The 144,179-nt window shown below is 37.9% G+C and overlaps 4 protein-coding genes and 1 long non-coding RNA gene across 6 annotated transcripts in view; 4 read left to right on the top strand and 1 right to left on the bottom strand.

The window, feature by feature from the left end:
• Positions 1 to 2,105, bottom strand: part of LOC139731783 (quinone oxidoreductase-like) — a 12,129-nt gene extending 10,024 nt beyond the window's left edge. Inside the window, exon 1 of the mRNA XM_071642660.1 lies at positions 2,016 to 2,105. Coding sequence (XP_071498761.1) covers positions 2,016 to 2,105 — 90 coding nt within the window. The remainder of the gene's footprint in view (positions 1 to 2,015) is intronic.
• A 54,229-nt stretch (positions 2,106 to 56,334) lies between these two features.
• LOC139731749 (GDP-fucose protein O-fucosyltransferase 2-like) lies at positions 56,335 to 87,076 on the top strand. Its single transcript, XM_071642631.1, has 8 exons — positions 56,335 to 56,509; positions 58,101 to 58,354; positions 59,061 to 59,316; positions 76,554 to 76,620; positions 80,144 to 80,269; positions 83,551 to 83,731; positions 85,343 to 85,472; positions 86,474 to 87,076. Exons 1-8 carry the CDS (start codon positions 56,349 to 56,351, stop codon positions 86,628 to 86,630), a joined length of 1,332 nt encoding a protein of 443 aa, XP_071498732.1. The 5' UTR covers positions 56,335 to 56,348; the 3' UTR covers positions 86,631 to 87,076.
• Positions 87,077 to 99,287: 12,211 nt separating this feature from the next.
• Positions 99,288 to 114,654, top strand: LOC139731761 (heterogeneous nuclear ribonucleoprotein A3-like). The gene is made up of 10 exons (XM_071642641.1): positions 99,288 to 99,421; positions 101,768 to 101,886; positions 105,753 to 105,897; positions 107,678 to 107,861; positions 108,331 to 108,426; positions 108,696 to 108,800; positions 109,482 to 109,619; positions 110,069 to 110,197; positions 110,504 to 110,661; positions 111,832 to 114,654. The coding sequence occupies exons 1-9, from the start codon at positions 99,407 to 99,409 to the stop codon at positions 110,659 to 110,661; spliced, it is 1,089 nt and encodes a 362-aa protein (XP_071498742.1). The 5' UTR covers positions 99,288 to 99,406; the 3' UTR covers positions 111,832 to 114,654.
• A 17,535-nt stretch (positions 114,655 to 132,189) lies between these two features.
• On the top strand, positions 132,190 to 135,411 carry LOC139731747 (uncharacterized). 2 transcript variants are annotated; one of them, XR_011710984.1, is made up of 3 exons: positions 132,190 to 132,323; positions 132,870 to 133,187; positions 135,340 to 135,411. It is a non-coding gene; the product is annotated as an uncharacterized lncRNA (long non-coding RNA). The 2 variants fall into 2 exon arrangements; XR_011710985.1 differs by having other exon boundaries at positions 132,208 to 132,323; positions 132,873 to 133,187.
• A 109-nt stretch (positions 135,412 to 135,520) lies between these two features.
• Positions 135,521 to 144,179, top strand: part of LOC139731782 (ubiquitin-conjugating enzyme E2 Z-like) — a 10,324-nt gene continuing 1,665 nt past the window's right edge. Inside the window, exons 1-5 of the mRNA XM_071642659.1 lie at positions 135,521 to 135,538; positions 135,776 to 135,963; positions 137,453 to 137,564; positions 139,386 to 139,501; positions 143,458 to 143,548. Of these exons, the coding sequence (XP_071498760.1) occupies positions 135,521 to 135,538; positions 135,776 to 135,963; positions 137,453 to 137,564; positions 139,386 to 139,501; positions 143,458 to 143,548 (525 nt within the window). The remainder of the gene's footprint in view (positions 135,539 to 135,775; positions 135,964 to 137,452; positions 137,565 to 139,385; positions 139,502 to 143,457; positions 143,549 to 144,179) is intronic.

The raw sequence follows: 144,179 nt of genomic DNA, 5'->3' as shown, positions 1-144,179 counted from the left end.
ATTTGCTCTTTAGTGGGTCACCCCATCTCCATCCCCAAATTATGTATCACTCTCGTGTTTCACTTCTTTAATTCTCATCAAAAGTATCAACCCTGCTTTTTATTACACTACATGTATATGTTAACAGATATTTCCTTTGTACTGATTATGTAAGAGATGGCAGAAAAAAAAACTTGCACTTGAACTTACTGTACAGTTCTTTAATGAATGCAGGTTCAATTTTAAAGTTCGTAGAAATAATTCGGAACATTTTGCTGGTGGTAGCTCAACCTTACATCCAAGCTTTACCAATGGTGAGAGTAGGCCTGTAGAGTCCAACTTTATATTTCTGAAAGGTGTGAAAGCGATGATTAATAAGAGACATCTAAATGGACGATGTTTTCACACTATGCTTTCACTATATCTTTTAGGGTCCTCTCAAGAGACCAACACCCACGAGTCATACGGCACACGAGTTTGACGCTAAAAAGGTCCATGAGTCATTACATCTTGGAGCTAATGTGTCGGTCTCGTGGACCTTTTTTTTTTTTTTTTTTTTTTTGCCTAGCGTCTGATTCGTGGGCCTCGTTTGCCTATATACAGCGTGTCCCACAAAAAAAAAATGTTAATGGCACTCTAGATGGGTATGGCATTAAAGTTACAACATTATATTGTTTATATCTTTACACCCGTAAACTGCAATTGATTTTTTACAACTGGATAAAATTTTATGAGATATGATCTAATAATCACAAAGAAAGGAGCACTTTTTTTTCATTACACATCAGGAAGCCTCTCCATCCAAGTTTTGTAGTCAGCACGTATGGGCAGTCAGATTCAGCTAACAAGATTTGTTATCTATTCAAGTGGTGCAATATCTATTGACGTTCAGTCACGGGCGTAAATCAGCAAGGATTTTCGTTTGTTCAGGACTTGGGGACGACCTCTTCATTCATCCCTCTCTGATGAACAGAAATTTTTGCATATTAATTTTACGCCCGTGCGTTCAGCGAAACATGACGAAATCTGATCGAAATCTGAACAGGGTACAAGATAAATTCGAGGCAGAATTCAAGCAATGAGCACCATCAGGCAAGGCGACAATACTAAAAAATGTGGACAAATACAGGGAAATGGGTACAAGCAAAAACCTTAACAAGGGCAGATCGGGGAGAAGAGTAACAGTCGAACACAAGAAAACATTCACATGGACCACGTGAGGCGAAGCCTCATTCAAGAACCCCGACAAAGTAGCAGGAGAAACAACGTTACCACATTGGACTACGTACTTTATTCAACGTAATAACAAAACTTGGATTGAGAGGTTTTCTGAAAAAAGGCACATACCTCAGTGTTCAATGGACCATATGGCATGGAATTTAAGCCAGTTGTACAAAATAAATGTTAGTTTTACGATTATAAACTTACATACAATATGATTTGGTAATTTTCAAATTATACTCATTTAAAGTGTCATTAGCATTTTTTGTGGGACACGCCTTATATGACTAGTGTCGAGTTCAAGGGCTGTATGACTCGTGGATGTCGAACTCGTGACGTTCAACTCGTTTAACCGATCTTTTGATATTAGCGAAAACACATGAACTCACATTTTTCCAATGTGTAATCTTCTTTTGATGGTTTGAATGAATCGTTCGAGGATTCCCAATTGTTGAAATTGCTTATAGCCAACAGGTTCATGTCTTTTCAGCGGTTGTGGTAGATAGCGGCATCTGCAGCCGGTATATTTATAACAGATATAGTTATCCCAAGAAGGCGTTTAAAGTTTCTGCAAATGAATACTGCAAGATTTTAGATATGAAATTAACATAAACGATACCAAAAGATAGGATAGTCGCAGTGGTGCATCCGCGAAATGAGACTTTCGATGTCAGTACAACAAATTAAGGTGAGTCTCATTTGGATGAAATTTGACATAGCTTCAAATTGTACTCTTACATTTTGAATGAATTATAATAAGATATTTGCTCGCAGATAAGGCCAAAAACAGAAATAGTCTCAAAATGCCTCCTTACCGTTCCTTCTACGGTCGCTGGTACATCAACGTCTTGCCTAATCTCCAGGCTGTCTACATCGCCGTATTTTTCAACGATTACTGCCTTCATTTTGTCTGCGTTCGTCTTATTCCTTCTTCGTCCAACGGGCTATACGGCTTCACTATGATTCAATTCACGAGGCTCACCAAAGTCGCTGTGAAACGTTTGATTTGTAAGAGCTAATAAACCGAACCTTGAAAACAACATGGAAGTGTGTCGATTGTGCAAGAATGTGCACATTATTCAGTACTGGTAGCCTACCAGCATAAAATGATGACCGTTGTGAGACTCAAGAGTATATATGGGAGATTTCTGTGCCCCCCAAAAAAGGTGTGTCGAGGATGACTAGTAATGGATCGGAAGCAACAGTGCATCTAACCGTTCACAGAAAAACCGAGAAAGGTTCACAGCGGATGTATTTTCATTTCCACCAAGTCCTTTATGAAACAAGATGTATTATAATCATGCTACAAGATATGCTATCATTTGACGTTTGTATTACCTATGTACATTGATTGGAAATGAAAGTGAAAATAAAGATATGAATGAATGTACAATCCCATGTACATCATGAGCTCGATACCCACGAGTCACACAGCCCACGTATCACACAGCTCACGAGTCATACAGCCAACGAGCTAGACACCAAATGAACGAGGTGCTCGGCATCAACTAAAATATGCTCAAAAGCTATACCGTTCACGAGCTATAATTTATGTAAATAAGTCTCATGAACTCGACACTAGGCGACTAAAGCTCACGAGCTAGGCACTACGAAAAGGCCCATCAACTCGTGGAATTTTTTAGCCTCGTGTCGGGCTTGTGGACCCAATTTGAGTAGTGTCGAGGTCTATATGGGCCTTATTAGCTTAGTGTCCACCCCATTATCCCGTTCCACTCAGTGTCTATCTCGTGGTCCTGTTTTACTTGGTGTCTAGCTGTATAACTCGTGGGCTGTATGATTCGTGGGTCTCACGGACGCTTATTCAAAGTCTTGCTCGTAAGCCGTGGTACTCGTGGGTGTCGAGCTCGTGAGATGACCAAGTACAATCGTGCTTTTAACTCACAAATGAGCTTGCTTACAAAATGAAACCACCATTAGTCGCAATCGTAATCATCCCATCAGGATGCAATCGTCACAATTAACGTTGACAATAAACTTATATCTGCTCCTTGTAATCCGACAATAATTGAAATGGTACCAATAAAAATATCGATGCAGAACAACCCCACTCCCTTCAAATCACACACTTCTCAGAAAAGATCAATCTTTATAGCTCATATACCGGCAAATATTCTTCACACAGACACTCATTGGTACATAATGAAATGGAAAAGATACACGAAAGCTGTATCAAATCCAACTTCCTTCACTTCATTCCTGAAATTTGCAAGGATTATTCTGTCATTTCTTCTGCTCACAGATCTTCTGAGATAAAATTTAAGCAGGTGTTTCGTGAATCGACTCCAAAATATGTACGGTCCCTCTGAATTCATCGGAGAGCGTGTTGAATCTCCCAATGAGATGTGTTTCGTATAGAGGAGTTCATCCTTTCAAAAGTATAATCCACCACATAAGTGTTTATACAATAAGTTACTATAACTGCGGACCGCCCATTCATTTCAACAAACAGATATAGTTCGCAAGACTCGTGACGTGGGTTGGGGATGGTCCATTATTTGTAGAGGTGTGACCTACACGACAGTATTGCTGATGAAATCCAAGCTTTAGAGTACTATCGATATGCAACCCTAGATGTTTCATATTTTTACAGAAATTTAATACATAATACATACATAATAGTAGCAGTATATAGGTACGTATATACCTACTGCTTATGTGCAGCACAGACCTTCAATTCAAGCGATCGAACCAAAACGTGTTTGTCCTAAAAGTCACAAAATGGCAACTATTTAATGTCTTCCGGACCTAATGAGACTCGTATGTCTATACTGTAAGTTGTGAAATATTCAGAGTGGGTTTGTAGATGTTTGAAAATCATACGAGGGGGTGCGAAACTGCACGACCTCCCTGTAAAGTTTGCAATTATTGTAATTTGATAGTACTACGGTAGATCAGACTTGAGCAATGTAATTTCTATATTTTGTTGCTCCACTTAAACAAAATTTAAAAAAAAAATGCGGGTCGACAAATCGTTTATTGCCTGCTGACGAAAGTCAGTGAGATTTGCGTGTAAAATCCGAGCTGACAATAGATATTATTGGAATATTTGTCTCGCCTGTTTCTACATAGCCTATACTCACGCAAACTGGCTACAAACGCGCAAATAACTTCTCACTATAAGTGCAAGCAATTAATGCTGGGAAGTTGCCCTATATATTCTAATTGTTTTTCTCCCTTTGAAATACAATGCAAAATGTGATTACATTAACAGTCAATATCTTCAAGTCCCTCTAAGACGTATGGTTTTGTTAACAATAACGACCCGGACTGGCTACTTTCGGGGGATCTATAGGCCTGAGTTCCCACAATAGAATCGCATTGCCTGAGTCGAAGACAAGGGCAATACGATGCTACTTCAGGCAATAGGGCCTAAATGTATAGTACCCCTTCAAGACCAGTCCATTACATTATTAAACTTTGAGAACTTTGAGCGCTCTATTGATTCCGAAATGTATACGTATAAATCTTTAGTTAACAAGAGGAAAGGGGCGAGAATATGACTTACCGTTGGTGCTGTGTGTGGGACTATAAAATCATCATGTTGAGCATTTTGGACGGCGAGGAGGGCTTAACGGTGTTTTGTTATTGAATGTCTTGTGCGTGTGTGTGTGTGTGTGTGTGTGTGTGTGTGTGTGTATTCTTTCTTTTTCATTCGTAATATTATTGGCAATGTGGAATTTATGTTGTCATAATGAAATTGTTGTTATCTTGTCATTGATCAATTTGTATATTGTTTATATGAAAAAGAAAAAATAAAAGATTGACAAAAACAAAAAAGCTTGTGTATTGTAAGCTAAATGGTAGCAAATTGTTTCATGGTATGCAATTTCTAATAAACAGTATTATGACGTATTAGATGCAGTTACAGGTCTTATTCCGAAGGTTCGTTATAATCCGAAAATAAGATAAGATAAGATTTGTTATTTCATGCGAGAGAGATAATTACAACGCCTGACAGTAACTTCTATTCATATACACTTTCACAGTTTGTGGCGCCCCGATCGAGCGTTCACCTTAACAAACTACCGGGGGCAGTGGCGCCGCTTTGTCCCGAAGTTGACACATAACTTTATCGCAATATGAATATGGAATTGTCAATTTCGTGCGAATATGGCCCGAACATAGTCAGAGGGCAATCAACAACTAAAACAAGCACAGAAAGTCACACGATGTCACGTGCACCACACATGAAGGCTGCATGAAGATGTGAACTTTAATTTAAGACATTTACCCTCATGGGCACATGAAGAAAAAGCAATGATTGTACATGAAGATTTTTCAAACAGAGTTACTGCTGGAGCCTGAAAAACTCTGACGGCGGTCGTACGATGTTCTCATAAAGATGTTGTCATGAACGACATGGTGTTTACTGTACACAATCAGAGTGAAACTGTAACATTTCTTTTGTCGTTGACGTTTGTTCATCCTTGCTCAATAATCATTTTCGGACAGTGTGACGCCTACATAGATAAATGCTTTCACGGAGGCAATTTGTTGGCGCCCGCTGATCTTTATTGGAGGTACAGTACCTCCTATACAGATCAGTCACTGTGGTGGCGCCCACAGGTCGGTGGTGGCGCCACCTCCAAATTGCCCAGTTTGTTTTGCCATCGCTGAGGGCGACATTTACCTAAGTCAGTTGTACGTCCTACAGAGTGCAAATTCTCTCGAAAACTTACCATCAGCACCCACTCTTACGAGTCGAGGATTGTTTGTTTATTTGTTCATTTTCATCTGAGAAGATGCTTAGATAGCCCGTATTCAGCTAAGCTATAAGCGGGTCTTCCATGGGGTCCAGTTGGATGTGAGGTGGGACCACTTCACCGGGTTAAACACCCTGCTCTTTGCGATGAATGAATGAAGCGGGATCTTTTATGTGCATGAGTTGTGACTCTCTCATACACGGGACCTCCACTTTATGTCCTATCCGAGGGACAGAGTGTTTTGCTTCTTGCTGGAGGGGACGGTATGATTACACACAACATTGCTCAGTCCAGACTCGGGTTCGAACCCAGGTCCTTTGTAGGATCGTGAGGCAGACGCGCTACCGACTGAGCCAACTCACCGGAAATGAATGAGGTCTTACACGGCGCGATAAGATCCAGCACCTGAGCAAACGAAGAGAACACAGTTATTATAAGTCACGTCCGTGTGAACACAAAGCGAAAATGGGTCATGCAACAGTAATCATAAATTGGGGAACGAGAAGTGTTTTCCTATGGTGTCATGAATCAACTTAGCCTGTATAATAACTGTACGTGATACAGCCCAAATCTTTTACTACTCATAGTAGATTCGACCGCATTCGATATTTGACATAAACATTGGAAACCTCGTTGTGGATATCCAGGGTAGCATCCTATAGGCCTTTGATGGGGTGGCGATAAACATGTGTATATGACTGTGTATTGAGGTATTTGTGCTGATGAACGAATTTCAGAGTTTAACCAAGCAATGTAAACGTCCACAGAAAAAAAAATAAAAGCAGACAACAAGGACTGGTAGATAAAGAAATATTAGCATCTCAACACTCGATTAAAGACTTCATGTATGTGACACGCCCTAAATATTGCTACTGGTCTTTTAGATCATAGAAGTAGCTACCTTAATCGATGTACCTTAATGGCAGAATTTTTTACCTCACCTGTGCCGAAGGGAAAAAAAACAGCATTAGCAACATTTGGGCGTTGTTATTCGTTTCGCACAATGGGCTCGCTTAAGGAATGACAATCAATAGTTCAAAATGTATGGCAATGTACGGTCTAGACTACCAACTACCAACTAGTATGCATAAGAAGAAGTTGTGTTTTACTTTGCTTCTTCAAGTGTTTACTTTTAAATCTTGTCCATCTCGCTGTTTGAATCAATTTCAGAATTTGAAGGCAAATAATTATAGAAAGAGGTTTTTGTCTCTGCCTCGCCCCGGCACTGTGCCCAAGTATCACTACACACTCACACGCCGCTTTGGCACATGCCGACTTCAACGTGCCGCTGAAAACTTCACTAGATTACTGCCTGTCTCGAGGACTCTGTAACACAAGGTTCAAATTTCGCTGCCGATAAGGTAAATGTCCTCGCAAAGGCCAGCGGATAGCCATAAAAAACATGGCGTGCGTTATGCAAGATTCACGTCTTTGCTCGCCCCCATGCCACCACCGAACGCCTCTTCAAAACGTTGTGGACGAGGGTCCATTATTACATTGCAAAGTACTTATACCCCTCGCGTCACCAGTCAGTGTTGCCATGCTTACTTGACAACGTGAACCTTTATGATTCGGATAGCAAGTTTTGCAACGAGTCATCCAGTTAATTACATACATTTTTATTAACTATAGATTTTACAATCAGTATTTCTCCCTATTCTGTGATTTTCAAGGTCATCTTGCCAGCTACAACGCATGTCATATAATCACTGAACGAAGAGCAAGTACCGTCCCCCTCCCCCCCCCCCGTCATGACGAACGTTGTTCAAAGCTTATATCATAATTATTTTGCTCTGTATGACAACAGAAAAATCAGAAAACTATAGATCAATAACAATTTTGGGAAAATCGGACACACATACAAGCACATAAACAAACACAAACACACTCTCTCACACACATGCACATACAGACAGACAGTTTTGAATTGTAAAAGTTTATATAGAGAGTAAGACAAATTGCCAGTTTACTTTTCTCTTCCGGAGTCCAGCAGCTCTCCATTTGGTTTGTTCACGGAAATTCACGAATTTTCATAATCCTCTCTGGAAAAAAAAAAACCCATCAGAACTGTGTCGGTATATAATTGGAGCAAGATGTTCTTGCTTGTCTTCCGCTGCGGATAAGTTCAGTCTGCGCTCAAATATATTGGAAAAATTAAGATGGATGATATTGATATTCTGTCCAAATGGAAAGTTGCATGATAAACATATATATACATATACATAAAGTTGCTAGTTTGTCTTACCCTAGAAACTTTTACACTGTATAACTTTTTCCATGTGTCCACAATTTTTGTCCAAAAATTTTCACTGAATCATTCTTCTCCAATTTTTATGTTTTCTTACATATAGCTACTGACATCAGGGTGGAATTTCGCATTATAACTAATCGGCACACGTAAAAGGTCGTAAAGATGTTTTTTCAAAGCAATTTCATAGTTCTTCTCTGGACTAATTATCCGTTGGCACCATAATACATCATGTACTTCAAAAAAATAAAGAATCCAAGCGCTTCGTTTAGTATACGCCGCATGTCCTCCTCAGTCCCTCTTGAATATGCCTGCGAAAATTGCTTCGGGTGTAGCCTTTCAACTTCATGTGAGAGCCAGTTCAAGCAAACACTTAAAGGAGAACACCACTTGATGCTGAACATGATGGTATCAATAATTCCATACAGATAAGACATTGCAAACGTGGAATATGAGACCCGAATCAAAGAAGAAATAAAACAAAAACGAATAGCACAATCACGATCTATATGCTTTCATGAAACAGTGAACAGTGATATCGGTAAACACTCACATATAAAACTTGACTTATTATCTGAAGTCCTAAATTTTACTCCAATACACATTAATAAAAAAAACCCCACAACTCACAACACAAACACCGAGGACGCAGTGGGGACATCAGCCCTATTTTTGGCATTTAAAGAACTCCTTCACTAACTAAGAGGGATGCAAAGTACCCTCTGATGAGATACCCACAAGTTTATCAGTGTTTATGGCAGACTACTCTAAAGCCCCTTCTTTTAAGATTGTTTAAATCTTGGTAATATTCCTCTAGATGTCATATCATTTTCTTATACTGTTCTTTTCTGTAATTCCTATACACTTCGCCATTGTTCGCAATAGATAATACGTGATAGTATAGGGCCTATGTGTAGTACGCGCCTAGTGCTTGTGTAGGATAGTTGGTAACCTGTTTAAAAATTTCCATGAGCTAATGTACGTAGCAAGATTATCATAAATGTCTTCAAAAGTCATCAGTATGGTATAACTGTTAACTGATATAGATTGGCCATGTGAATGGTTATGATAATCCCAGTTCATGTTAAAACGCAACTTATTCTTTGTGCGAGTCAGAGGGAAAATTGTGACTGGATAACATCGTTTCCTTGAGATTACATGTTTTGTGATCGTGACCACTAAACAGGTGATTAATACAAATAATATTTTAGGATTCCGTAAATTTGTCAAAAATTGTCAGATTTTTAGAGAACGATGTCAGTTCTTTGTTTATTGGGTATTACTCTTTTTATCTATAGATATAGACTTATAGACTTAAACATCATAGACTGTATTTCCCTTTAAAGTAAAATGGCCTATATCACTGGAAAGAGGGTTAGATACTGTGTGGTAATTACCACAAAAAAAAAGAAAGAAATGAAGTGTGTCATTCTGTTTATTACGCGAGTTGCCATTCATACACTGTAGTCACCTCGTGTCAGCGGGTACACGTCACGAGACCGACACCCACGAGTCATACAGCCTACGAGTCATACAGCCCATGAGTTATCTCCGCTCACGAGTCATACAGCCCGTGAGTTCGACACTAAGCAAACAAGGCCCACGAGACCGACACATTAAGCCTCGTGTTATGTCTGTTGAACTCGTGGGCTGTTTTTGCCTATTGTCGAACTCGTGGGCTGTTCGACTCTCGAGCTGTATGACTCATGGACATCTTTTCAATGTCGAACTCGTGGGCTGTATGACTCGTGGGTGTCAGTCTCGTGGGATGACCCCGTGTCAGCTAGGATAAGTAGGTAACTTCCTGCGAGTTCTTCCTCACCCCACTTCGAGCCACCACTCGCAACTCTGCGGAAGATTGCAAAATGTGCGACGAGAATTCTACTCTCTGACACTATAGCCTGGATGCTTACAGAAGGAGCTTTGTGGAAACTCTTTATTTTTGACTCTGTATTCAATAGACATAATAATTGTTATTGTTTTAATTCGAAAGACTAAAAAAAGCCCAGCTTATGATGGAATTGACAATTATCTGCTTAAAAAAAAATCCCTCAGTACACATTTTAAACTTATCGCTTACAACTGGACCTATGACAATAGGCGTGAAGACTGCAAAAGTTATTCCTGTTCTCAAGAAAGAGGAGAAGGATTATGTCAATAAATAGAGACTAATATCCCTATCAACTTCGATTTCTAAAATTTCTGAAAGAATAATTCATATCCGAGCAGTGAAATTTCTTGAAATTACGATATATTTTCAAACTTCCAATTTGGATTTTTCTTTCGGTGAAACATTCTGTTTCTGGTAAATGTTTAAATGTTATTGTTGACTTATCACCCATTGTTTGATTGTTATTGTTTGATAGACTTATATGCCCTATAAACGGTACATTTTAGCATTTCTTGCCCTATGTTTACAGTGCATTAATTCAACCACAACACAACGACGTCCTCGCATAATTATTCACACCATATTTATATATGCTGTTACATATTAGTTCCAATATGTGATGGGTTTTTTTCACTTCACTGAATTGATTTTTTCAGTTAATTTTATTGATGGATAGTGGATTGAACATATCCATATCACCTACAATTGCGCTCACTTACTGTTAAAAAACCCCAAACATGAAAAGTGACAAGATTGTGTCTTCTGAAAAGTGACCATTTTGTCTTTAATGTGCGCTCACTCGTACATGACTGAACACATTATTCTCACTTTCACACAAAAGTTAGCCAATATGAATGTAAAAATACACCCCTGCCAAATTATTTGGCTCCAAATGTTTTCGTCTAAAAGTAACACCATTTTCATTTAGAGGGAGTTACTTTTTTTTGCTGTGTGTATTCATCCATTGACCAACACTTTGTACTTTTCTAGATACGTCTGGCATGGCATCCTATACTTGTAATCTGGGATGAGACGCAGATGGAAAGTTTAGAGATCGCAGGGTCAACTCCCATGGACTCACCTCATCCGGATGCTTTTTGATGTGACAGTTGATATCATCATCGTCTTCCAAATATGGCCAACATATATTTTGATTGGACGAGAGCCAAACTGCGTGTGATCACTCTCACTTGTCATCTTGGTATTTCTTGTCTTTTGTTTTGTATTCGGTGCGACCGAGCTCTTATAGTATTTACATTTTTCTTCCAAGGGTTGTGCTGACTGATTCAAATTCCTGTAGCAGCAAAATATATCTTTCGCAACACACGCACACGCACACGTACACACACAAGATCTCCCCCCACACACACACTCACATAGTATAAGATTTGAACAGGATCTTAATCCAAATCCCCTTCAAGTCGTTGAAGTAGCTATACGTATGGCCTCATCATCCCTTTAAAAAGGTGAAATGAAAAAGAATTTAAAGATTTTGACACAACCCTGTTTGACATCAATAGCTTTTAAAGTTTTGTTGGTAAAAGTTTGGTTAAAGTTGGGTTGAGAAGAAAAGCCGTTTCAGGAAACACATTCCCCCTTTCTTCTCTCTCTCTCCGTTTACGAAATATAAGTGTATTTATCATTGTTGTCGTTAATTAAGGGCAAATTCTTTAAATGACACCACTAGTATCGCATGAATCAATGTAAATCTGATACGACCAAAGCATAAGCAAACGCATGTTTCATTTCTTTCCATTTTTCTTCTTTGTTTGATTCATTGTTTGTGGTTCATTTACGGTTGGTAATATTATTGGATTGTTGAACCCAACTCTAGCATTCCAAGGCAGTGGCGGATCCAGAGGGGGGCGCAACCGGCGCACGCCCCCCTTTAATTTTCGTTAAAAACAAAGAAAATAAGAAGAAAAAATGAAATGAAACTCGGAAGTGATGGCACCAGAAATATTAGTCACGCCCCCCCCCCCTTGACAGAATTACTGGATCCGCCCCTGCAAAGTAATGTCGAAACATCATTAGCGATTGGTAATTAAAATGAGATTGAGATAAAATTGACATATAATCAAATTATTCATTTATTTTTTTTTGTTTATTAATTTTTCATTCTTTTTTTCAGTTAAACATAACACAAGCAATGTCTAACTAAAACATGTCTAAAAAACATAACTAAAGGGCATTGTCTTTACATTACACATCATAAATATAGTTTATTTCCCACAATGATTGGATTGCAATCACATTGCAATATGACATTGAGAAGACCAATGACGAAGATATAGGCCTACGGACAATAATATAAGGACAGAAGACCTTTGCACCAAATGAAAACAAAATATATATGATATGAACAAAATGAAAGTATACAAACGTTTTAAAGAAAATAAGCGGCACGATATAAACAAAAACGAAAACAAAGACGTTTTAAAGAAAGAATGTTACAGTCACCCCCCCCCCCCCATCAATGTGCAATGGTTCATACGATATCATAATTTGGAAATACGAATAATGACAGATAAATAACTCCGAAGTTAAGTACGGGCCCAGCGCGCTATAGGGGACGAAAATGGGTCACATATAAACAACGACACGAATTTACGATGTCTATACCGCCGGAGGCTTTTTATAGTTTCGTTCCAGTTTCCTGAATATTGGCATGTTTCCCCAGATTTTCCTGATTTTCCTATTCCGATTGTTACCGGCCATGTGATTATGGATATAGTACAATAGTGGCTTAAACTAGACCGGATGTTGCTATATTTTTTAATTATATTTTTGTCTGATATTGCAAAACTTGCAGTGAGCCGTATCAGCACATACTAGGGCACAATGATTTATCCTTACTATTGTCTGAATGAAATTCGCCTAAATTGTTTTTATCATACGCTTTGATATATATATATATATATATATATATGTATATATATATATGTATATATATATATGTGTGTGTGTGTGTGTGTGTGCGTATATATATATATATGTATATATATACATATATATACATATATAGATGTATATATATGTATATATATATATATATGTATATGTTTTATTTTATTAAAGAGTTTGTTTTGAATATATATGCAGTGGCGGGTGGGTTGCAGTTGTGTGTGTGTGTGTGTATGTGTGTGTACGCGTAGGTTAGGGTAGTTAGAGGGGATGTGCAGTGTTCGTTTTACAGCAATCTATTATAAATAGTTTTAAGTGTGTTTTTCGTGTGTGTTAGATATTATTTCGGTAATTTTGTGTTTTATCTTATTCTATTGTTTAATTAATCAAGTGATTATTTAATTAATTATTTTAAGATATTTATGATTTTAATGAAATGTTATTATATTTTGTAATTTGATAGTCTTGCCTGTTTTGTGTCTTGCCTACGATATTATGTTAATGGATTTGTGTAGTTTTATGTAGTTTTTATTTACTTTGTATCTATGATGATGAATCACGTTATGTATACTTGTTTTTATTGCACGGACTGACTGAAAAACAGCCGTGGCTGATGTTAGTACCGTGGTTAAATAAAATGAATAAATAAAAAAAAACATATGTATAAATATACAAATATATGTATATACATATATATACGGATTAATTGACAGTCACGATTGTATATTGCGAGAGATGATTCAAACAAAGAATAAAGGTGTCATTTTTTTCACTTAATGTTTCTGGTAATCTGGTGATAGGCCTATTATTAAAAAAAATAAACATCGATGGGGGTCTGTTGGGTTACCTTGTTTTCTTAATTGTGTCGACCACCTAGTTTCAAAGGTACCTCCACCATTTTTTCTCAGAGTGTATTTAGAGTGAATGTTTCTTTTCTGTACTGGTCATATAGACATGAACATGTTGTTATCTCTGTCTGGTTATGTATATTCTCAACGACTCGCCTGTCAAATTTATCACATTGTTTCTTGTACATTCTGTTGAAAAAAAAAGTAATGATAAAGTTTGAATTTGAATTTGAATTTGAAAGGTATCGTAACTCCATGTATAATCTAAGTACAGTCAAATGAGCTTAGTGCCTACAGTTTCCCTTAAATCTGAGTTATACCAAGAAAAATTCAGAAGTAGAATTTCTTCATGCTTTCACGAAACAGTGTTGTCAATATTAGCCCTAATAGTGTGACAAACAGACAAAACAATGATGCCATCACCGACAGACTCATTTCTCATCAATTTTCACACACATCGTCACTAACTATATCATTTCATTTTTTTTTAATGCAGTAAGTAAAATCATCATGCGTTCTTGTCATAAAATCATTGTAGTGTTCAGCCAGCAATGAGTTAGGGCTGTATAGTTTGCTGTCTTGTTACAGACAGCATGTACATTGAATCCGGCTGTATCTATACATGTACTAGTATAATGTGTCTTTAATATAGGATATCCACACGCAGTAAAAATTGGGAGTTGCCAACTTCGTGATACTTAATGCATATTGTATTCTTGAAAAAATGCAGAAATAAATTGAAATTGAAATGATGATAATATATATGCAAAAAAAAAAAAAAAATCAGCCTAACCGTGACAGACATATTTTTCTCTGAATAATTTACATCTCAGTTGATTTCATTTACATGCAGTGTATCATCATGGTATATTGTCCATGAACCCAGTGTATAATTTACAAATAAGAAAATTGCTTTAATAATTCAATTTTCAATTTCAATCCAGTTTCATATTTTCATATTATTTTTTCAATGAAAAATACGTCAAACACAACAAAAAGAATAGAATAATACATGATATCAAGCAAGGACGTACAAGTCATAGCATGGTGGTCAACCTGGCAAAGTTTGAATCTAAGTATAACTGCTAAAGAAATGCGGTGGAATATACATAGATATATGTTCACAACACATGCGCAATTCCATCATTTAATATTTAAATTAAAGGCTGTGAATCTTAAGACATCGCCCACAGAGATTTATCCATATTTCTTTTTTTTTTTAATCTAATGAATACATTATTGTATCTCTGTCGCACGTTTTCATTCAACCTACTTTATGAGCGTGGGAGTGGGCTTTGGTGGCTTTGGGTAGGGGTTGTTCGTGACTGGGACTCACTGGGCCTCAAGTTTGTCAAACACAACTTGCGTCAATAGAGGTTTACCAATAATTATCCCCGACAAACCTCAAATTTCCCTGTGTCAATGCGATGCTTTCCCCCTGTCAGTGTATAATGTCTTTGTTACATACCCGCCCACCCCTCTTACCTCTCTTCTGTCTGTTGTGAATCCGGACAGTTACTCTAATAGACCTTTCTTTCCTGTGACAAGAAAGATGACGCAATCTATCCTTTCTCACCTGATTGGATGATTATGAGAAAGACGCGCAGTTGAGACACGCCCTTTGGTTCCAATATGTCGTTACTTTGACATGAATGTGCTTGTAAATGTCGCTGTCCCAGAGGTCAGCGCCACGATAAAACTAGAAACCTGGGCCCCGTTTCATAAAACTTGTAATCACTGAAATACTTGCATCTGATTGGCTGAGAGAAAATTTGTCATAGAAATGTGGCAGTTGTCACTGATAACAAGTTTTATGAAACAGGACCTTGGTATGACCAAGGAGGTTCTAGACTCACCTAGTATCTCCTTGGTATGACAAGCTACCCATGTACATTGGTCAAGAGAAATAAAATTGGCGCACATCCTACCCGACGAGGTATATGCGCCGTATACATATACGTGCACCTGGCAAGACTCGAACCCGGGGTTCACCGACTTCAGTATACCTCAACCACTTAACCACGGTGTTATATGAATGGAAAATTGCCGATCTAACAAATAATACTCTCCCTTTCTCCCATCCACCCCTCTCTTTCTCCGTCTCTCTCACTCTTTCCTCCATACACACACAAACTCACACACACACACACACACACACACACACACACACGAAAACATGAACACATATTAACCCAAAACCACAACAAACCAAACACCTCCCCCGCCCCCCAAAAAATGAAAATTGAAAAAAATGGAAATAAAACTGAATGAGCGGTTGGAGCTAATGGGAATTGATCCAAGTTCCTGTATGTATACAGGTGGTACATTGCATTGTGAGATATTGATAGGCCTTAATATTAGATTTTTAGAATAAAGGACATCGGTGTTAGTATGAAATACTGTATATAAATGCCTACACAAACTAAATAAATTTGCTCTACTAAAAATGCTCTACGATATCAAATATAAAACTTTGAAAGGACATTTCAGTACATGCATGCCCATCCTCGTATCTCACAACCAACTGTACGGTGTTTTTCATTTTCACGGAAACTGCGGAGGGCCATTAACTCTCTGATTACCGTAGGCAGCCTGCTTGCGTACAATGTAATTTGCAGTTTGAGTTCGGTGGTCTTAAGGGGGTTGAGGGTCAACTTACGAATACTGAGTATAGGTGCTCCGATGGGGCCCACCCAGCGTGCTGAATATCACCCACTCACACACCACAATATATAACATCCTTGCAAAACAGCCACCTTCCTAACTCTTTTCTACTCTACGGGGCGGAACAAGAACAAAAAGAACAACAACAACAACAACAACAAAGTTAATTGCTGCTCGATTATCTTCGATCAACAAGCTATAAAATGTGAAGAGCGATTAACTTTGGAGCACTTAATATTGATCGTCGATCTACACTCTCTATTTAACGATTTGTCGTCTTGCACACGCTCATGCAGGTAAACAAGAATAAGAAGTTTACGGGTTGGGTTTTTTAAATGGCTTCTAATACTGCAAGACAAACAATACCAACAAAAGACCTCACTTCCGGCTTTCGGTCTAAATCGCTCTCAGTTTTACATTAAGAGTCTAGTTCAAGAAGTCTAAATCCCTTCGTCTGTCTATCTTTCTGTTGTTGTTTTTTTAAAGGAGGGCAACCAATTTTACCCTGATAGGGCATCCGAGAATTAGGACGCAAAATGTGCACGTGTGTTCACGGTGGGAACCGCAAGAAAGTCTCTCTACAAAATCAACTTACTTTCACTTCGCAGTATTCCTTATATATATATATATATATATATATATATATATATATATATATATACGTATATATGTACAATCGTACTCCATAATGAGTATTAATGCGTTGGAACAATTCATATAATTTATGGCATACTGTCTAATTTTATTACTATATTGTATTGAAAACGGAATGCAGAAATAAATTGAACTGAGCTGAACTGAACTGAACTGAACTTCTTTCGAGATTAGAAATAAGATACCAGAATAAGCAAACACGCGGTAAGGATATTCACGTGGTGTATCACATGTCCGCATTCACAGAGCAACGATTCTGCGGCATGGCAAACATGTTGTCTTTCAAGATGAAAATGATGCGACATTTTGTCATTTCGATCACAGCATAAGTGCTTTCTCTCTCTCTCTCATGCCCCCTCGTCAGACGGTCTAAAGAAACAGTAATAACTTCAAATAAAAAGCCATGGTTTGTAAATCATAGTTTGCTTCCATGTTCTATTTTTAGTTAAGATGGTGATTCCCTAACGTATTCGATGACTCTTTATGAAAGACGTTAAGGATTGTTATTTTAAACCGGTCCTTCAAATTCGAGCACTTTTCATTCAGTTCGTTCATATGACAGACAATGTGACAATATTTTGTCAAAATAAACCCACACAAACATGATCAAACCCCACGAAGCACAGAAGATGTCTTTTAGCGAGGAGAAGAAGAATATACAGCATCAATCGGAAAAATATTATTTGGTGTTAGAGTCAACAAGACAAGATGAATAAAGAAGACGACAGTATTAGATTCTTTTTTAACGAAGAGCAGAGTTTCACAAAAATCTCATCAACATCTTGAGTGTTTTATTTGAAGAAGCTCTTTTCTCCTTTTTTTGTCTTTGGGTTCCTCTATATATAGTCATTTGAAGAGCAATATGGGGAGGGATTTTATTAATCGTTCAGTCTAGAATGACTCGAACTTGACTGGAATAAGCATCGCTATGACCAGTTATACCGGCAGTCCTTCGGATGAAATTTTCTGACATTTTAAGTCACTCGTCTCGCTGCAGTACCAGTACCGTTGATGGCACAAACACAGCTGCTTATTTTTACCCTATATCAAAACAAAAATAAGTGGCCCTTTCTTCTTTTTCTTCTTTTTTTTTTTTGGGGGGGGGGAGGGAAGGGCGATATCTATCATTTTTAATTGTTAATGATTCTTGTCAACAGTATCAGCTGCCAAGGGTGTGACCATGTCTCCATGTTGTCATGATTTTTATTATCACGAATCATTGTCATGACTTTTATCTCCATGAAAATGATGGTCGACTCGATATTACTCATTATCGTCATTATAACTATATTTCATTGAGTATTACCTCTGTAATAATCACTATAGTGCATGTATTCGAAATACTGTTCGTCGTCGCCACTATTATCAACGTAATGGTAATTTGTCCTCTCGATTCTCCAGCAAGGAAAAAAAAAACACTCACAAATTGGACATAATATATATACATATACACACACACACACATATATATATATATATATATATATATATATATATATGATCAACACTTGAGAAAGGGCGGCGAGACGCTCGAAAATTTGTGTGAAGAAATAAACCGTTGGTGAATACAGCATGAACTTTGTTGCAGCTTTGTTACTTATATATATATATATATATATATATATATATGGAAAGAGAGAGAGAGAGACATATGGGTGATATTCTTGATGAGCGTTCCGGTTTCCTCTTGTTTTGTCCTAGAAAGGGTGACGCCCTGGAGGTTAGTGTAAGATGATTCGCCCCTCAAAAAAAGTCAGATAAAACACTCTATTGTAACGTCTTAGACTCTGTTGTTGTTTCATTTCATAGCTTTCCCTATTCGCGTCAAAGGTGATCGATTTTCACATCCCTCACAGGAAATGTCATTTCCGGTCCCCCCCCCCCCCCCCCAACTCATCGTTTCAATTTGGATGAAACACTTCTCATTTTGTAAACGCTATAGAAAATATCAAACCAACATTTTCAATTTTACGAATTAATTGATTTTTTTTTTCTCTATGCTAAGTCTAAATAAGCTGAAATCTTCGGTACATCAAAAAGATTGACTTTTTCTATTAGTATATACCAAACAACAATGAAGTTCTGCTTTTGAAGCCTTCGATAACATAATGGTGTATTGACAGCAGTGGCCTATATATACAGCCAGTTAGTCGCGTTTGCGTCAAATGCAACAATAAAATGCTTTTATCGCCTAACTATTATGGATGTATGACGTTCTCAAACAGTGTTCCTTTACAAGTGCTTGGACACTTCTTACGCACGTTGATCATGTTGCTTTTTTTTCAGGGGCGTAGCAAAACCCTTTTCCGTTTCGAGGTTTCCCATTGATATCATGGATTAATGCTCGATTCAGGAGGAAGCCATAGACCGTCGTGGCAATTTGGGCGGGCACGGAAGCGCTTAAAATTCCCTTTGAATTAGGCAGGTATAGATGCTAAATCGCACAATGATTCTGTTTATCCAATAGTCTTTTTTTGTTGGTGTTCGTTCATCGTCTTTAACGAGTGAATCCCAACAACGCGATTCACCACCGACCCTCGGTGTCAATGCATTATCTCGTTTAAACGTAATAACACCGACAACATAATTGGATTTCAGTGTTTCAAAGTGTCTCAATCTCTACCTCAAAGAAAAAGAAAACTTTTATGAAACAAAACCATGGCAGATACAAGATAGTGGCCCCGTTTCCACCTCTTTGTTTGCTTTGTACCTTTCTTTATACCCGTTTGTTTTATATAAAGAGAAGGCAAAGAGTAGATGTGGAGAATAATGCCTCATTGTGGTAGTTTTGGTGTGGAGTAGGGCTATTTTGAGGTACAATGGACCCCAATGGCTCTATACTGTCATTACCCCGCAAAGGAGAGTTATCTTCCTCAGAAGTTAGGTGTCAGCGTTCGGCGGGTGGTCGTATCTTCCTACCAGGCAAGCCTCTTCCCAGCTCCTCGTTATTTACTACTGCATTTTCTCTTCTTCTTCTTCTTTTAAATTTTCATCATTGACCAACGGGGAGCGCCAAAGCAGGTAAGTCGTTTATTTTCTGAATTTTCTTTTCTTCTTTTCTTTTCTAATGCTGTTTTATTTCATACGTCTTGAAATGGGTCAGGGCCGAGTAATTATTTGAATAAATATCTCGGCAAAAAATATTGTAAATGGTTTAAAATATTTATGACACAACGTTAACCATGCCGAGTGGTGAGTGTTTTTTCAACCAACTTGAAACCATTGGACGATAATTCATGACACACCTCCAAGCCTAAAAATAGTTTTTGTCTTTCTTTTTTAACCTCACGTTGCTTTATAAATAATGTGTCTACTTTAAGTTTTTTTTTTTTTAAATATAGCGCTATTTCGAAATAGTTTGATTATCGTGTGAAAGTTGTGATCCGCCTTTCTCTGTATTCAATCAGACACTTTTTTTTTGTGAGGGGAGTGGTTATTCTAAACTATTGCTTGATATCCAAAAAGGGAAAAGAACAACAAAAACAAAAAAAGTAAAAACGTTTATCCTTGAGCTAAAGTTTGTTTGAACCCATGCATTCTCTCTGTGTGGGGCACACAATATTGGCGACATACATACTTTCATGACAATTTTAATCGATTAACCTCCTACCCGGAAAATATTTGTCTTTTTGAGAGATATATATCAACACCATTTTCTAAATATAGAGTAGTAATTCATCGGTACGGTTAGAATTACGAGCCAACGTCCCATCGTTTGACAGTCCATGCAGAGACAAGATCCCCCAAAGAAGGAATTCGCACCTTACTTTGCGATATGTATAGATATGTTCATAATATGCGTGCCTCTTTGATTTCACTGTGCAGGGCAGGATTAGCGAGAAATATAAAACTTAATCAATAAGAAATGAAATGAAATGAATTTTATTTACCAAAAAGACATCGTAAAAATAGTCAAAACAGTCTATAGTCAAAGTACACTTTTAGCCCCCCCCCCCCCAAAAAAAAGGAAAAAAAAAACCGGCAATAGCGTGCAGGCTAGTCGAGGCCAGTCATTATTTGCAATATTCACAGAAGCAATGTTATATGTACATATAGGGCATTCACAGGGGATCATTTATACATTATTTGATAAGAGATACTTTCGTAGAATGATTTCCGAAAAGCTTTACGGGTGTTCACCTTTTTTACATCCTGTGGAAATCCTCTCCAAATTACACTGCCCGCATATGACACGGAGTCTTTACCAGTTTCAGATCTATTTTTTGTTGGTTTATAATTCATATTTTTTTAAAACCTAATTGTGTCATAATCATGCTCAATCTTAAGGCAATAATCGGAGACATAGTGCAGAGAGAATGTGAAACAATCATTAAGACAATTATTAAACGAGAACAGGCCAAAAAGAAAAAACAAAACAAAACACAACGAACCCAACATCTAAAGATAATTTGCATCAATACCAATTAAAGTTACCTGATGATCTTATCGATCAAAAAAAAAAATAATATCAATTACACAAGGGGGACAGAGGCTTTATGTTTTGCTTAAACTGCAAGAGCAGCCTCGTCTCTTAACGTTCCTCTCTTGTGTCTCTCGCCATAAACAAAAACAAAACAACAACAACAACAACAACAACAACAACAACCAACAAACAAGATCCTTCAGAGATGATATTCATCGATACTGATAAAAATTGCTTGATGATATCATATCTTTTTAAAACAAAATATCAATTACAGAAGGGAGGATAGAGCCTATAATGTTTTTGCTTTTATTGCAAGAACTGCGTCGTTTCTCGAAATTTCTCTCGTTGATGAGGGTGTTCAAACGCTATGTTAGCAGTCTTTGTGAGTTACACAAGAAACTGACGTCAGTCAGGAGGAGGGAGGAGAGTTTTAACATCTGATACTCCGCGCAATAATAGGGGTTGGTAAGTTGTGGTCGGTTATTTTGAGAGCTGTTCCTGCTGTTGATGACATCTATAAGGACGGTAAAGATCACGTTTGAATTAGATAGAATTTAATACAAAGAGTAACATCATAGAAAAAAATTTGGATTTTTTCTGAATTCAAACAAGAGATAAGAAAGTGATTGCATTTTCAATTTTCTTGTGTTCCATTGAAACGGTGATGTTGGTCACACATTTCCTATTTATACAATTAATTTGTAGAAAAGTATGATGAAAATCGTACCTTTGGTGAATAACTTGTGCCTTTGGTGAAAGTGATCAGTTGCTGACTTTCATTCTATATCTGCAATGACTTCCTGTACCGTAGATACAATGCATTCCTTTCAATTTCCTCTAAAAGTGAATATTAATTTAGTTAACTGATTTGCAGGTGGCTGGGGGATTTTTCAGGAAATGATATCTCTACCAAATGTAATGCGCATATTAGTATTCTCTTTGTCAAAATAAGTAAACGGTCCCACTTCAAAACTTGGTTTGATTAACTTGATTTTGCTGCATTCATTTAAATCTAAATGGATTATAGTACTTAGGTACTTAAGGGGATGGTATAGTCTTGGTTGAGATGGGGATGTAGACTTTAACTTTTTAACGAGATAATTAGAAACTTCTTAAATAAAATATTAAAGAGCATACAATTCTAAGAGGAATTCAAAGTTTATTTGGTGAAAATTGGTTTTGAAATAGCTGAAATATCCAAAAAAAAGTAAAACAAAGCGATTCTAATGAAAGGTGGGATCCACCTTTATTAGGATCGCTTTGTTTTGGATTTCTCAGCCATTTCAAAACCAATTTTTATCAAATAATTTTTGAATTCCTCTTAAAATGGTATGCTCTGTACTATTTCATAAGTGGTTTCGTGGTATCTCGCAAAAGGTTAGAAGCCCAATCCTCATCTCCACCAATACTATACCATCCCTTTACATCTATATGGACTAGTACCAAGGTACTTGACTGAAAGGGAAGAAATTGGAGAAAATAATACAAAAGCAAGTTACGGATAGCGTTGACATCTGCGGTGAATTCATACCATTACTTCCTTATTTTTCTCTCGGCTCCAAATGAAGACGTCGAAAATAGGGACAATTTCGATAGTAAGATAAACCACACACCGCAGTGCCGTCTGTGAGTTACGATAGCCAGACGTCAACGTAATGGTCTACCGGAGTTCTTGGGGAACACGGGCGAGAGGGGGTGGGGGGCATCGCTGATGTAGACACACAAAAATGCGTGGAAATCATGTGGAACACCTCATAATCCTATCAAGTATTCGGTGCCAGTGATTAGCAAAATCACAAACAGGGTTCTTGCAATGTCTACTCATTATCTATTTTAGTCACCCGGAGCTGGCAACCTGTCAACTCTGGTTTGACACGCTTCGACAACTGTCCGCGTCGCGATGGACGAGTAGTGATACTATGTAGACCACAGCTCATTAACAAGAGAGGAAAAATGGCCATGTCAGATTAACAGCTCATCTCTATACGTCTCGGTCGGTCTGTTTACGTGCGAAATGACCTGTCCCATTATACCTACACACGCTTGCATTTTAGTACATTCATGGTGAAATATTTGTCTCCATAAAGATGTGTTCCTACATACACGGATGCGTTGGAAACTGATTTGGGCAAAAGTCTTGGAGTAATGTCCTCGACGGAATGCCCATCAAGTCTTACTCTGGAGAATCTTCACACGCCGGACGGCAAAGAGTTTGTGGCGTTACTTGTTTGTTTCTTTATCCGCGTGACTGATGTGTCTGCATGCAGAACAGTGAGGGGAAAGAAAGAAAAACCCGGGAAACCAAAACAAAACACAAACGACTATATAGCCCGCGTGAAGCAGGAATATAATAATAATAATATTCGCGTTTCGAAATGACATTGTGCGAGCTCATTATCAGAGCACCTGTAAATTGGCTTTGCCAACACCAGTAGCGCTTCTAGAGGACGGATTTGGCGACGATCGTCACTAATCTGATTGATCATGTGATGAGGCAGGGTGGTGGCAGACATCACTGGCAGCCGGGCATCACCCGTGATCCAATTGCAGAATAAGTAAGACAAATTCCACCGGCTATCCTTGAATTATTTCCTAATAATGTCGTTGCATGGAACGAGTCAACAACAAAAAAGGAAAGAAAAAAGAGATAGACATATTATTACGTAGAACTGCGTCACAAAGTGTGCCTTTATCTGTTTACCTCTTTGAGGTGTGAAAAACAGTTTCTTGTCTGTCGTCATCAATGTGTGTTTTGCTGTGTATTTCAATGAAGCATTTGACACGGAGGATTTTGATGCTTTGAAGAATGTTCGGTTTTGTTTTGTTTGCTTGTTTGTTTGTTTGGTCCATCTACGCGCAATCTGAGTTCGTCAATATATTCGTCAGGATCGCATTAATTTTCTCAAGACCAAAGCGTACGTTACTCTTCGCGGGTTAACCGCTATCATCTTCTTAGTAAAGTATTTCAAAGCTATATAACTAGGTTCAGTGATATCTATAATCATTCAAGTAATGATTACGTAATCTGGAAACGTGCGTATACCCCTGTCTATAAATGTCTCCTTGACGTGAAGTATGACTGTGTGTGCTGCTATTTTGACAAATGGAGAAATGCCCTAGTTCTCTGAACTTTCCGTCATAAATACGCCTGTTTCAAAATATTCATTTTGATCATTCTCATTTTCAGTCATCATTGTTGCTTGTTTTGTGTATCTCCTTCAATGGATGCTTACCATAATCATATTCTCATCACTGACCACTGCTATTTGTATGCTTTTCATTGTCACATTCATCTTATTTGCTGCATCTAATTATGACATATAATAGTTCAAAAGGTTTTGCTATAGCATATTGTTTGAATTTTGTTTGATTCCTGTATGGGATGTATAGTGACATACTTGTTTAAGATATGACAGATTTTAAACAGTCTTAGTCAATATAAGCTTTCTAAAGTCTAGCCTGTGAGCGGTTTAAACCATGAAAAGAAAAATGGGTCACTCGTCTGCATGTCATGCTATTCATATTTTGAGAATGTGAAATGCCTATCTACTAAAAGGTTCCAAATTCCCCTCACTGGCTTCAAGTCGATTAGTTTATTCAGGATTAAGAAAATTAAAAAAACTGCTTTATTTTCGGGGTCTGTGTAATGAGAAACGAAACTTTTCAAACAATACTGAACAGGCCTATTTAGAAAAACTTAGTATATCTCGAGAATTATGCGAAAGTCTATCTGTTAAGAGGTTCCTCTTTCTCCTCACAGGCTTCAAGTTTAATAATTTGGAAGATGTCACTGGCTGTTTTTTTATGATAAACAAAATTACAAAAACTGCTTTATTTTCAGGCTCTGCATGATAAGAAAAGAAACCTTTCAAACAATACTGACCAGGTCTAATGTCGAAAAACTTGGTAGATCTTCATTTTGTTGTATAGCTGCTTTTTTAGGTCTCTGCAAGACTACAACTCCTCCTCCCCCCCCCCCCCCCCCACACACCTCTTTGTCTGGCTACCAACATTATCGTGACGTAGTTTTCTCCATACAAAATGCTTACTCATCCCATGCATGGATTCTTCTGGGAAACCATGCGCACAATCTCTCCCCCACCCCCATCCCCATCCCCCTCTTCCTCTCTTTTTCTCACTCTCTCTTTCTGGTCGCGTTAATAAGATTTTGCGTGCCTAGAATCACTGCTTTGAAACACTGTTTTGAAACACTGTTTCAAATCACAGTTTCTTTCTTTAAAAAAAAATCGAGTGAAAATATTCACTCTTGAGGGAGTGAATACAAAAAAAGAGTGAATTTAGAGTGAAATTGGAGTGAATTTTGAGTGAAAATGTTCATTTTCACTCATTTTGGAGTGACCTCAGGGATCACTCGAAGATTTTGAAGTGATCCCTGACGTCACTCTAAAACGAGTGAAAATGAACATTTCTCACTCAAAATTCACTCCAATTTCACTCTAAATTCACTCTTTTTTGTATTCACTCCTTCAAGAGTGAATATTTTCACTCGATTTTTTTTAGAGAGTTCGTCAGGAGAGCGTTTATAAGATTTTTTTCTCCGAGCGTGTTGGGGCTCTCGCTCAGACTGTGCCATTGCGCAACTCACTCTGCGCAGTTTTTCCTCGGCAAAAGGTCAAACAGGGTGCGCGCAAGGCATTGTGACGTCATTTAAACAGTGTTTGAGATTGCGGTTGCGTTTATAAGATTTTTGAAACACTGTTTCTACAGAAACACTATTTTGAAACGCACTCTTTTGTGCGATTTGAAACAGGCCTAAGAGCTCGTATCGAGCTCGTGGACCTATGTGCTTAGCTTTGAGCTCGTGGGCCTTATTTTTCTAGTTTCGAGCTAATTGGTTTTTATATGCCTACAGTATCTCGTTCATGGGTCTGTTTTGTATAGTGTCTAGCTAGTGGGCCTGTTTTACTCGATGTCTATCTCGTTGGCTGTAGTAAAATATGTCTCGTGGTATAAGAATGGTGCACAACTCACTTACAGTCCCTAAACATATCAATTTTAACAGGTTTTACTCATTTAACCCTCAAAGTTCCTTATCGACAACCCTCGTCTCCTGACGAAAGCAAACGTACATACGAAATAACAAACTGCAACGTACATTTTAGGCGGGTCGGTGCATGAGATCATGACTGAAATTGGTAATTAGCACCATTACCACTTGAGTGATGGGTGTCTCGCTGTCACCCAATACTTGGCACACGTACCAGCCCCGAGAGAGCAATCTGGTGTAGCTCGCCCTTTATCTAGCTACTTTCTTCCTCGCCCGAAAGCGTATTGCGGCGTTCATCCTCCCCGAAATATACCGGCCCCTATGCTCAATTAAATCTGGCAAGAGAGCGACCTGATTATTTTGGTGCGTTCCGGCGGAACACGCTCTATTTTTGTGTGGGTGTGTGTGACTTTCATGATTATGCTTTTTTTTTTTCTAGGTAAATTTTCTCGAACTGTCGTTTGTCTAGATACCAAGTTTGCCGGTGACTCAGACGAACACTGCGACGAGCCAGCTGTCTCATTACAATATCATGGAGACGTTACTTCCGATTTTCTTTCGGCTGCTGCAGGGTTTAGTGGTACACAAAATTTGATTGGGCGTTCATGTCATGAGGAAACCAATTTACTAATCAATGATAGTTTGATACAGAGGCTGATATAGGCTAATACGATAAACAAGTAATCCATTACATTGCAAGTTGAACTGATTGATGTACAGAGTGTAATTTTTAGTTCTTCAAAAATCGAACTGTGAAAACGGTACTTATTGTTTTCAAAAGGTTTATGACCATACCAAATTGTGCACAATAGATAAACTGTGATAACTAGCTTATAGCTACAAAACTCTTTCAAGGGAAATATCAAAACCTATACATAAAACCATAAACATCTTTGTCAACAACATTATGTAGCAACCCTCATCTACTCGCCTTGAAAAACAAAGAAAAACAAAACAACGTTATTGCTATTCTATTCTTAAATAGTGAAGGATATCCATTTACTCATGCCGTCATGTGACAAAGAGATATTTAGTGAAGATTGTGCGTAAGCAAACAGGAAGACTGATGGGGTCATGACGTCACGCCGTCTAATTTGCATACCATGGTGTTGACGAATATGACCGTTTTGTGAACGCATGCGTGGAACTTCCATAAGTTCAGTAGTCCTTTCGATTTGAATGAAACGCGTTTATTCGTTTGATTTCACTCTACTCATTGTAATAATTTATGGAATGCAGGTTTACTTTAGAGTATTTCCGTAAATGTCGTATCTTCACATACCTATAGGACAAAGCTCTGATCCCGTCCATATTGTCCATGTTTTTTACACTTGTTAACATAACATGTGCGACCTATAATTATATGAAATTAAGTTCCGTCTAGATATTGTTCTAAATCATCTGCTGATCTCCCTCTCTCTCTTATGTACTTTTCCCTCATCTTAATCGCTGACACACTAGAATCCGACATTTGCTTTAATTAGTTAAGTTGGATGCATCTTGAATATTGCTCGTCTGTTTATTTCCGACGAAACTGCCCTGATGGGCGCACCCGGCCCGGCAGTGGTATAGTGGAGTCCGGGGTCCGATTTTTGATCCGTGCTTACACAACATCGAACAATTTTGTTTTACCCATAAGTGTCCCAGACTCCCTGTGGACATATGGCCCGAATTCACGAAGGTGGTACAAATGAAACCATGGTTTAAACCATGGACAAAAACCATGGAGCGCCAAGTGTCACACGGAATATTTCGTTACGAAATTGGTCATTTCGTGGACAAAATGACCGTTTAGTTAACGAAATTATAATTTCGTGGACGAAATGTTCATTTAGTTAGAAAATGTTGTCATTTCGTTACAAAATAATTATTTCATCGACGAAAATTAATGACTGATTTCGTAACGAAATATTCCATGCGACGCTTGGCGCTCCGTGGTTTTTGTCCATGATTTAAACCATGCAGGTTTAATTTGTACCACCTTCGTGAATTCAGGTGTAAGGTGTAAGTACATGTTCCTGACCTCGGAGAGCAGCGCCCTCAGAATACCCATATTGATCATTGTGGGAAAGATATCGGACCTTACTGCTATCATTAGGCTATTATTAGCATGCCTTCGTTCTAAGAATGAAACAGTGCCATTCATAACAAGCATCGAGGAGGCGCGGAACTATTGTTGTCAATTCCGGTAACATTATCCCCCCAGGCGGAGTAGAGTTGGCGTATATAATTATCTGGAAAAAGCACCGCCCGGAGGGCCAAAGAATCCAGGGCCACTAGATAGGACCAGGTCTCACTGTGAATGTTTTATCATGTTTTCGTTTAGAGAATGAAACAATGCCATCTATGTAAGCGGCCAGTGAGCTTCGAGAAGCATGTTTACGACAGTGTAATAGTCCACAGATGCGCTGATTGGCGGGACATCCTCCAATGAACGAACGGGCATTAAGGCTTCTAAATATATTTTTTTGGACGGAGGCGGGAAGATCGTACACTGCCTGCTATCACGCTGCAAGCCTATCAGGTGTTCTACGTAAAATATATTCTTATAACAACGGTTCTCTGTTCACTTTTTCAATTTTTTCAGTTCTACAAATCCCTGATTTCTAAGACCTAAACACTCATTTCTTTTGTCATTTCTTTGAAATGGACTACTTGAGGAGAAGCGTATGAATACCGTCATGTTACACTTGAAGTAATTTGAATTTCACACATAACAAATGAAAAGCTGGACATCAGCTTTGCTGCGAACTAGTTGTTCGCCTCGCCCGACAAGAATAAAAGTGCCACAGGCGGGTATTGCATAAGTTGACTTACAGTTTCTTAATCGAGCTTTGTCTATTATAGGTTGTTTTCAAGACCATCGGTGTTGAACTTTTCGGGAAAAAAACAAACAAACAGATAGAGAGCATCAGTCGAGACTTGAGTATTCCAAAGATGTATAATGGATCTGTTATTTCCGTTTGATTTCACGAACATTTTGCTTTTGAATTTAGATAACACATACTTATTGTGTATATACTATAATAGTATTCCCATCATATAATTATGTCCATCATGCGTCGTACGTCGTCCCTAAACTCGATACATTGTAATGTCCTTTACATTTGTGAAGAATGCAGGGTTATTCAAAAAAAAAAACACGTAGTCTCTTTGGAGCTGTGAAATAGGACTCCTCAGGGCCAAAAGTAAGTCCAAATCACTAAAATCCAGATCACTATTTTGTGAATCCGTCTGGTATATAGTATATTGATTTTATATGCAGTTATACCTCTGTGGGTAAAGTGTGATCCACTGCAACAAATGTTATATTGGCCCCCGAGGTAGAGCCTACTTAGAATTCAGTAAATGACGTATGCCATCAAAGGGCACCACAGGAAGCATTTATCAAGGACGAATTAACCAGGTGAACGTTCCCCCGGAATATGACACAATCTGTATTCTTTTTAGGAATTGACCTGGCTTTCAGTTGTGAAGTGCAGGACATCGCCTTGCCAGGCTGATCTTGGTGGCAGCTTTTGAATTGCAGATGTGCATATTACTTTTCTTATTCAAGCTAGCATATTAGTTGAAAAAAGGGCTACCATGTTGAACTTGGGAAGGGCATTCTGGAAAAGACGTCGGTGTGTCTCCTGTTCTCCAATACCTGCGCCGATTTCTCTCCATGGGTTTGGCGCCTCCACGCCAGGTGCGAGGAAACAAGCAGCCACGCGTGTCCCCGCTTCCCTGCATGCTCATTGTGATGTCATCGACCAAGGAGGTTGGTTCCTCCTTCGTATGACGTGGTCATCATCCCTGCTGTGTGTGTGTGTGAGTGTGTGTGTGTGTGTGTGTGTGTGTGTGTGTGTGTGTGTGTGTGTGTGTGTGTGTGTGTGTGTGAAGGGTAACTCACAGTGATTGAGGTGTGAGACCAGCTACTGTCCTTTCTTCCAGTTCTCTTATGGCTCTCCTCTCCGATACACCCCTTTCTCCCTTGAGGAGCAGTGCTCCTTTTAGCCACTTTTTTTTTTTAACAACCGTACTCTCTCTTTTAACGGATGTATATACCACGCCAAGGGCTCACACCTTCGGATCGAAACGATCTAAGCATAATCGTGAAAGAATCTCCCTCCAAAAATAGTTTGGTGTTACGTTGTTGACGATGTATGGCAAAATTTAACCTCGCGCATTTATAGCCTAATTCTGTATGGAGAAGACTGCAACCTCCTCGCTTGCCCTCTCATGATGATAATTATATAATAATGATAACAATAATAATAATAATGATAATGATAATAATAGTAATAATAGCAATAATAATAATAACAATAACAATGATAATGATGATAATAATAATAATAATAATGATAACAATAAGAATAATAATAATGATTTTAAATCCTCGCATCGCAGATAACTCCTCCCGATAAATTAGATTTATTCACTTCTATTGTTCTCCGAACTGAAATTCTTTAACATCACTTCAATGATGCTGTAATAACGATTATGATATTGTTTATCATCATTCATTCTGCTATATGATTATATGATTGTTGGAGTTTGTAAATTCCAGTCATTTAATCTACTGACTCTTTATCCCTCCATCTCTCTCTCTCTCTCTCTTTCTCTCTCTCTCTCTGTCATGCACCCACACACATCCATACACACACATACATACACACAAACATACAAACACACTCATTCAAAACGAATGCTGTCCTACGATAGCGCGAGTATAAAAATACACAACTCGCAAGACATTCAACACCACCCGGATTATGAATAATGTTAAGAATAGAGTGGCGCCTGGCACATCTGGTATAACGGCCACGTCCGCGTGATATACGTGTGAATGACTGGCGTAGTTTATGAGTCGGTTTAGGTTTCTGCTTAGCATGAAATATGCCAAGATCATTGGCTATGTACAGCCTTGTTTGGCATGAATGGAAAATTGATAGCTTGGGACATAATTATTATTTGCATTAGCAAGAAAACACACGATGAGCGGCCGAATTGACGCACCGCCAGTCCACGTTATAGTAGGGCTTTTTATGTTCATCGGAAAATGATATCAGCAACGTCATATACCTCCCTGGCGTTAATGTGAAAGTATGATTCATATCATATTACCTTTTTAGTTAAAATAGAAATAGGACATATACATTCGTCCTGCATTTCATATGGATTTTGTTGTTGTTTTTTAAGACATTTATTTTTTTTAAATAAATCGTTATCCTCTTTTGCTTATTATTACAGAGAATGAAAGAGACATAAGACAATTGAAATGGTTGATTTCCATATGATATTCACCAAGTACAGGCATATAGTCAGATAGTCTTTGAATGGTGCGCTCGAATTGATCTTAGAATTATTCTCCCCCTGGCAAATGACAACAATATCGTACCTATTATATAGGTAGTGACAATTTTTCCAAGAATCAAACAGAAACCCTTCTTGTCGTGAAACTGCTATATCTTAACACTGTTTGATAAACATTATCTTTGCATTATCTAAAGAAGATGCTGATTTGTTTCTGTCTAAGTAACTTCAATATATGTTTTAGCATGATGTATTTTGAGAATCTGTTAAGATTTTTTATCAAATTGGTTGTCACTGTTTATTAAGTCAGTCTTCATCGAATCAATAATTGGGCAAAACGGCGCAGTGAGCGTTTGTGGCGACCGCGAAGAATTTCGGTTTGTAAAACGATATTATCATTTTACTTCAGCCCAAACTGAAATCATTACATAAAAATATTTAATCAGTCGATCATTCATCAATATCATGCAGTCTAGAAACCATCGCGTCTATACTGTCTTATGTTGTGTGTGTGTGTGTGTGTGTGTGTGTGTGTAGATTTTTTTTTTCAGTTTGGTCACGTTGATCAAGGTGGATGTTTGTATTTGTTTCATCGTGAAACCGATGGTGACATCAAACGGAATTCGAATAAAGATATCATTAAAAAGTGTGTGTGTGTGTGTGTGTGTGCGCGCGCGCGCGCTCGTGTGTGTGTGTGTTTCTGTGTTTGTGTGTGTTTCAAGTGAGTCTTGGATTTTCTCTCTTTTTCTTGCCACAAAATGTCAGCACAAACTCATTTCGGCAAGCAGGTTCAAAGCAGGGCAAGAAAGTCAGAAGGGGCCTGCCGCCAGGTTCTCAAAACCGAAGAAAAAGAAAAAGAAAAAAAAAAAGAGAGAAAGAAAGAAAAAGGAAGCAAAGAGAGGAGAACGTTTAATTAATGGCTAAATGCAATTGTGTTGACAAGGAATAGACCAGCCCCGAAGACTAGCACGAGGGCAGTGTTCCATCCATTCATTCCCTTAAATCACAGGGGGCACTGGGTGCTTTCGCGCCTGATTGTGAAGTGCAGAAATCGCCCGCAAATAGCCGGTCGGTCTCTTCCCATCGGATCTAACCTCTCTGCACTCAACCTAGATGAACCACTGACTTGTGTATAGCTGTTCAGCTTATTATTCTCACCTTGGTCTGTTTGTTTGTTTGTTTGTTTGTTTGTTTGTTTGTTTGTTAGTCTGTTGTTTGCCTCTTTACATTAGTCTCTCTCTAAACTTGATGAGCGGCATAAAGTTTATCCGTGTGTTTTCGTCCCATGGCAGCTCTTGCGTGATTTTCAACAACGCATTTTATCTGTAGTTAGGTTTTTCTGTTTTTTTTTTGTTTTAACAAAATGGTGACAGTTCCGTTGTGCTAACATTTCAATTGCCTATCGCGACACTCATTCCACTTTTTCTTCTCCCTCTTCTTCTTCTTCTTCTTCTTCTTCTTCTTGCTCTCCTTCTCCTCCTCCTCCTTTTTCTTCTTCCTCTTACGTTTGCTGACTATATGGCTAGCCACCTTGGGCGAACCACGAGAGGTCGTCATCTTTCGGCCGTTTTGGTGTCGGCATGTGGGAGGACCACTGCACCGGGTTAGCACCCTGCTCTTTGCGATGAATGAATGAAGTGGGGTCTTTTACGTGCATGAGTCGTGATTCCATCACACACGGACCCGCCACCGGAGGGACAGGTTGTTTTTGTCCCTTCCTAGAGTAAAGGGTACAACATGATTACACACGACATTGCTCAGCTATATAGATTCGGTGGGAATCGAACTCCAGTCAGCTGCTTGCGAGGAAGACGCACTACCGACTGAGCCACATAGCCGCTTTCCTATCTCACTGCTTTACATTAAAAGATATAGTTGCTCTAACCAATCCATTCCACATGTACGAGTTTTAAATTTGACCAGTGCTCTAATTTCATCCTTTTAGTTCTCATCTTTGTTTCCTCCTCTTTTTGAGCTCTCTCATATCAATTTACTCTCAAAGAGATTTGTAGAATTTGAGTTATCTTAAAAAACAATAACGACAAACAACAAGAAACTAATTGGCTTATGGAAAAACCCAGTTACCAAAATAAAAAGTAATTTCTTGAGAAGCTACCGACGCAGACCAAGCATATTTATATTTTTCGTTTTAATCTCTGCTTAATCTATAAAAAGTCGGAAGGTGTTAAGGTAATAATGTGCACGAACCTCAGAGGATGCATAGCTCAATGATTCAAAAGCTGTATCACTAAGGTACATATAGTATATCATCTGTGCGTCAACCCGTAATTACAACATGATATTATTAAATAAACGGTTCGATTTTCTCAGTTAAGTTCTTGCAGTTGTGCGTCAAAACCCACACAATTGTCAAAATATTTTATTTTTCAGAAGAAGCAAAAGAAAAAAAAAGACACCTTTTTAGTTACGAGGAATTTGCTCGTCAAGGGAAATCATATACTGCCACGGAAAATTGACAAGGATTAGGAGTTGAACTCGAAATGAGGAACTTCAAAAAGAATAGTGGAAAAGTGATGCGCGCATTCTCGGTGGCAGGACAACTGCAAGACTTATGACAGCGTTCGGCATGGGAATCTGAAGTCACTGAATGCTTGGGACAGAAAGACGGACAAAGGAGAATACAGTGGTGGAAAGGAGACGAAACTAGTTCCCGGACATTAGAGGGGTGGTGAGAGACCTGGGATTTTGTTCCGCCACCGGGAGTATACTCCCAGGTGTTTTTTTTTTCCAGGCGAGCTACAGCCCCTGCTGCACCGTACGTGGGTGGGTGTATGTGAAGGACCAGTTCTTTTGTCAGTGTGTGTGTGTGTGCTCGACTTTGTTCGTTTCGCCTTTCTCTTAACTCCCACACCCCCTCCCCCCCCCCCACTACCAAGGACTGCGTCGACCCACTTCATTCTGACGAAATCATATCTTTATGTTGCTGCATCATGCAATGATCTTATATGGCCATCTTTCAGCTGGTGCACACGGCCTTCTAATACGCCGTAACCTAAAATACTAATACTTTGACAAAATGACTCTGATTTTATTATATAGCCGCGCACATGCTCGAGAAAATGGCGATGCGTCTGATACTGGAGGCCGTCAGTAAATGAATTATGATTCGTAGAAATAAGTCGTGATATTAGATTTCATGCATGTCCAGATATCACGTTGTTGTTTCACGTGGATCATGTAATGATATACATCCATCTATAGAATTCGCATCCCAGAGGGCCAATTTAAAGGGACTGTACAGTACTGGTTTAGGTGGGGGATTCATGTTCTTAACATTCTTAGGTGAGATAATGAGAAACCTGTTATGAAATAAGAAAGAGCATGTAATTTTAAGAAAGATTCAATGTTTATTTGATGAAAATTGGTTTTCAAATGGCTGAGATATCCAGAAAAGTGATAATAATAAAAGGCGACAGGCCACAACTTTATTAGGATCTCTTTGTTTCACCTTGTTTTGGATATCTCAGCCATTTCAAAACCGATTTTTATCAAATAAACTTTTGATTCCCCTTAGAATTGCATGATCTTTGACATCTCATAGAGTGGTTTCTGAATATCTCGCAAAACGTTAAAAGCTAAATTCTCACCTCGACCAGAACTGTACACACCCTTTAACATGATGATCATCAGCAGCGTTATGATTAACCCTATGAAATAATGTGTGCATGCAAGATTTTTCATGCAAGGTTTTCACTCGTAAGAATATCTATCAATCTCTATAATGTACCTCACCTATATCGTGTTTTTTTTTAATCATAGGTTTTCCCGGCCAATTTCGCACTTTTGTCAAGCCAATTCCTAATTGCTGCATTCAATTTAGCAAAATTTAGCGTAGATGACATGTTCGGTAGTTCAGTTTTATGATATCTTCATTCAAATTCATTTTGGAGCATTCAAATTACCTTTAGCCTCATTCTAATTAACACTCTTTCAATTGAAATTCGTAAAACAAGCACCATTTCGTTATTCGTTCATTCAATTTATCACGGACATGCTGCACTCGCTCAATCAAATTCATTTTTTGGCATCCAATTTAACATCTTTTGCAGTCAATTTAGCACGCATGTTTATTCTTTGGTTCTTTTTTTTTTCAACAGAGTTATTGTTTTGCAAGCGTCATTACATGTCATGTTTTCGTACTCATTTTAGAGATTATGGCAGCAGTTTTTTTTTTCTTTAATGTGCTTAGTGAGTCTTCAAGTCCGAAGATAGTGCATCATGTAGCCACAGCTTATCTGGCCTCTGAGCGCTTTATTCCGAGTGTGTCGGCCAGTTCTAGGAAGTCAAGGTTATGATCATCAACTGTTCCTATAATTCTTTTTCTGTCTTCTTGAGAAATACGTCTGTATCTAACTTGTGCTGTCATGACTGTAAGAAGATGAAGTTAATCTGTAGTATTGGTACATGTAGGCCTAAAATGACATGTATGAAAGAAAAGGGGCGTGTAGAACAACAAACTCGAGTTACATATGGTCAAAAATATGATACCTTGAACAAAAAGTCACATAGAAATACGCGTTTAAATGTTATCATCTTAAAAAAGAACTTGAACAAACGGTCACATAGAAATACGCGTTTAAATGTTATCACCTTAAAAAAAGAAATAACATGACGTTAATTTGAATGGACATGTTTTGGAATTTGACTGTCCATACGCGAAATTGAATGAATGAAATTCCCCTTTCCAGTGCTGGCGAATTTGAATGACTGAAGAGCACGTGCCAATTTGAATGCCCGTTTAACGAATTCGAAAGGCATATGTGCAACTTTCATTGATCGAAATGCTAAATTGAACGGCCAACTTGCAATTTTGAATGACAGAATGTGCAGTGACGAGGACTTTTGCTATATTGAATGAACCTTTTATAAAATAGACTGACAAAAGTGCGAAATTGACTGTGAAGACCTATATTATATTGCCAATATGATATGTCTTCAGGTGATTTTTTTTCCTGCATTGGTTTGTTTTTCAGTTTCTATTTTTGTTTGTTTATTTGTTTATTTTGTTTGACGCACATGCTGAGAGAACGCACTCCTCCAGTCTCAATTAAAGGAATGGAGTGCAATGGGGTCATGATTGCGCGTGACGTAATTTTTTTCTCGGCCAATCGGCTCTGGGAAGTTTCCCGTAATTAAGCCGAAAGTGTGGAAGCGAAAAGAATCATTAATTTCCCACGTGGTATGCTGTGTGCATCTCTCCCCTCGTCTCTTGCGAAAACTCGATTAGACAACACTTCCTCCCCGCTGTTACACGTTACACTATACGGGGTGCATGGTGATACGCACACCCGTTTGCTAAGCCCAAATAAACATAATGTATCGCAGAAGAGGGCACTCATTCCCCCTCTCTTTCCGTTCGCTCTCTTTTTAGTTTCTCTTTTTCTTTCCTTTCTTTCGATATCTGTCCGTTTCTCATGAAACGAAAGATTTATGTCTGTTCTTTTTTTTTGATACATGAAAGGATATTCCATAGTACATAAAATGCACTTAATAGTAGTACACAATCATGTTAGTCACCACCGGTCCCTGTGGTAGCTCGCTTACAGGTATTCACATGTTCTCTTGAAGTTTGACCCTATGAAAGAACACCTAAATTACACACACACACACACACACACACACACACACACACACACACACACACACACGCACACACACACACACAATGGTTTCATTTATGATGGAGAGTCTTTATGTATGTCCCTGACATGGGTACCGTTAGCTTTTATTTGTTATATCTTATTAATGGTATCTTTATGTCCTCCAATCATTCATCGCAGCCCGAGGCTGAATTACAAATTTGTATAATTCCCCTTTTGTACTTCTTCTTTCTTCTTTTCTTCTGGGGTATTCCATATAGCTGGTCATTGTGTTTCTTATAGTATACAGATGTTTATTGGCGCAGAGAGAACTAGTTTTGATTGCTTTGCTCCCTGAAAAGATTGTGAGATACCTTTTTAAAGATATTTTTGTTCTGGATTGATGTTGTAGCGTTGTAGGCATGGTGCCATTCTGGTATCATGCGCGCGGAAAGAATAAACATTTATAGCAGTTTTCATTCGATGCAGTAAGTAGATAAACTGATGTGGATTATCATTCATCCAGTCGAAGTGTAATCCCCAAAATTCTCATAAATCAAAATTATCTATAAGAATTTTGGAGATACTACATGAAATACTCATGAACTATTCGTGTCATGCCCTAGGTATACATATGTTTGGCATACGAAGGGTATGTATTCTGCCTTTCTGTTAAGTAATTAATCTCTTACTGCATGATGAAAGTTTATTTTAGCAAATGCCCAAACATTACCCAAACTGGTCGTGACACTTTCACAGTGTGAATTCTCTTTTTGCATGACACAACGCAGGACTTTTTACACAAGCAATCAACTGCTTCACAAAATGTAGAACGCAGCAGTTCAACAGTGTCCCTAGACAACATATCTCCCTTTTCTCGATATTACTTTTAGTATAGACTCTGATTGGAAAGCTTGTTTATGAAGATAGAGTATGGCGTGTATTAAATGGTATTGTGCCAGGCCATGTTTACGAGTAGACTGATACATTTCATTCCCTCTACGGGCCCTCCAGAAATATCCCTCTCGATGGTGTATGACTCCGCGCATGGCAGGAAATAAAGCAAAATGTTAATCACAAAAATAGAATCTAATAAAAGAAACATATTAAAGTGAGAGAGAGAGAGAGAGGGCGAGGGTGAGAGAGAGAGAAAACGACAATGGAATCATAATAAATGCCATTATTTTGCTATCTAAATCACTGCTGAAAAATTCAAAATCACTGGAAGAAACTTACTTTAGAAGATCGCGATTTGAATAAAAAGAGTTGAAAAAATCGTCAGAGCGTGTTGCACAGCCATCTAAATATTAGGAATAACTTAAGATGAAATTACTCCATTGACACGTGACTGTGTACGTCACTAACTATGATATTCCTTGTAGGTTTGGTGGATGTATTGACAATAGTTCTGCGTTTTTCTCGCAATATGCATATCTTTGATGATTTTGTCCAATCTTCAACCGAAACATTGTCAAATGATTGTTTGGCACATATTATCTTCTTGTTCAGATGCAGCCGATTTATTAAGGGGGAAAATCCAGTCCAATTAGTTAGTCTGATAAAAAAAGAGTAAAATCTTACGAGTTCAATAGTAAAAATTTGAAGTTTTGCTAATTTCTGCAAAACAGTTCTTGTACAGTGGATATGAATATGCAAATGAGTGAGCTAACCATGTCATAACTTCACAATTTTCCATTGATCCTGTACAACAAAATGACGAAAATTTAATGTTTCTGTCATTGAAGTCTTAAAAATGATGTAATTCCTGGTTGAATAACTTCAGAATAGTGATCAGTTGGATATACCAGGATTTGAGCCTCGGGCATAACTGCGTTTGAATGAAAAACTGAAAATTTCAAAATTGTATGTACAAACTGTATGGCAACTTGTGAGAGTATGACATGCTCACATTGCCATTTGCATATTCATAATATTATAGACCGTTCAAGAACTGTTTCCTGAAAAAACTTCAAAATGTTATAACTTCCTTATTTTTCATCCGATTTCGATCATTTTTTTTTACCGTTGAAGTCGAATGAGATTTTACTCTTTTCTTTATCAGAATAACTTATATTTGGACTGGATTTCCCCTTTAACGAAAATGAGAGAAAAAATGACTTCGTTATAACGAACGCACATTCAAGAAAAGAAGACGAAGTAGATCGAGCCAAAACAACAAAACGGTAGATCTTTTGCTGACTGTTATGGGGACACTATCTTAGATGATACATCATGATGCATCATGATCATGCTGGTGAGCTTTCTAATAATGACATTTAACTCTTTGGGTGCTTTGAGTTCCGACTGGAACAGAAACCCCCATAGCATTGTACACATTGTCCAAAGTCCCGGGCACAAAAAGAGTTAAAGAAGAACTGCTATCTTGGCTATTTGTCCTCGGTGTGAATTCTTCAGCTTGTCTACGTCTTATCTGTCGCCGATAGATACTCAGCCAATGAAATAATAATTGTCCTGCTTGTATAATCATTCGCTTGTTACTGTCTTGCCTTCACGTTTCATTACCATACCAACATTCTTGTCGTCAAGAATGTTGCTGGAGAAAAACGGTTACAGTTCGTTATTCCGAAGATTCGAAATTCCAAAGGTTCGTTATTCAGAATTTTCGTCATTCAGAAGGTTCGCTATTCCGAATGATTGTTAATCCACCCGAAGATAAACAGAGGTTCGCTGCTCCGAAGGTTCGTTAATCCGAAAATGAAATAAGTTTCATAATTTCGCAGGTTATAGTTAGATCTCACTTCTTCTTTTTTTCATTTTCGGAATAACGAACCTTATTTCTTACGAAATCTAAATAAGGTTCATGATTTCGAAGGACCGTTAGAATGCACTTTTTTTCCATTTTCGGAAAACGTTCTTTAAAAAAAAAATTCGGACTATCGAATCCTCGGAATAACGCCACGAATGTTTAGATTAACGAACACTTAGATATTATACGGAATTCAAGTGTGCGTTTTGGAATAATGAACCTTCGGAATAACGAACCTTGTTACATTTCTGGATTAACGAACCTTCGGAATAACGAGTATAACCCGCAGAAAACAGCTTGTGTTTAAAAAAACAACGCTCATGGCTAAACATGGAAAAACAGTGTACATAATACACATGATGTATGGTACAGCATGTGAGCAGATAGGTACAATGAAAACGAACTAAAAAAAATAGTAACCTAACAACTGATTATGATGTTAGAGGGGTTACATAAAAAAAGTGACTGAAGATGACATAAAGTGAAGGAGAACATAAATAGCTCAAGCGATATTATCGCAACAGCCAATTTTCTGTACTACTGATGTCATCGGGGAGACAGAAAGAGAGAGGGAGAGAGATAGAGAGATAGAATGATGGGGGGGGGGGGTAGAGAGAGAGAGAGAAAGATTGATGTTTCTACAATTTTTTTTCTTTTGATCTGTTTTCCCCCTTTCCAGTGTCATACCGATTGTGCATAGGAGTCATTAGAGAGGTTTCAAGACCTCGTATACCTTCATGGTACGTAATTGACATTTTACCACAAGGAGGGAATTTCCCTGGACGAACAGTCGACAATGGATACACTTCAAGGATGAGAAAATGATTGTTGAGGTTGAGAAAACTGCTGGGACTTTTTGAGAGAGAAAAGGAGAAGAAAAAAAAATGAAGAAAAAGTGGACGTTGCCCTACTATCCATCTAATTGAAGGGATTGGTTGTTTGGTTGTTTGCTTGCTTGCTTAATTGGTTGTTTGCTTCTTTGTGTGTCGTAAGAACCGATTTTGAGGTATGCGACAGATGGAGATATATATACATCGACGCGCACAAAATATGATTATTTGTCCTCGCGCCGCGTGTTTCAAATTGGTGCATAAGTTTGCGGATTTCTTTGGAGGTGTTGAATTCATCCCCTTGTTTCTTATGAGAGAATATACCATGACTTGTCATCTTCTGGGAGGAATGCGAAGCCACCCACCACTGCGACATCATATCCTGCGAAGTTATTTACAATAGAGACAATGATATATCTGATGCATTAAGCTGTCACGAGGATTATTCATGACCAAGACGAAAACTTGGCAGATGATCGCCCGACCCATGCAGTACGCAACAACAGTATCAGACAAAAACTAAAAGAATTGAAACTTAGATATTATAGTAATTATAGAGAGTCAAAATTTTAACAGATGGATATACAGAATGAAACCGGTCTTCATATATAGTTTATCCGCTAAAGAACTTCCTCACACATGAAACAACATTTGTTGTTTTTGGTTTTCATTTCCTTTTTAGTTAATGTGCAACTCTAAGTCATATATTCGACTAGATAAATCATCTTAATTTATAAGTGGTTGGGATATAATACACGCAATCAAACGTTCGCAAATTTGTGTGCTTTCAGGAATATTCGGTTGTCCCATCCCGGTTTTCGAAAAATATAGCCATCTTTAATCTGCCTAGACCAAGAAGAAAAAGAAGAAAAGAGACAGAAGTACCAGAAAAAAAAAAGAACAATATCAGAAAAAAAGAACAATAAACAAATATAATCTCAATTTCTTTGATTTCATTAGTAGGCGGCAGTAATGACAATATGCTACTAATAGTGAAACGTGCAGTGAATTTTATTGATTTTATAATCATTGTTCTTTTGCATTTGATTGTTAAAGATCGTACGTAACATTATTTTAAACATCACTGTTTCAAAAAGCTGTCAGTTCGTTTCATCGCTGTACCGTGGTTGTCGTTGACATTTTCATTAATACTGTTTTTGACATGATGATGATGATGATAATGATGATGATGATAATTACTATTTCTGTACTATCTTCATCAACAGTATTATTATCACCCGTATCCGGGCAATTGCCCCCTGATGGCAATTACCCCCGGCTAAATAAGCTACTGGTTAGGGGTGAGATTAGAGCAAGGATTAGGTTAGGGTTAGGTTTAGGTTTGCGAGTTTGGGTTAGGGTTGATTAGCATTAGGTTCAGGATTAGGATTAGGGCTATATAGGGGAAGGGTCCGGGTAAATTGCCCGGGGGGTAATTGCCCTAGACCCTTATCACCATCACCACCAATAATACTACTTCTACTGCTATCATATCGCTTGTTGTTACTGTTGATGATGTGATTGTATGCAACATCTTGGCGCGAAACTCGATAAGTCGAGACGTGTCGCGATCGCGCCTGGTACGAGGAGCCAACAAGTTGTCCTTGATCCTGAAAACAGACACGCAGATACAGGCACACGCATATAGAAAATTCCATTTTCCGTTCTTTGCAGGATATTGATCTATCCCACAGTTAAGGTTCAAGTTCGCAGTCAGTGCCAAGAAGAGATACTCTGTGACAGCGAACGCACAGCATACTTGAGTGAAAAACAAAAAGAAAGATTAAACATCATGTGTGAAGTAATGACTATATACTTCTCGCAAAGTATAGCTTTGAATGTAGATCTCGCTAAACATCTAAAACATTCAGGCAGCCTCCACTGATGTTTCAGTTTGTTATAACAACTTTTGTTGTATGGGCAGTCTCTGTGTCATTTAGAGGAAAACTATTAAAAATAACCCACTAAACTTATTATGTGTCTATAGTAGCCCTTCCGTGAATAAGAAAACAAAAAGAGTGTGAAGTGTCTTATATGCCTTCATTTTCACTTGAATTGAAAAGGACCTAGAGTGAAAAAAAAAATTATGTTTTCTCTCTTGGAATAGATACTGACTCTTTTTTTTTTTTTTTTTTTTTAGTTAACTTTGCAATTCGTGATTAGCAGCAGTCCCAGTCAGTAATATTCCCGTGTCAGCGTATAAAGACAGCTTTCGGAAGGACTATGTGTATTATACTCCTTTGCACCACTCACTATAGTTAATCTGTGGGCAATTGCTGTTAAAGTATTATTGAATGACTGGAAAAAATTGTTTCCGCGTTAATATGGCTGGCTTCAAAGGAAATGATAGAGAGTGAGAGAGGAAGAGATATAAAGATTTAAAAAAAAAAGCGTGAAGTCATGTAGGTATCGACCGAATCAGATTAGCGTAATGAAATATCCACGGCATATTAATGATATCCCGCTCTCTACGACCTGTGCGTGTGGTTTGGTTTGCACTTTAAGAAATGGGAGTGTTTTCTTTTGCGGCATAACGGGAAGGAGCCGCCTGGTCCTTTCACGCGTTCTTCAAAATATCATCTCATCAAAACATCCTGCTATTTTTTTCTTGAATATTATGATATATAGGTGAGAGAAAACGCCAGCCACGTATACAGTGCAAAACCAACAACAACAAACAAGCACATCAATAAAAGTTTCCACATTCTTTCTCTTAAAAAAAGGAAGATATTTCCCCTTTAGACTCTGATCATTCGTTATAGTATAAGTTCGGATTTCATGATAGAATTAAAAAAAATCGAACGACAATAATCATGTATTTATTTTCTACATAATACTGATTTGACCGTCCGAATTAGGTGTTATGTTACTCCCCATGTTACTCCCCATGGGGAGGAATGTTAGCATTCCTCCCCATTTCCAACATTTTCCTATACCTACAAGTTTTCTGTAAATTTATCCTGTACTTTGTATAATGAAATTTATGCACTGTATTCAATTTTTGTGATATATTTATATGTTTTTTGTTGGAAATGAAAAATAAATGAATGAATGAAATGAATGCTCCATCAGTACCCGATGTCACAGGGAAAACCATGCTGTATGTTTGTATTTAACGTTCGAATTTGTATTTAATCCACTATACTATACACGTACTAATATGCCATTTCAGTTGAAGCTTGTACAAATCGTCATTATTATTCTGTTATAATTTTGCATGATTTTAGATATTGAAAAATAAATGAACTGGAAATGAAAATGAAAAAGTTCGTCACTCCAACACCCCAGGGGGTGTCGATTTGCCAGAGATTTGCCGTGTGTCAGAGAATTTTCGTCTTGGTGATTGGTATACCTTCATGATATTATAGCATGCTGTATTTCCCCTTTGAAGAGTGAAAATTGAAGACATTGCTTCAGAATAACGTCTCTTTCTTCTATCGGGCTTCTTCTGTCGGGTTGAAGTCATGAAAACACAGACACGCATGCATGAATATATTATGTTTTCAAGAACCAAAAAATATTCTCGTCAGTCGCGTAACTCCAATATCAATAAAGATAAAATCGGAGATAGAATTCATCTTGTTTTCGCGAAAGTCCCTCCCCTCATCTTACATTCATGGCTCCTCCTTTCATCGCCATCACACAATTTACGTGGATGCTTCCATTTCGAACGCAGGGGGGAAATGTCTTCACGGCGAGACAGGATCACACTTACTCTGTCTCGATTGTTGTTGTTGTTTTTTCATTATCTTTCTTGCACATCCCTCGTAGAGCCCGCGTGCTGCATACCAATTTTTCTCTTCTCCTCGCTATACGACTTGTGATATATAATATATGTATTTTTTTATTGGGCACTCGTGGATGCTTTATAACAACTCCCCCCTCCGCTGACTCTTCTCATTTCAGGCAATTCCCGTCTCTCAGTCACCATCTCCTGATCCAATACTCCGACGCCACTTCTTGGTCTCCCACTCTGTCACGTTTTCCTTGCCCCGCCTTGTGAGATATCTTCATTTGTTCATCCGATGCTGCCTCTCTAGTTGGAGATCATTCGAGTTTTTTTAGTGCCGAGTTGTATAAGGGCCTGCGTCCGATAAGTCTTTATCAGCGACTGCGTGGATTCTAACTTGCAGGTAAGAGCTTTTCCTCCAATTCGTGCAATGTTACTTGTATTATCGTAATCACGATCTATAATATCAAAACTCTTCGCTCTGATTTGATCAATCTCGATTGCGCAGTCGGTATTATGAGATTCGCCATTTCCTCTCTTATCTTAGTTGATATCCAAGTGTAGGTGACAGCTATGATTTCACCGGAAAATTGTAACCATTAAGAATCCTTGCCATGAACTTCAAGCTCGAAAGTATATAGAATGCGTCCAAGGTGGTCTTTGAAACGTTGAATGAAGATAGCGATTAATGCTTATGCGCTTATAAAAGGGTATTTTTTAATGATTATATCGCAAGAAGGATGAATTGAGGCGGTGAACTGAATGTTTCATATGAATGGTAAGATATCAAATTCTTAGGGTCTGTCATTCCATCGCCTGTCATAAGAAATACATGTTCAAAGTCGCTGCGAAACTATTCTGAGAACTTAGACGTCTTCACGTCTTTACGACTAACTCCGGATGGAAGAAGAAGATATAACGCGCAGATACATGGTGATGAATAAAAGAAACAGCAAACCTTTGTCCTGAAATGTATGGTAATGTTAGATAATAGAATGATTTTAGTAACAGAGCCAACAAATTATTTTCAATCCACTTTATTAATCTTTGCTGGTGTATTATGTTGTTTGATTGTCTGATCACTGTCTTATCTGTTTGTATGTCCGCGATAAGCTCTAGGTATATAATGTACTGTTATCTTTTTTAATATTACAAATTTGTTTATCCTTTTTGAAAAGCAGGATGTTTTCATTCGTAAAAGACTGTCTGTTTTCATTCGTAAACAATGTTTGGATACTTACAAATATACATATCTAATTTAGCATATATACAACATAACATAAAATGTAACCATTCTTAATGTGACTGCGTCACAGAATCAACAAAAAATTTCCAGTTTTAGATTTCAAGTAACGAAAAGGTTCTGAAGAGCTGACTCTAAGCTTTGAAATGATACCTAAATCAATACAAACGGACTTTTCTATAACCTATAAATAGATAACGGGGAAAAAATGTGCACTCTGGAAAAGTGTTTACTGAGAAAAGAGGCTTTGAAGTTTAGGGTCTGTTCACGTACCAGTAAGTAATCTCCCCAACTGGGCTCTGTGCAATGAATGGGGCAAAAAAAAAGCAGACAAAAAACAGGATGTAGATCTAAATAGCAGCCACAATGAAGGGAGCATCATATTATTAAGCTGACATTCCACACACTCTTCTAGTAGCACATTCTATTTATGACTACTGCTATTTTTCAGAGAAGTGGCACCATCCTTTCAAAGGTTACTAGAGTTGAAAGTGAAGAGTGTGTACAGGGCTTTTAAAAATGAAAAGGGTAAATGAAAATGAAAAGACATGGTGTACCTGATCACTCTGTTCTAGAAAAGCTGCAAAAGATGAAGTTCCCATTTAGTCAATGATACAAAACATTAGGATTACATATTATAGAAGAAGAATTGCTCTTTTAGAAAATATTAAAGAACTAAATATTGACTAGGTTGACTCATTTCACCTATTTTGAGTCCTCACCTGATATCAAGTTGTATGACTTTTTTGTTGGTTTTGTGACGCACGGTCACAAATAAAAACGCAACGAAATTTCTGAAGTACCTTCTGTGAGTGAAAATCTTTATTGTATATTAATTTTGTTTCTCATTAATGCCCTGGTGCAGTAACGATTTTTCATGGCACAAAATTACATTCCATATTATGATACGACGAAACTCTATCTCTTGAAAAATAATAACAACAAAAAACTTGGGCATGGTCCTATAGACAAAATACGATTTAAATCAAACAAAGAGAATAGAGTTGAAAGTGAGGAGTGTGTAAAGGGATTTTAAGAAATGAAAAGGGGCGTAGACATAGTGTACCTGATCACTCTGTTCTACAAAAAAAAAGTGTTCTAGAAAAGCTGCAAAAGATCAATTTCCCATTTAGTCAATGATCCAAAACATTAGGATTACATATAGAAGTAGAATTGCTCTTTTAGAAAATATGCAAAACTAAACATTGACTACACGCAACAAGCCCGCGTATAGCTTGCCCGGAAAGGTGTGACAGGGCCTTAACATGGTTGCGGGTAAAAAGATTTGCGTGCGCACCTACGGGCGACTACGGGTGAGATACGTGTTAGGTACTGTCATGTGCGGGTCATCTGCGGGGACCTCCGGGTAGTAAAAATTGTTCCTCGCAAGTCGCGCGCAAGGCTTGCCCGGAAAGGTGTGACACGGCCTTTACGTTCAGACGGTGATCCTTAACCTCAAGGATAATAGCTATCTTCGAGGATATGCTCGTAGTAAGCACCGTGTAGACGCACTCTCAAAGATAGCTATCCTCGATAGCTATCACCATCTGAACGTTACTAATATCTTACCAGTATACAGTGATTGCTTGTTTTCTGTATCCCGTTGATGACTTAAGCAATATTTCGTAATGTCTCCCATATGTTGCAGGATCTGTCACGTGATTAGTCACCGATGGAGAGACTACTGCCCTCCTCCCCTTCACCCGTCTACTTCATGTTCGTCGTCTTCGTGGTCAGCTGCGGCCCACGATGCGTTATCGGTGACTTCAACTGTGTACCATCAAGCTGTCTGAGCGGCGCACCCACACTGGAAAATGCCTTACGCCTGAAGATCGGCGATGTCGAGCAGGCGCTGCAGCAGTGTTTTCCGACCTTTAGGTTCATCGAGGGGGTCAGCGACGTCCAGATCTCGGCGGCGATCGACCACCTGCGCGCGTGCGACCGCCGAGGGGCCAGTCTGCTGCTCTCGGGAATACAGACCTTCCGCACGGAGCTGATCACCCGGTGGCGGAGCTGCTGCAACACACAGACTTTGGGCAAGCGGAGGCGGAGGAGTCATCACTTTGCCGACGACGTCAACGAAGCGTTCGCACACGACACGCTGGTCGACGACACGGAGAGAAGGCGATCACGCTTGCTCGACAGGCTTGTAGACATTGTGGAAAGTCGTTCGCTGGAATCATTAGAGCACTATCAAAAATAGATAGATTTTGTTTGATGGACTATACGTCTTTTTTTTTGGTGTGTGTGAACAGTCATTTTGATGTCAGCAGACCGGTCGATCGAACCTGGACAGGAGTGATCGTATCATACGTCGTTTGTGTATATCTGTATAGTTATGAGGCTATTTATACCTGTTTTGTTGTGTGTTTTGTGTGTTCTTGGTATTCTATATTCAGCAAACCTCACGTTATACATGACTCTGCCAACGAATCTTAATGATTTGAAATGTTAGCGACTTCACTCCGTAGCTCAAAGTATTGGAGCCTACGTATCTATGCAGAGAATGTTGGTATGACACTTTTCATAAGATCACTTCACCCAGCATCAGCATCGGGACGAAGTGAAGCGACGTATAAGTCCATGTTCATTACATGTCGTTGATAAAAAAAAAATGTTTTGAAATCGATCGCGACAACATTCCTAATAATCATCCGCATGAAGGTTCAGCCTTGATGATTTATCAATCGCTTGATCGACAAACATTAAAGTGGTTCCATGGTTAGATATTAGATACATCGTAGCTCTGACGGCTGAAAATGTCAGAGGTGTCGCCACCGCGTCGAGATCAAAACCGTTAGGATGAAAATCTGAAGAATTGCCAGGTAATTTGTCAGGAATGCCATGGACATGGATGACAACGATAAATACAGCATACCGATGTTTCTCGAGGCGAAAAAGTATCACTGAATAGGTTTCCATCTGTTTAAAAACAAAGCAGAAATAATCAGTGTGTCAGTATCGCCTGCCACTATCTGACATCACACGGTATTTAGTATAGACTATTCATGTCGTAGTGACATTCTTAATTTATATAGGGCACTCGTCACAGTGTAGAGATCATAAGTAGTGTAACACTGTACAAAAAAGACCCACCAAACACACTAGCATTGTTGTGTTCGTGATGATTTGTGATCGAGTGCAGAGACATCAGTACATTTGTATTTCCACGCTGTTACTACTTTCAGCATTAAAAAAAAATCATGTTCAAATATGCAGCGCATCATGTGATTCATAAACTTATCATTGTGCCGCTTATCATGAAAGAACACGCTCACTGTCTCTAACTGATTTAAATTTTTATAAGCAAAATTATGTGTACAAAAGAATAAGTTTCGTATTGCTGCGAACATTCGCAATGCATGATTACGTAAGACTGGGTCTAAACAAGACTTTATTTCACAGTCGTAATGATGTTCACAACTACAGTAATCGGCGGTGACGTGCGATGTATACTGACCAATAAGAAGTATAAGAGAAGAGAAATCCGAGAAGCACTTAACAATCATGACCTAAGAATGTTCTTTTTGGTGATGTGGTATAATTCATAATCATATCTCCAAAAAAAAATGCAACTATCAGATTTATACATGACATCTTGCCTTGAATCAAAGCGTTTTACAAACAAGGAAAATTAACTTCAAAGGGCCATCTATAGAAATATTCCTAGGAAACCTTAATAATCTTACATTGTCAGTTCTTTCTTCACATTGTATTATTGAAATGATTAGCGCATTACATCAACTTTGTTTTCACCAAAATTGACATTTTTGGCGCTTCTCATAGTCACAATGTGGAAAATTGTTTCTGTACCTACTCAGGAAACCGCATCCTCATTATCTTTACAGTTAATTTGCTCTAAATGATAGACTACGCTTCTCACTAACGTCACGTGACAGAGATGATGGCACCTGACCGTTTTTCGCTGTCACGTGTGTCAGTATCAATATGTAAGGAATGTAAAGAATGAAAAGAAACGACTCACATATGTTGGTGGTTAGAAAGTGTGACAGTCATGCATTGTACATACTGTACTTTACCCAACTTGTACTGCAGCCGCGAGTTTGTATTCAATACACGATTACCACAAGTCATATTCTTGTAAAAGAATGTTGTTTATTCCCCAAGAAAAGGGTGCTTATTACACATTTACGCTTTGTCTTCGAGAGTCGTTGTTCAGTGTTTCCCCTGTTAACATTCCAACTTTGTTTAGTTAGTTATCTTGTCTATATATGTCTGTGTGTTTGTTCGCGAAATTTTACGATGTGTAATTTAATGTGTACAGAAAGTGTATGATAATATATATGTTATATTGATGATTCATTCAATAAAGATGATTTTTCCTGTTAAATCACGATTTGATAATGCACAACTTTCGCGATGATTCATCCTCCTGGCATTCCCTATATACACTGCTGTCGCAAAGTTTGAGAAATCGGAGAGCTGGTCGTCGGGGCGAAAATAAATTGTGGCGGTGCGATAATGAGCATGCTGATGATGATAAAATGATGATACATTTTGAAGATGGTGATGTGCATGAACGATAATAATGGAAGCATGCTAACATAACAAATATAAGAATATGAATTATGACGATAGACAACAGTAATAATAATGATAATAATATTTACAATTATAATTATAATGAGAAAACATCATTATCATTATCATCATACTCTAAAAATGAAATGGTAAATTAATATTTTGAATGCTATCACTCCTCCAACCTTTTTGTAAATATTAAATCTAACACTCAAAATATTGGATTTACCATTTCTGAAGTGGTGGTTGAACATTTTGAGTACTAAATTGAACGTTTTGAGTGCTAAATTTAATACTCTACAAAAGGTTGGAAGAGTGACAACATTTAAGATGTCAGTTTACCATTTCATTTCATTAGAGTGTATCATTATTATTACTACTAGTATTAGTAATAACAATAATGATGGTAAGAAACTATGAATTATGACAGCAATGATGATAATAATTGTTCTCATCCGTATCATCATCGTGATAATGATGGTGATGTTGATGATGATTATCATTATTCTCATCATCATCAGCAGCAGCAGCATCCTTGATAATCGTGTTTATAATCTTAGCTCAGATAAAAAGGAAGAGATAGAAAGACGAAGAATAAAAGAATGGAACAGAGAAGCTACGTACAGTATACCACTTCTTCTATTGTTCAGCCACTATATGATGCTACCATCATACCGTATACACTGCTATAAAATATATACTTCTATTTTAATCATTACTACTACTACTACTACAACTACTATGCAATATATGAATGCTATACTCATACTACTGCTGATATTATCATCATAATCATAATTACTTATACTTTTACGACGCTGCGAAGTCTAATAAACGCAGTATTGATGCTCTCACGCTGGCCTTAATAATTCTACACAGCTATATCCGACCAAAGCCTGACCGTTTCTTGTGTGTCTTTGGTCCGAGAAGTAAGAATAAATCTTATTTGAGCTCTTTAGACAATGTATTGAATCCCATTTAAGACAGAAGCATATATCTGAGTGCATTTGATTACTGTTAACACTGTTTCATTATTAAAATATGGGTATAGCAGCACCATAACAGCCATGTCATGTGGACCCAAGTCCCCCCCCCCCCCTTAAGCCCAATCCTTCGCTTTGTATTCCGTCATAATGTTCTTTTACCAGTTTCCTTCAAGTTGAATTTTCTCAGGCCTGCTATGAATTCTGTTTATTCTGCTATATATGAGATACAATTTCTGAGCCTGTTATGCCCACCAGGACTTTCAAAATTGTCACACTTTGAACAACCTCTACACTACTATATTTCCCGGCCAATTTCGCACATCTTTCAATCCAGTTCCTTATTGCTGCATTCAATTTAGCAAAATGTGTAATGACTCGGTATATCAATTTCATGATCTCTTCATTCAAATTCATTTTGGAGCATTCGAATTACCTCTAACCTTATTCTAATTAACACTTTTCAACTGAAATTCAAAAGACAAGCACCATTTCACTGTTCGTGTATTCAATTTAGAATGGCATAGTCATGTGATCACGTATATAATACTGCGCTCGTTCATTTCAATTCATTTTTGGGCATCAAATTTAATATGTTCTGCAGTCAGTTTAGCCGACATGTTTATGCTTTGGTTCTTTCTTTATTTTTTCATCATAATTACTGCTTTGTAAGCATCATAACATTTTATATTTTCGTATTCATTTTAGAGATTTTGGCAACCGTTTTTTTTTTATGTGCTTATTGAGTCTCCCAGTCCGAAGATAGTGCATGTGGTCACGATTTATCCGACCGTTGAGCGCTTTATTCTGAGTGTGTCAGCCAGTTCTAGGAAGTCAAGGTTATGATCCTCAAATGTTTCTATAATTCTTTCTCTGTCTTCTTGAGATATACGTTTGTATCTAACTTGTGCTGTCATCACTGTAAGAAGATAAAGTTAATCTGTAATACTGGTACATGTAGGCCTATAATGACATGTATGAAAGAAAAGGGGCGTACAAGAACAACCAACTCGAGTTATACAGGGTCAAAAATATGAAACAAAAGGTCACATAGAAATACGCGTTTAAATGCTCTCACCTTTTCAAAAAAAAAGAAAGAAATAATGACGTAAATTTGAATGAAAATGTTTGGAATTTGACTGACCATTCGCGAAATTGAATGACTCAAATACACTTTTCATCGAGTGATGGCGAATTTGAATCAACGTTGAGTACCAGTCAATAATTTGAATTCCCTTTTTACGAATTCGAAAGCCACATGTGCAAATTTCATTGATCGAAATGCTAAAGTGAACGCACAAGTTGCAGTTTTGAAAGACAGACTGTGCGATAACGACGGTTTTTGCTAAACTGAATGAACCTTCTATCAAATGGACTGACAAAAGTGCGAAATTGGGCCGGGAAAACCTATATACTACTGCTACTGCTAAGGACTACTACTACTACCACTACTACTACTACTACTACTACTACTACTACTACTCTCTAAAAAAAAATCTAGTGAACATTTTCACTCTAAAAAGAGTGAATACAAAAAAGAGTGAATTTCGAGTGAAATTGGAGTGAATTTTGAGTGAAAATGCTCATTTTCACTCATTTTGGAGTGACGTCAGGGATCACTCGAAGATTTTTTGTATTCACTCTTTTTAGAGTGAAAATTTTCACTCGATTTTTTTAGAGAGTACTACTACTACTATACTACTACCAGTGACTATTACTACTTCTACTACTACTACTACTATTATTATACCACTACTACTACTACTACTGCTGCTACTATTACTACTACTGCCACTACTTCTACTATATAACTACTACTACTGCTACGTACTACTACTCTACTACTACTTCTACTACGATACCACTACTATTTACTGCTTAAGGCTGTACTACTATTACCACTACTATCTACTGCTACATACCGCTACTAATACTACTTCATGTTTGTATTATCTAGTTAATCATACCCCAAATACCGATACAGATACCACCACCTTCCTTTTTATTCCCATTAACCCCTATAGGCCTATAGTCAGTAGGGATGAAAATCATTAAATTATGGAGAGTTTGTTTTCTTTTGTGGATCAATCAATGGTTGAAGACACCATACGGTCTCGATATAGTTTGTGAGTGACGATATGCCACGTCATTCATGATGTCAAAGATTACAACATGCAGAGATAATGAGGTATATAAGCTTTGTAGGTATGATTTAGCATGTTGATCTACGGTCACCGCCATTACTGCTGCTGCTGTAGCTGAGACGTGAACGAGAGGCTTACTCCGTTGCAGTAATTAGATACTAGTGGACAAGTAGACCGATTGCCCGTTTGACATTACACTCTTTAATGATGTGTTGATTACACTCAAAGATGTCGAGGAACTGGATGACTCTGATGAGAGCGTGGCCAACGTCATAGCACTCTTCTTGGTTATTAAACGGGGACTCCAGACTAGTCCAAAGTGTGTCTGAAAATAAAGAGTATAGTTTTTCAACCGCAACAGTGAAAATCTTATCGAAATCGGATAAGAATTAGGAAAGTTATGAAATTGTGACGTTTCACAAAAACAAGTCTTGAACTGCCAATATAACGCGCAAATAGTGAGTTGATGATGTCATCGCCTCAAAACATGCCATTATATAGTTTGAACATAAACTTATGGGCTAGGGCCTATATGACTCGTGAGCCGTATATAACTCGTGGGCTGTAATAAAAGACTCATGGACCTATTTTTTGATGTCGTATACACTCGCGGGTGTCGGTCTCGTGCGGGGATGACCCCCTTAGAACAGGGTAAATTCCCGTTTCACTTCCCGTTGATGCACACACGCTGAAGATGATTGGTTTAAACAAAACAACTGATATCCATTGCTTTACATATTGACGAATGCCATAAAACTACAGCTTGTGAAGCAATCTTTGGTGAGGGATAATATCAAAAGCTTTGGAGATGTTCAAAGCAACCAGAGATCTGTTATGGTGTTAGTGTCAATCAGTTCACTTTAGTTTAGTTTAAATCTATTTGTGTTTTTTTTTCACAATATATAAACATAAATCTCTCTTTCTTCAGTGACAAAAATGATGCATGTAGATTTATACAAAGAAAAAAAATAATTAAAAACCTGCAGTAAGGATACATTACAATGGTTGCTAAAGTCATAGGAGTCACGAAAGTGAAATAATTGTCAATATACATTGTGTGAAAAAACAAAACAAAACCCGGAGGGACCCACTAAAAAGACAGAGCTTGTAGAGTGTGGGCCCCTCTTAGATAAAAGATTTGAAACAAAGATTGATTGAAAACAGCAACTAAGCGGCACAGAAGGTTTGGGAGCCCACTGAGAGACAGACGGACAAACAGTTACACACAAAACAACAACAAGCAAACTAATTAACATGAGACAAGACTGGGACAGCAACAGGACTACTTGTATAGAAAAAAAAATGACTTGACGACACGACACATGGTTGTAAGTTTACGGCTGCCATGGCAATCAGCAACATCGGACATAGCTAAATTATATATCAAAATGTTTGCAATAAAATTTTAGGAAAAAATCATCAAATTCAGTACTTATGGGGCACAGTGTGCCCCCTTGCGCTGTAGGCCCTATAGGGTTAAACGGAGGGGGGGGGGGGGGGGTAGCTCTCCTCCAGTCAAGAGGAAGGTCACCTGTGTCCAGTGAATGTTGAAAGATGAATATCATTGAAGGTGTGATCTCGAGGACTTGGTTCTGGATCAAATCGGGTCCTATGGCCTTTGTTGTAATAAAGGGATGGTATACGGTTGAGGTGAAGATTCAGCTTTTAACTTTTTAAGAGATACTCATGAGAAACCACTTTATGAAGTGTTCGAGCTTACAACTCTAGGAGGAATTCAAAGTTTATTTGATGACAATCGGGTTTGAAATGGCTGAGATATCCAAAAACAAAGTAAAACAAAGTGATCCTAATAAAAGGTAGGTCACAAAGCAATGCTAATAAAAGGTGGGTCCCACATTATTATGATCGCTTTGTTTTGGATATGTCAGCCATTTCACGAACTAATTTTCATCAAGTAAACTTTGAATTCCCCTTAGAATTCTGTGCTCTTTCATATCTCAAGCTTTCTTGTTTTTGTCTTGTTTCTCATTATCTATTAAAAAATCATCAAAAAAGTTGGAAACCTGAAGCCCTATATCTCAACCGAAATGATATTGTACCATCCCTTAATGTTGAGTAACAACTTCTCGATGCCTTCTAAGTCAACTAGGATGGGGTATATCAGGATCGCTTACTAGTCGGTAAAACAGGGAGTTGGGAATCAGTTTCTTCCACGGTAAAACATTCTGAAAATGTTTTGTAAGAATATCTTAGTTAAATGAATATCATTGGCACTCCTATTTTGCACTTCTACTCCGCTAGTCTTTTATTACAAACAAACTGTCACAAACAAGACAAAAATGCACAAAGAGTGTCGCTCTGGCACGTTCCAAGTGGAGGAAAGTTTTGCTAGTTTTTAGTCTAGTCTGCAGAAGCACATACCCTATACCCCATTTATGTCACCTTAGAAATCTGTCGTCAATTTTATCATAACTACCTCCGTCAAAAAGACCCCCCCCCCCCCCCAAAAAAAAAAAAAAAAATCTTTATAAAGCAAGGGTCTCTTGTGACAATTCTCAAGGCACAAAACATACCTCTGTCACAGCTGTGTGAATTATTCAATAATGAGCAACGAAGCGCAGAAAAGCTTGCATTGAGACTATCTTAGAACCACGAGCACTGCAGTCAACACGTCGACAAGGAGATGGAGGTTCGACCGAAAGCTGGACAGCACCTTCGTTCTCTGTTGGTAGTGGTTGTCATCGTAACCTCCGCTTTAGTACAAGCTGATTATGTCCAGGATGATTTGGTTTTTGCGCCCGGGGGTCAAAGACAATTAAACGTGGGGCAGGCGAAACCAGTTCGGTAAGCATCCCTGTCCCTGATCATCAGTGTTGACGGGGACAATCGCGTAGTCCCACATGTCGCATAATATGTTATTGTTCTCGGCATGCTGTGAAAGTTTCGGAAAATGTTGAATCCGCGAGGTCGCATAGCCATAGCATAGCATGGTCACAGGCCATGGTGAACATCTAATTGACCACCTCCTCTTGCAGGGTTTCGTTTACAGGATTACATCTTCTCCAGACAATTATATAAGATTCTTACCACTGTTTGCTGTTGTTGAGGGTTACTGTCACTGTCTATATAAAGTCTAGACTCTATGCACCAGGGACCGCGGAATTTTTTTTAGTGTGTCCCGTGTGTGTGTGAGTGTGTGTGTGTGTGTGTGTGTGTGTGTAGAGGGGGGGGGGGGGGATGGATGGGGCCTGGGGATAGGGTGGAGTGGGTCTGCGGGCCACAGGCTGATGTGGGGGGGGGGGGGGGGAGGGGTCAAGTGTCATAGCAGAGGAAATTGCACTGAAGGCAGAGACTCCAACTCTCCCGTTTTCGACGGGAGATCTCCTGCCGAAAACCCATTTTTGCAAAGTCTCCCATTCTCCCGCTTGAGATTTAATTTCTCCCGCCCTGGCTCTGTGTCTCCCGTTGAAAAGGATTTCTTACTTATTGCATTGTATGTTGCAACAATAAGCCTTCGTTAGCACCAGGGAGCATCTAGAACCCTAGGAACTTCGCGCTTCGCACACATCAACTTGGAGTCTCCCGTTTGCTAGGTGTTTCAGGCGGGAGAATCTCCAGATCAGAAGGTGCTTTTGGGTTGGAGTCTCTGTGAAGGCCTTTTTTTTTTTTTTTTTTTTTTTGCTTGTAAATGAAATCTCATGAAACCCAGGATGCAGGAAATATAATAATATTAATTAATAAACTGGGCCCCCACTTTTAAAATCGTGGTGCTGGTCATGTTCATCAACAGTAAAATCGGCTGAAATAGGCATAACAACACCTAGTGTATGTAGTAATGTATGAACCTTGCCATGGCATAATGGGCCTGGTACACCAGCTCACAATAGCAAGGCAGGTTTTCTACAATAATATTCCACAACTTTTCTTTCCATACTATCAATCCTAGAACATTTTGCACATGTATACATTTAACAATAACTATCATATTACAGACTCGGTATCATACTATCTGACAAGTGACATTGTAAGTACCGGTAGTCCTTGTATAGTTGTACAGTGTCAGGCTGCGTAACAGAAGGCATAATTTCAGCCAGCTATACTGGTGATGACATCATGAAAGTCAATTAATTTGTTTTTCAGGAATGAAGCTTAGTGGATGCAGAAAAAATGTTAAAGAATACTGGTATTGTTAAAAATCTATTTTTAAAAATCCCCCAAAAACCCAATAGCATTGTTTCATCAAACAATTTGGGAACTGTGATTTGCAGACCTATTCACATCAGCAGAAATCAACATACATGGATATTAGGGGATCTTTAAAGATGTTTATCTTGCTAACTCTTGAATGTACATACATGTAGTTGCTGGAAACAATGAGCAGAGATTGTGTAATATTAGTGAAAGTAATATGTTCCTACACAACGAATCTGTGCAGGTACTTGCTGTACGATGTGAACCCAGGGGAGGGATTCAACCTCAGGAGAGATGTGTACATGCGTATCGCAAACCTTGTCAAGCAGCTGAGGCGGGAGGGAGAGGAATGGATCCTGGTCCTGCCACCCTGGGGTAGACTCTACCACTGGAAGTCCAGGAATGTGCAGCAGATACGCATCCCATGGGCCGTGTTCTTCGACGTGCCCAGTCTCAACCTGCACGTGCCCGTGATGGAATTTGAAGACTACGTGAAAAGTGAGTTTGAGTTCCCTCTGCCCTTGGTCCAGATCATGTTGTTCGAGAAACTAGAAAAACTTGGGGAATAACATCCGAGTACTTGGGTTGTGTGAGTGGTCATGTTAGCATTTCATACAGACCTGCCATAGAATGTATACCAAAGAATGGATCTTATCAACAATTGGGCATTGATATTTATGTAGGAAACCCAGTATGAGTCTTTAGCACGAAGTGCACCTCCTCAATGTAAAACGTACCCGGCACTGAAGAAATTTGAGTTAACACCTGTCTTAACATAATGGCACAAATCAAATAATTTGACCCCCCCCCCCCCCCCCCAAAAAAAAAAAAAAAAAAAAAGAAAGAAAAGAAAAGAAAGAAAGAAAGAAAAAAAGGAAGAGGGTATGCAGTACAGAGTGATGTTCTGATAGAATGTATAAATTTGCTTTCTGCAACTTAAAGTTCCAAAGTTCTCAAAACTGCTTCCCAGTAACCTTGAGTGGATAGTTTCCTCAGACAAACCTCACATCAAAATCTCTTTCTCTCTCAACAGTTTGTATCTTTTATTTGCTATTTAAACTTAAATTTCTATCTAAACTTAAATTGCATGACTAACCTGTTCACAGTGGAACAAAAGCAAAAAAGTGTGTATTGTAGCTAAGGTAAGCCATCATCCTCTTTATAGTTTTTAACTCAACATTCTTTTCTGATAATGGATGTGTAGTTACAGGCAAGCCAGAAATTGAGGAGCATGTGTATCTGCAAAACTATAAAGAGGGCTGGACCAATGGCAAGTGGGAAGAGAGGATGGCAGAGCGAGAGTGCAACGACCCTCCCACATACAGGCAGGACGAGAAGGGGCGATACAGAGGGTGGTACTGGGGCTACTCCGAGGCCTATGCACTCAACTTCAGGTGTCTGTCCATCCAAGGGGTGGCAGGATCGCTGGTTCCCTACCTCACCAAGAACATCACTGCCAGGTAAGTTTTATAGTTTGTATCTTTTGACATATGTTCCCTTTCTAACATATACTATTTACATATATCGTATATTTTTCTTTTTTCCATGAGGGCATTTTGGTCCAGTTTATTACTTACCATAGCAAGTTGCTGAACAATACAATTGTTGTTGCTGGAGCAGTATTAATGTACATATACAGTTGAACCTCTATTATCCGGCCTCCCTTTATCCGGATCTCTCTATTATCCGGACGCAATCTCGCCGTGATTTTTTTTTTTTTTAATAATTACGGGAGGAAAGGGGGATTCCCAACTCCATGAGAACTCCTACACAAACACACATGAATTACATATTACTTCCAACATGATTAACATACATTACATCAAATTTCCTTCCAAATTGCTTACCTTCAGACATTTTAACATCCCCAAACATCCCCAAATGTAACAATGAAAAGGTTGCAGTATACACATTACTACATGTGGTACTACAATGGGCTACATCAGTACATGTGTATGTATATGTACATGTATAAAGCATTGGGTCTCCCGTATCCGGCCAAATCCCTTATCCGGATGAGCCCCGGTCCCAACTTGTCCGGATACGAGAGGTTCAACTGTATCTGGAGTCAGCTTTGTCTTTGTCCATTTTAATTCCAAGTCACTTCCTGTCAAAGTCAGTATTATCAAATTTTGGCTTTTACTCTTAGTGCAGGCAATAATTCAAACTGCAAACAATGATTAGTTTATAGTTGAATTACATTACTTCTTTCCAGTTGATTTGATTTTTGTATGCGTAAATTTTACTGTTGCGTGTCAGTGCTGATGTCCGTCAAAAAAACTGGCCAGCAGAAATGAAGATAACTGCAGTCTAATGGAATGAATTTTTTGCTTCATTTGGTGTAGATGGTGCAATTTTAATTCCCCCATTGTGTCCGTGTGTGCGTCCGTGTGTGATCAACATCTTCAATTTGCTACTTCTCTGTCATTTATGAGCCAATTTTGATTCTGTTTGCTTTATATGATAGCACTACATGGGAGCTTTGAAACTTCTACACAGAATTTCAGTCGTGACCTTTGACCTTGACCTTTGACTTCTTTGCTACAAAATGCTACTCCTTCGCCATTTCTAACCCGATTTCGATTCTGTTTGCTTTATGTGATGGCACTAGGTGAGGGCTTCAAAACTTCTACACAGAATTTTGACCTTTGACTTCTTTGACCTTTGACCTTGATTTTTGACCTGTATTGTACATTTTGCTACAAAATGCTACTCCTTCGCCATTTCTAACCCGATTTCGATTCCATTTACGATGGCACTAGGTAAGGGCTTCAAAACTGTTACACAGAATTTTGACTTTGACTGACCTGACCTGATTTTTTGCACTACAAAATGCTACTCCTTCGTGAGGGCTTCAAAACTTCTACACAGAATTTTGACCTTTGACTTCTTTGACCTTTGACCTTGATTTTTGACCTGTATTGTTCATTTTGCTACAAAATGCTACTCCTTCGCCATTTCTAACCCGATTTCACTTCCGTTTGCTTTATGTGATGGCACTAGGTGAGGGCTTCAAAACTTCTACACAGAATTTTGACCTTTGACTTCTTTGACCTCTGACCTTGATTTTTAACCTACAATGTGTATATTGTACATTGGCTACAAAATGCTACTCCTTCACCATTTCTAACCCGATTTCGATTCTGTTTCCTTTATGTGATGGCACTAGGTGAGAGCTTCAAAACTTCTACACAGAATTTTGACCTTTGACTTCTTTGACCTTTGACCTTGATTTTTTACCTATATTGTACATTTTGCTACTAAATGCTACTTCCGGCGGGGACATATATTACGCACGGCATTATTTCTACTTTTCCTTGTTTCTATTATGAAAGTGGAAGCTCCACCTTTTGATGGCTGGCAAGAAGAACTGTGATTATATGAGAAACTGCCATGAAAAATGTTGTAGCTGATCTTGCAGCAATTTTTGCGGCAAATCTGCAGTGAATGAGAGTGAATCTTTATGTGTATTGCACTTTTTGTGAGACCAAAATTGAAAACTTTGCCTATGATTTACAAAAAAAAAAAAAAAATGACCTGTTAATTGTCACACATCCTATATCATGGAGAGTCTGTTTGAAGTAGCTGAGAGAAAATGTCTTCAGGATGCAGTTTCTAGGCAAAATTTGAATTATCAGACCCTATAGAATACCCAGTTATGCCTCAACCAAGTCACAACATGGGTCTGTAGGATGATGATGATGCAAGCAAAAACGTGAATCGAGATGTTGACGGTCTAGTAGAGTTAATTTGAATAAATGGAACAGTGCATGTTTCCATAATATGAGACAAAAATTGGTAAGTTATTGATATTTAAAGTTGTATATTTTTTGTCTCGCCCACCGGAGGTGAAGGCAAGACTAAGGGATCCAAATGGCCTCTGTCCATCGTCCGTCGTCCGTCACAAATGTTAAAGTTTACCTGCAAGACTCTCTTATGATGCATAACTTGGCAACTGTTAAAGCAATGGCAGCCACACGTGGGTGATAGAAGCACTAGGGGTATGTTCATGTTATGGTGTTGTCGGAGGTCATGTGATGATGTCAAAGGTCATTTGAGGTCATGTATTAAAGAGTATGTGCAGGAGTCTCTTTTCTATGTTAAAGTTTACCTGCAAGACTCTCTTTTGACAAATAACTTCACATAAGTTGCTTGGATTACAACCTAACTTGGGTCATAGATGCACTGGGGGTACCTTCATGTTATGGTGCCGTTGGAGGTCACAGGATAAGGTCAAAGGTCATTTGAGGTCATATGTTAAAGTTTATTTGCAAGAATCTCTTATCACACGTAACTCAACACATGTTGCTACAATGGCAATCAAACTTGGGTGATGGATGCACTGGGGGTACCTTCATATTATGGTGCCGTAAGAGGTCACATGATAAGGTCAAAGGTCATTTGAGGTCATACGTTAAAGTTTACTTGCAAGACTCTCTTATCACACGTAACTCAGCACATGTTGCTACAATGACAATCAAACTTGGGTGATGGTAGATGTCTTTTGGGAAGTTGAAGGTAACCACAAGGTCAAAGGTCACAGACAGGGGTCAATGAACTTTTAGGGCCCAATGTAAATGTTTTTAGGGTGCATTTCGTTTATGGCTCATAACTTTTGATCCCTTTGTCCGTTTGTGGCCAAACTTGGTTGGAAGATGTCCCTTGGGGAGGTAAAGGTCGTCACAAGGTCAAAGGTCACAGACAGGGGTCAACAAACTTTTAGGGCCCAATGTTATGTTTTTAAGGCACATTTTGATTGTGGCTCATAACTTTTGATCCCTATGTCTGTTTGTGACCAAACTTGGATGGTAAATATCCCTTGGGGTGTTGAAGGTCACCACAAGGTCAAAGGTCATAAGCAGGTCAACCAACTTCTGGGAGTTATAAAAAATATTAATTCCTTGTACGCGAATGGGCGAGACACAATTTGGCACTTGCCTTGTTTTTCATTGAACAGTGATTTCAGTTAATCGCATATTAATGCAAATTTTACATTTGAGGCAATGGTGTTGCTGCCTCCCAACTGGGCAATTGTTATGTTAGATTATGTTATAGAAATCTCATGTTTTTCTAAATGACTTTGATAACAATGATAAGTCCCCTTGTTAAAATCATCACATCAACATAACTCTCAACTCAGGAGTACTTTGATGTGAGGTATATACTTTTTTTCTTCTTCTTTTTCCATTCATTTTAAGAAAGAAATCTAGGAAAGTTTTGTATTGTACACTTTGCGGGAGATTTGTTAGTTGATGACATCATCACCTTAAGTGTAATTTGCAGTTTAAATGTGATTAAGGTTTATAACACTGTTTTGTGAAAACATGCAAATCTTCAGAAATCCATTACTCTCAATTAATCTCATTTTTCGTCAAAACTAAATAAAACTTTTTCTGCTGTGATTAGCAATGCTCTGTTTGGTAAAAATCAACTAGAAAGGGGGTTGAACTACTTTCAATAAACAGTTTGTTCCCTGGTTGGGTATGATTTCAGTATCGGAAGCTGCCAACATTCCACATGTAGAGTGTTAGAAAATTGTATCAAGTGCTGTTTTTGCTACACCCGTTACATGTGAGTAGGATTTGTAGCTTTTGGTGTGGAGTGTAAATGACTATTAAGTTTGGCACTGCACTAGTTCCCTTTTTTGCCGGAAATAGGGGGAAGACAAACCAGATAATGTCACCATTCATTTGCACACTCATAGATTGCCTACTGGTGAATGAGTTTTGGCAAAGTTTGCTTCACACGTGTACTGCACTGTTCCCATGGTAGCTGCTCTTGAACTTGGATTCCATTTTGTGGCCTTCCTACTCCCCCTGCCCCACCCCTCCTCACACACCCACAGTTTATACCCACATCCAATTCAATTAATGCATTAATCTGAGGAGAGACTATCTTTTCTGATATGTCAAGCTCTTGGTATGTCTCCCCGGTCTCATTCATGTACAAAAAGTGATGTTAAAACAAACTTAATGATCGCAACATATTGATGCAATAAGTGGCTGCAAAGTGTGGACTTGCCATGAGATTAAAAAAAAAAAAGAATTGACAAGAATATGTATATAAACGTACATTTATGATGCCTTGCAAAATGTCATTTGTATATTTCCTGCAGCATGAATTTTTATGTGTTTTTTTTTGGTGAGAAACAAGACACAGGTCTGAAGTTTTTCAAAACAAAATGCAGATGAACGCAATATATTAAAAACTATTGACTGAAAAAAAGAAGAAGAAGAATAGAGTGCACAAACAGGAGTACAAGATATTATGAATAGTTGCAAAACAAACTGCAATGCATTATTGGTTGGACGTGGTGAAGGGATAAGTTAGAAAGTTTCAAGGTGAGTTTTGAAAGAGACTAGACGAGAAACTTGTCGGATGTGTGTGTGGGGAGGTTGCAGGAGTCGTGGTGCGATGACTTAAAGGATGTGGGGTCACTGTGGGGAGTCATGGTGCTTGGCCTCGCATTAAAATTCATGTGAAACCATGTATCAACTTGTATGAAAACATGACTAGGGAAATGAGTAGCAGTGCTGCTTTACTTGTCGTAGAAAACTTACTCTCCTCTCTCAACGCCCTTCCTCCGAATTTCTTGGAATCATATATGCTTGGTAAATAAAAACATCAAAAGTATCATCATTGCCGCAAAGGCATCAACTCCAATTTAGTTTGTATGCTGCTAACTCCCTTCTGGCGATAAACGGACAACCCAAGGACATCGGCCATGAAAGGCATCAAATAGTTCAATATTTTGATCTAAATGCAGAAGATCCTGCACCGGAAGAGAAAGTGTTTTAAGTGACTCTTTCTCCCCATGGAGTTATATCCTTTTCCCCTAATTTCTAATGAAGCTTGTGATTGATGTGAGATTAGTGTGTGCTAACATTTAAAGGGGAGTGAAGCCCATCCTATGTGGATTGAGTGAATTTAGGAATGTTAGTAGAACACATCAATGAAAGTTTGAGGAGAATTTGTAAAGTTTCAGTGCAGCCATCCCTTGATGAAAAGACTACCCAGGTACTACAGCTTGTGACCTCACATGTATGGAAAACAATCATATATAGAAAATATAAAGAGAATTCGACAAAATGTATTCTTTATGAAAGTACACATTCCCTCAGTGTATTATTGACATTACGTTAAAGATGATATCATTCCCCCTACCTTCTGTAAGAGGTAAATCAAATGCTCTCTCATTACATTAAAAAAAAGGGAAAATAGAATATTTAATTTTCTTTATATTGTTTTTTTTTTTGTACATGATGCTACAAAGTGTTGCAGTCATCTTATCCAGCGATGGCAGCACCAAAACTTTGAAATTTCATGACTTTTCAATGGATTGTCAGATTTTCCTCAAACTTTCACTGATGTGTTCAACTGATATTGCTGTATTCCCTCAATTCACTAATCACATATATTTGGGTTTCATTCTCCTTCTTGTGAATTTTGCATCGAGTGATTTACCACTTCTATCGTGAGTTGTTCTGTCTAGAGATAAGTTTGTTGAATGATGAAATGTGTTTGCCCTGCTCAAAACTAGCAAAAAGTAGGTCAATATGAATTTCCACTTTTCTACATAGCTTAGAAATGTATTAAGCTCTAAGCTTTAAAATGAGATGTAGCTTGTTAAAAATGTTGGACCATCCTTACACCCATTTAAAAAGTATTTGATTGGAATAAGAGAGTTAGGGGGTGCAGTTTCACATGAAAGGGAGAAAAGAAAAATTACAGATTAGGATCATGTAGGTGTGCAGTGCTGAACTGTAAATGAAAACATATTCTATTCCCCTTGAAAGCAGTGCTTGTCTGAAAAAAAAAAAGAATTGTTCAAATAAACTTATATCTCAATTTCTGTTTTGTTTAAAGCCACCAAATTTTGACAGTAGAAAGAGAAAATATTCTACTCTCCAGGGTAAGACAAACTTTAAAGGGACTGTACAGTGCTGGTTGAGGTGAGGATTCAGCTTGTAACATTTTGCGAGATATTTAGAAACCACTCTATGAAATGTTAAAGAGCATACAATTTTAATGGGAATCAAAAGTTTATTTGATGAAAATTGGTTTCGAAATGACTGAGATATCTAAAAACAACGTAAAACAAAGAAATCCTAATAAAAATTGTGGCTAGTCAATTTTATTAGGATCACTTTTTTGGATATCTCAGCCATTTCAAGGCCAATTTTCATCAAATAAACATTGAATCCATCTTGAAATTACATGGTCTTTCATGTTTCATATGAGGTTTCTTATTGTCTCACCAAAAAAAAAATGTTATAAACTTGAATCCTCACCTCAACCTGTCCTGTACAGTCCCTTTAAGAATTTGAGTCAATCAACCCAAGTGATATGTTTTGGTCCGTTTCAGAGTTGTTGTAATCTGTAACTTTTTGTGGTTTTTAGCTGGGCGGTCACAAATCAGTCTATTCAACATGCGCCTTCTCATGAAAGTGTTGTGTTGAATATCTTCTATGGCTTCTGCTTTTTCTCCTTGACTGAGAATCTGAGGTTATAATGCAGTCGTACCTCTTCCAAATATGTCAATGACACAGAGTACTACAAAATTATTCAATTCGTAAACAGTATTTGCGTGGCAGAGGAGGGTTAACCCATTGAGGACGGACTAATTTTGCTACAACACGCATTTCCCGTAGACACCTGCCCGAGTATACTCGGGACTCGTCCTCAACGGGTTAATAGGATACCTACACGTAATGGCCCAGGGTGACAAGACCTCATATCGCATTTGGCATAATTTGCCAAAATGAATCTGAGGTCTTGTCACCCCAGGGACGTCATGTATTATGTTAAGATGTCTGCAAATTCAATTTTTGTAGATCCAAAATACTGATCTGGGTTTAAAAACAGAACACTTATTATTCTAATCCAAATCAGTGTTTTGGCATTATTTGACGTCAACATTGATATCATTTTGCAAAAATGCTATGAAAATGTAAAAAGTTATTTTTTTCCCTCTCCAGAAATAGGTTTGAGATGATATACAAAATCTTGTCACTCCAGGGACCAACTTAAGGGAAAACACTACCGGTATTCTGTCTGATTGCACCCTTTGTTTCATTTCACCTAATGTCATTTTCTTGATGAAAAGCTGACGGTGCTGTGGTGTTTAAAAACTCTACATGCATGCTTTAACCCTTTGAGTGCTCTGAGTGCTGATTGGCTCAGAAAACTCCTAGAGCATTGTACAGACTGTCAAATATCCTGTCACAGAAAGAGTTAAGAACATCAACTTTTTCCTGTGGCAATAATGCTAAAAATAGGGTGCTTTTCTACGCTCCATATTCAGGCTCACATGCTCTCATATCCCAGTCAGCATCTGATGCAAGGTAAAAGCCATGATCGCTTCTGTCATTTGAGGAACAGTTCAGTACATCATTGAACAAATGCGTTTTACCAGAGGCTCCAATCTGTATTATCGCACCAGTGCAAAAAGGAAATATAATTTTTGTTTTCTTCTGTTGTTGTTGTTGTTGTTGTTGTTGTTTTTTTTTTCAGGTTGTCTGTTATGTTGTCAATCCTTCATTCTGCATTCCCTTTTTAAAAGAAAATGCCTGTGGTGGATCTTCACTACATTTGGCCCAGGTATGCTACATGTGTGTAGTATGCTTTGATTACTAGATTGCAGGTGCCTTCATGTTAAAGGTCAAAGGTCACCAAAATGTAACTCACACTGCCAATTCTGAGGTGTAACTTCACGTAGGAATATCCATTGTTACTTTTATGTATTAAGAAGTCTTAGATTTTCTTCAAATAATTGTAGATAAGTATTTGCATAAATGGATGGGATGAAAGGTCAAAGGTCACTGTACCCTGATCAAATTTTAAATTTCCTTGCCACAAGTTCAGTGGGAAATGACCAGTTTAGATATAGATTGGTAGGTAAGCTTATAGAAGACAGAATTGTTCACACAATTGTGGTGTGACAGGCTCAATGTCAGGGGCATAGATAGGGAGAAAAAAATCTTCATTGTAGGGCAATATTGGCACAGTTTGCTAGATAGCAAATGTACCCAAGAAACTGACAATTGTACACATACAATCATATACTGCACATCCCTGATATGTACGTCACGTCATGCAACTTTTTTTTTTCAAAGATACACTTTGAACTTATCTTTGGATATATTTTTGGAACTGGAGTTTTTATACCGTCAGGAGTTGAATGCCACACTACAGGACCTTAGCATACAATTCACTTCGTGGATGAGGTTTTCTCACTTCAGGGTATGGAAATATGAAGCATTCCTAGATCCATATTGAAGAATATCTGAGTTTGAAGTGAAGTAGTTCAGGCAAGAAGGAGGTAACATTTTCTGTAGGATAAAGACATGAGTATTCCATGCTGATACCGAAAAATGGTCAATATTTGAGAATTTCAGATTGAAAGATGTGGGTGTTGTGTGGGCTGAAAAGGTCAAATTTAAAAAAAAAAAAAAATCTTATCGCATGTTTTCATAAGTTTTGAATAAGTCTGTCGAGATAAATGAATGCTGGACTTTCCACAGATGGAGATAATTGACAAGAGTGGGTGGACAAGTGTGTGTAGCAAACCTGGTGGAGGTGATCGACCTCTCTGAGAGATATGCTGAATCTGATAGTTTGGTCTGAATCTGAGCATTTGGGCTGGATTAGGGTTTGGATGAATGTGAAAGTGTAGACTGAGTCTGAATGTTAGGCTAGATCTGAGCTTTTCAAGATTGAATCTGAGTGTTTGAGCTAAATTAGGTTTGAAAGTTGAGAATGAGTATGGGCATTTTGGGTTAAATCTGAGTTTTTTGGCTGAATCTGAGAGTTTAAACTGGGTCTGCATGGTTTGTTATCTAAAGATTTAGGCAAAATCTGAACAATTGGGCTTTAGTCTTAAATGCAAAGGCAGAATCTGTGTTTAGGCTGAATCTGAGAGTTTTGATTGAATCTGAGGTTTTATCCTGAATCTTGAGTATTTTGGCTAAATCTACAATCAGGCTCAATTAACAATTAGACTTAGAATTTAAGGGTTTATTCTGAATCTCAGCGGTCAGGCAGATTCGAAGAGTTTAAGCTGAGTCTGAATATTTTGTCTAAATTTGATTTTAGGCTGAATCTGAGATTTTAGGCTGGAACTGAGAGTTTAGGCTTTGTCTAAATGGCACTGTGTTGAGTAACCAGTACTCTGTCGCTCGTATGAAATTTACATCCCTAGAAGTGAGTTAATCCCCAAACCTTGTACAGTCCAATGCCTGATGTCCTTGTGATCCTACCTTATGGAGAATGAGGTGGTCTTCATGATCTTGTTATGTCATTACTTCAATGTCTTACTGAGGTCACACTTCAGTGCAGACTGGAGGTAAACAGTTACTACAAGTACACAGAGACAAAACTAAGGAACTGTTTTTAAAAACCCGTACGTTGTTGAATGGCTGATTTTACTACAACACGCATTTCCCATAGGCACGTGCTCGAGTATGCTCCGGACTAGTCTCCAACGGGTTAAGCTGTATTTATTCACATACATGTACCAGCAGTTTCTGTGCCATCACTGTTCATTTTGGCATCAGCCTCCCGAGCCGATACATCATTTTGCAGTTGAATGAAAGGAGGAAAGAGAGAAAGATATAAAAACAATGCTCAGGTCAGAGGGTGTTAGAGGAAATGCAGGGCACTCAAAGGTCTATACAATGGTGTAATATGCATATGTAGGTGCAGACGAGTTCATGTTGCACAACCACTGACATTCCGTACTCAAGCCTGTGCATTATTTGTTTTATAAAATGGTTCTATGAACTGCTTTGCATTCACCTTTATGGGTAAATACCAGTCAGCTACATGTCAAACTTGCTTTTGAAAAAAGCCAAGATGCCCGAAGAAATGTTTCAATCACACAGGCTGCTGACACGAACTCGTTTGTGGTAAATAGGTGATTGAGCGCATGCTTGTAAGTGATTGAGTGCACATTGCTAATGTATTCAATTGGGATGTCATTTAGCGTGATTACAGCAAGCCACAATCACGCCCACCTCTCTTAGTAGTCATTAGTACACAGTCCGTGGTAAAAAACTTATGCCCACAGGGCATCTTAGGCAAAATGAAAGACTGGTCACATGATTAATGCTCCTGGACAATCATTTGATTGGGATCCATACATGACCACTTTATAATTGAGTAAATGGTGTAACCCATCATCCTCCTTGTTCAGTTCATCAGTGCATATTGATAGTAATGCGTTATTGATGTTTCTCAAGAAAGCAATTTAAATTTCCCAGTAAGCATACAATATTTGTTCCCAATTATGGAGAACTGATAGTACGATACCATGTTGTGATTAAGTTCACTTTGTTAAAGAGTAAAATCATATATGAATAACACAGTACTCCCCCATTTTTTTTTTCTTTAATGGACAAAGAGGAAGAAAGTCATTGCATATAATACAAATAAATTTTACATGTGAAGGATATTCCTTTTTCTTAATATCAGGTTCATGTCATTAGAAAAAGCTTAGTGGGAGATCGTGTGTTCAGGTCAAGTGGGGTTTTGTGAAGATGTACATCATCACTTCAATACAATGCAATTCAATTTAATTTAATTTAATTCAATTCAGTTCAATTCATGTATACTTTATTCCAATCCAACAAAAGGTAATACATAATACAAAGTATACATTTGACAAATTATATTGTGTAAGAATTTGTAATTAGTACAAGTCATGAAGTATGATACAAAATACAGTACAAATGAAGCTAATGAGAGAAACAGTGCATACACTTTGCAACATATGCAAATATGATTGTTCCCAGCATCACTGTTTTGTAAAAACATGTGAAAGTTGGCGATATCATATTAACTTTCTTTATTGTGTATGAATTCTGTCAAAACTTCTGCTATTCAGTTCATTTGATTTTACAAATTTTACTCAAATTTTAAGTCACGTCAAACTTGGTGCAGAATTGCATTTTAAGGAGAAAGCTGCTACCAGAAGGTATTGACCGATTCAGGTTCGTTGAGGGCAGCAGACATTTCATGGCACTTGGCGCAGCCATAGTGGGTGTCTGAGCTGACCCCCCCTGCTCTCCCCCACCCCGGGCGACATGTTTATCACGCACTTGTAACAAAGGTTCGCGCACTAAGCAAGCATTCGCGCACTCAGTACGAGACGCCTATTGGCTAAAGCAGTTTTTCATTCTGCGCGCGTGCTAATGTAGGGAGAGGGGTGGGGAATGGGAAGGGGGGGGTCGGCTAAGACACCCACTATGGCTGCGCCCATGCCAAAAATACACATAGCGCGTCACAGAATCGGTCAATAACTCTGTTGTCCAGCTCCATGGTTTCACTCGCCTGCACGTGCTTGTCATCCCCCCCCCCACACTATTTTAAAGATATTCAAACGATGTCATTTTATGATTTCTATTCACCCAATGTCCATGTGATCCGCCCTCAGAACAGTGATGATTGACAGAGGAGAAAGAGTCCTCCACGACTCGTTTGGAAGGGCGGAGTATTGGGCAGTAAGTGTCTAATTAACTCACAGATGGTGAAGACCTGCCTGAGGCGGGTGTGGCAAAGATGTGATATGTAACGAGACCATTTACAATGTCAGTTGAAATGTTGCTAACATTGTGCAGTGGTTGGTTGTGGTCTGATATTATACCTCTTACCTTTGATCCATTACTTGTTGTTTTCACTGTCGTTTGTATTGATTATTGCACACTTGTTAGTTGACTGCGTGTTTACTGTTTATTAAATGACAGGTTCACAGAGCACTTTAAGCAAATGTTCATTTATAGGCATTATATTAAGAACACAACATTAACATTATTTATCATGTGCTGTAAGCCATCCAGTTAGTAAATATTTAAGGATTCTCTAACATGTTTCCCTCTCTATTCTAACACAAATTTGGTGGTCCTCACACCATGAAACCTGTTGATGGGCTGTCAGGTGATGGAATACTAAATACGCGGTCATGTTTGATTGTGACGAATGTCGTGGAGATGACTGCATTTGATGGATATCAAATTTACTATCTTGACATGTAGATCTCCACTCCCTTTGAAAATGCCTACGAGATCATGTAGGGTATTTCTGGCATGAGGCAAATCTCACAAATCCAGAGTTTAACTGGTTTTTTTTTTTCCATTTGGTCAATTCCTGCTAGATTTCATTAAGATCTTGTGGATCCTGTGGATCATTAGTATAATGAGGTTGACATTTGCCTCTCATGGTGGAGTGGAACATCTACCCGCATTACAAGAAAATATTTGCAGAAACTTTTTTTTTTTTTAAAGAGAGAGAGACAATATATATAATAGAATAAAAAGACAGAGAAAAAAAAAAAGCTAGCCATTAAAATGCTCAGAAATCACTGTTCATGTTACCAGAGGAGATTTCATGCCGTCGTCTTGGAATTTGGCTGCGCCTGCTGTCAGCGAGACCTTTGGGAGATGTGACATGTCGCTCACTTCAGCCTTGTTTGATTGATTGACATGTTTACTTCTTCCATTCCATTCATAAAGGCCCGTAATCATTGCGGTTCATTTTCTTTCTGGTCATAACCTGGGGACATCAGCTCAGAATTGTAATGATGCTCTATTTTGATTCCATTTTATAGTGAACTTACAATTTCATGGAATCAAAGTCGTAGTGAAATCTTATGGTTGGATTCCAAGTGTTCGTGTGTTGTTTACAGAAACCAGCCTGCCCAGCATTAATGTAATTTACTGTTAGTCATGGAATTGTAGCATGAAATTAAATGTTATTCCCATAGCAAGTGAAGCAAGTACTTAAATAGTATGTCTTTCAATTACAAATTCAAACTGAGGAGTATTTGTGACACTTTGAGGGAACGTGCCAAAATTCATGTGAATAGCATTTAAATTGTGAGTGCTTTCCCCCAACAAACATGCAATAGCAAACTATTTAGCCAGGCAAGGATACTGTTTGAAAAAAAAAAATTCAGAAATCAGAATGCGGAACTTAATGTCTTTATCATTATGTTAGGATAGCATTATTGATTCCGCATTATGTACATCCTTGTGATAATGTCTATATACAGGGTGTCCCAAAAAAAGCGGAAGGATGGATTTTCAGTACCTTGCATTCTAAAAGTGATATATTTTTTGACATCATTAGAAAGAGCATCTTCCGCAGAAGACAATGATATCAAAATCATTGAATTTGGTTCAGTACTTTTTATTCTATGCCAATTTCTGAAAATGCAGTCATTTTCAAATTTCACCGGATTTTTGCGAGTTATGAGATAATAATTTGAGTGCGACACGCGATCCATACGGTGAATATTGTGTAAGCTCGGTGATCCATGTCAACAAAAGATACAGCTTTCACATTGGGCATGTATGGATGTATGTATGTGCGTGTGTGTGTGTGTGTGTCTGTGTGTGTGTGTGTGCGCGTCCAATATGAAAGCGTTATCTTTTGTTGACATGGATCACCGAGCTTACACAATTCATCGTATGGAACGCGTGTCGCACCCAAATTATTATCTTACAAGTCGCAAAAAATTGAAAATGACTGCATTTACAGAAATTGGCATAGAATAAAAATTACAGAACCAAATTTAACTAGACCCGGAATTTGTCAAGACTGACAAATTAGGTGATCCGATCTTTTGAAAATCAATGATTTGAGTTTTGATCCCAATATAGGCATGACTATATAGGTTTCATCTGTGTTAAGGGATATTGGCTGTGTGATGTTTGGATACTGATTTTGAAAAGGGAGTCAGGTCTGCCATCTATGGTACCAAATTCCGTTCACACTATAACGAAGATACAGAATGAAGTATATTTGAGCATTGAGCCCACTTTGCACAGCCAAGATGGCATCTGAACAAAAAGTGATTACTTTGTGAAATGATCGATGTGACATGGTCTTTGCGTGTGCAAAATATGGGAGAGATAGGACATGTATTTACTAAAATACAGGATGAAACATTTATGATCTTTGACCCTTATTTCCATATCAAGACGGTGTCTGATCAAGTAGTTGTTATTTTATGAAATAATGTACGTAACATGAACTAAACATGTGCAAAATATGGGGGTGATAGGAGCTATTTTTCTTGAGTTATTGCAAAGAAAGTTGGAAAAAGAAAGAAATATGAAAATACATCGAAGATAACCTTTAATTTCAACCACGTTTTTGGACGTGATTCCGACACCGTATGAAAAACAAAGGGCACACGTACGATAGCGCAAAGTCTCAGCTACAACATATTAAAATCTGGGAGAAATTCACTGAAGGGTAAGTGAGCTAGTGCTCAATAACGACAATCATGTCAATTTTCACATCTAGAAAAATTCCCTCCCATAGAGATAACACGTCATAACGAAGATAAAGAAAGAAGTACATATGACCTTTGACCCCGATCTGCACAGACAAGATGGCATCTGAGCAAAAAGTGATTATTTTGTGAAATGATCCTTGTAACACGGTCTTTATGTGTGCAAAATATGGGAAAGATAGGACATGTATTCACCAAGATAGAGGATGAAACATTTATGACCTTTGACCCTAATTAACATACCCAAGATGGCGTCCGATGAACTAGTTGTTATTTTATGAAATAATGTACGTGACATGAACTAAACATGTGCAAAATATGGTGGTGATAGGGTATGTTTTTCTTGAGTTATTGCAAAGAAAGTTGGAAAAAGAAAGAAATATGAAAATACATCGAAGATAGGCTTTGATTTCAACCAAGTTTTTGGACGTGATCCTGATACCGTATGAAAAAATGAAGGGCACATTCACGATAGCCCAAAGTCTCAGCTACAACATATTAAAATCGTAGAGAAATTCACCGAAGCATAAGTGAGATAGTGCTCGATAAAGATAGTCATGTCAGTTTTCATTTCCAGAAAAACTGCACTCCCATAGATATAACACGTAAACTCGTCAAATTTGACGATGTTACCTTTAATCCCTTTTTACGAGGTGATGCCGTCATCTAATCAAAATATTGTTACTATGTGACTGAAAGACCATTTAATAAGCTACAACATATTGAAATTTGGACAAAAATCAACAAAACAATAATCGAGATATGCTTGAGTGAACTTGAAATTTGATGACGTCATTTTAAAAATTTACTTTTTTTACTTCATTAAGAAATTTGATATCTTTTAATCATTTTTCCAGCATCGCCAACCCATGAAATGACATGTACAACTCATCAGCTTTCAGAATATGTAAAGAAAATGGGGGATCACCGTCCATCCTGACGAGTAAAATCGGATTCAAAATTGGCGGTTTTTTTGCATTGTTGCACTGTATATCGCCATTGACGCGCGCGCGGAATTTCAACTTTGACGGGCCCGTGTGACGTCATATTGAGTAGGATTGACTTGAAACTTGGTAGAAATATTCCTTGACATTTTAGGCATCCGATAAGTGGGAAAAAACAGGAAATTTCTATTGCGTATGAGCTGTGCGTGCGTATATGTGCGCACGCGTATGCGTCCGTCCAATTTTTTCAATTTTTCAAAAAATGCTCCAAATGTTCTGAAACGTGTGCAAAAAAAATTTGAGCTCGATTTGAGCATACAAATATTTCAACGCGCGCGTACGCGCACGTTTTAAGAGAAAATATAAATTTTGATTATATGAGTAGAATGCGCTTGACTTGAGGTGAAATATATGTGACGTAAATTTCATTGAAAATTTTCATTCCATGAAAGAGATATGATTGAGAATGTGTTTTCATATAATGACGTCATAGTGACGTCACGGTCGACTAATCACTATGATTTTATTAGAAGGTTCGTCTTTGGGACATGATACATATATGGTATAATTTTGACATTGATAGGAAGAGGACTTTCCGAGATTAGCGATACACAACTTTTGAGGAGAAAGAAGAAGAAGAAAAACAAAGAATCAGTACAGATACAGAAGGTGATCCGAGAGGATACTCGGATCACCTAATAATTTTGGTACCATGGTCTTCTGCGGAAGATGCTCTTTCTAATGATGTCAAAAATATATCACTTTTAGAACGCAAGGTACTGAAAATCCACCGTTCCGCTTTTTTTGGGACACCCGGTATGTAGTAAATTTCATTACCCTGTCCAAGTCACTATGACATTTAGTTCTGCACTTCCAACGGAAGTTTTACATCATGGTGTAAACTGTGATCAGAATCACGTTTTGGGGGTTTTCGTTATAGTGTTTGTTTGGTGCTATTAAACTGAATCCTCTTTTTGCAGATACTACAAAAATGAAATGTAATGATATGTTTTTCAAAAGGCAAAATGTGTAGCTTATAAACAATAATTACTTTTTCATGATGTATCATTAATTCAATTAATGATACATCATGAAAAAGTAAAAAAATTGTGATGTTAAATGATTATAAGTAGACTGGTATTCATTCTACAATTCTAAACTCTGGCCATTTTCAAGCGGAATATCTTCGTTTTTTAGTATTTTCCCGCAATATCCATATTCATGTGGTCATGAAAATGACATTGTTGCATCTTTACTGCATGATTTGCAAGAAATAATTCTCACTTTTGTGTGCCTACAAAATGTTGGCTCCTGTAATATTCCCGCCCCTGTCTCATGACTGGAAAATGTAAGCGGTTACTAATCTTAAACCCTTATTTTGCATCTTGTAAATCATACTTCATTTCCTATCTCTCCTCATTTTTTCTTTTTTTTTTCACATAAACTAACATTTACCCAGGTCAGTTCTATTAGACCGATGTGAAGAAGTGCTACATGATTACTACGGACAAGTTGAATACTGGAATGTAAGTCATGCATGCGTGGCCAAAAACTATTGGTGTGTATGGCGTACTTTAGTACTCTGTAGTTGTCATACTGTACGTTCTTTCTACTTTGTGCCATGGTAGTGTTGTCTCAATACAAAATGAATGAAATGGGAATCAACATGTAAATAGTGCAGAAAGGCCATGGAAGTACTGGTACAGGTTTACAACTTTCCAGAAACCAAACATTTTATATACAGAGTCATAAATGTGAGAGCTGTTTGAATAAAAACCTAATACCTGCCAAAACAATTATTGCAGTAACTCATTTGACAAAATTTTATGACCTCAATGAGTGTAGACTGTCAGCATACAGATTAATTTCAGTAACTGTATTCATTATTGATCTTAAAGTTAATGAAGAAATTCAAATTGTCAAAGTTTTATCAAGATACGACAGAAATAAAAATATGAATGTTATAGAAATGTATTGTTTCACATGTTTCCATGAAACTGATATCAGATATAATCGTATGAGATATGCAAATTTGGCGATGTGATGAAGATATACTTACCTCACTGCTCTTCTTTTGGTTTGCACACATTAAATATTAAAGAGATAAAGGTCTTTTCTCAACAATTCAGAAACTCTATCCCCATGGCAAATAGTCATTGTTGCATCAGCACTTGGATTAACTCTAGAATAGTATAATGTGGTGAAAGAAAGACCTTCTATTCAATTTATTCAAAAATGTGGGAAGTCAAGTGAAGTGAAACTTTTTGGACAAGTCTCAACGAGAGACTTCGTGAGTTAGTAGCATCATTATCTTGTCAAATTTTCACCCCCAGTATGACAGATAACACTGTTTTATGAAAATTTGCCCAATTTTGAATTGCATGATCTTCTTAATTTTTTGTTCTTTTGTTTTTTTTTGTTTCATTGTCTGCCTGCATGAAATTTTCACTGTCCTCTTTGTTTGGTTTACTTTGTATGTATTTTCTCACTAGTTTGTGTGGTTTAATTTGTATTTTCTCATAAGTTTGTGTGGTTGCATGGTGCTGTGTTTATTGCTGGATGCTGTCTGCAGAAGAAATTTACTCAAACAGCAAATCCTTGTTCATTCAAGGGGTCAGACATTGCTCTGAATGATGCACAGTGTTTAAAAATAATCTATTGGTCTTAAAATGTACCAATACCCTGAATATTATGTTTGCTATAAGTCTGTAAAACAAGGAATGTTCACATGCATTTTAATTTCGCGAATTTCGCGAGAGGCAAATTCGCCAAATTAAAATGCACGCGAAAGTTCTTGTCTACACTATCTATTTTGCATTGCATGTTAGAGGCAACTCGCGAAAATTTCATGCCGCATAAAAAGCTGTTGGCTTCAATTCACGAAAATTTCATGCTGCAAAAATATCGTGTTTTACACTATTATGTAGAATGTACTTGAGACATGCCCTCTGCAAAATATTAGAAAAGTTTTGTCACTCCGATTTTTATTCATTGGGGTTTAACTGTAAATTTAAAGAGTACGCAAAAACAAAAATGACTTGAAATAGACTAGTCGATCACCCAATTCTTTTAATCGAATGATCTTCCTATCAATATTTTTTTTTTTCCAAATATCTCTTGAATGATAGTGATATGCATGTGTGCATGCGATTAGCTGTCTGATTGACGTGGAATCTCAATATTATTCGTAAAAACTTACGCGAATGGCGAGAACACGCACACGCCAGCACTGGCGCTTGCGAAGCAGAACTTAAAAGCGTGAAGCACAGGCGCCAAATTATGATAGAGGTATGATCTGATTTATTGAAATTCAGGGCCTATCAGTAGTATCACAGGTGAATTATGGCTGTTCTAAGTATATTCTAGCAGTACACAAAAGTTGATTTCCAGGGTATTGTTACACTTTAAGCATTGATCGAGCTGTTTTGAATGGAATCTTAAGCTATGTTTGCTGTTCTCAATTTTGCATTGGGTTGATGGAGTGAAATGCTTGCAGACTTTATGGAAGTTAAGTAGGTAACACAAGTTTTTAGTTTGATTTGATTTAATTTAATTTAATCTAATTTCATTAAATTCCTATTTCATTTTCAACAAAAATACATTTGTAGTATATATATAACGTCTGACATGCACATAGTTATACAAAGTCAATGCAACTCATTTCAAATGATCAGTAAAAATGATTTAATCACAATGTAACCCCTCTTAATATATTTATATATTTCAATCTTCTTACTCGTAACTAATTTCTGTCAGTAGCAAGGAGTTAAAAAATGCCTGGTACTGTCTTGGTGTCATGTTGATAATAGTGTGAAGAGATACTCGTAAATATTTGTAGCAGTCAGTAATAAATGTACAGATCCCCATACCGGGAAGAATTTGGTTTTGCCAAGTTAAGACCAAGAAATGCCATCAAAAGAGCAGCTTAGCCTTCACCATGAAAAGCACCAATACAGTACTCTTCATTTAATCAGGTAGTTTCTATCATAACTTTGTTATTACCCGATTAGTCAGTACATGATTAAGTGGAGAGTACTGTATGGGCATAGGTGGTTGAGACTTAAAATTGTGAATTGGGTAATTATCAAAGCATAACATTGCACAAAAGATGGGTACTCCAGTTGCAGTCTTGGAGTGACCTACTTGTCCACGGTACATCTGATGATATTCTGACTTCTGACTCATTGTGGAATATTATGAAAACTCTGCAATATATGTACTTTTGGTTGTTAACCCCCCCCCCCCCAAAAAAAAAAACAACAACAACAAACAAACAACAAAACAAAACAAACAAACAAACAAACAAACAAGCAAGCAAACAAAACAGAACAAACAGGATTTAACGTCTAGATTGTCTGTTGTATTTGTAACGGTGTTCTTCACATAATCCTTTCTAACTAATTATTGTCTAGATTTCATTGCCGTTTGCTTTAGGTGTGCGTCCTCGCCAATTTGGCATTGAGCGCTGGATGCGCGCGTGTGTGTAAACGTGATGTAACTCGTGGCATTGTTGTGGGTTTACTCACCATAACATCCTTGCTTGAGTATGTGACTGCTGCGAAACAGCATACTGACAAACTATAGTGACAATGGGAACTGTATGCATGTTTACTTAACTTGAGAAAAGCTGTAACAGTGGGAATGTATTCATGTTAACTTTCACTTGAGAAAAGCTGTTTGAAGATTAAAATGCTGTGAAAACTAGAATTAGAATGGCTTAAAAGGGCAGCGCAAAGATTTTGCTGAGAAATGACTTTGGTTATGATAGATATAATGTATCTTTGTTAGTTTTATGTTAATATAACATATATGCGTGTCTTGAAATCTTGATTAGAATTATTTCCATTCACACAGTTGTGGAAAGTGAGTTGCATGGCTTGTATCATATGAAAAGTATCTATTTGTTTTGACTGTCTTGCAGCCATTTATGCATGCTGGCTTATTATAAAGTGTGTATCGCATACTTTTGGTATGCACTTGCATGTGTGTGTAAATGTTTTGAAGCGTTACTACTGGTATCGAACAGGTAATCCCCTTTGTTCTTTCCAGGCGAGGAGGAGTCTTCGTTTTGCGAAGCATCTGAGGGACATCGGAGACGAATTTCGTCGGACTTATCTAGACTCGGACGATGAGAGAGACAACACTGAAGTCGTCGACGACTGGAGGGATATGCGGGTATAAGTGAAAATGGATGCATCTTCTTTGGCATAAAACGGGGGGATAATCATCATAATCCTCTTTTAGCCTGCTTCATAGGTGAGTGGGTGGGTGGGGGAATCCAAACATCATCCTGCAAATCCAATCACTTGGTTGACTATGTAAGTAATGACTTTGCTGTGGCTGGAGATCTTGTTGGTCAGGCGTACGGGAGGGACAGCCCCCTTGATGAGTGGGGGGGGGGGGGGGGTATAGGGAGGATAGTGTGTTTTAATTGAGTGAAATTGGGCATGGTCCTGTTTATGTTGTGGAGCGGTACTCTCTTTAATGATAGACCAAGGAGCCGCTGTGATAATCTCAGAAAATGCTAGAAGTAGGAACAGTTTGTATTTAAAAATTTTATATCAAAGTATGTCTAATTTGTTTTAAGTGAATGTCATAATTTCCAGATATGTATTATTACTTTTTTTCATCCCTTTTTATGTTATGATTCTTCAGACCCCTATGATCATACTGATGATAATGATAATGTTAATGGTTATTATTATCATTACCATTATCGTCATCATCATCATCAGTAGTTGAGGTATTATCAAGTATCAGTCATGCTACCACCATTACTGTAAATTTTCACTCCCACTAGATATACATGATCAAGCATAGCAGCATTTTGTCGACATAATGAATGTGGGAGTGAGGATGTTTTCCCAATGTTACACGATTATTGTATTATTTGACAACTTTATGATGAAGTAGTGAAAATCAAATTCTTAGGGTGATGCGTGACTGAGCGAATGAGATCAAGAACTGAATCTATTTCCTACAAATATGAGGCTGGTCATTGAGTAACTTACCGGTAACCTTAAGAAACCCAAGGCAAGGCTGTGCTGTTACAATTCCATCAACAAGATTGCTATCAGGCAACTGATGATTATCGAAGGTGAAGTTGATATTCGTGACCAATTTGCAGTCTGAAGTGCCATTACTTCTTTTGCAGTAATTTGACAATTTTGATGAAAAATCAAATGTGTGGGACTTCTAGGGCAAAATGTCTACTCTTTTGGTTCACGTAAGCAGCCTCAAATGGAAGGATACATTGTACCTTGTTATTCAGTCCATGTTAGCTCAGTGAAATGAATACAATATATCAATGAAAGCTTACTGTAGATGTGGCCTGCCTAGTTTGACATTTAGAAAGAAAACTCAAAGGAGAATGTAACCCAAATACATGTGAATGGAGGAAATGCTGCAATATTAGTAAAACACATAAGTGAGAATTTAAGAAATATCAGACGATCCATTAAACAGTTAAGTTTTGATGCTGCCATCACTGGATAAGAAAACTACAACACTTTTTGATATCAAGTATTGAAAACAAGATAGAGAAAATGCAGTGATTTCATTTTTCTAGCATAATGGAAGAGCACTTGACTTATGTCTTTCAGAAAGCAGGGGAAATGATGTTACCCTAAACATTTGTCGGTGACAAGTCAGGGATAGATAACTAGCTTTTTGCTGGGGGGGGGGGGGGGGGGGGGGTTGACCCAATACCATGACGATAAGTCATGACAAGCAAAAAAAGTCCTAACATTTGTTGGCTGCCACTACTTTCCCAAATTCGCTCGACAAGAGAGAGAGAGAGAAAAAAAAAGAATCATAGTTGGGGGAGGGTTAAACCCCTAAACCTCCTCCCCCCCCCCCCCCCCTCCTGTCCCTGCAAGTTGAGGAAATGTGTACTTTCTGTGTATTCTGCATAACTGTATTCTGTATGTTTTCTTTTTTATTATCATTTGCCATACATGACATCACAAATTGTACTTAGTCTTCTCATCCAGCAGTGGCTATACCAAAACTTAATCAAAAGTGTATAACTCTTAGACAGATTGTCTGATTTTCCTCAAAATATCACTTTCACTGATGTATGCAACAGATTGTATAGGCACAGACACCCAATCCACAGTGAATTTCATTTTCATTTAAGGCTTATGATGTGTGTGATCCATTGACTTCATCAAGAAGTAAATGAAGGGTCTTGTTCTTTTGACAGATAGAGTGATTTTGTGAGAAGCACATTCATTTTATTTTGTTTCACAGTAGTCCTGAAATAGAAATATTCTCAAAAGAAATTCAAAATTATCAATAAGTTTGCTCCTATTTTCAAAATGGAGAGGGCTTTAAGTTCCCTAGTAAATTAAAGGAAAAAAATTGGAAAATATGGTTTGGAAGCCAATTTATTTGTTTTGTTTCAGTGAATTATTAATTGAAAGCAGATCCATAATCTCTGTATTTGAGGAAAAGAGGTCTGCTGTAACACCGTGTTTATGTAGTCCTGGAAAGGACTGTTGGTTGGCAAAAGAAGAACGTAGAGAAAGGAGAGTGGAGGAGGGAAGCAACATACTGTATGTCCAAAAAAAAAAAAATTACAATGGGACCCTCCGCAATGATATCTTTAAAAGTAGTGAATCAATCTAAATACAAATTCAGGGTATGAAACTATAACTGATTGCCCACATCTTACAGAAAATCCCATTCGATTTGCTTCAGTGGTCAAAGAGAAATGAGGAATTTTGTAGAGGATATCAGGAATCTCTTCCCTCCAAGTTTTGTCTATTGTATTCTCATACAAGAGCTTCGAAGTGCTAAACTTGGAAGAATCAGACTCATGACATGCTTAACAAAAATCCACATTTCTCTGTGACCGCTTATCCAAATTGAATGGGGTTTTCCGCAAAATAGAGCTAAGATGTTATATTTTAAGACCTTGAAGTAGCATTTAGACAGTTAAATCATGTTGGGTGTTATCAATGCGAAAATCTGATTGTAATTTTTTTTGGGACATACTCTACAGAGAGTGTGAGGAAGGCAGCACATAGTGATATTCGAATGGCAGCAGTAAACTGGAAGTTGAGATTGTACTAATGGAGACGGGACAGTTGTAAGAAGGAATAGAATGAGCATCAGGTTAAGGTTTCGGAAACTGGTGGGAGGAGAAAGATGAACCAGAAAGGGGGGGGGGAGGGGAGGAGGGGAGGAGAAGGTTGGAAAATCATGGAGATAAGAGAGAGAAGTGGAAAAGATGTGAAATTCCAAACGATGTTTCACGAAATGAAGCAAGAGAAGATAAAGTTGGTAAGAGATTGAAAATGCTGACTTGGGTGGATCCTCTAGGAAGGACTCCTGTGGGAAAAACCAAAAAAAAAAAGCTGTGGGAGAGAACGATTTGTATTTGTAATGATTTTCATCAAGAGATGACGCCTTCAAGCATAAATCATGAACTAGATGTCTTGTTCTGATATCAGCCTAATCCAGGAAGTGCCAGAGGGGGTCCGTATATCGCCGTCCACCTTCGCAGACAGGACTTTGCCCGAAACAACAGGAAAGAGGTCCCGTCGCTGCCGAACGCTGTCAAGGTCATCGTCCAAAAACTCAAGGAGCTGAAGCTCAGGAAAGTTTTTGTCGCTACAGATGCCGCTCCGCATGGTGAGGGGTGTAGCATGCACGCGATACGCTTTAGTGAGCATTGTGTAGGGAAAAATACATATGTACAAATTGAGCTGGAAAAAATGGAAAGGCGGTAGAAAGTGCTCTTAGAATCTTTGCCACAATGACACCCGTGCACACGGTTCATAGTACCATTAGATTTGCCTGTACATCATCTGTGCTATGAAAACAGGACTTTGAAAGTGTAATGGTTAGTGTATTTCCCCATCAGACATCCAATTACTTTAGCTCTCCATCTGATAAGTTTGAAATCACTAGATGCAAGAGAAATTTACCAGATGTGTGGCCAAATTTATCGGATGTATGACTGAATCAGCTCAAGGAGTGAGTAGGCTATGAAAAGGCATTATTAGCCATTTTGCAGATGAAACAAAAACCCAGCTTTAATACTTCTAAATAGTTCTATAATGTGAGTTAGGGATAGAAACAACCTGTGTAAAAATGTTAATCAGTATAATCAGTAATCATTGGTAGAATATACAAAATGTGAACAATAGTTATAATAAAATTGTTTCTAGACTAAACCATCTACAGTTATGGTTTAGTGAGAAAAATAGTGATATCTCCTTATGTTTTAGGCTTTACTGCGAAATTTCTATATGGTAGGATGTTTTGTGATACAACTGACCTTTACATATGCATCAAATGTGATAACTCGAATGCTTTTAAATCACTGTTCACAATGGTAAACAATACCTTAAAAAAACTGAATACTGGAATCACCACTATAAGGTGAGTTTTGAAGCAGAAGTGAGGGGGGAAAAAGTAAATCGCAGGCTCAAATGTTGGGGGGGGGGGGCACACACAATGTCTATATTTGTCTTCTGATCAGAAGTCTGGCTTCATTTTGTGGATCATAAATGTTAGACTTTCTAGAAGCAGCTTATCAGAGTGGAGAGAATTACTTGCTCTTTTCATGATAGATAATGTGGTGTGAGGTCAAGCATATAATCTCTTTTATCAAACACAATTGATTACATTACAATTCAGAATATTTGTGAGATATGTATACCAATATATAGTGTCTTTTCAAGATGTCGAGTCTCAAATTCTTCGAGGAGTGTAATTCCAAGCAATTCTATGCATACTGCAGTGACATTTCAGTTTAGTAATTAACTGATGGCCAACCACTTTATTTGATGGGAAACTTACTTGGCAGCTTTTGAATCAATATCGCGATCATAATTTCTGATAAAAAACTTGAGCTTTTCATGTGGAATTACAGACCACTTTCAAGAACAATGGATATAATTTTGCCTCTACTGATTAATGATGTTCTTATGTTTTCTTATCTTGCTCTCTTTTCTACATTCTTTTCATACAAATGTACCTCTTGTTTCATTTTTTTTTACTTGTATTTCTCTTTCTACCGTCTCCATCTGCATTTGTTTTCATTCTCCTTCTTCATGATCATCCTCAAATCCTCCTCTTCTTTTTCCTTTCTTCTTTTTGTCGTCTTTTTCATCTTCTCCCTTTTCTTCTCTTTCTTTTGTTTGTTTTCCTTTCCTTCTTCCTCCTCTTCCTCTTTTTGGTTTCTTCTTGTTCTTCTCCTTCCGTTTCTTCCTCTTCTTGGTCGACTGCTCACCACAGAAATTGATCAACTCAGGGTGCAGCTGAAGGGATACGATGTGTACAACTATGTGCCACCGAGATCTGTGCATGATAACTTCATGGATGGGGGCGTGGCCATTATTGACCAATGGATATGTGCACATGCAAGGTGTGTATTATGACGAGGAGTCACCATTTTTTTCTCTCTCTCTTTCTTGTTTTACCCTCAGGATCAATTGATCATGTACCTGGAGAGGGGGGGGGGGGGGCTGACGTTTCAGAATCTTGGTTAGGGGATTGATAGACAAGTGTCTGTCGGATAGGACATGAAATTGAGGTCCCGCGTATGAGAGAGTTACAAGCCGCACACTTAAAAGAGCCCACACCATTCATTCGTTGCAAAGAGCAGGGTGCGTAACCAGGGGAAATGGTCCTCCCAAGAACATACAAACTGGACCCTGTGGAAAACCAGCTGGTGCAGCTGAATATGGGTTATCCAGCCATCTTGTCAGGTGGAAAATGAAAACAAAACAAACAAACAAACAAATATGACCAACCCATAAGTTTAAAAGTTTATTTCTGTGAATTCATAGCTGAGTTTTAATGACTTGCTGTGGTTTTTTGAAGGTGATTACCAGGTTCGTAAGTTTAGAATACAGTCGCTGTGCTATGTTATATCATAGGTGAGATATATGAAACATGCATCCCAATTTCGTGTAAGATCCATACCAACTGTTTCGTAAAGTGTGGTATATATAAAGGCCTGTTAATACCATGTATAGCATTTGTGTGTTTGAAATCATATTTTTGTCGGTTTTGTAGGGTTTTTTTTCTCACGAATATTAATAGTGCACCATAATTCTGATAGATGTATGAAAATGAACAAGAAGGCGGACAGTTGCAATGGAGATAATAATCAAAGACACCAAGAAATCCATCCGTAACAGCAAATGCAGTGAAGACTTTTACAGGAGGATGACTAAAAACAGCCAGGAGATTGCCATGGAATGACATGAAGTATTGTCATAAATATCTTCTTCAGACTGAAAAGCAAGGAACTTGTATCATGACATCCATTTTCTCAAAAATTTAGGGGGAAGGCTCTTTTCCAATGAAACTATCATTTTGTAATTGTGTTGTTCTATTTTTTTTTAAACATTTTCCTCTCAGGCACTTCATTGGGACTGGCCAGTCTACGTTTACATTCCGCATATTTGAGGAGAGGCAGCTTCTAGGGTTTGACACCAAAGCGACGTATAATCGATTCTGCGGGGACGGCGAGCCGAAAGACTGTGAACGTCCGTCTATATGGCCCGTAGTTTATTGAGAATCACTTGTTGTTGTACATGTACGTCAATTTTGTTTCAGAATCGGCCCCACTGCCTACTCATGAGGACAAGCCGACTTTTGCCGATGGAATTATCAGGAAGCATTTTCAAAAAGATGCACATTGGGCGAGGAGGGGGATTTGTACAGAGTGCTTTCACGTGGCTCTATTTTGTTCATTGCAGTCTGTGCGGTGCTGTAGCCAGAGCCCAAACAAGAGTACGACACAGAGGCATAGTACTGTGAATGCAGAATATTTCATGGCGTGGAAATTTTCGTGAATTTCACACTCTTACCAAACCAGTATGAGTGTACATGTAAGGACATGTGAGTTTATTTTGTTGTTGAGATATATGAATAATAGGTACAGAAATGAGCTCTCATCTGCAAAATTGCAAATGAGTGACATTTACTGAAATTTCCACTTTTACAGTACTTTGTGCTCATCAACACTGATCATATGAGCCATGAACCACTGCCACTCTGTACTTGGGTAGAATTTGATGCGTGAAAGTCATGCTTTGACACATTCACATTGCCTTCTGGGGCCTTTAACAAGCAATAATACTGTAAATGACATGGTATACACAGGTATACTTCCTGCAATTTTTGTTTTGCATGCCTCTCTTTCATATATGAGGGTCTATGCAGTCAGTGGTGCTTAGTGTGAGAAATATGTTTTCGCAAGAAACAATGTATTGTGGTTGCAAGTAATGCTGGATTTTGAGGGCCTGCTGTGCTGTCTGTGCAGTAGATTGTAACAACACTGATTGGAGAAACAACATGTAAGGTAGCTTCATATCAAGTCCTCACAGCTTACTGGTAGCTGCCAATGTGTATACTGCACTAGATGCAAGTGTCTTTGCTGGAACAAGCTTTTTCAGTCTAAGATGAGTATCAAATTCCCACGTTAGTTAACACATTATATTCATACTATTATTATACTTGTTGACATTCCCTTTTTTTTTTTGCCAGTCAGTTGGTGCTTTCTTCTAAGGTGATATTTTAATATGTTTGTGGAATCTTGCATTGTTATGGGTGATTTGACCAATTTCGTCACCATGACCCACTGCTCTCTGTGACTATGTTAGAGGCCTTTTTATTGTGACAGTCTAATAATTAGAGAGTTACAGATACTTGTAGTTAACAGCAAAATTATGCCATTTTGAAGTTCTTGTGTCTGTCCATTCTCATGTGCAACTCTTTGCTTTATCTCTTTCTCTTTTTTTTCTTCCAAATACTTCCTTGTCGCAATTGTTAAGTAAGTCGCCAGTGAAGGAGAGTAGTTGACTCTTTATTTTGTTTTGATTGTCTGTGCAAATCTTGAATGGTATTAGTTAAAGTATGATTTATGCCAAGAAACTGTGTGCTATTATTTCATGTTGCAAGTGTCAGTCAGTACTTATGAGCAGGACCTTTTAAATTTGTGGATGTGATATAGAAAGCTATAAGCTAGCCCTTAATCAGTGAATTGTTTTTTGTTATGATTTTACCCCAAATACTATGAAATAAAACACAGAGTGGATAGAAAACAGGTAAAACACTGCCGATGGAATTACCTATGCAAATGTGAACGCTACTTTTATTTTGGGACTGGTCATTGGTGAGGAGTTACACATCTAATATATGTGTTTATATAAAAGAAGTTCTGCCCAAGTTGTAGTCTTCCGCACATCCTTGGGATTAGAGATGAACACCATTGAATTGATAAAAGTGATTTTTGTAAAATATTTTGGAAATATATTTTTTCATTCACTTTGATGAATAAGAAATGTGAAAGAATTTACAGAATTTGTCAAAGATGCATACATGTTTATTGATAGATATATTTTCGGACATGTAAGGATTGCCTGACAAAAATCGTTAGTCTGTATGGGAGCTTCGTTCGAGAGCTGTGTGTGTCTGTAAGCCCCACACTCCTAGCTAAGAGTGACAGCTTTTCATCATGATGATGAACAAGGAGTAGAAACTGCCAGGATGTTTGTTTGCACCGAATGAATTGAAATCATAATGTAACCCAGATTCAGGAACAGGTGTTCAGGATGGGTGGGGGCACTGTGGCATAGTGGATAAGACCCCGACTCCCGATTGGAGGACCCAAGTTCGATTCCTGCCCAGTGCTTTAACGTCCTTGGACAAGATGTTTGAACTCACCATATTTCTCTTGACCCACGTGTATAAATGGGCACCTGAGAACGCTAGGGTGATTATAATGGCAGGGCCCTCTGGTAGAGCAGTGACAACACTGAAGAGGCTACCCTTGGTAAATAAGACAGAATTTTTATCATTATTATTATAATTCAGTTTATAATGATACCAGGATTTGATGTGTGTGAAAAGTGGCAGGACATTCAACAGTGCCTACCATATCATGAATATACAGGACAACAGCGTGGGATGGTAAACCATAGGGTATTGTGTGTTCGAATGAGAGGTCTTTGGTGTCAAGACTGTAAGATGTAAAATGGAGCTGCTAAATGGTACTTGAAATGAATGCATTGGTTTCGGAGGGTTTTGATTATGGCAGTCTTGTAGGAATTTTCATATAATTTTTTTTTCATGCTTTATATGGGGCAAGGAGGGAAGGCAATATGAAGAGGTGTAATGTAATCATAGGAGAAGGACTACTACAAGTATCTAAGGTCAAAGGTTAACAGAAATTAGTGATAAGACAGCACTCGTTTTCACTGGAAGAGAGGAAGGGGCTATAGAAATGGATACAAATTGGAAAGTATGGAGCAGATGTAATGTATAAATAATGTAGGGATGCATTCACGGTACAAGAAGGTATAAAGGTTTTTATGTACTCTACCACTTGCCACAACTCCTTTATTATCATGTATGTAGGACATTCTAGCAGCGCGTTAAAAATGTGTATTGTTGTCTGCTCTATACAAGAGCATATTGAACAAAATATGTAGGCCAATTTATTAATTCCCCATAGGCTATCATTGTTACTGGCTGTTCAATGATACACCCTATTTTGTCTCATCCGTTGCACGAGCACTTGCTGAGTGCAAGAAATCTTGTTACAATTCACAAGCGTGCAAACATCTTGCTAGTTGCTTTATACGCCGTTAGTTGCATAGGGCCTACTCCTTTTATCAGTGCTGATCAGTGCTGAGTCAACTTCAGAGACGAGTAGAAGTACGGCACTTTTGTGCGGTTTATGCTTTCTCTACATAATGATTGTAGATGATAATAATTATATTGGATTGCATTGATTCATGGGATACCAGGGAATATTGCACTCACAAGGGCCAATATTGCACTCATCTTGGATTCATGCAATATTGGCCCTAACTCATGCAATATTCCCTAATATCCCATTCATAGCCATCCAATGTAATATGAATATGATTGTCTACCTCTGTGTGTTGTACAAACTCTCTCTCTAACATTCTCTCTATATGTTGACACGAGTTTTATTATGAGCACAGTGTTCCACGCTGTTGCATGGAACTTGCAAGTGTCATTTGAATGTTGCATTCAGTACATTGTGACTGATGGCATTTGCAGGATTTCTGGCTTGGAAATGGGCTGAGTGACAGTTGATTAGATTTGATTTTGTGATCTGGATGCTTTAATAAGGGAAGGTGGTGCTCTGTGCTGCTGTAAGCATTTTTTTTTTTGTTGTAAATATGTGTTACACGTACATGTGTTTTACATGTTTTCATCTCAATTTCAAGTGCAGAGATGTTCCTTGAGTGTTTATTGGTCATTTTGTGACTCCATTAACTTATACACTATTGTATCAGTTTGTACTATGTAAGCTATTTTTTAACATGCTTGTTTGCTGTTGAGATTCTGATATTTAAAGTTTGTTTTTTGTTTGTTTGTTTTTATGGATAATGACAACTCGTCAGAGGAGTAGGCATATGAACAAAGTCAGAAAAGTGACTGCTTGATTTGAGGTATTCTATAGATTTAGGCTCCTGTGGGCCTTTCAAAATGGCTTTCTTGGCCATGTGAATGCATCAGATAGGCCTTTGCTGGTCAGTGCTGACCGTTGATGGTGTTCCTACCCTTGTGTACATCATCAAACAAACACACAAAATTGTCACTCAACATTTGCAACTGCGATATATATAGTTTATGCAGCAGTCTTCCTTGTTGACATTGTACACCAAAATAGGCCAGTTTGTAAGTTTAAATGAACGAATTGCCTTCCGATGGATAAATGTTTTACTGGAGTTATTAATGCTTTGTGCACAAGACGAATGATAGGAACTATGAAAGTGTAACACGCGAGTGTGACTTCGATTCTGAATTTCCCGTATGGCACCTTGTTACTTTATGACCTTACTTTGGTTTCAGTGCTTTCTTTCAAAGTATGTTTTCCTTTGGAAAGACTTATGGAATGCAAATAATGTGTCTACTTTTCTGCTGATTTTGCGGGCAGAATTGTTTTTTGTTTTGTTTTTGTTTTTTCGTGACGTCTTCCCCAGAACTGCCTTTTTGTCAGAGAAACATTGTTGGTTTAAATGGCTGAATTTGTATTTTCATATAAAGATAAAGATAGATAGATATATAGATAGATAGATAGATAGATAGAAAGATAGATAAAGATAGATACTAGGTGTTTCAAAAAACATTTCCCACTTTAGATCATTAATAGTCCAAAAACTATTAATCCGATCAAACTGTCATTGATATGAGTAATAGCTGAATAGTGTACAATTTTGTTGAAGGTGATTTGGATGTGAAAGCATGAATCAGTTTCATTAAATCTAAGATTGATTTTGAAGTAAGGTTTCAGATTTTGGTCAAATTTTAACCCTCTGTACAAAAATGAACTTTGCACAGGAACCAATGATGTGTATGTGAGTGTGTGCTGACAATGGCCCTGAACAATGGACATGCCTGAACCACCTGTTGACGAGGCGTCAGTCTCGTGCTCCCAAGCACATGAATGCTTAATCAATAATTCATGTGGATTGCCCTGGGCACTGCTAGTCTGAATTCATGCACGATAAAGGGTAAAATGCATGCACATGGAAAAAGTAAGCACATGCTTCCATGTGCTCGCAAACACCACATTTCATTCCAGCTGGCAATCATTTTCAAATTTTGCTTCACATATCACTAAACCTGGGATAAAAGCATAAATGATCTAAAGTTGTTCATTTTAATACAACTGTTTACTAATAGTCTGACAAATTTGTCGCTTTTTCGATAAAAAGAGATCATTTTTGGTAAAGAGTTCAGCAGCATTTTTCATTGGGGCGATTTGTTTCACAGTTGTGAGTAGATTTATTTAAGGCTCCATATACACAAGTGTATACTCTAACTGATTTTCTTTGCTTCCTGTCACCTTGTTTACGACAGAACATAAGATATTCATTGGAATTTTGTTTTTCAGAAGTAGGGAGAGCTCTGTCGCCACTCAACGACAGTATCGGCAGGCGTTTGACTTTACACAGATACTGCCAGAGGCTGAATAAAGACTAGGTGTGATAGTGGAATTTCTCATGAATAAATAATGAAGCATTCAAACTCTGACCATTGTTCAGGACCATTGTCAGGGTGTTAACCACACACTCCCATACACACCCATTGACCCCTGTGCAAAGTGAAAGTTTTGTACAGAGGGTTGAAAATAGAGCAAAATCTGGAACCTAACTGTGAAATTAATCATGGATTTTATGAAACTGATTTATGCTTTCATATTTAAACCACCTCCAACAAAATTGTACACTATTCAGCTATCACTGATATCAATGACAGTGTTATCTGATGTATAGTTTATGAATTATTAAGAATCAAAAGTGGGAAATGTTTTTTGAAACACCTAGTAGATAGATATAGATAGATAGATAGATGGGAAGGTAAGTTAATAGGTAGAAAGTAGACTGACAGACAGGTTGAAATGATAGATAGAACAACATTCTTGTGAACTTTTTAAGCCTCAGCCACAGAGGAAGAAAGGAAAATTTGGAACTTGGTGACAAAAGTTAAATAATCATTTTAAAAGGTCACTACTTTTCCCCATATTTTGAAAAGAGCTCGAAGTATTGTCATGAAGCTTGGATGTTACCAGTTTGTGATCATTGATTTTGAAGAAAGATGTGAGTCATGGGGTCAAAGGGCAATGGTCAAAGGCCTAGTAGATATGCTCAAATTCCCGAATACTTGCTCTCTGGAACAATGTAGCCTTGACTTGACTCAGTTGCACAGGACGTGGTGTCCCCTTGCGCTCCTTCGGGTGACCCTCCTCCATATGTCTCAATCCCTGGCCAGTTCCTCAGCAATGTAGTCAGCTAAATGAAATCTGGTTCAAGGAATGTATAAACATGAAACACATTTGAGGTTGTGCCATCAAACTTTCAAATATATCATTTCATATTTTTCTTTCTTTTTTTTTTTTTTTTACAAATCATGTGAAACTGTCGTCTCACACTTTCAAGATGTACAACAGACCTATGGGAGAATAATGTGATATGGTGAAGGCATATCAGTCGCCATAGCAACATCTCTATTTTTTTTTAATGTTGTAATTGCATGTGTATTTCCGTTTTGCACAGTGTGACATTTTTGAGATGATATGGAGAAATGAAGGGGAAAGAGAATACAGCAATGATTAGAGGACCCACCAATGATTTTTTTTTTTGAAGGAAAATTTGACAATCCATTCTAGAGGGATAATTTTTTAATTAAGTTTTGGTGCTGTCATTGCCAGATGAGAAGACTACAAAAGTTTGTAACATAGCTGCAGGAACGTTTGACTTATCTCTTCCACAAAGCAGGGGGAATATTACTACTATCGTATGTCAGTGTAACAAGTTGAGGGAATGTGTACTTCTGAAAAATTTAATTTTGTGGAATTCTCTTCTGTATGCTTGGTCACTCAGGCATTTATTTATTTATTTATTATTTATTTATTTATCTATTTATTTATTTATTTATTCATTCATTCATTCATTTTTTGCATTGCTTAAGATGAATTGTTTCTATCGATAGTGATGAAAAATGTTATCATACTATTGTTTGGTATATTTTCACATATTGTTTATCTTGAAAATGATCCACACACAGGGAACATGACAAAATGTTCTGCCCAGGGAAGAGCATGAAAAATAATTGTCCACTATATTACTTGGTCAGGCTGATAATTTTCTGACTGGTAGTTGACTAACCTGTATAGGTGTAATACAGAGTAGTGATTGTTTCATGTACCCGGGATTTGTGACTACAAGTTCATGCATCAATATTCATTGTAACAAGTTTTATCTCAATTAGGATAGTGATACATGTATATTTTCTCAAATTAATTGATAATTTCAAAACTTAAGTGCTGTGATGATACAGTAGATTACATATAAATGTGTAGTGATAGCAGCAATAGTATAAACAATGATAATGATGTAAAGTATGATTATGATTGTGCTAATGATAATTATGATATCTAGAATCATAGTATCACTAATAATGATAATAATAATATGTATAATGATAAAAGCAGTGATTCATGTTAACATCAAAATCATCTCTATCATCAATAAGAATAGTAGATTCTGGTAATATTGAGTTGTGGTTATGCTGTCACTATTATCAGTAGCACACTTTCTGGTGTTGAAATCTTTGTAATGATTGGTTGATATGAACTATAGTCACCAGTTTCATTAAATGTCATTGGGCTTCTATGCAAATTCTGTCAATATGACAATATTGACTACTGTTAGATGACAGAGAAATAAATATCTGAATTATATTGACCTTTCTCTGTAGGAATGTGTGATTCATATTGCTACTCTAGTTGATGCAAAGTGATCAATCAAGAAAGTACTAATCCTTCTCTTTTTTTAAGCTGTCCTATCAAACCCTAAAGAAAAACCATAATTATACTGCTCTGGTTAAAAGGATTGTATAGTTTTGTTTGAGACCTATAACTTCAGGTTTCTAACATTTTTTGGTGAGATAATGAGAAAACTCATATGAAATATGAAAGAGCATGTAATTCCAAGAGGTATTTGACATTTATTTGATGAAAATTGGTTTTGAAATGGCTGAGATACCCAAAACAGAGCAATAATGAAAATGATAATGAATAATGAGTAAAAGATGGGACCCACCTTTGGAATGATCACTTTGTTTACCTTGTTTTGTGATGTCTCAGCCATTCCATAACCGATTTTCATCAAATAAACTTTTAATTCCTCTTAGAATTGTATGCTGTGTACTTCATAAGTGGTTTCTTGGTATCTTGCAAAAAAAAAAGTTAAAAGCCCATTCCTCATCTCCACCAATACTATACCATCCCTTTAAATGCTTTATCTTTTTGTTGATACATGCTGATGATTTACACTACAGTGCACTCCCATTATAACGAACACTGTAATAACAAACTCCCTGTTGCAAGGAAGTAAAAATTCATGTTTCAAAATTATCATCTACATTATCTTTATGTTCCTTACTGTTCAGCTATTACAAAATTTCAATATTACGAAAGGAAACTGCCGATCTCGAGGACTTTGTTATAATAATAGTTGCCTATATTCATTTATTGTTTGTATTTTTCAAGGTAGAGTGAAAAAAATCTTTCATTTAGCCCTTTAAATTTCACATCAGTCATTTTGGTGGCAGGATTTTCAAAAGCCTCTCAGTGCATTTGTAGAGCCCACAAATGTCAAAATCGCCCACTAATGTCAAAATTACCACAAATGTCATAACATGTCAATCACAAATGTCAAAATTACCACAAATGTCATAATATAGCAACCACAAATGTCAAAATTACCACAAATGTCACAACATGTCAACCAAAATCATTCTACATGAAGATTCAAAATACATAACAGGTATAGGTAACATTGTTAACTACAAACATGGAGAGTGGATTAATTGTAAATAAGTACACGTAGATACATGGATGTATAGCAGTGTTATAAATCAACTGAATTAATAAGGCTTTGCATTTTTTTTCTTTAAATCTATAAAGGAATGTACGTGTTTGAACATTTACAGGGAGTGCTTAAAACAAACTGGTGCAAAAGAATTTCTTTTATATTCTGTTCTTGGGCGGTGAAGTTTTATGATAAAGAATAACATGTGCTATTATAAATTTCCAGCTTGTTTACTAATTAAGATGTGCAGAGAAAAGAGATGTGAATTTGATAGTTACATGATGGGAATTTTTGTAGCAAATTCCCCCGGACTTTGATAGGTTTATACACACAAATCAGATAAACTGCTTAGACAGGCACACACATCATAATATGCACACCGATAGTACACACTCTCCCAGTTTTTACCCTCAGTCAAACTGTTAAGAACATTTTTGTAGGAACTGTTGTCCCTTTAAAAGGTATTTGTGTGTGTGTGTGTTTGTGACGTTTAATTATATATATATATATATATATATATATATATATATATAATATATATATATATATATGAAGGGTTTGTTTGCAAAAACAGATAAGTCCATTTTTGAAGATTTTGAAGTACAATCTCTGTCATAAAGTACAAAATAATACCTTTTAAATGATATATTGGTCACTACATATAAAGGTATATTTTTGAAGTTATGGTCAAAAGAAGCAGAAATTTTCCTATTATCCTCTTTATTTTTCTTGACCTTTAATCGCAAATATCTCCATTTGGCAAATATGGACTTATCGGTTTTTGCAAACAAACTTCATATATATATATATATATTTGAATAGTTCTTGCTAAATCTATTTTTCATCAAATGGGACTTTTTGACAGAAGTGTATTTATTTTTAGTATGTAGTCCCATTATCAATCAACTTTTCCAAGTATTGAAATTCTTGTGAGAAAATGGAGAAATCAATGAAAATTGAGTTTTGGTCCAAAAGGTGCTAAGTCCAGCAGGATCCAATCAGAAATCCTGTGTGCACATAATGCTTGACCTTACTTTGACCTCCAGAGTAAGTCCAGGCTGGCTAGCTTTCCTGCCTGTGTAGCTTTTTAGATGTCCCGTGTATTATTTGATTATTGACTCTGAAATGTTTCATTTTTATGCATATAATACCTTTGGAGAGATGGAGGAAAAATGAGGAGAATGTGTAGAGTTAAAGAATTATCCCAGAAAATACTCACAAAAACTACTGAAAAACAAAAGAAAATATGTACAGCATGTGTTGTGTAATCACTGCTAAACCCACAAGATCCAAAAGAATATTACTTCTTTAAAGATAAAAAGTGTGAATATGTATAGATCTTTCCAAGGCACATTTTCTTCATCCTGTTATGGGGTACTATTTTGGACATTAAAGGCATAATCTACCATTTGCAGATGAAATAAAAACCCAGCATTAGTGCTTCAAAATAGTTCTGAAATGTGAATTAGGGATAGAAACAACCAATGTAACAATTTGAATTAGTATAATCGATGTTAAGTATTGTTAAATATACAAAATGTGAACAATAGTTATAATAAGAATGTTTCCAGACTAAACTGTCTACAGGTATGGTTTGATGAGAAAAATAGTGATGTCTCCTTATATTTTCAATTTCAATTTCAATTTTATTTTCGCATGGAAAATGCATAAAATATAACAAAATATAATAGTACAGAATGTTCAGCTTGGATGTATACGAAAAAATACAAACATAGTACATAGCAGTCGATGTGACATTTTCAATATAAGTAAAAGAATGCTAAAGAGAAATACGGTGGAACCTACTGAAAAGCAAAGCTTGCTGAGTGTAGGTCCCAACAAAAGCCTAGTGTGAAGAACAGGATGAGGAGCACGGGCACAACTAAAGACCAAACTAAAGATTAAACAAAAGAGAATGACTATTAAAGGCATAATTTACCATTTGCAAAATAAAACAAAAACTTAGCATTAGTGCTTTAAAATGTTCTAAAATGTGAGTTAGGGATAGAAACAACCATTATAAAAATTGAATCCGTACCATCGATGTTAAGTATTGTTGAATACACAAAATGTGAACAATAGTTAGAATAAAAATGTTTCCAGACTAAACCATCTACAGTTACGGTTTATTAAGAAAAATACTGATATCTCCTTAGAGTTTAGGATTTATTGCGAAAATTTTATACGGTAGGATGTTTTGTGATACAACAGACCCACACATATGGATCAAATGTGATATCTTCATTTTTATTTTTTTTAAATCACTGCTCCCAAAGGTAAACTGGACCTTTAATGCTAGGGGTACAGAAGATTCTTCTCACATATGATAAAATGAGAACAAGTAACCACATGCTCCACTCCATATAGCAGTTGCTCTAACAGTAATTTTGTCAGGGGAGTGATAATGTGAATGCGACATAATTTTATGGTTTTAACATTCCGGCTTCCATTGAAAATACATGGGGAATGTGTCGGAAAATGGAAGACATGAATGAACAATTCCTACATGTGATATATTTTAGGCTTTATTGCAAAAATTTTGTATGGGTGGATGTTTTGTGATAAAACTGACCTACACATATGCATCAAAAGTGATATCTTGAACATTTTTTAAATCACTGCTCCCAAAGGTAAATAGGACCTTGAAATCATTGCATATAAGCACTTTAAATAGAATTATGTGTGAAATAAAAATCGAGGTTTTTCTCCTCATCATCAAAAGTGGACAAAAGTGGCACATTTGGGAAAGGAACTCTTCATAATAATTATATACATGTATATATGCATGATCACACACACACACACACACACACACACACACACACATAATGTGTATATGAAGAGAAGAAGATATATTATACAACTTGACTTCAAATCATGTGCCATGAACCAGCGCCATTATCTCCTGAACAAGGATTTTTTTTCATCTTGCCTGATTGTAGGTACAATGATAGAGATGTCCTCTGATTAAATACAGATATTATAGATTTTGAATCAGCATTGCGATAGGAGAATCACTTGAAAAGAAAATATCTGTCACAAAAGACGTCTTAGTGATAGCGACTTTTTCTATTTCTTCCTTTCGGCATGCAGGGATGATCGACCACATGATGTTTAGTTGCTGGCAAATCCCTTTTAGTAGTTTTCAAGACTGCATCAAACATATTATGTATCTTGTTTTCCATTGGAGTTTTTCATATGAACATACACAAAACATTTTTGTTTTCATTTACCGCACCTAGAGTATAATTATTCAATAATTATCGTGTCTTGTTTGATGGGCTTTTCCCCCACACGCAACGCACATACAACGCATCTACTGTATATTTCCTAGAATACAGTCTGAAAAAGTTCTCTTTTTTATTACTTTAGCGTACGTAAGTCGGTAAGTAACAAAAAACCAACAACAAAGACGTCGTTCACAAAAGGTACATTTCTATGAACGCCGCAGCGACGTGTCGCTGTAGACATGGTCCATGCTGTGCCATACAACTGGACAACAAAGGCTTTAAAATTTAAATGACCCGGTCAGTGTACAGCGTGGCTATTCAGGAAGATTCTGTGGTTGGACAAAAGCAAACCAGAAAAATGATCTAGAATCCACGATTGGTTAGTGCGCAGCGCGCCGCTCAATCACGTGACGCCAATTAACTAAGGGGAAATCTGCTCAGAAAACTGCGCAGAAGTCGCATCTTTTTTACATCCTTTGATAATAATAGTGGTGCATTGTATTTCAAGGCATCACCACCATCTTGGTTTACATGTGTGGTTCGTGGGGACGTACGTACGTGCTACCGTGCTTTCATACCTCCGCAGCCGCGTGTGTTATAGCTGCTTATCTCTCTGTGTACCAAATTGCCTCTGCGGAGAAGGGTAGTACGCGTGAAGATTCACTGATTTTGCCGAGTTATTTGCATCCTTTGTACACTTAAAAATGCCTGACCGAAACGTAAGTAAAATATCATTAAGCGTAGGGTACTTTTACGAAACTTTAAGTACGAATTTTCGTGATTTTATCTATTAACTGTTGATAGCAATGTCGAAAGCAAATCGGAAATTGAACAAAGAACGTGATCAGTTCACTGAAGCGGAGGTGTTCTACAGCTACAGTGCCATTGGTATGAGCCAATGTGAAATGGTCAATAATTTTACACGGCTTTACAAATCAAACAAATAGGTTGCCGTAACTTGTTACACCGGACAGATCAAGTCTTTGCTTCGTAAATTGTATCCACATATTTATAACCCCGTTAAACACATGTCAACGCTTTCGCCTTTCCCCACGTTTGTAAACCTGTCTAATGAATACCTGTCGTTGAGTGTCATAGCCGATTTCTCATCACAAGGAAATCCTAACGTTAGGACGTTCTGGAATGGGAAAGGACAACTAACGTTAGGCCTAACCATACAACTTGAACTTGGTACAACAGGATATTGATGTTTGGGCAATTGGGTGGATTTGTGTTGCACTGCAGCTACTGAGCTACAGTATTAGTAACAATAGAATATTGTTAGGTCATGATCTCTAGCTACACGCAGCCGCTGTAGAGACAGCCCCTGTATTCCTTCGCAGACGTCATTTTTCAGTGTGGTTGTGCGACTCCTTCATGAATATCTTTATTAATCTTGGAAAACTAAAATACAAGGAATTATCATAATCTATGATAATCATTCAATAATCGGTATGCCATTTTTTGTTTAATTACGTCAAAAACTCACCGAAATCTGTGGCTGAAATCAGGTCTGTAAACGTCCTTATTGCTTCACTCCTCATCTGCGTGTTATTTGAATGGCATTCACTCTCGTATACTACAACGTACAACGTAGGTAGTCGGAGAGGCGCCCTCTAGCTCTCTGACTACCTACGTTGTACGTTGTAGTATACGAGAGTGAATGCCATTCAAATAACACGCAGATGAGGAGTGAAGCAATAAGGACGTTTACAGACCTGATTTCGGTGAGTTTTTGACGTAATTAAACAAAAAATCGCATACCGATTATTGAATGATTATCATAGATTACAATAATTCCTTGTATTTTAGTTTTCCATGATTAATAAAGATAATCATGAAGGAGTCGCACAACCACACTGAAAAATGACAACGTCTGCGAAGGAATACAGGTGCAGCCGCGTCGCTTCGCGACAGCGGCTGCGTGTAGTTAGGTCATGATCATGCGGTTGCACGTGTGAAACACAAACGGATAAACTGGCCTTTGCTCGGACGACAGTTGCGAGTTGGCTGAAGATCCATTCATTGCATTGATATCCTGGCCTCCTTGTGGCTTGTTTTATATAACTATTAGCACCGACTGTAAACAGGGAATCGCAATTCTGGCGGTGTTGTTGATGTCTTTCTCGTGTTTTTCTGATTTTTTTTATGGTCACCAACTTCCAGAAAAAAAATGGCGGCCCACAGACAGCAGCTCGCAAAAGTTTCATTTTACTTGAGGACATGTTTTCAAAATCCACGAACATCAGGAAAATATCAAAAATTCCAGTTTTTTCCCAGTTTTTTAGTCCCTTGTTTCTTATGTATGATGTACCCAAAATAAAATTTTGGATGCGATATGTTGTCATTTAGGTGAGAAAATTTCACTGTTGTCGGAGATTGTGCCCATATTATCAGTGACAGTGGTTTGTTGTAGATTGGTAGTGTCCTAAAGTCTATAATTCAACCAGTATGCATGTACAGTTGTATAGATTACTGTAAAACATATTTTTGCGGCATAAAATTTTCGCAAATTGGAGCCAACGATCTATTTTGCGGCTTGAAATTTTCACGAGTTACCTCTTAACATTCAATGCATATAGTGTAAACAAGAACTTTCGCATGCATTTTAATTTCGCAAATCTTGGCTCGCGAAATTAAAATGCACGCGAACATTCCTCGTTTACAGTACGTCGCTGTACTTAGCGTATATTACGGAAAAAGTTTTACCTGCTGTGAACAGGCTCACGGCCGCACACTGCCACAATTATTCTAGTAAAATCTACATCTCATAAGTACAAGTTACAACGCATGTAAATAGGCCTACACTGTTTGAAATATCCAAGATTTGAGTGAAATTTTCATGGAACATGACACAACACACACTTGTATTCTTAAGTGGGACTAAGCACACTTGACACTCTTTATTTTCAGCTGTTTTACCTAATGAAAGTGCCCCTGCTGCAGAAAGGCATCCTGTCGCAACAGAGCTGATCATTTACTCTGCATGATGAAACCAGCATGTGTAGGACAAACGAATATAACTGAAGTAACATTATCAACAAAAATATTAATTCCCACTGCAGGAGTCGGAGCAAGACAGGAAGCTCTTCCTGGGAGGGCTGAACTACAACACCGGTGAAAATGAAATTCGGGCGCACTTTGGGCAGTTCGGAACCATCACAGACTGCTGTGTCATTAAGGAGTAAGTCGGCCTTGAACAGAAGTTGGAGTATTCATTGTGTATGGTACTGTAGGTGTTGATCTCATTAGGTATTATCTGGTCCCTGAATATTTCTCTCTTTTTTTTAGAACCTATGTTCATTCATTTCAGAACTTGGTGTAAAAATTTAAAAGAATCAATCATCCATTTTTCGAATTATTTCTACAGAGATTTTATGTTTCAGAAATGTGCATGCTTGCTTTATTATTTGCCTGTCGCAAAGATAAGAGGTTTAATTGGAGCCTTTTTAGAGCCTCGCTGCAAATGAGAATCTGTCCTGGTTTATACACAGATCCTTCGTTTCATATCTTCAAACAGAAATTAAAAAAGAAAGAAAGAAAAAGAATCATGTCCTGTTAACATTGTTTAAGGGGGGAAATGCATATTCATTTTGATATTAACCCGTTGAGGACAAGTCCCAAGTATACTCGGGCAGGTATAGGGACAGTGATTTTCCGCGATCGCGGAAAACGGACGGAAAACGCGGAAACGGCCTTTTGAAACGGAAAAAATATTCCACACGGAAAATCACTTTTTAACAAAATAAAACACATAAAAGTAAAAATAAATCCAACAGAAGCTGTGAATTAATCATTATTACATGTCCACGATATTCACAGACTGCGGAAACTGAGTTTCTAAGCCAAGTTGTGTTAGTTGCAAGTTCTAGCGATGTCACGATTTCAATAACTGTTGAACACTTACTCAGTTTGATCCAGCACCAACAATCATAACCATAGAAGAAAGTCCATTTATATTCCAAAACACAACGTGTGTCTCGCCGAATAATGTGTGATGATAAAGCCAGTATTTTGGCAGTAAAAGTAGCGGCAACAGAAGAAACTGTCTAACTGTTTTCTGCTCGCGGTAAGCTGTCAGCAGGTGAGTGGAGTGGTGACTTGCAATGCCTGCCTGCTATGTCGTGTGTAGAGCACAGCGCACAATGCATGATTCAGGATCGAGAGAAGAGTGATCGAACTCCAAAAGTTCACGCAGAAAAAAGAAAAATCCCACGATGCCAAGGTGCCATGCCAGACTGGCATGGGTGGGGTGGAGAGAGAGAGACCAATCAACAGAAGAAACCGCGCGTACTGGCGCATTCTTGGAGGTCATGAACTGTCTGGGGTGTTGGAGATGAACAGGGAAAGGGGCTGTTCCCAGGCCCTCTCTCCAGTGAAGAAATTGACACGCGCGCGCAAATTCTTCTGCCAACCAGCCAGCTGTCGGAATGTGCTTTGAAGTTTATGGCAGCCTGACCTGGCTGGCATGAATGGGTGTTGAGTTTCAATCAATATCTACTGTTGTTTTATTTTTGTATTTGAACATGTCGTTTCACCTGACAGAAACACGGAAATCGGGAAGGTGTAGGGGAGAGGTTTTTGTTGCGTTGCAATGTGTGTGCGTTTTCCTCGGTTTTTTTTTTCCTTTTTTTTGGGGGGGGGGGGGGGGGGGGGGGTGGGGGGGACCGAGGCCAGAATGGGGAAAGATCAGAGTGAAATGAGTGCTAGTTTCTTGTCTGGATTATTGACTGAAGAAAGATAAATTGATTGTTCCTTTAGTGCTGAAATTTTTCATCTGTTTAGACCTTCTGAAGGAATATAAAGACTTGACTAGACAGTAGTACACTGTAAGTCACTTGACTGGCAAGTCAAGAAAGAGGACATTCATAATGATAGTTGTTGATACTGCAGGCCAGGCTTTGATAGTGATACACAAATATGTACTGTCCCACGGCATGATTAACTGGATTACAATGTATTGACTGAAGAAAGATTCAGGTAGATTGATCGTTCTTTTAGTGCTGAAGTTTCTATCAACACTGCTTATTGTCCCCGCCGAACGAGTTCGAGCAGGGGACTATGAAACGGGCTCCGTACGTGTGTGTGTCTGTGTGTCCGTGTGTCCGTCTGTCCGTGCGTCCGTGTGTGATCAAAATGTTCAAAATGCTACTCCTTCGCCATTTCTAACCCGATTTTGATTCTGTTTGCTTTATATGATAGCACTACATAAGAGCTTTGAAACTTCTATACATAATTTCAGTTGTGACCTTTGACCTTGACCTTTGACCTATATTGTACATTTTGCTTCAAAATGCTACTCCTTCGCCATTTCTAACCCGATTTTGATTCCGTTTGCTTTATATGATGGCACTAGGTGAGGGCTTCAAAACTTCTACACAGAATTTTGACCTTTGACTTCTTTGACCTTTGACCTTGATTTTTGACCTATATTGTACATTGCCTACAAAATGCTACTCCTTCGCCATTTCTAACCCGATTTCGATTCCGTTTGCTTTATGTGATGGCACTAGGTGAGGGCTTCAAAACTTCTACACAGAATTTTGACCTTTGACTTCTTTGACCTTTGACCTTGATTTTTGACCTATATTTTACATTTTGCTACAAAATGCTACTCCTTCGCCATTTGTTACCCGATTTCAATTCCGTTTGCTTTAAGTGATGGCACTAAGTGAGGGCTTCAAAATTTCTACACAGAATTTTGACCTTTGACTTCTTTGACCTTTGACCTTGATTTTTGACTTGTATTGTACATTTTGCTACCAAATGCTACTCCTTTGCCATTTCTAACCCGATTTCGATTCCGTTTGCTTTATGTGATGGCACTAGGTGAGGGCTTCAAAACTTCTACACAGAATTTTGACCTTTGACTTCTTTGACCTTTGACCTTGATTTTTTTTTACCTATATTGTACATTGGCTACAAAATGCTACTCCTTCGCCATTTCTAACCCGATTTCGATTCTGTTTGCTTTATGTGATGGCACTAGGTGAGGGCTTCAAAACTTCTACATAGAATTTTGACCCTTGACTTCTTTCACCTTTGACCTTGATCTTTTTACCTTTATTGTACATTTTGCTACTAAATGCTACTTCCGGCGGGGACATATTTTACGCACCGCGTAATTTCTACTTTTCCTTGTTAAACTGATTATCATGTATTCTGTTTGCAGCTTCTAATCAAAGGAATAAAAACACTTGACTAGCATAAAGTCACTAGCTGAGACTCAGAGACATATTTTACTTTGTATATTTTTTTCTAATTTGTAGACAGCAGTGTAAACAGTCGTGTAAACAGCAGTGTAAACAGCCCTCTTTATCATCGCCATAATTAACCTTGCAGATTTACACATTATGCAATACTCTTCGAACATTATCACTGTGGCAACCTATTTGTTAAACCGCCATTTGGCAACCTAAAAAACTCTATAGGTTGCCCGGCTGGCAACCAAGGAAAAAAGTTAAGTGACAGCCCTGTGCATGTTTTGACAGTCGAAATAAATAAATTGTCATACTGATGTTTCATTTCATTTGTCTTCATGGGTGTGTGGTATGTACAGAGGTTGGAAATCATCAGGTATACACTATGCATAACATGTATGAATGTATACACGATTACACAGGTACACAAACTTCAAATAGCAATCATTTAATTTTTGTTCATTTTTGCATGCAAATACATGTAAACGGAATTTGCATTTTTTGTATGTACAATTCATATGGGAAAACGGAATTTCCGTTTTTTCACCATGTTGAAACGGAATTCATGATTTTCTGAAACGGAAAAGGCAATTTTTTGAAACGGAAAATCACTGCGCATGGGAAATGCATGTTGTAGCAAAATCAGTTTGTCCTCAACGGGTAATGTCTGAAGAATTTCAACAAAGTATTGAATTGTTGAAGGCACATTAAAAATCGTATTGGAAATGTACTTACTATTTATAGAAGTGATAGACTTACATTGCATGTGCTCATGTGTAATTGTAGCTCATTTTATGCTCATCCACCTTGAAACTTAATGTCTTGTATGTTGCCTTTCTTCTTTTTGCAGTAAAGAGAAGAACAAGTCCAAGGGTTTCGGGTTTGTCACATTCGCATCGAGAGAGGAAGTAGACAAGGTGATGATGGCGAGGAGAGAGAAAGCACACAACATCGATGGCCGAGATGTTGACACAAGACGAGCGCTGGCCAGGGATGTGAGTAGTTTGATTGTTATGCAGCTGCATCTGTTTGATGCGTCTTCATCCACAATAAGACATTTAGTGATAACATTATTGTCCCCACCGTACGAGTTCGAGCAGGGGACTATGAAACGGGCGTGTACGTGTGTGTGTCCGTGTGTGTGTGCATCCGTGTGTGATCAAAATGTTCAATTTGCTACTTCTCTGTCATTTATGAGCCAATTTTGATTCTGTTTGATTTATATGATAGCTCTACATGGGAGATTTGAAACTTCTACAAAGAATTTCAGTTGTGACCTTTGACCTATGTTGTACATTTTGCTACAAAATGCTACTCCTTTGCCATTTCTAACCCGATTTCGATTCTGTTTGCTTTATGTGATGGCACTAGGTGAGGGCTTCAAAACTTCTACACAGAATTTTGACCTTTGACTTCTTTGACCTTTGACCTTGATTTTTGACCTGTATTGTACATTTTGCTACAAAAGGCTAATTAATGCTGCGTCACTGGCTAGGGACGCTAACCTGGAAGCATTAAACTGCACATTACTTGAATATGAGACCATTCTGAACAAATCATTTTCACACAACAATAGATATACAATAACCTCTTGAATGAATCCCATAAGGATTGGAACAATCATCTCCAAGCATTTCCACTGATTCCCACTGATCAGTTACTAGCCTTCCCCTTTAAAGGTCCAGTTTACCTGTGGGAGCAGTGATTTTAAAAATGTTCAAAATATCACATTTGATGCATATGTGTAGGTCTGTTGTACCACAAAACATCCCAGTATATAAAATTTTCGCAATAAAGCCTAGAATATAAGGAGATATCAGTGTTTTTCTCAATAAACCGTAACTGTAGGCGGTTTAGTCTGGAAACCTTTTTATTATAACTACTGTTTTTATGTATTTAGTGACACTTAACATCGATAATACGGATTCAAATTTTTTTAGTGGCTGTTTCTATCCCTAACTCACATTTTAGAACTATTTTGAAGCACTAATGCTGGGTGTTTGTTTCTTCTGCAAATGGGAAATTATGCCTTTAAGTTTAATGTTGCGGGCAAAGACCTCAAATATCATTCTGTTCACTTGAATTTATCAAAGGAGACTTGAACATAAATTGCAGAGTGTTGCACTCTGCTCTTCTTGCTTCAGTGCAGATTGAGATTGTCTTTATAGAATATACATGGAGGCTTCTTGAGAGTCTCGCCATTCTTGAACTAATAGATTGTACAGGGAAAAGGGTATGCCTCATGCAACATGCACACTGGCACTGGTCTGACGGTCCCTGACCAGTGAAAATCACTGTCGGACCAGTAACTCTTTCAGGAATAGACCAGTAAGAGATGGAAAAACTGGGTACCTACTGGTCCAGCAGATAGGTCGGACCAGTAGGAAAAAAAAATGGGTTAATGTGCAGCCCTGCCTAATGTCACTGTTTGTTTTCTCTGACAAGGGTATTTGGCTACATTTTTTTTACTCTAGCTTAGTTGGCAACTTGCCATCTTATCCTAAGATGGGGAAAAGGGAAAGTAAAAGGTACTTGAAATGTACTGGGTTTCTCCCAAATCTGTATATAAGATTAACATACAGTATATGCATGTGCATGGGGTGCCATAGCTAACACAATTTGCACTGATGGCATACACAGCATTTGGTATGAGCTTTGCTAAGTTCACAAACTTGGCAAGACACTCTTCAAACATGTGTAAACATCAAAGTGGATGTTGATGTGTGGTGTTGATAAGTGATAAGTCCATTTCCTTGACATGCATGCGCTTCACAGGAGAAAGGACCAAAAAAGCCCTCGTTCAAGAGTTTCATCGGCGGAATCCCCAAAGACATGTCCGAGGAAGACCTGCGCGGCTACTTCTCACAGTACGGCAACATCACCGAGATCAGTGCTCACCTGGCCAAGGGGTTTGCCTTCATCACTTTCGATGACACTGACAGTGTGGATCAAATCATCAGTAAGTTGTGGAAAGAGTCCTCCCAATATGCGCTCTCTTATAATGAGCTCTGTTGCGTTGTCGCTTTCTTTTTCTTTTTGAGTAAGTGAATAGAGACATTATTATGCAGTTTGTTCCCATTAAAACGAACACTGTTACAACAAAATTGCAATACAAAGACGTAAAATTCAGGGTCCAGAAATATCAATGAGATACCTCTATATGCTTATTTGTTCTGATAACAAAATTTCATTATACTGATAGAAAGCTGCCGGTCCCAAGGACTTCGTGATAACAGGATTTGCCCGTGCAAAGAACTTTTTGACACACTAATCTAAGTTTTGTTGTTATCTTATATAAAGATTTTTAAAAGAAAGCTTATATTAAAAGTGGTATTGATTTTATGCTTTGACAGTGCAAGTTTTTGAATATTTGTCATGAAAAAATTGTGTGCAGAAAGATTGAAATGACCCTCTTTGTTTACCAACAGTCAAGAAATTCCATTACATCAATGGCAAGAAGGTGGAAGGGAAGAAGGCTTTCTCGAAGGAAGAAATGCAGGACATCAAGAGGCGAGAGGAACAAGGTAAGTGTGTGGACAGAAGGAAAGGAAGAAAGCTGTTGATACCCTCTCTGTCACATGATTTTGATCTGTAGTTATGCCCATAAATACTGATGTTTCAAAAATTTTCCAAGAACTACTCTGAAAGTCACTGCTTGCTAAATTGATTAAAATTTACTATGTGCTGCCATGACAATGCCTCAATTCTCTTATTACCCCATGTCAGTTTCTATTTGAAGTTCAATTTTGATTGGGTTTTACCAGGAAATATGTCTTTGTCCTTTGTTTTACAGGGTATGGCGGAGGGCCAGGCTACGGCCCTGGCGGTGGATATGGGCCAGGCGGTGGTGGATATGGTCCAGGAGGTGGCAACAGCTATGGCCAGGGAGGTGGTGGAGGTATGCTGATCTTCAGAGCTATGCATACCCTTTCTGTTTTAAGCTGTAATATGTCTATTGCCCTCTATCATTAGTTCACTTACATGGTTTAACCCTAATCAGGCCGGGCTTTTTTGGCTATGTTAAAACCAGAGGGGGGCGGATTCTGCCATTAAACATGGTTTAACCCTAATTAGGCCGGGCTTTTTTGGCTGTGCTAAAACCGGAGGGGGCGGATTCTGTGGATTCTTTGTATTGATAGGCACAAAAAGTATTTTAACTCTCATGTGATGTTCCAATGTCAATTGCTGTGTTCCATCAAACCACTTGTGCTCTCATTTTCTTTGAAATGAAAAAAAAAAAATTAAGAAAGGAGTATTGATGACCACGATATTAACTTGGCATATGATCGGTCATTTTCCTTTGTGCTGCTGATGTGAACTTTGCTGAAGGCATTATATCAATGTGAGGGATGTGAGATCTTTGCGCATCTGACAGAACTCATATCTGACAGAACTCGTGTTAGCAAGTCATTGATGTGTCACCACAAGCCCTGCGGAGCAGTGGCTGTGATGTATTTGAACTATGCAAATGCTCAGTCGGAAGCACATATGAGCCAGTCAAAAGTTAAGTGGCATAAGACATGAGAACTTGTCAGGTTTGATCATCCGTGTCACTGACATTTCTTTACTATTTCGCAAGATTACGGTGGTGGCTATGGTGGACCAGGAGGTGGATACGGAGGAGGCGGCAGCAACTACGGCGGTGGCTACGGAGGTGGTGGCGGTGGCAACTATGGAGGCGGAAGCGGTGGTGGCTATGGCGGTGGCTACAACTCTGGTGAGAATTTCGTACAGAAGTCTTAAATTTCGTAATTTTGAGAAAGTTAGCCGACTCAGAGCCAAGTTATGTGTGTAGAGGGACAGTTGATCATCGTATTCTTTGTGTAATCTTTATTTCATGAGCTTATCTAAAAGGGGAGGGAAGCAGAATTTGCCCTTGTATAAAATCAACATGGAAATGCTATATAAGTGTATGCACTTGCCTGTCTCTAGTTTTGATGCAATAGTTTGTATATACCCTCCCCTAAACTTCTTCAAAGCGTCAGCGCGACCAGTGGTATCTGAAAAATGAACCTTTTGAAGTTATTTGATCATTCGAAAAAGTGTTTCTTTGTGAGCATCTCTGCTCATGAGTGAAAAAAGCGTCATCCACAAGCAATTCTATGAAGTAGATTGCTCTGTTGACAAACCCCAAATTTCTTCTTTTTCTGCTTTTAATGCTTCCAGGACCCGGGGGCAACTACAATGACTTTGGAACCAACTATGGAGGCCAGAACTCCAACTACGGCCCAGTGAGAGGAGGTGGTGGTGGAGGAGGAGGAAACTTTGGGGGACGTAACCAAGGACCATATCCTTGTAAGTTAAGGGGGGTTTGGGCCAGTCATGCTCTGTTACTAGATCGGTACTTGGCATTTCAACAGAACACATGACTTTACTTGTTTGCTTGTTATACAGTGGGTACTCGCATGCATATGTAGCCCCCACCCATTTCCTCTTTGCGGCTGAAATGTGCGCTTGACGCTCTGGGTGTAAAGAATTCAGTCCCGATGAAATTGTGTTTTGTCTGCCCCTGCTCTTACAAGCTAGTAGTGAATGTAAGCACATTGTAGAAGCTTACAGGGAACTTTGATTTTATGATAGAACCTTTGCATTGTGTGCCAGCAGCAGCCCCGTACGGCGGCGGCGGACCCGGTGGTGGTGGCTACGGAGGTGGCGGCTATGGAGGCGGCTACGGTGGAGGTGGCGGTGGTGGCTACGGCGGTGGCAGCGGAGGCTACGGTGGCGCCTCAGGCGGTTATGGCGGTGGCAAGAGATACTAGGTAAGTATGCGGAATAAGGTCGCGTTGACCTTGGGCCTCATAAAACATCAGTCTCAGTCACATAGTGATGGGCCAGATGGACCAGATCTGATGACTCATGAAACCTAGAAAGAGCATACTCTATAGATAATGGGCATATTGCATAGCAGTCAGCAGCCAACAAGGTTGCAAATTGGGTTGCCAATTCGGTTGCCAATTCACTCCTGTAAAGAGATCAAAACGTTCACTCATATCATTCAGAAAAGAGCACATATTTTATAAAACTGTAGTTGACCCTTACCAAAACTAGGTAAAGCCAAGCAAACTTGTACTACTGAAGTGTGCACCTAGCCATCATACATTCATTTTTATTTCTTTATTTCTTTATTATTACTACTATTTCTTTTTTGCTCCCACATGGTAGCTGTAACTCCTCTTCTAGATTAGTGGTATAATATATGAATGCATAAGTTCAAAATCGTTGGGGATTATTTGGGCTTATATTCTGTCATAAAGTGCTCCGTCATTGGTTTAAGAAGTAATTGGTCCAGCCAGTCATGGAAATCTTACGTTTTAGAAGAGCAGTAGTAGGCTTCGTTTTATTTTCTAGTAATACATCTGAAAGGGAGTAAATAAAGCTGAGGAAAATCACAAAAGATAAAATGAAAGCTTCATGCAAATGTTGACAAAAGTCACAGTTGAACAACTGGGTTTATATGATATTCTCTCACTCAGTTTGTATATTTTTGTCCCATATTGACATCTCGGTATTGTTCATAATTTTTGAGTATGTGGTTATGAAACTGAGTAGGCGGAACTTATCTTCTCGTAACATTAACATGCTTCCTTACATTTATTATTAGTTTGATTTTTTTTTTTTTTTTTTTTTTGCCTTACTATGTATAGTTAGATTCTATGATTTGTAAGTTAAGAATCAACTTTGCACATATATTTTGGAACATGTTTTCTACCACCCTTTCCAAGTTTCCTCATCCAAATCTATGCCCAGACCTCATTCTCTTTCCCAGCCCCGCTCCATTTTGTTGGTCTTGGCTTCTGTTTCCCTTTTTCCCCTCTCCCTTCAACTCTAACATGCATGGTACGCTGTGTTTTTGTGTAACGTTAAAGCATTCGTCTGTCAGGCAACTTATCAGTTACGATTAGTGTTCTATGGTTTACTATTCATCACAGGCAGAAAGTTAATATGGTAGCCAGCGAGAGGAAAGGAAAAGGATTCTTCAGCTAGAGAGGACAGAGCAAGATATTATACCCCAAGAGTTTTTTTTTTTGTTAAGCTCCCAGTTAGTGTAGGCATGAAGGGCCACACTTACCTCGCCAGAGAACAGTTTATGCAGGAGCACAGATAAACGACAAGGAGGGTACTGGAGTCTAGGATAAGGTGAAATCCGTGATTAGAGCGCTGTTCTTAACCAACGAGAGAAAGAGAGAGGAAGGACCTGGGGGCAGAGCTAAGGAAGTTTTTGGGGTATGATATTGGTCACGGCGTTATCCCTGTTAGGGGTCTCCACTGGAGGTAGCACGGCATCTTAAGAGACCACGCAAGTTTATTCAAGTATTGTCAGACGCAGACCTTACCACCAGATCAAGGAGGCGGACTTGAACTCATGCTAAATAGGCGTCCAGGAATTTGAGTGATTGTGTTTGGATATGCACAATTTCCCTTTGTGCTGTGCTACAACAAATTGTACAGTGTACCTTGTGTAGTTTAATCGTACCTGTAAGGCAACGTTTTTTTTTGTTTAATGTCCGTCGGCTTGTGAAAATGGATTTACTCATGAGTTAGTGCTGGTTGTTATTCTATTTGTGGTGATTTATTGGTTATCCAACATATGAATATCTACAGCTAATACAAATACCAATTACTTATTTCACAAATTTTCTCTCGGAGTTCCAATAGAGTGCAGAGTAGGTAACATCTTTGTACATCACATTTTTGCAATTCTACTCCCTCATGAATGTATTCATTTTGTAATCACAAATGAGTAAGTAGAAATCATCTCTGGTGAGCAGGATATCTTTCGGGCAGTGCCAGGCTTTGAACATATAGGATGTTTGTTCATCAGGATTTTGATTGATCGGAGCTCGTGGAATGAACTATTTTTTTATCAGAAATGAACCTGACCCTTTATGCCAAATATGTAAAAGATCATGATACGCCAGACTTGAATTTTAAATCATTGTGTCACAGTTTTAACTTGTAACCTTTTTGTGTATATTAAATGTTTGTAAAAATGAACACAACAGGAAGCATTCTAGTTTACTATTTCTTCAGTTAAGTGATTTTTTTTTTTCCCCCACTAATGTCTGGAGGCATCCTTCCTCCATATTTTATGGTTAATGGTTACTTTGCGAGTATTTTCCCCACTTTGAGTGTTTGGTGCTGATGTGGTGCGATGTGACTGAGATGTCTTGGGGGAAATGTCATCATTGCTTGTAGTATGGGTTGTAATTCTTGGTCAACTAATCTGTCCTGACAGTAATGATAACTACCCAAGCCTCCACCCGAAGAATGCTGGAGGCATTATTTTCCTTTGCCATGCTTTCATCAAGTCATAGATCAAACAAAGCATAGAACAAGTCATGGATTAGATAATCCTTATTTCCGAAGTACAAAGCTACTCATTCATAATGCTATAAGATGCTTAAATTGTACAGTCATGATTACCTAAAGATATAATTGTGTGCCAAGTATCAGGTCTGGTTGCACAGTTTAATATTTCCATGTGGTCTTCGATAGCCACATACCAATGGTAACTTTAAACTGACTATGAAGTAACAATTTTATGATAAGACACAACTTTTTGTAGATTTTTTTTTGGTACATTTTGATGTTTGGTAAACCTTCCCTCCTGTCAGAAACATTTCTTTTGGTTTGCTGCTTTGTCATTTTCCTATAAACTAATTTACCATATTGGAATTTGTAATGTAAGTATAGATCAGTCGCAGTGGTAATGTACACTTAAAGAAATTATTTTTCAGGTGTTACTATCTTCATATGCAATACAAGATGTAGTTGTTTGCTATTCAACTTTGGGGTTAATCCCATGAAAAGTTAAATTGGAGTCAGTCGTGATGTTATCTCTCAATTCCGTTTTCCGCCTTCTTCTATTTTGAACACAAGATTAGCGAAACGAAGTAATAATAAATTAAGATGTGATTAATGTCGGTTAAAGGGTGAACGTAGCTTAGTGTTTCCTTCCTATTTTGGGATTGCATTTGGGTAGACGTGCGAGGGCTTCTGTGAGAGGCCATAGTGTGAAGTGTGGTGTGTGGGATGCTTTTCTGACATGATAATTGTGAGGGTTTTTTTGGTTTTTTGGTTGGTAAAATGCTATTTGTGCGTTGTGAGTGATGATGACAAGCCTTTGCGTTGTACTGCAATTGTTGGCTGTGTGTTATTTTCTTAGTAGTGCCCAGTTCTGTAATTTTTTTATTCAGGTTACCTTTGTTTGTAGATTTATCTGCCTTTTCCAGCCAGCTAGCTTAATTAAATCGAAAGACTCGTCCGTCCAGTCAGAAATATATTTCCAGGAGTAGATAAGGAAGAGAATGAGAGAATCTATTCCTAGTCATCGTTGGATCACCGTGAGTTTCTAACCTAAGCCAGGCTCAGGTAGATTCGAACAAGGTTAGTGGCAAGTAGGGTATGGGGACATACTGGTACTGTTGTAGATGTTTTTGTCTCGTGAGGTATATCGAGATATATATATAAATATTTTGTGTGCAGTTTTTATTTTAAGTTAGTAGACATATAGAGTGAGACATATAAAAATGTAACTATACATATTCACTAATTTAATCATTACCTCATGTTCACCAAAAAATTGCACCATGTAAGAGTCATTTCCTTTTATAATACTGTAAAACTGGAAATTTTCGCGCAAGCATGAAACTTTCCATAATTTCAAGATTTCAAGAAAGTCGAGATTTCCAAAAGTAGAATGCACACCTTTTGTCTACCCAATGCAATGAATGCCAGTACATGTACAATGCTGGGCACCCATCATTGTCAGCAATTTGTGAAAGTTTCATGCAGTGAATATTTTGGGTTTTACAGTAATGCATTCCTGGATTCTCTCTTATCATTTTTTTTTTTTTTTTTTTTTTGGACATTAGGCATGGCTCATTTGTTCAAACTTGTAATACAAATATATGTGAAATACTTGAAGTTGAAAGGTTCCGTGAACTGATTTTACCTACTACATTTCCCACCACCCTTCAGCAAACTCTTGGAAGGTGAATAGTTCGGCATTTCTTGGCAATGATGGAAGATGTCTGCTCTGGATGCTCATCATATTCGGTGAGATTGTCAGTCCTTTGCTCTGTGTGTCTGTGTGTGTGTGTGTGTGTATGAGTGTACAACTGTTGAATGAAAAAAAAGTACAGTCAACCTTGCCTAGGTCAAATCTATTTGGATTGAAGAAATAGCTTTGACATAGAGAAAATTTGACTTAAGAGGGATTAAGATCAATAGAATATAAAGAGAAGAGGACTTAAAAAGACCTTCGACTTGGGCAATTATTTGACGTAATGGGAGGTCGGCTTAACCCTAAAGGGGGCGGGCTTTTTTGGCTATGCTCAGAACGGGGGGGGGGATGGATTCTGCCCCCCCTGAGGTCTTGGCCATCGGTGGTGCAATCGCGATGAAATTTCGCATGCGTGAGACTTGCGTCATAATCTACAAGATGGCGTCATAAGATTTTTTGAAACAATCAATTTCTAATTTTAATTAATTAGTTATGCAAATTAAGCTCAAGATCATATTTTAGCCAAATTAAAAGCATTGAGAGTCTAATTTTTGATCTGTAAATCTGTTTTAGCATATTCAACAATTGTACATCACAAAAACTTCCAAAACTCATTTCAATTCTTATGTAGTTTATTTTCAGAATTTCTTATGTATTTCTTTGTTTTTCAAGTTTTGTTTTTTCTTTGTTTTTTCATTGGAAATTGTCACTGACCACTTTTCTACCATAATTACCCCAAAACTAATCAATGAAAGTGATTAATTGTAAAAATAATCAAGTTTTTATGACTTTCTTGACAGAGCACTGTTTTCCATAGGAAATGTACACAAAATCACAAAATTGTGCCCGTTTTGGGGCAACATTCTGTTACAAAAATGGGCGTGGTTTCGCAAAAGTATACGCGGACGTTGCAAATTTGGTCTCAAAAGTTGCGCGACACTTGAACAAACAAAGTCAAGAAGCCTCGTGACGAGAATTATAGCACGAAACGTCGAGGGGGGCGGATTCCGCCCTTTTAGGGTTAAGCAAGGTTGACTGTATAGTACAGTATCCAGGTCGTTAATATGATGAATGGAAATGACAGCACTAGTGAAAATTATACCAGTTCTATCAAGAAGTGAATTTTTTTTTCTTTGATTTTTTTTTTGGGGGGGGGGGGTAGGGCCAACAACTACAAATGCTGCATTCTGTCATGCATCGTGAAAATGAATTTCATAGTCGCAATACAACGTATTTCAGCAAAGTTGACCTGAGTGGTTCCTGTAAAAGCACCAGCGATTCTTGTGCAACTCTACAGTTGGTTGACAGTAGAGCAGACATAACCCTGCATAACCCTAATTGGACTATTCCTTGTGAATGCACATAACATTGTGTTCCAGAGCTACCAAGTCTCGCGCATTCTGCGTGAGACTCGAGCATTTAGGGGCCATCTCACGATCTCACGCATGGCACCCATTTTTCTCACGCATCGGGCGAAGTCTGCAACTTGGGCCTATAATAATGAGCATAGCTCACAAGATGAAAGTGATAGTTGCAATTGAAGGTATACTTCCCTTTTGTCTTTCAAAATAAGTAAAAAATAATCACTTAAGTATGCACCTGATCGCACCATTAAGAGCTAAAAATTGAAAAAGCTCCCTACCATGGGAGGCCACAGGGGGGAAAAACCCCTCCCACACCCTCACTCGCGCGCACATTTGCATGCCGAGATGCCGAGTCATGAAAATCTCACTCATAAAATTTTTTGAACGTGGCATCCCTGGTGGTCATCCCCATGCCACTTGTTGTTTTGCCAATGATGAGTACACGTACACGTAGAAGAGGAAAACGCTGTACAGAAATTTGTTGAGAAGTGCATGGGATTTGTAAGTACAGGTTACTCTCAGTATTGTGAAGTCTTCAGGACTGGCAGTTTTCTTTCATTATATCAAAATTTTGTTACCACCGAAAGGAATTTTACCGGGCAGATGATGGTGATAATAGTTCTGCGCCCTGAATTTTTACTGTGTTGTAACAAAATTTTGTTTCATAAGGAAGTTTGTTGTATCGGGGAGTGCGCTGTATAGTACTGTATAAAGAAGGATTTGGGAAGTGTGGTGGTGTCCGTGATTCAGCTTTGGATGTGAGACCCACGTAACACTTTCCTTTCTGTCTTTTTGAATCTTATTCCAGCCCAGAGGATACCCTGCTGATAGTGGTTGGCTCTGAAGAGATGCCTTGATATTGGCCTCTACCGTGATGACATTTGGCACAACCTGCTACAAGGGGTGAGTTTTGTGATGTGCGGTAACAGCTGACAGCTGTATCGGGTTTGGTGTAATGCTGTACATGTATCCAATATATTTGCACATCATCAATCTGTTCTGTCGAGGGACTTTAGACGGTGTGTACAGTGCAATGAGATTTTTGTGCCAATACGCACTCCAAGCACACAAAGGATTTAAGAATTGTCTGTGGAGGAAAGTAAGAAATCCATGCTTCCTCTTCAATTCACAAGGGAGAGTTATCAATTTTTTACTTCCACCAGAGCAACACAGTTGTGTGCGTATCCTAAAAAAAAAATACGCATGAACACCGTGTAGTGGCAAAGGTATAGGACTTTCTTGTTACCAAACAAAATTTCGCACTCAATACACCTCAAACTAAATGTATCCTATATTTTATTTATTTTTTTAAACTAGAAAGATGGACAAGTTGATCTGCAGCAATGCATTAACTCTTTAACTCCCTTGCATTATTGTTTTAGTGTTGAAATTAATTCAGGTGTGCACCACTGTATGTACATTTTCAGGACGCGTCAAAGTTTGACTTCTCTTTCACATACACCTGTATTTGATGATGCTTAATGTAGAGACAGTGACACAATGGATTGAAGATGGATCAATGTAGCCACAGTATGTGCAGAGTTTTACTCCCATGAAGTATATATATACAGTATATGCATTGACTTTTTTTACTCAAAGTCCTCCAGAAATAGCAATGATAAAAAAAACTTGTGTGTATTTTCCATGCACTGTTTATACAGAAACTGGAGAATCTGTGCAGCAGAAGAGCAGGGATGACGGAAACACTTCGTCTCGTAGGGACGATACTTCTGTATCGGCACCATTTCGATGGGAGGCTTTCTGTCAGCATTGCAGAGGAATAGATGTGTTGAGAGTTCATAAACGCGATGGTCTGCTGGATGGCATTTGGCAGCAGACACTACTGGTGACATTGAGCTTGGTTTTGGCTTTATTACCAAATTCCGCATTCCGCGAAGAAAGTCAACAACAAAATTGTGATATCCAATAGAAATTGTACATCTGGTTCCTGTGTATTGGATGGGGGGGGGGGGGGGGGGGCAGTCCTTGGTTTTTCCATACTGTATTTGTATGGGCATTGAAAGATCAGTCTAAACTACACCCAAAGGGTTTAAAAAAAAGGGGGGGGGGGCATGTAATTTGAATTTGAAGCCAAATTTTAGGTTTTATTTTTCCCTCCTGTTCGTAGTTGTTTTGTCTTTGGGAGTTCAGATTTCACAATTTTAGTGTGTGCTAGATGAGAACTGAATGCACAAGGCAAGCAGTAAAATAAAGCAAGTGGAAGAAAATGTTGCCCCTACGATTGGTTGAGTGGAAATTTCTCATTTGCATCAGTCAAATTCATGGTAAATTAAGTTTCCTCAAAGATATTGCCAACATGGTCGTCGTTATCAAGGTTTCTGCTCCCTTGACTTATCCATAAATTCACTCAAAACTATCCCTTGCTTTTCTCACAAATGTCAAATTTAAAAATAGAAAATAAGATTAGAGTATTTTAAAAGCTACAGAAAAATTGGAACCACAAATATGCAGATTTTTAGTGGAATGATTTTCTGTGCCAGTACTCCATTAAATCTTTTTTTTTTTCTTTCTTGAAGGCTTCATAGGCTTGGCAAAAAAAATTCCTGCACTTTTCTGAGCTTTGTATATGTGTCGGTGCATTTTGTTGTTGACTCGTATGCAAATTAAATCGGATATGACATTGAAACATGCTGTGCATCAGAGTCATTAATCCTTGTTGAAATATGGTTTTGAGAAGATAAGGGGGAACATCAAAAAAAAAAGATGTGAAAGTGAAGCTGTGAGTGCACAGTGTATATGGAGTGGAATCAGTGCTAGAGCCTCCTATTAACTTTCCATGACCTCCATCTTAAATGCTATCAACATTGTCTGTACACATGTTTTGAACTGGACCGAGTGAGTTAAGGCAGAACTTGCACAGCTTGTGTGTGTAAGTGAGTACATGTATTTGCTTCTGTATGTTGTATGAGAGAGCAAAGGTGTGCCTATATTCTGGACGTTGCTTATTGGAAATGCTTCACTGTGCAAACTCTTAGAGGGAGCGTATAGTTTTGGTTGAGACCTAACTTCAGGTTTCTAATATTTTTTGGTGAGATAATGAGAAACCTTTCATGAAATATGAAAGAGCATGTAATTCCAAGAGGGATTCAACATTTATTTGATGAAAATTGGTTTTAAAATGGCTGAGGTATCCAAAAAAAGCATTCCTAATAGAAAGCGGGTCACTTTGTTTTACTTTGTTTTTGGATGTCTCAGCGATACCAAAACCAATTTTCATCTGATAAACTTTGAATTCCTCTTAAATGGTATGCTCTGTACTATTTTCCTAAGTGGTTTCTTGGTATCTCACAAAAAGTTAAAAGCCCAATTCTCATATCCACCAATACTATACAATCCCTTTATTATGGGGGATACAGATGCCATTCATGACACAGACACCAACGTATACACATGTGTATAGATAGATAGATATAATGAAAACAAAAAGAAAACTGACCTGAAACAAATGATAAATAGTGAAAACTTAGTAAAGTTATATATATATATATATATATATATATATATATATATGTATATATATATATATATTTATATATATATATATATATATATATATATATATATATATATATTTATATATATGTATGTATTTATATATATATATATATATATATATATATATATATATATTTATTTATTTATTTATTTATAAGTTGTCCACATGTTGGTGTTATAATATCAAAAACGAAACTGAAACAAAGTTCTTAGTACCAACACCTGAGAAAGTGCGAATCACTCGAAAATCTGTGTGCCGAAATAAACTTGGTGAATACAGCGTGAAATTTGTTTGTTTTATTTTTGGTGATATACACAAATGTATGTATACATTCTTGGACAATTACCCAAGACCCTAACCCTAAACCAAACCCAAACCCTAATCTTAACCCTAAAAAGACTGGGCTATTTTGGTAGCTCGAAAGACTGGGGGGGGGGGGGGGGCCTAAAGGGCCCCCCCTTAAGATCTCGGCCGTGGATCGCGCGATCGCCGCGGAAATTTGCACAATGGTAGTGTGCGATGTAATCTACAAGACCGTATATTGAAATATTACAAAATAGTCTTCTTTTATTTTATTTTGATTAATTATGCTAATTTATGCAAGAAATCAGACTCTTTGATCTAAATCAGTAAATAAAGCTCCAAAAGTGCTCATTTTTCGTCTAATTATTCTTTGTGGCATTCTCAGCAAATGTACTTGAAAAAAAAATTCGGTATCAAAATTAATTTCTTATTTATTTTATTGTTTTATGAATTTCTTATGTATTTCTTTGTTTTTTCGACCTTTTGTTTCTGTTGTTTTTTTTTACAAAATTTGTGGCAGACACTTTTTGAAGCATAATACTCCTAAAAGAAATTAATTTTAGCCATTGAGAGTAAAAATAAGCATATTTATATGAACCATGTGAAAAAACTCAATTTACATTGACTTTGTACACAAAATCACATTTTTGAGCCATTTTCGGCCTCACGTGCATGTACAAAAAGTTATGTAACTTCAGAACCGTACCCCCGGGCGTCACAAATTTGGTGTCAAAATGTGCGGGAAACTCGAAAGAAAAAAGTCATAGAGCATCGCGGCGAGAGCATTGCGTGTTGCTGAGTAATCGCGCGAAATGTCGAGGGGGGGGGGGCCTTTTAGGCCCCCCCCCCCCCCCCAGTCTTTTTAGGGTTAAATCTAACCCTATCACAAACCAGTACAGTAGCAGGGGTATAATCAAGGAGGTTCGAGAAATGGAGTCACAACAGTCTTATTCGCTTTGATCCCATGCTCGAAGCCGCCACTCAAAAATATTTGAAGTACATGTATGTGTCAAACTGGATCTACCGCTCAGATGCGAAGACAATTGACTCTTGTCTCATTGCATAATCACCAGCCACTTTCCAAGGAAGATATGTCTTTGTGATGGTACTTTTCGCTATCCCTACTTACAAACGATGGGCGGTAGACGATGGTAAAGGCAGGGGGGTACGCGAATAGAAATTGCTCAAATATTGCTGAAATAGATATCAAAGTTACTCGACTGTACGTGTCTGTACGCTAATCTGACATATTAATTCATAAAGAACTATACTTGAAGATCATTTCATTTCATTTCATTTATTTCCACAGGGTAGATAAAAAGACATACAAACATTACGTGAGCGCAACTTACATCATGCAAGATGCAATGCAATCAATGTATAACACGTGGAGGAATCAACAATAGGCCATAAAGGCCTTTCAAAGGCTGATCCCTGACAATTAAAAATGGTACGATTATTAATTACTATCACAGAACAAAACATTACAGAACACATGGGACTATACAGATGACAAAACATTACAATAAACAAGTAATTAGGCAAGCAATATATTATCTAAGTCATTCATGCGTGTGTCAAACGAGATTACTAAATCAAAAGAAATTGTTGTATACTTTAATGGTACTTTTAATGTTGTCTGGTAAGTTATTCAACAAAAGTGGACCAGCATACCTTATAGTACGTCTAGAAGCATTGTATTTATAAAATGGAATATATAACTTATTACTTTGACGAGTACTGTATACAACACGAGTATTGTTTTCAATGAAGCAGTTGTCTTAAAAAATGTGGCAAGATATTGTTAATATAGGAATATACAAATGTGCAGGTAACAAATTTATTAATTTCATACACAGAAAGCAATTTAGCTTTTTGAACAAGGGACCTGTGTGGGTTTGGGGCTGTGAATGGGTAATAATTCTTATAGCACGTTTTTGTAAAATATAAATACGGTTTAAAAGAGATTTTGCACAGTTCCCCCAGATGATATTGCAATACATGAAATGAGGCAAGATCATGGTATGATATAAACTTAAGAGTACGGCAGGAGGAACTATTGCACTTATTCTATTTATTGCTCCAATTGCCCTAGATACTTTAAAACATACATCCTCAACATGATTTTTCCATGTCAGATGATCGTCTAGTATAACTCCTAAAAATTTTACTGTATGTACAATGGGAAGGCTGATACCTGCAATACAAATATCAATATCATTAACTTTTACCACTTTGTTTCTTGTTTTAAATATCATACATGATGTCTTGTCAATATTCAGCTTTAATTTGTTTGCTAAAAACCAATCTTGAACTTTGGCTAATTCATTATTCAATATTGCACAGGTACTAGTGATATCATTGCCAGAGATAAATAGATTGCTATCATCTGCATATAAAATTGAGTGTAAAATGCTACTTGAATACTGCAGATCATTTATGTACAATATAAAAAGTAACGGACCTAAAACAGAGCTTTGTGGCACACCAACATTAATGTTCTGAGTTGGAGAAGAATAACCATTTACATATACATACTGCTTACGATTTTGTAGATAACTTTTAAACCATTCTAGAGCGATACCTCTAACACCATAAAAACTTAATTTGTGTAAAAGAATATCATGGCTTATACAATCGAATGCTTTAGAAAGATCTAAAAAGACACCAATAACAAACTCCTTTTTCTCAAATGCCTGTGCAATTCTATCACAAAAGTCAAGGAGAGCCATATACGTTGAGTACCCAGGTCTAAATCCAAATTGTTTGGGATATAAAATCCTAGCATGACACAAATAAGAAAGAAGACGTTTATGTACTGACACAAATAAGAAAGAAGACGTTTATGTACGAGTTTTTCGAATAGCTTGGAAAAAACAGATAGAATAGAGATTGGTCTGTAATTTGATATACTAGAAGTATCACCTTTCTTATAAATTGGTATAACTTTAGCAACTTTTAATGATGTGGGAAATACACCTTGTTCAAAAGATAGATTAAGGATACTGCACAGTGGTTTGGCAAGATTTTGAATAGATTGCTTTAACACATAAGAATCAATTTCATCACAGCCTGGACTCTTGTTATTTTGAAATGTTAAAACAACATCAAATAATTCTTTTGGCTTTATAGGTTTCATGAAAAAAGAAGCAGAAGACTTTCTAAAACACAAGTAATCATTATAGAGGCTAACTTGTTGAACGAACAGTTTGCTTCAGTTTTCACACATGAAAATACATCGGAGCTCCCAGACCTTGGCTACAGTCCTCATCCTTCTATCATTGACTTCTCTATCAGCCCTGAAGGAGTAAGAAGGCTTCTCTCTAACATCAAACCACATACAGCATGCGGTCCAGACAACTTACCATCACGATTGTTAAAAGAAGCCGCAGATGAACTCGCGCCCATTCTCTGCCTTCTATTTAATGCCACCCTCCATCAAGGCAAAATCCCTCTTGAGTGGAAGTCTGCAAATATCACCCCCATCTTCAAGAGGGGGGACAAGCATAGACCGGAAAACTACAGACCAATTTCCCTCACTTCAATCATCTGTAAGTCTGTTGAGCATATCATTCACAGCCAGATAATGCATCACCTTGACACCCTCAATCTTCTCACAGACTGCCAATTTGGTTTCAGACGTAGACGCTCTTGTGAATCACAACTGCTGGTCACTGTCCAAGATCTTGCCACAGGTCTACGAGATAAGCAACAGATTGATGCAATCCTTCTTGACTTGTCTCGGGCATTTGATGGTGTAACACATGAGCGCCTTCTTCTCAAACTCCACTACTATGGTATCAGAGGCAAGCCCCTGGAATGGATAAGGGATTTCCTTCAAGGACGCACCCAACAAGTTACACTGGAAGGATCAAAGAGTGGCACTGTCAGCGTCACCTCAGGAGCACCACAAGGCACTGTCCTGGGACCGTTATTATTTCTGGTCTTCATTAACGACCTTCCCGAGTGCGTTTCTTCATCCATTCGACTTTATGCTGACGATGCCCTCCTTTACCGATCCATTAACACTATCACTGACACAGAAACCCTTCACCAAGACCTTCGTAACATCCAGAATTGGGAACAAAAGTGGCTCATGTCTCTCAACGCTGACAAATGTGAGGTGCTGAGAATCACCAACAAGCGAAACAACATCAATGCTACAACTCCATATTCAATTCATGGAAAAGCACTTCGCATTGTGGATGAGGCTAAATATTTGGGTGTCACTATCCATCGCAATCTGACCTGGAAACCCCACATCAATAACATGTGCAAGAGAAGCAACAGCACTCTTGGTTTCCTCAGACGCAACCTAAGGAAATGCCCACCACACATAAAGACGTTGGCTTATAAGACCTATGTAAGACCTACTCTTGAATACTCCTCCACAGTCTGGGACCCTCACACCAAGGAACTCATCAACCAAATCGAGATGGTACAACGACGCGCAGCCCGTTTTGTTACCGCAAACTACGCACAACAAAGCAGTGTTGCCCTCATGCTTCAACAACTGCAGTGGAGATCCCTCTTTGAACGACGAGCCCAAAACAAAGTTCTGATGCTCTACAAGATCATGAACGGTTTTGTAGCCATTCCAGCTGCACCTCCTTACATGTATCCTGCATCGGGTACCAGAGGTCATGATCTCCAACTGAGACAGCACCACTGCCGAATCCAAACCTACCAGCATAGCTTTTTCCCAAGTGTGGTCCCGCTATGGAACAGCCTACCAGCTGCAGCAGTAACGGCTCCTTCTGTTGAAGCCTTCAAGAGCTGCCTCACTTCCATCAATTTACGATAGTCCACCAGAATATTGGTTTTTACTTGCACGTTAGTTTCATGTTAATTTCTGCACCTCCACATGCGTGTTTCTATGACGGCACTACCCTTTTTGTACTCAAGTGCGACAATACTCTGCAAGAGGGATGCACTTACTTGGAAGAAGAAGAAGAATCGTTGAATTTTCTGGATGTATTCGGTATCTTATCTACTATATCGGATCCAATAAACCTGAAGTAATTATTAAACAAATTAACAATTTCTTGAGGATCAGATATGTCCTTATCATTGTGTTGAAGATGTATATATTGCACTTTGTCCCTTGTTTTATTCAAAATATCATTTATTATACGCCATGTCCCTTTCATATCCTTACGTACTTTATCAAAGCGGCTTTTATAATAATATTTCTTTTGTTGACGAATACAACGGGAAACTATGTTTCTGTATTGGGTATAAACCGATTTCCTATAATCTGTGGGGTTCTTCATGTATTTACGATACAAAATATGTTTTTTTCTGCACATTCTTTTCAATTCTTTTGTAAACCATGGATTTACATCTGTTTTTTTTTATACAATACTTCTTTCTGAGGGAAACATTCATCATAAACAGTAAACAGTTTAGTCATAAAAATATCAAATCTTCCGTCAACATCATTACTTTCATTTATATCGTTCCATTCTACAGATTGTAATAAACTATTGAATCTATTAATACTATTATCATCTACAAAACGTTTACATAAATTAAATTGGGAACATTTATCTTTTTGATGATTGACAATTGCAAATACACTTAAATGATCACTAACATCATTTACAAGAATACCACTTTTTAAAATATTTTCAACATTGTTAATGAATATATTGTCAATGAGAGTAGCCGTCTCTTGAGGTATCCTTGTCGGGTTTAGAATCAGTGGAATACAAGAAAAAGATGATAAAAGATCAATAAAACTGTGGACATGCTGAGTGGTGGCCAAAAGATCTATGTTAAAATCACCTACAATAAAACACTGTTTATTTTCACAACTTATTGCACTTAGCGGTTTTTCCAATGCAGATAAAAAGTCATATACACTTTGCCCAGGTGGCCTATAAACAATAACAAAAATAATATTACCTGCTTTAAAAGATACTTCTATGAATATGGTTTCTATGCATGAATCAAAAACTTCTAAATCTTTGCGCCGTTTACTCCGTAAATCTTGTCTTATCAAACATCCAACCCCACCCCCACGTTTATTATTTCTCCCACTTCCAAAAACGTATAATTTGGTATATGAATAGAATCAACATCTGTTAACCAGGTTTCTGACAATGCTATACATGAAAATTGGCAAGAAATACTGGCAATAATGCTGCAAAGGTTATCGAAGTTTTTCTTCACACTTCTGCAATTGAAATGTACCATTGACAAAACATTGTTGTTTTCTGCATAAATGTTATTCATCAAGTCGTTAAAATCATTTGGAAGAATATAATTCACATTATCAAGAGTCATATATTCACTGGAAATGCTTTCGTCTTCATGACCATTCAATATACACGCGTCACAATCTGAGTTGGAGATATTTGATACAGTTTGCCTACGACATGTAGTACACAATTGATGATGATACCATATTAGTTTCATTTGGCGGAAATAAGGAGAAAAGTGATAAAACCGGCTTTCCATGAGGGTAAAATTCCAAACACTTTCACAAAATACAGCTCAGATTTACACTTTTGCACATATTTTCGAACGGAATTTACTTTTGTTTTACACTATATGCTTTATCATTTGGTGAAATTTCATTGCATTTGATATAAATCTATAAACAAGCAGCATATACCCGATATTATGTTAGCATTAAAAATGAATATTCAGATTGCTCAGAAAGATGGCGGCTTCAATCATCGAACATCAAAGGCACAAATGCACCTGTGAAATTCTTTTGTCCATCCATAGAAAACTGACAGCTGATTGAATAATTATAGTCAGTTGTAACTCCATCTCTCGAACCTCCTTGGTATAATGTAATGAATAGAAATGCACGTGTTGTTCTACGTCTTGTAGGCCTACTCACTGTCATCTTTTCCTACCTCATTTTGCTGTACTATATCTGTATTTTCTGTCCCAGTTTGTATGGGGGTTTTTTTGCCCCAAATTTCATTTTTCGTTTTGCATGTGTGTTACACTTCGTTTGATAATTGAACTAAATGTATCATACAACATTGAGGATAGGCCTATATAGTTCAATCAGAGTTTAATTGTCACAGACAAAATGGATTTAGGAAAGAATTTGACGGAAAACAATCTCACACTCATTGATAATCTCTATCCAATTCTAATCCATAGTACATTGTACAACTTTTATCGACCTTAACCCTAAATAAGACTGGGCTATTTGGCGTTTGGGAGGTCTTGGGGACTGGGGGAGATCTGGAATATCCGATTGCCGCCAAATTCGCTAATTCGCAAATATGCTAATTTTTAAGGATTTTTAATTCTTTTGTTTAGTTTGTATGTTTGTACCTTAATCGTGAAATACATGAAAGGAAGTTGTTTAACATGCATTTGTAAGAAAACTGATTGTCTAAGACCAAAAATTAAGTAATTAATTAAACAATTATAATACCCGTTATACATAGTACGAAACTGAGTATCTTGGTATTTCTTACTCTCTAAAAAAAAATCGAGTGAAAATATTCCCTCTTAAAGGAGTGAATACAAAAAAGAGTGATTTAGAGTGAAATTGGAATGAATTTTGAGTGAAAATGTTCATTTTCACTCGTTTTAGAGTGACGTCAAGGATCACTCCAAAATCTTATTGTGATCCCTGACGTCACTCCAAAATGAGTGAAAGTGAAAATTTTCACTCAAAATTCATTCCAATTTCACTCTAAATTCACTCTTTTTTGTATTCACTCCTTTAAGAGTGAATATTTTCACTCGATCTTTTTTAGAGAGTATGTTAACTATAATTGTTTATATTTCTTATGTTTTCTATTATTTTATGTCTTTTTATTCATAACAATCACTTTCAACTTTAGATTAGATATTATTAGCTTAAAAAAAACTGTGCAAGAAAAACAAAAGAAACACATTAGAATCTTGCAAAACCTAATTCATTTTACACACATAAACACATGCAAATAAGTCATTTTTGACTGACATGTGACCGTAAAATGTTATGTATACTATAACCGCTGAAGATGCGTAAGAATCTAAAGAAAAAAGTCGTGAAGTTTCGCGGTGAGATCTTATATTTAAATTCTGGAAGTTATCGCAAAATTTCCGGACGGGGGGGGGGGGGAGGGGCATGATAACCCCCCCCCCCCCCGCCCCCCCAGTCTTTTTATGGTTAAAAGTCTTTTTATGGTTAAAAAGGAGACAGAGAATTAAGGATAAAAAGGGAAGTAAAGAGAGAGATGGAGAGAGAGAGAGAGATGGAGAGAGAAAGGAGGGAGAAATTTAAAAAAATGATAAATAAGAGAAGGGGAAAGGTATTTGAAGGGGGTACGTGTACGATTATGAGGTATCTATCCAACAGGTATAATGTAGGCCCTGTATGATACATACGATAAAATATTGTGACATGAAACGATGAGATACGTAGTTTTCTACTCTTGCTTAAAAATAATTTTATATCATTATTTTTGCTGGTCACGTACGCGAGAGACCGAGGAAACCTCGTGTAAACTGGTTCATTGAATTGACCTGTACCGAGTTGACCCAGTTCTCAGAGGAGCATGATCGTCGTGAACCGCCACGAAACGGAAATGTACCATGAAGAAGTTCCAGAAAAGCAAATATTGTGGACCTTTATAGATCAGCTGCTCGACCGCCTATGACTTTCCGCTTAACAGGAAAAACTGTCTGCAAAGATCAAAAGGTATACTAAGTACACGATCATTCTGTGCTAGCTGGAAAGAAGGGAACAACGGACGGATGACACCATCACTGGCACATCACCTTCTGGATCGAATAATGCGCCGCAGATGTTTTTATTTTACTCGGTAGCCACACCAACCTAATGTGAACTGTAAATGAATAGAGTAAGGAATAGATACGGAAATTGATATACAACTTGATAATCTACCAATAATGATAACACATACATACATACATACATACATACATACATACATACATTTCCATATTTTCCATTCTGATTTTTAATGCTCAAGGCGCTTTACACCAAAGCAAAAAGACTTAAAATACAATACCATAAAAGAAAGAGAAGATGAAAAAGAAGACATGAAAATCTGTCTTCAAAACGCTCTGTCAAACAAATGAGATTTCAGGTTACTCCCGTAAACACTTAACTTTTGGAGTTTTCAGCTCACGTGGTTCACGTGAATTCCAGTATTGGTCCAGCGTGAGCGAAAGCTCGTAACCCCCCCCCCCCCAAAGATTTCCTAGAAAGCGGAATATGTAAGAGACCAGAAGTTGAGGATCGAAGAGTTTGGCATTGACGGACGGATAAATAAATAATGATAAATAGATAAACAATTATTTCAACGCCCTGCCTCCCTCCCCCCCCCCCCCCCCCGATTGGACCGCATGATCGGAAACGTTATCCATATAACTCGATCGATACAAAAGAGGAAATCATGTGAGTGTTTATTTTTTGCAGTGTCTGTTACACCTGATTATTCCGGCAAAAACATAAACAGATCGACAGCCGATCACCAAGATACACATAATGGCACAAACTATAGGCCTACAATCATTGACAATTCGTTGACACTGACACATTGGGACGGAGAATATGATATGTATATATTGTACACGATGTAGGCCTATACACAAGATCTTCTTCATCCAACACTCTCCTGCAGCACTTTGTGATTCCCTGGCATATTTAGAGTAAAATATAATCTACCGTATCCACATGCTCAAGTGAGCAATGTTGCGATCATTCATCGTCTGGCGTTCGTCGTCCGTCGTGCGTTTAAACTTTTAATCTATTTTTCAACTTCTTCTTGAAAACCCCGATGACAGGCAAACTTGGCAGATGGCATCCCTTGGATAATACAGGGAGGTGGGACCCTCCCACACCAGAGAGATTTTGCATTTTCAGACCTGATATTCAACAATCTGGTGCACACCTTTTGTGCAATTTTTTACTTTCATATTTTTCCTTATCTATTAAAAGTAAGAAAAATTATTATTCACAGAAATAAATAATGAATGACTAAATCGTGGTATCTCAGCTCTTGTTCCGCATTTGCGCCATACAGGTGGCACTGTGTATTATTAGTGTATCGATGGAAATTGACTGGCCGGGGGGGATAGCCCCGGAGCTTTTGAATACAACTGTATTTAGACTTGAAATAAAACGATATGATACAACCTTTTTATAGAATTATTGTATTCGGAAAATTGTCAACCCCCAAAGTGTACCGAGTCTATGTGGAGGGCCCTCCCCCTGCCCTATAGGGACCGAGCAATTAAGGGGAGGGTCGGATGAGAGTAACCATGGGGTATCCCCCTTTCATATCAGAGAGAGCTTTTTTATTTTCAGAATTGAAATTCAATGATGCACACTTTTCGTGGAATACCCGGAAATTATCACTGAATTAAGTGCACTACATGTAGTTATAGTCTGTCGTCTATATGGAGGGAGACCAAGCGGGGAAAGGATGTGGGAGGAGGTATCCCCCCTCCCACTTGAGGGAGCTTTTGCATCTTTATGATTGCAATTCAACGATCTAGAGCACACTTTTAGTAGAATAGTGTAGCCATCATCAATGTGCGGAGAGGAGGCTAATAGCAGGGGAAGGTGTGGTGCGTGTGTGTGTGTGTGTGTGCGTGTGTGTGTGTGGGGGGGGGTGTCCCCTAATCCTGCATACGCCGGAGCTTTTGTATAATTTGAGTGAAAATATCGTGCATAGGCCCTACACATTCCTGATGGAATATTTGGGAAATTGTCAATTAAAGAATTGTACTAAATCTATAGGAAATGAGCGTGGGAAGGATTGAAAGAAGCCATAGGTCTAATTCACCTCCCACATAATCATAAACAAAAATAAGGGAACATTTGTATTGAATTCGTTGGAATTGAAGTCGCAGATCTTGTGCACACTTTTTGATGAAATATTCGAACATTAGATTTTGTAAATCTCCCAAGTGTTTTGCCATGGAAGGGGATCTATATAAACGGGGGAGGGTGTGAGAGGGGGTATAACCCCCTCCAATGCAAGGGAGATTTTGCATCTTCGCCTGTTGCATAGGAAACAAGTTACTATTGTAGTAACTTTACCATCCAGTGGTAACTACCATGGTAACAATACTCAACAGCCAATCCAAATCAACAATTTCCATAATTCAATAATATGATGTGGTGCACGCTATGGGTACTCTGGGCAGAATTTCTGATCAAGAAAATTTTCCGCATCTCGGGAATTATTTTGGGGCAAATCAATGTTTGCCGCCCCCCCCCCCCCCCCATATTTCCCTGGAGGGGGAAGGGGCAACTTTCCCCTTGTTCTCCAGGATCAACGCCCTTGCAACGAGGGAGCTTTTGCATTTTTAGAATTTAAATAAAACTGATCTCGCAAACACAATTTCTATGGAATTTGGTAAATTGTCAATCCCCAAAGTAAGTCTATGGAGGGGAACCAAGCGGGGGAAAGGTTTACTTGAAAGGAGATATCCTCTCCAACACGAGGGAACGTTTTCGTTTGTTTGTTTGTTTGTTTGTTTGTTTGTTTGCTTGTTTGTTTGTTTTTTGTTTTTTGTTTTTAATCGAATTACAGATCTGGGTCCCGTTGCATAAAACTTTTTTAGCAACCTTAGAAAATTTGCCCAACCTGAATTTTTTAAGGTTGCTAATCTAAGAATGTAAAATCCGTTTCATAAAAACTCTGGTTGGGAGCTTCCAACCGGAATTTTGTGATTTCAACCGGAAAAAAATCCGGTTGAAGTTTTATGCAACGGGCCCCTGGTGGACAATTTTGAGGAAATATTCAAAACTCTTAGTGTCATTGTAAAAGTATGTGTAGGTTACCTACTCAGTGGCGGATCCAGAGGGGGCGTAAGGGCCGCTGCCGAAGTGGATCCGTATACAATTTTGAGCATCTTGCAGAAATAAAATGAAGAAGGAATAAAAGAAAGAAAGAAAGAAGAAAACAATCATATGGAACGACTGAATCAAAGGCTGAGGTAAACACACAGCAAAGAGGTTCCATGACACACACAGTGAGGGAAATACACACTCGTACATACACCGATGGCGATTCCCCTAAGTAGTTGTGTATGGTTTACGTTCGCGTTGCGCACGCACTAGCGAGCTAGCGATCGCGAGGTTCCACTTGATCCTGTCCTCGGAATCAGCTACAGTAGCGGCTGCAAAACGACTAACTGTACTCCAAAATTATGGAGCAATCACAAAATCTCGTTCTGGGAATTTCCAGACATTGATTGTGACATTTTACGTACAATAGGCAAGAGGAAAGGGTGAGTACGCGACAAAAAGTGGCAAATATCTGGACGTTTATTTAACGTTGTAATTGTAGGGTCCTCGTTTCTGAATTTCTGTGTTACTCAATACTGTTTGGAGTGAAGGAGAAAGATCATCGGAAAAGAGGTTTGTACCCCAGCGCTGCTGTGGCCCTGTGGCGAAGCAAAGGGAAGCAAGCATCTTTGCCAGTGCTCCCTCTGCCTGCGCCTGTCTTTGGCTATCCATCATACTCTGAGTCTGATATGAAAAGGTGCTCAATAATACAAGTGATTTACCACATGATAAATGTTTAACTCGTTTGATGCTACTTTCCTCACAGTCGTTGACTGAGCGGATAGATAGCTGTAGTGTAAACAAATACAAAATGTACCAACATTCTCTGCAATGAGCATTAGCCATTTATTCAGCTTGGGGAGTCAATGTAACATAGCACAGCAGACATTGCAGTGATTTCTAGACACTTCCTGCTATTAAATATTGAGATCCTTACACCTTAATGTGCCTGTTGCTGCAATGTTTTCTTCCATTCATTGTCATTACAGTAGATCAGATCTACTCATCTGACCTAAGCCAACTGAATCTGCACTCACGGAGGTGAAAAAGAAATTACATTGCCATTGGGACATTTCAAGACATTGCCTGCTCTGTGGTAGCGCTGCGAGACACATGAACGGGCCGCACAAATCCTCGGGGATGGCGTCCGCGTCCGACGAAGAAGCTGGAGACCTCGTGGCAGCCGCCACTGCTTCGTTTGTCCACTCGCAGATGAATGCACAACTTGGCAACTCCTGGGACCCCACCAGGAGTAAAGACTGGGATGACCAGAAGCCAAGTCAACAATGTCTGCTGCGTATCAAAAGGTCTTGGCTTGTCCCAAATTTGTTCACGATATCAATACCAACTCCAGGAAATTCATGCTTTTTCTTTAAAATCTTTAACAAGTGGACATTTCTTTGATAGCATTACTAAATCTGCTCTACTACATACAATATGTGATGCATTAAAGATATCAATTCAAATCCATTGAGATGATATTGTGTGAAGACAGTTAACAAATCAACAACTCAATCAAGGATGTTGCACATAAAATCTAACATTAGACGTTACACATAAAATCTAACATCTTAACCCACTGAGAACGAGTCGCGAGTATACATGAGAAGGTGTCTATGGGAAATGCACATTGTAGCAAATTCAGTCTGTCCTCAACGGGCTAACCAGAATATCAGTCAGACATCAAACATGCAAAGAAGCAACCTTGTTGGTGACGGTAATTGACTGCCATTCATGCATATAATTGTACTAAGTGTTATTATTTGTTTGTATTGTATTTCATGTCAATCATCTCACCTTTTTGTGTGTGTGTGTGTGGAAGAACATCTCTTTCAGGACTTTATTCAAAGATGTCACATTTATTATTACTCATCTTTAAAAAGCAGGGAGATGAATCCCATGGTCCCTATTTAAAAAGGAGATTAAAAAAGGAATGTTTTGTCATCAAGAATTTCAGTATTTAAAGCAACAACATGTACATGTAAATTTAATTCTGTTGCAATGTCTGCAAGTGGAAACATGCAAAATTCATTTGAGCTGGCCAAGCACAACAAATTACTTGTTGAAGTGCAAAAATATCCACTTTTGCAGTATTTTTGAAAAGACATTTGGTGTCTCTATGTGAATCCCCTTCAAGACTGCATACTTTATCTCCACTCTGCCCCGTGGTACACATAAATGTATCTCGATTCTAGTGTAGTGCACAACATGAGCCCATGCCATGTATACTCAAATGTCTGATTCAAAGTCTTCTTTTCCTTTTTTTTTTTTGTATCACATTGCAGTCAAGTACACTGATGTATAAATTTGCTGGTTTGGATGCAAAATGTTGTACTTCCTACGTAGTCTTTTGTGATAATTGTTTGACAGTTGAAATTTCTGATCAAGTCAAGTAGATGCATCTAACATCACTTGTCTATCAGTGCTTATAGAACACTTTGTTGAAGCATTGAGGAGAACCAATATGTATCTAAGATACAAACATTACAAAATTATTTGCTGATGATGATGCAGTTTCATAGCTTAAATGAGTGTGACTTCTCCTCTTACTGTATGTCTTGTAATGATTAGGCACTACTGTAAGACGAGGAATGTTTGCGTGCATTTTAAGTTCGCAAATTTCGCGAGAGCCAAGATTCGCGAAATTAAAATGAACGCGAAAGTTCTTGTCTACACTATATGCATTAAATGTTAGAGGCAACTCGCGAAAAAGGCCGTCGGCTCCAATTCGCAAAAATTTTATGCCGCGAAAGTATTGTGTTTTACAGTATTCTTTTCTGCAAAACTTATAGGGTTTATCACTTGGGGAAGCATGTCACTCTGTTGAATTAACCCATTGAGGAAGGGTTGATTTTACTATAACACGCATTTCCCATAGACACCTGCTCGAGTATACTTGGGACTACCAAGTCTTCAACAGGTTAACAACAAGACTGAAGAATGGGACTGTTTGTGAAGAGCTGCCCAAATTGTCATACCCTTCAGGATGTGATGGCTCCACATTTCCTATTCTCGGTGCATTATACTTTTGTTTTCATCAGAAAAATAACATTTCAATAGTTTCGAAATGAGCATGATTTAATGCACACACCCCTACCCCCCCCCCCCCCACACACACACACACACACACATGCACACAAAGTGACACATTTGACAACAAACATCATAGAAAACTTGCAGTTCATGAACATCTGTTCCATTTTGGTGTGAATCTCATGATGAGACTGATAATGCATGTTTTGTGCCCCTTTTCATGAAGCATGACAAAACAACATGGTGATCGATTTGAATTGTGAAGACAGAACTAAAATGCAAGATTGGATTTCTATTGTTCAGTTGGTATTGCCCTTGAATACTTTTTTTTTTAATTGTGGGACCTGATCAAAGGAAAATGAAGACAATCACACTGATAATAAATTGTAACTGTCTTTCTTTCCTTTCACTTGTTTTATTCTACAGGGACATCATGAACATATATTCAGAGCCTCCCTTAGGAATGTGTATTGTTCCAGAGGAGGATATAACGAGGGTAAGGAGGAAAACAACAACAACAGTAATTGATTTGCTCCTGACGAAACCTTAAGCTCTGTGTGTGTGTGTGTGTGTGTGTGTGTGTGTGTGTGCGCGTGTGTGTGTGTGCATGTGTGTGTGTGTGTGGGTGGGTTTGTGTGCTACACTGTGCTGTTTTGAAACAGCCACACTTATCATGCCATGATGACTAAACATTGAAGTGTTCGATCATTGCACAACGTATGCAATAAAGGCACAGGAATTGGAATTTCAATCAAAGGGATATCCTGACTCGTAAGAATAAGTGTATGAAGTCTGAATAATTAAGAGCAGGGAATATGCCTTGTCTGTCATCGTCAATGTCTGCCACTCCCGTCTTTGATAGGTGCACGCCCTGATCACTGGGCCCTTTGACACTCCGTACGAAGGCGGCTTCTTCCACTTCGTCATCAAGTTCCCGCCGGATTACCCAATCCGCCCGCCCAGGATCAAGCTGATGACGACGGGCGATGGCAGCGTGCGCTTCAATCCCAACCTCTACCGGAGTGGGAAGGTGTGTCTCAGCATCCTCGGGTAAGTCAATTGCTGCATTCGTCTCTATCAAACTTACTGCCTGAATGTCATACTGTACAGGCCACATATTTCACTTTGTGTGTGTGTGTGTGATTTTTGCAAGTTTGGTGATATTCACAAATTTAACAGTACATGAAAATATTAATTCTGATCCCGACATGAATGCCACATTCACACATACATTTCTCTATCCATTACTCTACTCTACAATGGCAAATTTAACCACTCACAAAATTGTCAGGAAGTCCCAATTCGTGAAAAAATTAGACTTGCTAAATGTATGGCTTACAGTATTTGACATCCGAGTATGCTTTTTTGATTATAAAAAAAGCCAAACATCCGCAATGTGGTAGCATATTACGAAGTCGTGTTCCTTGAAGACTTGCATCACATTGCCTGTTGCATTTTGCTTACCTATCCATACAAACCTTTTAAAGTTTGTGTCTGTTGCTTTCTCAATTTGCATGGTAACAGTGTTACGAGGGTGATATTAATTGTTTTTTGATATCTTGGTCATTTCAAAACCGATTTTCATCATGTAAACTTTGATTTCCTTTTAGAATTGATTGCTTTTTCATATTTCATAGGTAGTTACTCATCATTTCACCTAAAAAACACAAAAAATAGATAAATAAATGAAAATCTGAAGCCCCTTCTCAACCAAAACTATACCATCCCTGTAAAGAGATGGGGATAAACGTGATATATAACAGTGATATTTTGTACGGCAATACCAAGCTATGGTATGTCATAGCTTGGATCAAGATTTTTTTTTTCTAAAGAAGGCAACCTTACCAAAGGTCATTTTGTATTAAAACAGCATGCATATTGAATTTCTAGAAAGAGCATCAAAAATGTCCAAAGCCTAACAGTGATTCCTGAGAGGCGTGAAGGCCACTAATACTCAGAAGACCATGGATTTGTAAGCCTTTGATTAGTTCTAGCCCTGCTATGGAGTGTTCTGTGTGAAATGGTAAAGTGAAAACCCTGTGCTTACTGTACTCACTGTACTCATGCAACCTGCTCCTATTTAATAGAAACATTCATATATATATATATATATATATATATATATATATATATAATATATATATATATATATATATATATATATATATATAATATATATATATATATATATATATATATATATATATATATATATATATGTTGTTCACAGTTTAATTATACAACCCTCTTTCTCTATTTTTGTGAACATTTGTTAATGGCAAGTTATGGGGAGACTGATATAAATTCCTGTATTTGCCAATTTTTACTGTTATTTCTTCATACATTATACTTGTCATCCTGCACTGTTGGCAAGTATGCCATTGAAAAGTTGCCAGAAATGAAGGCAAATTCACATTTTTAGATATTGTGGTTGAGAGTTTGACCTTTTATCTCATGATGGCAACTTATTTCATGTGTTTGTTTGTTTTTTTAATTCTTTTTTTTGTTTGTTTTTATTTCCCTATTTTGGCCATGGCAGGACTTGGAGTGGGCCAGCCTGGAGCCCCGCCCAGAGTCTGTCCAGCGTGCTCATGTCCATCCAGTCCCTAATGAATGAGAAGCCCTACCACAATGAGCCTGGCTTTGAACAGGTGGGTGGGGGTAGGGTCCCTCTATTTTGACCCATTGAATCCCTGTGGCAGTACAGGTTTCAAATTTCTGTGGTTTGGCACCGCCTATTAAAGTTAACATGGTCTGTATCATTCATCGTTAGTGTTTTATTATATATATAAAAAAAATTATCTTTCATTTTAGTCCTCTATTCATATACCAGTCATTGTTCTGGTTGGCAGAATGTTCAATAGCCTTGCAGTTGCTAGATTTGTAAACTGATTCTTAATTTGAAAACACATTTTAGAAGACTGAAGGAGGCCTCCGGGTGATTTTCAGATTTTAGCATATGAACATCTTTAAATTGGTTATACTTGGTAGGCCTAAAGGATTTCAGAATTTATAGTGATTGCGATGAGGAATAAAAAGGTTTACAAAATTCATTAAAAAATCACAATGAACGAGGATGATGACATAGCAGCTTCACAGAAGTGTGGATATTTGGATGTGAAAGAAAGCAGAACAAATGAAGAAAGGATGCATAAATTCTACACAGGTGAAGTTGTTAAGCAAGTGTTATGGTGATAGAGTACCATATGTGAGCCTCCTATGTCATCACCCTTGTTCAGTATAATTTAGTTTGGGGTTTTTCAGACTATTGGTTTTTCTGCTCGAGGACCACAATAATTTCCACAAATCTATACATGGCACTGTCGATAATGTACTATATGATGTGAAATTATGAAAATCATGTGGAATTCCCCTTCAATGCATCCCTGTTTTTCTCTCAAAATGACAAATGTTTGTTCATTTTCACATTTTTGTTGTTGCAGATTTAAGGAAATGAAATTAATTTGAAATTAATCAAATCTTCATTCCCGTATAAGATGCACAGTAACCTTCAAAGTTGCCAAATTGATGACAACAAAATTTTTGTTTTTGTGCAGCAAAGTCCCACCAAGGACTTGATGGATTAAAGAGAAAGCTCAGTTTTGAGTGTGAGACAGGGCTGTTGATAGCTATAATTGCCACCCCCCCCCTTATGAATCTACACCCCATAGATATTGGTGCAGTTCAGCAGTGTGATGTCCAGTGAGGAAGGGTTGTACAATCAAATTTACTCAAAAATTTTTAAATTTATAACTTGCGAAGGACTGTCCAATTTTCCTCATCTGATACTGATGCGTTCCACTTCTGTTTCTGCTTTTGAGTACTGAATCTGTGTACGGTATCAGTTTGGGAGAATCCCCCTTCAACCCTTTCATTCTCATGGACAACCCGATTGTACACAATGGCACTTGTGAGGTGGCCATGCTATTGAAGGTTACTGTATTGAATACAGAAATATTTATTTTCGCACTACACATACTTTTTTGCTAGTTCAAATTCTGAAACCCGGGAAAATATCTTCATGATTTTCTGTACACATTATTAATGAGGGGAGTCATGCGCCTTTTCAGCTGATAAGCACTACTGGAATAACAGTACATGTGTCTGCATATGTACATGTATGTATCCTAGTATTCATTTTAATGCATCTGTATGTTTAATTTGATGGACACTACAAAATTTTCGCAAGTCTGAACCCACTCCAAACTTGATACATAGTTGCATTGATGTTTATATTTCAGGGCAATCAGGCAGTACTCTGATTTTCATGCGATGAAATGTCTGTCGTTTAAATTCTGTCGTTTTTGTGAGGTGATGAAAACATAGGAGTACGCGGTTGCCAGCATGAATTTAAGAACCTGCGAATACGTTTTTGAGGGCTCAGTGCAAAAAATTAATTGCGCTAACAGTTATTCACATAAAAGTAAAGATGTTAAACAGTTAGTCCTTTTCCGTGGATGTGCCCGATGCAGGAGCGTCAACCTGGGGACTGTCAGAGGTACAATGAGTGCATCAGGCACGAGACCATCAGGGTGGCAGTGTGCGATATGGTAGAACATCCAAGCAAAATCATCCCGGCAGCACTTCAGTAAGCCTCTGTTTGATGACTGTTTGTCTGCCTGTCTGTCTGTCTTCTGTCCTGTTGTTTGTTTCTCCCAATCTCTCAGCTCTATTTTTCCATTTTGTCTGCTGATATTTTGATTTCCCATGTATAGATAAGGAGTATGTGTGTATCTATTTGAATGCATTTGTGTGAACACAGTTGTGTGTATGTACATGTATGTTTCCAATGCTTATGTGTGTGCAGACTTGTGTGTATGTAATATATATGTAGAAGTTAAAGTAAAGTAAGTGTATGTTTGTGATGATGTGTACTGTTTGTGTGCGTATTGTATAATTTCATGTGTATGCATGTATGCATACAATATAGACAGTATGCATAATGCATACATGCATGTGTGTTTGTATAGTGAGTTGGTGCATAATGTATGTGTGTGTGTGTATACAATATACTAGTATCTGTGTCTGACTATCTGGTGTCAATACATGTTTTTATATCTTTACAAGTATGCGACAATGTGTTGCCTTGCACCTTTAAGGTTTACTGAGGAAATAGTTAATCCAGCATATGGTGATATATTTTTAGTTATAGTATGTTGGCATGCTTGAGGCAAAGCACAGTTTACAGTGTAGTATGTAGGATTGTGAAATGCTAGCCAAGTACCAATCATACTTAACCCGTTGAGGACGGTTTGATTTTGCTACAACACGCATTTCCCATAGATGCTTGCCCGAGTATACTTGGGACTCGTCCTCAACGGGTTAACAGGCTCATGTGAGAGGAAGCAGTCTTCCTGCCAGGTTTTGAAATATTTTCAGTTGAACTCGTAAAACTTTGTTTTTTTAAAGGTGGAGCTCTATCATGACAACACATGCCCATACATAGTTTACTGCATTTATACATTCGGCCTTCAGTTGCATGTTCTCTGTGTAATGCGAAAGAACGCAAGAATTTGGCAGTAGAACTATAAAGAAGAACAACTCCATGTCTGAGGATAATTTGGATACATCTCGTGTTGGTGTATGTCATGATAGGGATTCATGTCCCGTGTATGGTCTAGGCATTTTCCATTTCCCACAAAGATACAAATGCAGAAGCTGTCCTTCACAGGCCTGTTTTCTTTTCTTTTCTTTTCTTTTCTTTTCTTTTCTGACCAATTTATTAAAATCTGGGAGAGGACATTTTGTCATCCATGAGGCCTGAGCTATATTTCTGGTGAAAATTCATCCAGCAGTGTGGAGGGATGAGAGTTTTTCTTGGATGCCACTTTCTTTTTATTTAAATGCCTCAAGTCATCCTCTAGTCAACTACAGTTAATGGGGTCTAGGGTACATGTACTCCATAAGGTGAATATCATGTCATCTCTAGGAATTACATCTCATGTCCACCTTACGATGTGATCATCTTTTCTTTTTTTCCCATTGTGTGTGTGTGTGTGTGTGTTTATTTGGTTGGTTTTTTTTTGTTGTTTTTTTGTTTTTTTTTTGGGGGGGGGGGGGGGGGAGGGTTGCTCAATTGTTTTTTATGCCTCCGCCATGAAGTGGTGCCGGAGGCATTATGCTTTCGGGTCGTCCGTCCGTAATGAATTTTGTGGACAAGGTAACTATCAAAACCTGTTGAGGTATCCCAATGAAACTTGGCATGTATGTGTATTAGGGGGTGAAGTTGTGCCTATCAACTTTTGGGTGCACATGCTCAAAGTCAAAGGTCAAAAGGTCAAGGTCAAATACATAAAATTTCACTATTTCCACCATATCTATTGAATGCCTGAAGATATTTTCTTTAAACTTAGTGTATACATGTATTACCCAATTAAAATTCTCTGGTGAAAGTTTGGGTCATGAGGTCAAAGATCAAAGGTCAAAAGGTCAGGGTCAAATACATAAAATTTCACTATTTCCACCATATCTATTGAATGCCTGAAGATATTTTCTTGAAACTTAGTGTATACATGTATTACCCAATTAAGATTCTCTGGTGAAAGTTTGGGTCATGAGGTCAAAGGTCAAAGGTCAAAAGGTCAGGGTCAAATACATAAAATTTCACTATTTCCACCATATCTATTGAATGCCTGAAGATATTTTCTTGAAACTTAGTGTATACATGTATTACCCAATTAAAATTCTCTGGTGAAAGTTTGGGTCATGAGGTCAAAGGTCAAAGGTCAAAAGGTCAATTAAAAATATTAAAACTTTTTTTTTCTCCGTACCTTGGAAAATTGTTCAAGGTATCTTCATGGAACATAGTATATACATGTACTGACTGGAATTGATTATCTAGAGAATGTAGGGTTCATGGGGTCAAAGGTCAGAGGTCAAAGGTCAAGTGCAACACTTCAAAATTTTACTATTTCCCTCATATTTATGTAATGCCAGCAGGGTTATTTTTTTTTACACTTGGTGTATGCATGTGTAACCTAATAGAAATTCTCTGGAAAGTTTTTTTTTTCTTCTTTCTTTGCCTCAAAGGTCAAAAGGTCAAAAATCAAGTGAAAGTGCTGAACTAACTTTTTCCTCCATATCTCGGAAGTGGCTCAAGTTATCTTGAAACTTAGTACATATTATGCATGTTCTACCTGAAAGTGATTATCTTATGAATTTTAGGGTCAAGGGCCAGATGAAAATGGTAACAATTTACTATTCAATTCAGAAATTCACACCAATTTTCCACACCTGTACCTTGAAAATTACTCAATGCCTAAATGTATGAATGGGTCAAAGTCAAGTTAAAGTCCTTAAATCCCTAGGTACATGCTCTCCTATTCATCCAATTAAACCTAGGTCAAGGAAGGTGAACATTCAACACATTTGTGACAAATTTGTTATTTCAATATTCTGCCAATTTTGTGAAAATGTAATCACACATTGTCCACATGTACTATTAGTTATCCCCTGCTTGTTCACGAAATACGGGCAAATATCTACGGTCTGGTGCCATATTCCATGAGGCCGAAGGTCGAATGGAATATGGCACCAGACCGTAGATATTTCCCGTATTTCGTAAGAACTAGCAGGGGGTAATGATTTTATCTTTTAGTGTAAGTGCTAACCTTCTTCTCGCTGATTTCCCCTCGTGAATGATGTTGAAATCGCCGGCTGTTGGCCATGACCATGTTGACTTAGGCCTACGTCTCGCGAGCTGATTACTGTATGTGCGCATACAACTACAAATACGTACAAGCCATAAGATACTGCAGTAGCCAGATACGTAAGTTCTGTTGTCGTTTATCAAGCATCTAGTGGTCTCAGGTTATGTGCGTAATACGCTTGAGGACCACGCGCCGTCCATTTGTTTTGTACAGGATTAGCGCGCACTTTCCTATAAGCGTCTTTGGTGCACGCGCAGCTAGCTGTGTAATATGACGTCATATCACGGAATACGGAATATATTTAGTGGTGGATTTAGCGCATGCGCACAATATGACCTTATCACAGAATACGGGAAATATTCAGTGGTTGATTGACCAATGAGATTACAGAATTCACGATCACTAAAAGATAATATCTAGACCTATTGGGAAAATCATGCATTATGGCGGAGGCATACCAGTCGCCAAAGCGACATTTCTAGTTTTGTCCTCATTCAATGATTTATCATTTTGCAGCATAGTAAACATTTCTCTTCAGAAGTAATGTAAGCTCCCACACTATTTGCATGTCTTGCTCATAGGATAAGTTCTGCCTGCACCCAAATAATTGAGAAAAATGAAAATTAGGGAAATTTTGTACACATACAAAACAAATGGAGAGCTGCTTAACCCCTATATCATGCCGTGTAGCCACATTATCTTGTACACTCTCTAATGATAAACTTTTACAATTCATGCTTTTTAATGTGTCTGACTTTCCCCCCAAATTTCCACTGATATGCTTCTTTGATTTTTCTGGTTTCATACAAAGAAGCATATTCATTGTCAGGGTGGAATTTCCCTTTAAATCTCATTTGTTCTCTTTGCCCACCTTTGCCTGACCTTTCACCTTCAGACAAGTGATCCAGACGTCATTCCCTGACTTCTACGAGTACTACAAGACAACCGTCAAGGACAAGATGCATCTCACGGGGCAACGCATGCAGGTATCACTGCACAAAATTGTTATGAATATTTGAAAAACAAAGCCTAACATTTCAACAACAACAACAACAACAACAATGCATTAATGGCTGGGTGAACACAAAGGTGTGCGGTGTACATAGATGTATTTCACCAATTATGTACTGTAATGGTTTGATATTACTTTTTGTGTGCTGATTACTGTCAAGTCCTTTATGATTAAGGTGATTTCTTCATTTGTGTAGAAAAGGCTTCTCAAGATTTACTGGAAAGCTGGATATTGGCTGGCAGTTATTAACCAGAAAAGCAATGAAAAGGTGCACTTCCTAAACTTTCTCAAATTTGATACACCTCTGCTAGAGCGCTCCAAAGGGTAGACATTTCCAGGCCAGACTAAAAAGAGGGTTGATTTTTTGAGAGTTGATATTTTGTTCTGATGATTATGATGATGATGATGATGATGATGAAACAACATTTATAAAGCTCCATTTATCTGTAGAAATATTCTAAGGTGCCCATTTTTGTTCTGCATTCATATCTTCATCATGTAAAATGCTTTTGGTCTTTCATAGTATATTAGTAATGATATCATGTTTCTTTCACTATGCCTGACGTGAGCACCATGTGGCTAGGTTCTCTTTCCGTCCACATGAA

Source organism: Diadema antillarum, unplaced genomic scaffold (genome assembly GCF_040938485.1).
Source record: "Diadema antillarum isolate AM-2024a unplaced genomic scaffold, OU_Dant_1.0 seq00000384_RagTag, whole genome shotgun sequence".
Classification (NCBI taxonomy): Eukaryota; Metazoa; Echinodermata; class Echinoidea; order Diadematoida; family Diadematidae; genus Diadema; species Diadema antillarum.
Note: the sequence above shows the minus strand (reverse complement) of the source record. Positions and strands in the feature narration are given on the sequence as shown.

What these genes read in the sequence shown, in the direction of transcription:
- LOC139731749 (XM_071642631.1), top strand. Translation starts at nt 56,349, where the DNA reads ATGGAGGTTCGACCGAAAGCTGGACAGCACCTTCGTTCTCTGTTGGTA. An exon ending in GGGCAGGCGAAACCAGTTCG is followed by an intron (nt 56,510 to 58,100) that starts GTAAGCATCCCT and finishes GAATCTGTGCAG; the next exon opens with GTACTTGCTGTACGATGTGA. An exon ending in ACCAAGAACATCACTGCCAG is followed by an intron (nt 59,317 to 76,553) that starts GTAAGTTTTATA and finishes ACATTTACCCAG; the next exon opens with GTCAGTTCTATTAGACCGAT.
- LOC139731761 (XM_071642641.1), top strand. An exon ending in GACTGCTGTGTCATTAAGGA is followed by an intron (nt 101,887 to 105,752) that starts GTAAGTCGGCCT and finishes TTCTTTTTGCAG; the next exon opens with TAAAGAGAAGAACAAGTCCA. An exon ending in TAACCAAGGACCATATCCTT is followed by an intron (nt 110,198 to 110,503) that starts GTAAGTTAAGGG and finishes ATTGTGTGCCAG; the next exon opens with CAGCAGCCCCGTACGGCGGC.